This window comes from Triturus cristatus, chromosome 6 (assembly GCF_964204655.1).
Source record: "Triturus cristatus chromosome 6, aTriCri1.1, whole genome shotgun sequence".
Classification (NCBI taxonomy): domain Eukaryota; kingdom Metazoa; phylum Chordata; class Amphibia; order Caudata; family Salamandridae; genus Triturus; species Triturus cristatus.
Window position 1 is genome coordinate 1683068070 of NC_140589.1, and position 127346 is coordinate 1683195415.

Here is a 127346-nt window from a genome sequence, read left to right on the forward strand (position 1 = left end):
TGTCTTATCACTGCCATTTTTGATTATTTTCTTTGATAGTGCCAATGTGAAGAGACATTTTGGCCAAGCAAGTACATTTTAAAGTTAATGAGGGGGTCCTAGCCAGCTAGGCTGCAGAAAGGAATTTCTGGTTTAGTTCTCAACTGATGTGCCTGTGGCAGTCTTTCAAAGGAGTGGCAAATTTCTCCCCTTTGACAAATATAAAAAAATAATAATAATTGCATCATATAGTGGGGGAATTGATTGAACTGGATTATGCTAGCCTCTTCGTGATGACCTCATCAGCAATATAAGGATATAGATGAGAAATGCCAAAGCCCGTTGCTTCAAAAGGGCTTTGTGGGCTTGCAACCAACTCAACACGGAAAAGAAAGCAGAGCCAGATGAGACACACAGACTTTGCAGAAAGGTAGGAATGCACTCTTAGGCAAATCATGTTTTTACTGTTGCCAGGGTATGACAGTGCTTATTGCTGGAAGACAGAAGCATGCATGTTGATCCACGTGGCTGATTCTCTCACCATATCTGTAGAGCAGAACAAGCTATTGCCAGATTTATAAAGTTGTCTCTTGCTGGAACAGATTGGATTTGATGAAGCTGTGAAGTACAACATTTCAGAACTGAGGTACACAAAACCCTTGGGGAATACACAGTATACTGATTCTCCTGGTATCGACTGGATGCAGAGCCAGAAAGTCAAACATTAAGTAAGTGGACAATACCTGTGGTCTGGGAGCAGGTCCCAGATCCATTGTTCCCTCATGCTACCAGTCCTACCTCCGCCTCGCTCTTCCTGCACTCATTACTGTGCCTTTTCCGTCACTGAGTACGTCCCCTCCTTTTGTGCCTCTCTCCTATGAGATCTCCTGATTGTGCTGCTGTTGCTGTGACCACTTGTGCTTCCTTCCCGCTCTGACTTTTTTTGCGACTTCTCCTCCAGCTACCCATGTGTGCCTCTTCTTTCCTTTGCTTCCTGTGCCATTGATCTTTACTTGTCTGTTGTGCCTTTTCTTTTTCACCCTTTTTGGCCTTTTGTGACTGTTTTTCGCACTCTCCTCCTGATCACTTTGCCACCGCTCTGCCTGTTTCCCACCTTTTACCAAGCCCCTCCCACCTCCTAGGACCTACTTAATGGAGCCCACAGCGAGTGCTGCAGGCGTGCCAAAGACAAGCCTTTGTGTGAACGTTCATGCCCGGACCACATCAGGGACAGGAACCCTGGCTCTCATCACCCCACAGCTAATCCGCCACCGACCTCCATGCCCTGAACACCGGACGCCTCAACAACCACTATTGACGCACCACACTCTATGGAAAAACCATTTTCCTGAACCAGTTGTACCATCACGCTGCAGAGCTCCATCCAACCTCTCACCATGCCAGACCAGCAGTGTACCACCAGCTCTATTATTTACTCTTCAACATGTGCTCGATGTACAAGCACTCCACTCAGTTGAGACATCTCATTGTCACCCTCGCACCCGTCATAGTCTTCCTCACCTTAGACCTGGCTCAATCTGTTATCTGCCCCGATATCGCCACAGCTACACCCGACGGATGCAAAATCACCCACCACTATCACGTCAACAGCCCCGGAGGAGAAATAGCCATCATCTACTAAGTTACCATCTAGTGCACCACCACTGAGAATCCCACCACCCCCATGGAACACCTCAACTTCAAGATCCACAAGGACAGCAAGTCAACCATCAGAGGGGCACTTGCATACCAACCGCGCCCCAGCTTCTACAACACCATGGCTGACTTTGACGCACCCCTCGACCTGGATTACAACTACATCTTCCTCAACTACCTCAACTTTCACCTCGATGATCCCAACGAAAACACCGCCAATCTCCTCGACAGCATAAAGAACCTCAGACTCACTCAACTAGTCTGCAACCCCATTCAATCCACAGGACACACGTTGGACACCATCTTCCCCTCCAGCAACTGCATCGAGTACAGCCACCTCACAGAAGTCACATAGACCAACCACTCCATTGTCCACTTCATAATCTCCAGGCCCTACACCGCCACCCCCAAGATGGCAAGTGCCACCCACTGCAGCTGGAGCAAAATGTCAGAGATCCATTGAACAGACACCCTCCACACCTGTAACCCAGCTGCCACCACCAACGTGCACCAGGGAGTCAAAACCTTTAACACCTGGATCACCAACTGCGCCAACAGTATTGCCCCCATCAAGAGCAACAGACGCAGAAGATCCTCCAAACAGGCCAGCTGGTACACCCAAGAACTGAGAAGGGCAAAACACGATTGCAAACTGGAGAGGAGATAGATGGCGCACCGGCAAGGTAACCTCTGACAGGGCGGCCTTCAAGACCTCCCTCAACCTCTACCACTGCCTGCTGAGGGTAAAAAAGAAGAATTCCCTAGCCGCATGCATCGAAACCAGCTCCAACCACAGCAGAACTCTTCAACAGTGTCAAAGCCACTGAAAACAACATCACCCCCTCACAAGAGCTCTGCGACAACCTCACTGACTCCTTCCATGACAATATCACAACTTTATACAGAAACTTCAAACACCAACCCACAGGGACTTCCTAAACCAAAATACCCTCAGTGCAATCAAAACACAGACCCCGACTGACCACTTGGAACCAGCTCTCCACCCTGGATATCACCTCCATCTTGAACTCCATCCCCTCAGGAGCTCCAACAGCACAGGCCCGCATCACATCTTCAACCTCAAAAGCCACAGGATCAGCCAAGAACTCACCGCCCTGCTCAACAACTTAATCACCACTGCCACTTTTCCAGAAGTCAGGAAACACACCAAAGCCAAACCCCTACTTATAAAGCCCTCCGCCAACTCAGCGAACTCATAAACTACCAGCCCATCTCATTGCTCCCATTCCGGGCCAGAGTTCAGGAAAAAACTATCAACAGACAACTCATGAAACACCTTGTGCAGAACTAGCTACTTGACGCCTCCCAGACTGGATCTCGCAGCGATCACAGCACCGAGACCACCCTGATTGCAGCCACCGACAACATCTGAGCCCTCTTCAACCAGGGAGAAATGGCGGCTCTGATCTTCCTCGACCTCTAAGCAGCTTTAGACACTGTATCACACCATACACTGATTGAAAGACTTCACAACATCAGCATCCAAGGGGACACACTCAGATGGATTACCTCCTTTGTCACAGGAAGGACACAGAGGGTCTGCCTACCAACCTTCACCTCCGAGGCCAAGGATATCATCTGCAGCATTCCCCAGTGCTCAGCCCTACACTCGTCAACACCTACTTGACCCCACTGGCCAACATCGTCAGGGCACATGGGCTCAACATTATGTCTTACGCAGATGACACCCAACTCGTTCTCTTTGATGGCCCAACTGTATTGTCTTTTGAGTTAGAGATTAAAGGACCATTTAGTCCCATATGGACTATGTAGAACAGTGACGTGGGTGCTTGGGTGTGGGTGATAGAATTCATTCTGTAGAATCTTCAGTTAACAGTTGCACACTGAGGAATCAAGACGTGTAATACCAAGCTCCATGTGTGGTGTTATCCTTTACATGTACCCAGGCAGGAGAGAATGCTACAACTGACGACGATGAGAGGGTATTGCATAAATGCTGTGAACCAAAGAACAGAGCATGCCCTCCCAGAGAGTTTCTCGTTGTCCAGCAAACTGCTTTTGAGTGCCAAGTATGCCCCAGTCGAAAAGAAAATCGGCAGATGGCGTATGTGGAGTCAAATCGCCACTCCAGCCAGTGCAAGGCAAGTGAGAAAAGTGAAAGCCTTATCGAAAGTTTAACACAGCCTAACACACAGAGCAGTCATTCATGGGGTACAACAATGCTAAAGACATAGACAACGAGGTACAGCAAAGCGCTAAAGGCATTTATATCTGAGTGCAAAGAAGCGCTATAAGCGGAAATATTTCCAACACAAAGAAACGCTAAATGCAGTAGAAACAAGGCACAATACAAAAAGGCGAGAATGGTGAAGATACTGTGCAAGTAATCAAAACGCTACTCACCGCAAAAGAAAAAGACAGTACCTCACAAGCAGAGAGTGGGCGCGATGACCCAAATATTGGCACATGGCTAGTGCTTAAAGAAGATACAGGTACGATTGGGCAGCCAACACTTTAGGAGTGGGTTTCGCTCTGGGCAGCAGAAGTTTCACAGGTTATGATGCTGTTGCATTCTTGAACCCACTGCCTCCCTATGATACCGCCAAAAAGCAAAGTGTAGGCGAGAGATGGACTGCCTGGATCGAAGCATTTGATAATTTCATTGATGTACTGGAAGAAGTAAATGACAAAAAATATCATTAAATATCTGAAGAATACAGCGGGTGAATGAGTAAAAGAAATGATTAAGAAAAAAACACACAGTGGTGAAGTGAGGCACTGTGAAATCAAAGAGGCATTAAACACCGAGTCTAATCCAATGATGAATATAGACTACAAAAGGTATACATTCAGACAGGAAAGGCAGAAAACTGGCGAAATGATGGATGAGTTTGTTTATAGACTTGATTCCCTCATCAAGCTTTGCAAGTTCAACAATGAAGAGGTCATGCGTACTCATGGATGCTAGAGTGGAAGAAAGAGCTGACAGACAAGCAGCTAACATGGAGGCCAGAACTGCCCAAAATGAATCTGCCCTGAGTGTGAAAAGTAAGCTGAAACACAAGGTAGAAAGCCATAAAGCAATGTCTCCAAAGAAAAAGAAGTTGTGTTTTCGATGTAGATTTTCCTTTCCACATGAAGGTAAACGCTCTGCCAGTGGACAGATATGCATAGGGCTTCGGGAAAGAGAACAATTTTGTAACAGTTTGCAAAGCGTGGGGAAGATAAGCCGCATCACGTCAAGAAAATAAAATGGCGGAAACATCAAGTGCATCACAATGAGAAAACACAATGGATGCCAGAAAGTAAAAAAAATTAAAACAACGCCCACAAGGCCAAGTGGCAACATCAGTTTAGGCAAGTAGAAACTGAACGATGTCGACTGACGTCAAAGTCCTCGTCTAAATGTTGTCACAGTCATTATCAAATGACAGCGATGAAGAGGGGTGTGTGATGTCAATGTCAACCACTGAACAATGTGCAGATGTAGGATTAGCTGCTTATAAGGAAGAGTGCCAGTCGAAACAAGATCGACAAGTGAAAGTGTGAAATTAATTTGGACACTCTTCCAAAATCACACTGAACATTAATAGGTGCTCCATACCGTTTATCATAGACAGTGGCACGTCGATAAACATTATGCCTGCGGAAAAGTACCATGAACTGTCTCTAGAGCACCGTTTAACCCCAATGAAAACCAAATTGTATGCATGGGATGCTTCAACGCCCCTGCAAAGTCAAGGCTCATGTATGGCAACGGTGAATCATAAAAAGACAAAAGTACACGCAGCAATTCATGTCCTCTAAGGCACTTCATCGAGTGCATGTTTACTTAATTTAGCACTGCTGCTGACATGGAGCTGATTTCTGTAAACTACGTCAATGCCTATCACAAGGTAATACATTTATTTACATCTCTGTTTCATGGACTAGGAAGACTTAAGACAATGAAAGGACAACTTCACATAAATGAAGACATCCATCCTGTTGCTCAAAAACATTGTCGAATTACATTTGACTTGAAAGAGGCTGTTGAGAAACAAACTGAGACATTATTGAAACATGATATCAATGAGTGATCCACTGCTCCGACGCTATGGGTGTCCCCCATAGTGGAAGTGTCGAAGAAGAATGGTGGAGGAGCCGAGAGCGCATCTGTGTTGATATGCACGAAGAGAACAAGGCGATTGAAAGAGAACGACATCCAGATCCACATATTACTGTAATAATTATGCAGCTAAATGGAACCAAAGGCTTTTCCAGCCTTGATTTGAACAAAGGGTAACACCAACTCGAACTGGAAGAAAACTGCAGGTATATTACTACCTTTTCGACTCATGTTGGACTGTTTGAATAGAAACACCTACGTTTTAGAGTGTCCTCCGCTGCAGAACTCTTTCAGGATGTAATTCGTTGCATGATATAGCCAGTCACAAATATTTTTAATGACAGTGATGACATATTAGTTTTTGGGGCCACACAAAAAGAACATGCTAAAGCTCTTACATAAGTTTGTCAGATACTTGCTGATGCAGGTCTCACTTTAAACTGCAGAAAACAAAACTCAAGGTCTTCTGTCATATCTTTTCAGATGGGGGAATGACTCCAGATCCAAATAAAGTACAAGCCTTGTCATCCACTCCCCTCCCCCCCACAAGATGTAATTATGCTGTGATCCTTCCTTGGTATGGCCAGTTAGTATTGTTCAAGGTGTATATGTGACTATGCCACTGTGCCTACCTGTTAGAAATAGGATTTCTAGTTGGCTAAGGCTTGCGCCAAAGCCAGGCAGAAACCACCACTCTAGTCAGGGCAAGGGAGTTACACGTCAAAGATAACCCCTGCTCACCCCCTTGGTAGCTTGGCACGAGCAGTCAGGCTTATCCCGGTGGCGATGTGTAAAGCATTTGCGCAACACACACAGCAACAACATACTAGGCACACCACAAAAGGAACTCCACAAAAGGTTATATATAAAAATAGCCTTTGTATTATCATAAAACACATTAGATGGTAATCATACAATATACACTGTGCCAACTGGCACTGGGCAATATTTACAGGGGATTATTTACACATGACAGGGCCACGTGGGCCACTGTCAGAATCATCACTTGGTAAGAATTGTAAAAGTAAGAACATATCATACACGTAGACCACAACCAGTAATTACTGGCAAACACTATACTCAGCATCATCCTGTAACATAAATCATATCATGCACAGTATCACATCAGGTGAGAAATATATTCCGCGCCAACCTCATAAGCCTAAACATAGTAGACCATAACCTCCTAAACATAACTCGCATTAGGAAATAAACTTACTAACATTAACCGCAGTATGGAATTACTCATACCTGAACCACAGTGGAGAATAAAATAAAACATACCATAGTAGGTAAAATCTCATAATCATAAAATCACATCTAGAAGCATAAATCAGGGTGCATAAAACATACTATATAAATTACATTTCCTAGCACCTATACAAATCACATTAGTGCCTGGCGCCCTACAAACCTAATAGTCCCCCTGGCCAACAGGCCATCTCTAAGGGGCTCAAATGCCCTACGTCCAGACGTCAGGGCACACTGCCAAAGCAGCGAAAGTCAAGGGTGCGCAATCTGCGCAGACCTAAACGTTGCAGCTGCCCACTACTTGCTCGGCAGCTGGGAAAGTATGGGGCAAGGGAGTGCATCTCACTCCTAACTCAAAACATGCCCCCAAAGAGCTGTGCGCCTAAATAGTGCAGCTGCCCACTACTTGCTGGGCAGCTGTAAATACCAAATGCGGCCTGGGCACTCCTGGTGCCCTTGGAATCAATTTGCCAAACGTTGCAGCTGCCCACTGTCTGGCGGGGCAGCTGAGAATGAGGAACATGACGGGGCCCGGGCACATCTGTGCCCTCGGGGCCCCACTGGGTGTTTTCAATAAAATTGGTCCCCATGTTGGAGCACACAGGCTCTCCTAAACAGGTATGCCCTAAAAATAACTTGCCCCCAAGCGTTGGAGCGTGCTGGCTCCTAAAACAAAACATGCCCCACAAAGGAACTGAACTGCTCCTTCAATGGTGAAGCGGCACGCTGCCAGCTGGGGCCGCTCGCCAACTGTGCACTTTGGGTGGGGACTCTGCTCCTCTCCCAGTTGCTCTGCGGCAGCCCGCGGGACTCCCTCTTCACTCCGGTAGTCCCGCCTGGAGTATACCGGGGTAGCGGCATTCAGTACTCGGGGAGGCGGGGTAGGCTCCCGTCCTCCCCCAGCACGCAGCACAGCTACCGGCCGCACTTCTCCTTCTCGCGTTCTCCGGCGGGCGGGACTTCCGGTTTTCGATCGGGCCGGCGGCGGTGAAACGCGGGGTGGGCTCCCGCATTGAGGTAAAGTACATTTGCGGCATATACAGCGGGGTGGGCACCCACTAAGGAATAAACAACGGCCGCAATGCGGGGTGGGCGCCCGCTATTTGAGTATAAAAATAAGCGGGGTGGGCACCCGCAAAGTAACAAGAAATGCGGCATGAAAGCGGGGTGGGCACCCGCCGCATTGGCATAACAGGGGAATCCCTACGCAGTGGATGCCCCCCAGCAAGGGCTGCAGCGCAGCACTGCACAGCCCACATTCTCCCCTTTCCTGGGGAATCATTAAAATTTAGCGCTCACAAGGCACTAGCAGCACAGAGTCCTGAAGGATAAGGAAGAGGAAGCAAAGTCAAAGGGGTCCTAGCAAAAAAGTCCTCAAAGATGAAAAGGGCAATGCAGGGCCCAGGGAGGCAAGCCCTCGTGGTAGCCCCCCCTGGGCACAAGCAGCAGCACGCTCTGGCAGGAACAGCACTCCAGAAGACTGAACATTTACATGGGGTCACAGCCCCTATATTTATACTACTAAATCCCTTTGTCTAAGTGCAGGGCATGGGAGAACCAGATACAACTGGTTCAGGGGCACTTTGTGTACATGACTCCTTCCTTCTTTTCACAGTACAAGCCAGGGACATCAGACGCACCACAGGAGGTTGAGCCAGCATTGTGGTGGGGAGGCACAGCCCTATTCAGGTTCCAGGTGCAACTCCTCCCTCTCATCTACATGCAGATCTCTCTATTCACCACTTGGCAGACTCATCCTGGCTCCTGGAATTCCCCAGCCCTCTCAGCTCCTGTCAATCACAAGCCAGATATGCAATTCACATCATGCAGGCAGACACATAGGACACAGAAATGCCAACTTCTAAAAGTGGCATTTCTAACATAACCACAATAAGTCTGCGCACACTATTGCGCACTGCATTTTTTCACACGATTTCAGACATACCAGAGTTGACCACACAGCTGCTCTCATAACAGGAATTACCGCTGACACACACTGATCAGGGCATCCCTATGCATTCCTATGGGAGGGCAGGCCAACCTTCCAAATGTACCACAGAGAGCGCACGCACTTTACACTGGGCCACAGTGCTAAAGTGCGCAGAGGCCTAAAATCACTACCACCATGTCAGAGCTTAAGGCAAAAAGTTCAGGGGTGGACCTGCCAAAAAGGGCCAAGTCCAACACTGCCCATTTGAACGATTTAACGAAACAAAATGTTCCATTTCAATGGTCATGTGAATGTAAACAGAGCTTCGAGCATGCAATTGACAATGTCACGGAAATGGCATATTTGGATCTGAAACCGCAGACCGAGGTTGTAGTTGATGCAAGCCCAGTGGGGTTGGCTGCCATCCTTGCCCAGCACACTAGACCAGGGGTGTGGAATTCCTTTAGCCCAAAGCCCAGGAAAAATTGTTTGGTGTCAAGGACAACACGTTTTCAGTTTAGTTTGTTCTTGGGACAAGTAGGCCCAACCCCCTGCAGCACAAACCCTTTGGCTGCCAGATTAGTTACCACATCATGGATCAAGGAAGGGCATTGTCTGCAGTTAAGGTAATAGTTGTGTCATATGTTAATGCCATTCCAACTTGTATTTTTGGTTCATTAATAGAAAGCCTTTATTGTTAGGGTGAGTGCTCTAAGGACATGCTGTAAGTTCAGACTACACTGCTGACACTGATTCCAGTATGAAAATGTGTAAGTATGTTTGCAAAGTTTAATAATATGAGGCTGCGTATAATGCTTCCAGGATGCTCTCTGATTAGATGCAAATATATGCAAAAGCTTGAAAGCAAGATTGATGATTCTTTAATTTCAAAATAAAATGTTCATTAAAAAATGCAACTAGAAACAAAATGTTTTCCTAAACTACACAGAAATTGTAGGTACCATTTCTTTGGAGCATCATTTAGTAAATGTGTTGATGCATACTAGTATTTCCCCAAAAATATCTATATTCTTAAATCAATGTAACTAGTTTAAACAAAATTATAGGAAACATGACAACAAACAAGCACTGGCAAAGCCAATAGGTAGAACATTGATGATCAGCCTTTTGGTTTTGTCAATGCGTGTCCTGTTTTGGCATGGTTTATATACAACTTTATTGATGTGGGAGCGGATGGGCCCTCATCATTATAATAAACATTGGCAAAAGCAAAAATATTTTTAGTCTCAAAAACCACACATTGCCCCAGTAGTTCCTAGCACTGAACAAACCTACTTTGCGCGCCAATATGCTCCTTGTGAAAGAGAAGAATGCTGTCATTCACAGTGAAACTAGCCAGTAGATAGAGAGAGAGGGGAAGGGGGAGGCAGACAGGCAGACAGACAAATATTTTTTGTCAAATTCTTTTTATTAAACATAAGCAGTATGAAGGTGGCATTACAGTAAAGAGGAAATAACACTCCCCACAGTTGTTAAACAAGCTAATGAAGGTACAAATTCTTCACATGAGGAAGCCGTTATCGTTAGCTGGGTACTAGTTACAAGCCGTCCCTACTATACTTGTGCGTTGAGCATCTTATGTCGTAGATCTTTATAACCCCTACCCAGCTATCCCACCCTCAACACAAACAACGAAAAAACAATTGCGGTGGTAACTAAATGGTGTGAACACTGGCCACGCAGCATGATGTGTGATTCTGAAAGCGCATTGTGGGACTCCGGTGTCTGTTCAAACGTTTATGGAGGGGGACCCCCGAGCGCACCTGGGATTATCAGTGCTGGGTTCTGTTTAGCCTAAAACTGGAACAAGTGCATAGCCCGTAATGAGGGTGGGCATACCGCCAAGGGGCAGTCCTGCATGAGATATGCGACTAGAGGGCTCCATTTGTATTTCAAAAAAATTGTAATCGTCCCTGAAAATATCTGCCATTCTTTCCATGATGAGTAATTTCCAGAGGCATGAGTGCCATTGTGACAGCACCGGTGCCACCTTCTTCTTCCATGCCGCCGCAATTGCGATTTTGGCCGCTCCTAGGCATGCCCATATTATAGCCCAATCCGCTTTCGTTTAATGTTCCAGCTCTGGGTCTCTTATACCCAGGAGAGCTCTTTCTATGGAGGTTGGAATGGGGTAGCCAAGCATATCCTTCATGTGAACCAAGATTACCTCCCAGAAAGTTTTGATCGTGGGGCAACTGTAATTCCGTGTGAAGGTCTTGCACCTTGTCATGAGTGGCCATTGCTCGTTTGTCCAGTTTCTGCACCTGGGTCCCCATCTCCAACACAGGGCAGACATGCGCTCGGTTAGATCTGTTTTGAGTTGATCCATGTAAGACTTGATATCCAATTTGATTTTGGATCGGATTTCAGCCTTGAATTCTCTAATTTCCTAAGAGAGGTCATTAGGTCGTCTTTAGTGAGCATGATGGTGGCGGTATCTCCCCCTTGTTCCAGTGCCTGTCTTTTCTCAGTGGGGGTGATGAAGCTGGAGACTCAGCCTATCACTTTCTTCGGTGGCATAGATGCAGACCAGCCGCCCCCGTCTCCGTGAGTGAGCAACCTCCACCAGGTGACGGCGAGCCCCACAGCAGCTGTGTCTTCCTCCTCTGGCAGCTAGTGGTGACTCAGGAGCAAACCCCCCCCACGCGAAGGTTGCGCCTAAGAATCTGACACCCCCTCGGAGGGATACTGGGTTACCCCCTTGGACTCCACTGGACCATCTCTAAATCTGGCGCTGCACAACAGTCAACTTTAGGGCGATAGTCCCCTGGGCAGGGACTCAGCTTTTGGTGCTGTTCTATGGTCACCGGTGTATGTTTGCCCTATGGAGGCCCTCCGCTCAGTGCCGCTTTAAGCTCCTGGTGAAAGTCGTGACGGCTGCCATTTTGAGGCCAGGCAGCCCGAGGCCAGCACCCCGCGCCTGTCTAGATCCACTCACAAGTGCCCAAATGCTTGTGGGGGCTGCAAACCGAGACCCCCGGTTCTCAGTGGGGTCACCGGCGTCACCACCCACCTCCCCTCTCACTGTCATTCATCGGGGCAGAGATGGCGGGCGCGGGCCTCATCGCTGCAGCACTCGCTAGATGCACCGTCCGGTCGCGTAGCCCTCCTCTCATCGGCCCGCACACTGTAGCCTCACTACAGGCTGACACTGGCCCTTGTGGCGGCTCTCAGGACTCCTCCTCAGCGAAGTCGTGGAGTCGCTGCTTCCCCGACTGATGCCGCTATTTTGGGAGCTTCAGCCGCTCTTTCTTGCTTCTTCTTTGGCCGCTTTTCTCTCTGCTCCCAGCTTCCGATAGCACTCCTGCACGGCACCACCGGTATCACGATGCCTCAGACACCAGTTGAGTGAGTTTTTGGCTTACCCTTCACATCGGATAGCGCACTCGGACAGCTACATGGCTCTGGAGCTTGGGTGAATCACGTCCACCCCGACATCTTGCACCAGACAGACAACATTTTAATATAAAAAAAACATGTCTTGATTAATGCCAGACCTAAATAAGGGCCCAATTCTTAAAGAAAGTCACAAAAGTGCAGCTATGGTTTATTTCCTTGCATTAGTGCAGATTTAAGGCTTTCATGTATTCACAAGAATTTACATGAGTAGGTTAGGCAATCTGACGCCTAGAAAATATTTGTGAGCTGCATTTTAGCATGAGCAAATATGCATGTGTAGATTTGCTTATGCGGAAATCTGTTGAGCAGTAACAGGTTCACTTTCCCACCAACCACTTTTTTCCCAAACTCTGGATGGTTGACCTCTGCCCGTGTCAGGGGTACATTTCCAGCCTTACTCTGTAGAGTAAAATATTAGAGACGAGCTGATGAAAACCCATAAAACATGCTAGTAGGTTTGCACAGACTCAAAATGGCATTCCAGCTACAGTCTGTGGAAAGTTGGCAAATTAAGTGAATTGCTAGTATTCAAATCCTACTATGGTATGAGCTCTGGCACAGTCAGAGATCTTCTTATCAGAAGTCTAATATAAGGAGATGGCTGCCATAATTTGCCACTGCACTACATGGCACCAAAGTGACAAGTGGATTTTGTTACAGGACAAGTGGATTTATGAAGCAGCCTGTCCCATGGACAAGTAGATATTTTATTAAATTCCAAAACCCCTGCTGGACATCCCAATGCTATCAAACACATTGTGGCATTTTATTCAGAGATTGTCATTGACAGAATGTGCCTATTGACAACCTGAAAAAGAAAGTCTTGCTGTGGTGTGGGCTTGTGAGCATTTTCATGTGCTCCTGTATGGAAAGCCTTTCAAGGTTGTCAACGATCACCAGGCATTGGTCACCATTTTCAGCAATCTTAAAGCCAAGCTGCTCCTCGCTTTTCGAGGTGGGGGTTACAACTGCAGGAGTAGATTATACGATTGTGCACAATCCAGGAAAAGGTCAGAATCCTGCTGATTACTTCTCACATGTCCCAATACGATATCATGGCAATGCTTCTGAAGCTGCAGATGCTTATATTATTTTCATTGTGAAATCCAGTACGCCAGCTGCCATATTGTAGAGCAAATCAGTGCTGCCACTAACACTGACAGAGATTTGCAAATCCTCAAAGACATTATTATCCCTCAATCGTAGAGAAAGCATGCTTGCTCTCTTTATGATGACCTAGAATACCACAGATTCAAAAATGCACAGGAAGAACTTTCAGTTACTCCCGAAGGCATCATTTTATGAGGGTCGAGAATTGTAATTCCTGTGAATCTAAGAGAAGTCGATGAACTGGCACATGAAGGACGTTGTGAAGTTGTTGCTACTAAATGAGCTCTACGGGACCTAGTGTGGTTCCCTCGTCTGGATGAAAGCGTAGAAAAATAATTAAGGGCCTGTCATTTGTGCAACTGCTTGTCATCCAAGACACCCCACACCCATTAAACATGTCTGATCTTCCAAAGCATGCATGGGAAAAGATTGCAATTGATTTATTTGGTTCCCTAGACAATAGACATCATCTACAAGTAATTGTTGACGAACACTCCCATTTTCCTCTTGTGGAAGATCTGCCGTCAACTACTCATGACAGAGTCACTGAATGATTAGAAGGCATTTATGCAACATGGGGTATTCCTGTAATTTTGAAGTCTGTGAAGTCTGACAATGGGCTGACTCTTAATAGTAAAAAATTGTAAGACTTTCTGACTCATTTAAATGTCAAGCATCAGAAAAGAACACCTCTTTGGCCGTAGGTGAATGGGGTTGCCGAGAGAATTATGAGCACCTGCAAGAAGACCGTTCAGCGTGCTGCTCTGAAAAAGCGGGAACTCAAATCAGTTCTTCAGTGTACACTGCATGCATACGGGTTAATTCCCTATTCAACCATGTGTGAAAGCCCTGCCACCTTCATGTTTGCTTGAGCCATGGGAAAAAAATTGCCGCAATGGATCGCCCAAAGACCTATTGAATAGATAACTTCATAATACTGATTTGTCTCACAAAATACAAAATGAAGCCCTATGCAGCTAGAAGCTACTGTGCTTAGAGCATTTGTTCAAAACAGGAGACCAAGTCATTGTCAGGCAGACACAGAACGCAAGTCTGATGTTCCTTTGATGTTGAACCACTGAGCGTTGTGACGAGTAAAGGACACATGGTAACTGCTAACCGTCCTGGAAAGTCCATTACATGAGATTCTTCGCATTTCAAGCACTTGCCTTAACCTTTGCCAACTTCAGATGTCAGAAGTAAGACTTATCCACCTCAGAATCCAGAGAGCCCAACAACTGTACCTGTGTCTTTATCTACAGTGCAGGTAATGGACACATCTTCTGTATTTCCGCAGCCTCACATGACAAGATCTGTGCGTTTGATTCGAGCACCAAAACAAATTATAGAAGGGTTGTGATACACATATGTAGTTATGTGTACTTTTTATTTAACAAAGGGAGCGATGTAGTGTCTTGTGAGTTAGAGATGATGGGACCCTATTGGCCCCTGATGGTATTCCGTAGAACAGTGACATGAGTGCTTGGATGTGGGTGATAGAATTCCTGCTGCAGAATGTTTAGTTAATGGCTGCATGGTCCTTTACATGTACCAGGGCTGGGGAGGACACTACACTGACCACCACCAGAACCAACTTTCACAGATACATGACAAGCATCGCAACCTGGATGAAGAACAATTGCCTGAAGCTCAACACAGGACAAGATTGTGGTACAGATCTTCAGCAACAACACCAAACCCTGAAACAACTCCTGATGTCCCTCGGAACTAGGACCCTCACCCAGCTCTACTGACCATGCGATAAACCTCAGAATCATCCTCGATAGTAGGCTGACCATGAAATCGAAGATCAATGCCATCTCCTCCGCCTGCATCCACACACTACTATGCATGCCACGGAGAATCTTCAAATGGCTTCCCCTGCACATGAGGCACACTATGACACAGGCACTCATCACCAGCTGACTGGACTATGGCAAAACTCTCTACGCAGGGATCACAGCACACCTCCTACAAAGACTTCAAACTTTACAGAACGCAGCAGCCAGACTGCTCATTGACCTCCCTCATGACAAACCCACATCACACCTTACCTTAGGCAACTCCACTGCCTCCCAATACAGAAGAGATGGCAATTCAAGCTGCTGACAAACACACACAAAGCCTTACACAACCATGGACCCGTCTACATAAACCACCGCCTCAACCATCCAGAAGACTACACTCTGCTTCCCTATCAGTTCCCCGCACACCCCGCATCCACCTAAGCAAATGCGGAGGAAGCTCCTTCTCCTACATCACATCAAAGACCTGGACAGCCTTCCCCGCAGCTCTGGACCATCACCTTACTACCAGAACTCTGAAAAGCCCTCAAAACCTGGCTGCACTAATAAGTCCATCGGGACCTGCAAGCGCCTGTATGCCCTATTAAGTGATAAGCAGCATTATATAAATCCTTGACTGATAAATTGAACTGAGGAGTTTACCATAGTGGAGTCAATGCATGTGACATGCTTTTGGGGTTGCCAAAGAGACAAACATTAGAAGCACCCTTAAATTATGCAGCACAAAAAGAGAAAGTCAGAGCAACCAGTCTCTTGAAGAGCAGATATTGAATCAGGAGAGACTTGGGAGCTTAAAATGTAACACTAAATACCTTGCCCTGCTGCTAAAAATATAGATATTTCAGAAAAATGCCTCCTTAAGCAAATATGGCAATGGCAAGACACTGGGAACTGTGAATACCAGAACTGGACATGAATGGGGTCTGAGACTCCATTCAGGATTTATTGCACTGCTGTCTGCTCAGACAAAGTGGGCCTAGGAAACGTGGAACAAGCACTATAGACACTGACTGGTCAATGACTGAAACTAAGATATATACCTCATTTGTCAATTATAAAAGCCCCCACTCCTCATATTGTCTCCATAATAAGCAGGCGCTCGTCTTAGAGACCTAAGGAGGAGATTATTTCTGCCTTAATTAATGGAGGGATGGCTAAGTGTATACAGTTTATGAGTGAGTCGTTGGTACATGGAAGTTTTAAGAAACTAAATATCAGTTTGGACAGTCTGCGGCATTCCCATAATCCTTGAAATGTTCACTACAATGACTGAAACATAGTGGACAATAAAGCCACGGGGGCTTTAGTCAAAGACAATTTGTAAGCGAAGTGAAAGTACTGAAGTTCTTATGGGTCTTAATCTTGGAGTAACAGCATAATATTCAGGACAAGATATGTTGCGATTGTACTACTTAATATTGAGGATAGGAATATTGTGGCAAAAGAATATCATCGACAAAATATTGACAACCAAAATATCAAAAGGTAAGTGCATATAGAGTTAGAAAGACTTACTTTCCTAAATTCCTAACTCCACATCTATATACCTTGAAGATATATGTATTACCTACTGGTGGTCACCAGTAGGTAGTCATGGTTAGGACCGTGTTTCCATAGGAAAAGCGTTTTTTGACTTGCCTATACCTTTGGCGCCGGTTGACGAATCTTCACAAAATTTTCCCCAAAAAGTGTCCTGTGATTCTTATTGCGCATGGAAAGTTTCGGGGAGATCAGTCAAGCAGGAAAAGGCAGATAGGTAGCTATTGGTCCAGAAAGAACCATTTTTGTTATCTGATGTAAATCCGTTCAGTAGTTTTTGAGAATTTCTTTTTGTTTTTAATATATAGGGGCACGGATCTTCCAAGGATCCGACATCCCTGTGCTGAAATATGGTTTACTGCCAACACTTCAACCAGGAAGTGTTGACAGCCATCTTAGGACTCTGCTTCAGCCAAGTCCCACAAAAAAAGTTTAAAAAAAAGAGAAGGGGACAGGGTAGGAATACCCTCACCCCTATGCCTCTTGGAGTAGGGGAGGGGAGGGGTGGTCCCGCAAGGACACCGCCGGGGGCAAGAAAGCATGTTTTCTATATTTTTTGGCTGGATGTGTGCTGGATACGCGGCTCCCGCTGACTATTTTGAAATAAAGAAGCACTAGCTCCTGCACTTTCTACTATTTAGCCCCCGGGTAGGCCAGGTCCCGGGGGCACACAGGAATAATAAAAGGAGGGAGCGCATGGGGGCCCCATCCTGATGCTATTTTAAACCTCGGTGGACTACCATCTCCCCAGGGCTGTTTTAATATAATGGAAGGGGGCAGCACGGACCCTCTCCTTGGCTCTTTTGAGCCCCGAGGACAACCACTTATCAGGGGCTGTTTTCAGCTTGGAGGGGACCATACAGACCCTCCTCCTGGGGTGGGTTCAAGCCCTGGGTACCACCACCTCCCTGGGTCTAAATTAAAACCAATAAGGGAGCACGCGGACCCCCCAGACCCCGAGGCCCACTACCTTCCCAGGGCCGGCCTGTGCTCACAGGAGTGGGGTGCAGCCCCCCCCCACTTGGAGTGAATAGTGGCCCTGGAGACCGCCACCCCCCAAGGCCGGTTCCTGATATGTCCTGGGGTGCCACCCCTGGGATATATCTGTTTGCTTTGACAGCACCTGCCAAGACAGAGAAAATATTCCGCTTCCAGCAGGCGAGGGCTGACAAAATGCTCTTGCTTGCTGGAAGCAGAGGTTTCGTCTGTTTCTCTGCCCGAGGCGGCAGGAAACAGACAAAAGGATTGCTCCTGCATTCCCACAGCCACTCACTCACCCATACACCCACTTACACACCTATAGAGCCACTCAGACACCTACTCACACAGATACACAGTCACACAGCCACTCACATAGTATATGTTAAAAATAGTTTTGTTTGTGTTACTAGTACAAAAAGTATAGTAATTAAACTTTTATAGTATCTTAGTATATATGTTGAACACTCAGAAACTTTTATAAAACACTCACACTCACCGGATGATATCATCAGTAATGTCATTTGGGATATCATCATTTGAGATATCATCAGTGATATTACTGACCATGTCAGGAGTGATGTAATATGCGGGGTCATGTCCTTTATGGTGCTGTTTTTCACCATTCAATTTCTTTTCTTTTTTCATCCTTTTCGCACACTGTTCCCATACTCTCACAGTTTTTGGTGGTGGCTCCGCGGAAAAGTTTCTCCGACGAAAACTGATGTCAGTGCACCGGGAGGGGCTTATATGGCTCCGCTGACGTCACATCTGTCGACGACGTCAGGGTGGAGCCGTGTGACGCCGCCCCTGGCGCGCAGAGGTGCTGCTGCAGAAAGTTTTCCGGATCCAGTCTGACGCCTGGGGATATTCTAAGTTAAGGAATCTGAGGCTAGACTGTGCCTCTACCAGATACATCGTTACCGAAGGTAAGTAACTTAGCCGTTACAGGGAATTACAGGTTCAGACAGCGGACATGTTAAGCTACTTATGGAAGCTAGGGTCTAAGACAGCAATACTTGCTATAACTCAAAAGTCAGCTTTAAAAAAAAATAAAAAAATAAAATATATATATATATATATATATATATATATATATATATATATATATATATATATATATATATATATATATATATATATATATATATTACCTACTGGCGGTCACCAGTAGGTAGTTATAGTTAGGACCGTGTTTCCATAGGAAATCTCAAAATTCTATTTGGAATAACTTTGACGCCGGTTGACGAATCCTCGCAAAATTTTCAAAACTAATGGGGCGTTCCGCTCAGCTCCTACCCTGAAAGTCTCGGGGTGATTCGTCAAGTGGGGACTGAGAAAAAAGGGGGGTCCCAAAACGCGTTTTCCCCATGGATTTTTCCATAGGGACTTTAGTCGCAGCTACAGCCCGAACGGCTGAACAGAATTATGTGAAATTTGGCAGAGAGGTAGCCATAAGGTCCATGAAGTGCCTTTTGCAGGTTTGGTGTAAATCTGTTCAGTATTTCCTGAGAAAATAGCATTTAAATCAATATATATATCTATACGCGCGCAGCGTGCGCGCACTGAGCAAGCCCTGTGCGCGCACCCTGCCGTGCGCGAGCGCACTTCTGATTGGTTGTTAGATGTCAGTAAACATTCGAATCGGTGGAAATCAGGAAGCGGCGGCCGCCATTTTGTCTCTCGCAGTCTGAGGCAGTAAAAAACAAAGGGGGAGAACGTGTAAAGGGGACAGAGTGGGGAGATATTGACCCACTAGGCATTGGCAGGGGGTCACAGTAGGACCTTGTAGGGCAAAAAAAAAGAATTATATATTTTTTTTAAATATCGCCGAGTGCGCGCACCTAGCGCGCACCCGAAAAAAACGTTTAACAAAAAAAAGAAAAAAAAATCACAGTAAAGTGTTTAGATATTAGGTGGCTCTAAAAAGAGCCCTTGTTTTCATTGAGTGCTTTTTTTGGTAGTACCTACAAGTAAGTACCGATGCAGAGTCTTAAGTTCAAGAGGAAGACTCTGTTGCCTTCATCAGTGAAGTGTACACCATCTCCTCTATAAATGTCTTGCATGTTGTAACGCAAGTTGTTGTGGTATATAGAACCCATACCATAGTCTCTGAGGAAAGCAGAAATAGATTTGTTGACGTGCTTCCTTGCTTTGTCAATCTGCGGACAATGTTGGTTGGACCAGTTCCACTTTTGCCTTTGGCATATATTAGAATATACAAAGGCAGTTTGTGGAAAAAATGACATCAATTGCACAAAGGTGTCCTTAACAAGCATTTCCAGACCTACCCCAGTTAAAGTGCCTAGGTCATTTCCACCACAGTGCACAATAATAAGGTTAGGCTGTGGGAGATGTAGAAAGGTTTTCACCAAAGGCATTAATTGGTGCCACTTTAACCCTCTCTGACCAATCCATTTAATGTCTACATTTGGCAAAGCAAGGTCTCTCACCATACCTCTTTTTTCTGCAAGGTTTCACTCCAGAAGACATAGCTGTGACCTACAATCCACACTGTGAACATCTTCCAAGGAGATCTGGATGCACTCAGGATGTGTCTTTCAGCAGAATGGCAATATGAAAAGAAGGACAGTTGAAAAATGGAGGCATACATATTTTTTTTTAACAAAAATAACTGATTGGCTGATTCAAACTATTTTAAAGTTAAAACTAGGCTGTCTGTATACATTTTTAGAAGCATGTTTTGTATTGGTTATGAAAAATGTGTTGCAACTGAACATTACTTTGGATTTGCTGAGAGGTTTGACAGGTCAAGCACTCTTGCTCTTTGGATTTGAAACATTGTGTGCTGAACTATTGACCTCTCTGCACACACCAGTGTTCCATGACCTGTTGCTATGGCAGCAGGCAGAAGTCATGTTGGGGGGAGGGTTCAGTTGGAAAAGGGTTGAAAATGACAACCAATAAAAAAGTGTGATTCCATTTGAAAAAATGTGGGAAGGAATGTGATTTGGAGTTAACATGTATATGTGTGAAAAAAGAGAGGGAAACGGTGCCATTAACTGGTTCTGCTGAGAGGAGAGAGGTGTTCAGCACAGAGATTCTGGTCTGATAAACTGCTGTGTGACTGCCACATTTCTTTCACAACTAACTAATTTTAAAGGTGAGTTATGGGTTTGAGAGGGGGTGTTTGTGGTTAATTTAGATATAAAAAAAGAATTGTGATTATTTGTTTAAAGTTGTGATTTACATTTTGTGTTTTGGGAGATATTTAACTGTCTTGAATATGTAAAATATTATGGAGTATGTTTTCACCATAAGTTAAGGTGTACTGGTAACAATGAGGAATAATATTTTGTGCTTACTATCAAACCATGAGTTTGTGTGCAGAGAGGAATTGTTGACAGAGATTTAATTTGTGTTGCTGTTGAAAAGTAAGACTTGCACCTGAAAGAAAAGGAAAGCTTCTTTTTAACTGTGATGGTTAGGATTTAGCAGAAATCACTTTGAAAGAAATGAGAGGCAAATGCAAACACATTTGAAATTAGCATGGTAGATTTTCGTTCTACATTAAAAGTTGTGAATTACATTTTATGTTGTGGAAGATATGTATCTGTCTTGAACATGTTAGATATTTTGGAGTATGTCTTCCCCAGAATCAAAGGTGTGCTGAAACTCTGCACTGTTACATACATCCCAGCAGTCTTCATACATTTCTCTTGCACCAGACAAAAAACAGTCTCTGTGTGCTGTTTCAGATAGCACTGTGTAACGCAAACACATTCAACGTCACCAAGGCTCCTTTCCTTTGCTCTAGTGTAGTCACTCACCCAGATTGCACATGCTCATGGTATGAAGTAGCTGTTAGGACATGTGCTCTTTTCTGCCTCTGTGATCTACAAGGAAAATGTGTCAGGCTGTAACAGTAATTATCACTTGCTCTACCACAGTAGTAAATGTGCTTTGAAATTGGCAATCAAATTCTGTTTTCTGCTTAGAAGCACACCATGTGGCCAGAGATGTAATTTGTGTTGCAGTTGTTCTGTAAAACATGCACTTGCAGGAAAGGGACAGCTTGTTTTCTTCAAATGTGGTGGTTAGCAGTCAGCAGAAATCACTAAATCGCAAATGAGAGGCAAAAGCTAAAACATTTGAAACCAACAGGGTAGATTTCCCTTTCAAAATAGCAAAGGCACAGGTAGTTGCCATATGTTCAAAACTGAAAATAACCCTTAGCACACATGCACTGTTACATACATCCCAGCAGTCTTCATGCAGTTTTGGAAGTCTCTTTGCTCATCTGTCTTGCACCAGACAATACACAGTCTCCAGAAACACACTCTTGGCACACATGCAGCAGCTTCTCCAACACTCCCATGCGTAGTACTCAGCTCTGTGTGATGTTTCAGATAGCAGTGTGTAACGCAAACAAATAAAAACATCATCAAGGCCTCATTTTCTTTGCTCTAGTCTAATCACTCACCCTGTAACACATGGTCATGGTCTCAAGGAGCTGTTAGGACATGTGCTGTTTTCTGCCTCTCTAAATGATAAGGAAAATGTGTCAGGCTGTAACAGTAATTTGATACTATCCAGGAACACTGTTTTGTGCCTAAAAACACAGCATGAGCCTGTGTGCATACAGGAATTGTGGGCAGAGATTTAATTTGTGAAGTTGTTGTTCTGAAAGAATTGCAGTCCCAGGAAAGGGGCAGCCTGTGTTATGTGCCTAAAATGACAGCATGAGTCTGTGTGCGCACAGGAATTGTGGGCAGAGATTTAATTTATGAAGTTGTTGTTCAGTAAGAATTGCAGTCCCAGGAAAGGGGCAGCCTGTGTTATATGCCTAAAATGACGGCATGAGTCTGTGTGCGCACAGGAATTGTGGGCAGAGATTTAATTTGTGAAGTTGTTGTTCAGTAAGAATTGCAGTCCCAGGAAAGGGGCAGCCTGTTTTCTTTACTCAAATTATCCCTTAGCACACATGCACTGTTACATACATCCCTGCAGTCTTCATGCAGTTCTGGAAGTCTCCTTGCTCATCTCTCTTGCACCAGACAATACACAGTCTCCAGAAACACACTCTTGGCACACACGCAGCAGCTTCTCCAACACTCCCATGCGTAGTACTCAGCTCTGTGTGATGTTTCAGATAGCAGTGTGTAATGCAAACACATAAAAACATCATCAAGGCCTCATTTTCTTTGCTGTAGTCTAATCACTCACCCAGGTTGCACATGCTCATGGTATGAAGTAGCTGTTAAGAAATGTGCTCTTTTCTGCCTCTCTAAATGATAAGGAAAATGTGTCAGGCTGTAACAGTAATTTGGTACTATCCAGGAACACTGTTTTGTGCCTAAAATCACAGCATGAGTCTGTGTGTATACAGGAATTGTGGGCAGAGATTTAATTTGTGAAGTTGTTGTTCTGAAAGAATTGCAGTCCCAGGAAAGGGGCAGCCTCTGTTATGTGCCTAAAATGACGGCATGAGTCTGTGTGCGCACAGGAATTGTGGGCAGAGATTTAATTTGTGAAGTTGTTGTTCTGAAAGAATTGCAGTCCCAGGAAAGGGGCAGCCTGTTTTCTAAACTCAAATTATCCCTTAGCACACATGCACTGTCACATACATCCCTGCAGTCTTCATGCAGTTCTGGAAGTCTCCTTGCTCATCTCTCTTGCACCAGAGAATACACAGTCTCCAGAAACACACTCTTGGCACACATGCAGCAGCTTCTCCAACACTCCCATGCGTAGTACTCAGCTCTGTGTGATGTTTCAGACAGCAGTGTGTAACGCAAACACATAAAAACATCATCAAGGCCTCATTTTTTTTGCTGTAGTCTAATCACTCACCCAGGTTGCACATGCTCATGGTATGAAGTAGCTGTTAGGAAATGTGCTCTTTTCTGTCTCTGTAAACTATAAGGAAAATGTGTCAGGCTGTAACAGCAATTATCACTTGCTCTACCACAGTAGTAAATGTGCATTTAAATTACCAATCAAATATTCTTTTCTGCCTAGAATCACACCATGAGGCTGTGTGCGCACAGGAATTGTGGGCAGAGATTTAAAGTGTGTTGCAGTTGTTCTGAAAGACTTGCACTTGCAGGAAAGGGGCAGCTTGTTTTTTTCAACTGTGGTGGTTAGCACTCTGCACAAATCAGTAAATCACAAATGAGAGGCAAATGGTAAAACATATGAAATTAATGAAAAGCTTAAAAAATATTTTAATGAATTATAATTACAAAAAGGAATTTTTTTTAAGTTTCTTGCAGGTATTGCTGAGCAACAGTGAAAAAATAAAAAAATGACTTTAAGGACAAGAAAGAGGAAAGAAAAGCAACAAGTATATCTGGACAAAACTGGGAAAAAAATAATAGGAGGAAAAGCTTGTGATGGAAAAAAGAAAAACTCTACTGTTAAGAAAACTAAAGTTTTCTTTAAAAATATCTTCAAAAAAACAGAAAATGGCAAAAATAAATGTAAAACAAACAGTGTTTTATGTACAAAGCAACAACAGAGTCAACAGCAAAAAAACAAAAGCTAATGTACAATCAGACGTAAGTAAAACTGATTAACACGAAAATTAGATTTTAAAAACATTCGTCGAAAAATGTTTCAGAGAAGAGTGATGTTAAATTTGCTAAAGGATGTGAAAAAATATAAGAAAAAATCAAAATTTATTAAGAATTTTTTTTTATAGAAAATATTGTAAGTAAGGCTTTGGAAATAAAAAGAAAACTTTTTATTCTAATTTTGAATAGGATGCGTAGATTAGATAAATTAGTCAATGCAATGAAGTCACAAAGCAAAAGGAAAAGAGAAGTGAAAAAAAGTAACTTTTGTAAAGTGTTCTTGGGAGAATGGAAGCACAGTTCAAGTACTGAACCATTTTTTAATGAAGAGAGTTATCTTCAAAGTAATAGTTTGTTGCATGCAGTTGACACCAATGGTAGAGCATATGAAGTTAAGGATGGTTGTGTGATGGAAAAAGAGAAAATGGTCCCAAGAAATGAGGAAGAAGTAATGGCTGCTGAGGCTATGGGGAGACGTCCAAAAGCCCCAGTGTACACTTGGAACTGTAGTAGTATTTGTACTGTGCGTCAGGAATCTATTGATAAATTACGTGACTTTCTAAGAGAATATAGTAAAAAGAGTGTAAAACAGAAGATGAAGGTGCTTCAAACACTAGATCCATGCAGAGTGAGAGAGAATACTGGTTTGCAAGGACATTCTCTGGCTTGTCTATCTAGAAAAGTGTGTAAAAGTGTTTTTCATCATTTTAGGATGCTGGCTGTTCATCATACTGAAATGAGAAAGTTTGTGAGAACATTGTATTTTGCTAAAAGTCCAGCAGTAAAGGTAAATGAGTTAAATAATGCTCTGTTCCGTGGATCTGTATCAGATGTAGTGAAGGTTACCGATGAGATTCAGTTTTGTTACTTTGGTCCAGAACAAGAAAGTGCAGAAAAGGACACAGTTAATGAGGAAAATGAGGAACAGAATGTAGAACTCATTATTACTAAAAATTTTGAGGATGAAATAACAAAATTTACTATCATCTCTAATGAAAGACCAAATATTACTTGTATTTGTTGCCGCAGAAGCCATTATAAAATTCAAACAAGGAATGTTGATCTGTATAAAAAAAGTGAAAATGAAGATAATTATAAGTGGAAGGATTTTGCAACATATATATTTCTGGAAAATTGTTTTGAATTGGGTGAAGATCAGCGTATTTGTAAATACTGTTATAATAAGTTTGAAGAAAATAGAATGCCGACCAGAGCTGTACATAATAATTTAGAATTGGATGCTATTCCTGCCGAACTTTCTGATTTAAATACATATGAGTCTATACTCATTCAATGTGTTCATCCGTTCCAGACCATAGTACGTATGGAGCCCAAAACTGGTAAATTACCTCCTTCAGATTTACTGAGAAGTTTAAAAGGAAGAGTGGTGTATTTGCCATTGGATTTGAAAAAAAATATGGAAACTATTGATGCAGATACTTTGGAAACTGAACCATTAGTTATTCTGGTTAATGGTGTACCTACAAAGAATAAGAAGATTTGGCAGGAGCTCGTAGATGTACGGAAAGTACAAAGAGCAAATTTATATTTGAAAAGGAATAATAAATGGTATGAATCAATTTATATAGATGAAGAAGAAGAAGATTTACAAGAAGACACAGAAACACCAACTGGACAAATTGAAAAAGTGGACAAGTCAAAAGAAGAAGAAATTTATGAACATTTTAGCATACATCCTCTTCATTCAAAAGAAGTTATGGGAGACACTATTGATCTGTTTCAGATGAAGAAAGCAAAAGGAACTCCCGTGAGTGTATGGGAGAAGAGCTTGGAAGCTCGATGTTTTCCTCAGCTGTTTCCTACAGGAAAAGGTGGACGATACGATGAACGCCCAGAACAGATTCCAGCTTCTGAGTATCGGACTACAAGACTATATGCTGAAGATTCAAGATTTCGTCAAAGTATTCCTTATTTGTTTCATCTTTTATTTGAAAGCGACTTGTCTGCATTATCTTATGCAGTCACTCACATTTTAAAAAGTGGAGTACATCTACATAATGTGTCTGCTAAGGATTTTATGGAGAAAGTGCAGCACCGAGATTATCATTTGGAAACACAATTGATCAATCTGATGGCTTGTCAGCGTGGGACAAATGAATATTGGTACCGACGCCATGGAGAATTAAAATGCATGTTACGGAATTTAGGAACTCCTACATGGTTCGTAACCCTAAGCTGTGCCGAGTACGCTTGGGATGATTTATTGGATTTTCTACGAGAGGCAAATTCAAACATTAAAAACATTGAATACAAGACAGCAGGAGAACTGTGCTCATTGGATCCGGTTAATGTTTGCAGATATTTCAATCATAGATTTGAGGCTATGATGTCCTTCATCTGCAATAAAAAAAATCCACCTCTTGGAGAAGTAGTGGATTTCTTTTGGAGAAAAGAGTACCAAGCAAGAGGTGCTCCTCATATTCTCATATGCTGTTGTGGATCAAGGATGCCCCAAAATTTGGAACAGATGCTGATGAAGCAGTGTTATCTTTCATTGAAGAATATGCAACATGTGCTATACCTAAAAGCAGAGAAGAGAAAAAGTTAAAAGAGCAAGTTTTACGTTTCCAAAGTCATCGGTGTGGAAAATACTGTCGACGGAAGTACAAGACCAAAGATAAATTCTACACAAAGTGTCGATTTGGATTTCCTAGACCTGTTCTTTCAAAAGGAAGAGTCAACTGTTTTATGTCAGCTGTGCGACATACTATAACCAGAAAATCTCCCAAAAATACATACAACCTAAGAAGAAAAGAAGAGTCAAAATTTAAAAATGACTACAACCCAGTCATTTTAACCATGTGGAATGCTAACATGGATATTCAGTATGTGGCAGACAATTCTATTGCTGTTGCTCGGTATGTCACATCTTACATCACTAAATCTGAGAAAACAGAATTGAAGGAAATGTTGGAAGAGATTTCTCACGAGAAGACTGTCAGTAAGAAGCTGTACAGTTTCAGATTAAAGATGTTATCGCATCGAGAAATTGGATCCTACGAATGCTCAGATAGGTTATCATCTGCAAGTCTTTACTCGAAATCCAGAAGAATAATTTGGGTCAGTTTAGGCCTTGCAGGAATGCGAAATCGGGTACTGAAATCTGTTGGAGAAATTGAATAGTTGGCCGAGAATGACCCAGAAAGTACAGATATTTTGAAAACAAACATGTTGGACACATATTACCCAAAAATAAGTCATCATCTTGAGAACATGTGTCTCTATGAAGTGCTGCAGAACTACATTTTTTCACGGAAAGCCACAGAAGACATCAACAATGGAAAATATAAAGTCATTGGTGAGGAAGGATGTTTGGTGAAGCAAACAAAAGGAAGTTTGATAAATCACAGGAAGCTGAGTTGCGACACTACTGACAAAAAGGAATTTTACTACTTGGCTCTTTTACAGCTGTTTAAACCATGGCGTTCAGAGGACGAACTACTGGGAGAATTTCAAAGCTATGAAGATTCTTTTAATGCTAGCAAAGACAGCATAGAATGCAGTACTTTCACAACTTATGTCCAAATGTTAAATGAAGAAAATGAACAGGAAGCAAAAATTGCAGCTGAAGTAGCTAGAGACAGTTCTCAAGACAGCCAAAGTTCTGGAACACTTAGTCAAGATCCCCTAGGACAACCAATCGTAGAAAATGAAGCTGCAGTAGCCATGACTGAAGTAGAAACGGCTATGAATCAAGCACAGGAAGATTCAATAGACTTACTAAATCTGGAACAACAACTGAATGAAGAACAAAAACAAATTTATGAAGAAGTCACCAAAAAAATTGATCATGGATTACTACATGAAAAAAAACAGTGCTCATGCACATCATTTGAACCAATCAGGATGTATGTGAGTGGACAAGCTGGAACTGGTAAAAGTTTCTTAATAAAAGTCATCAGAAGCTACCTACAGCAAAAAACAGCTTCAAATTTGTCTTGTGTGGTAACTGCTCCAACTGGGTTAGCAGCCTATAACATAAAAGGAATTACCTTACATCGCTTGCTAATGTTACCAGTGGAGCATGAGAACAAAATAGAATACCACAAGCTAACTGGAGAAGCATGCTTCGAAGTTTCAAGAGTGTTGAAGAAGATGCAAGTTCTCATTATTGATGAGGTGAGCATGGTATCAAACTTAATGCTTGCCTTTGTGCATTTAAGAAGGCAACAAATTCCTAAGAGAGACTATGACGTGTTATTTGGAGGTAAACACGTCATAGTTTTTGGAGATCTTTTACAGCTCACTCCAGTTAAAGGACAACCTGTGTTTAATACTGTCACACATGAAGACACGAAGAAGTCATTAGGAAGCATTGGTAATGCGAATATTTGGTCGTTCTTTGAGTACAAAGAACTCACTACCAATATGAGACAAGCAAACGATGAAGATTATGCAAGTATTCTGAAAGATATCAGAATTGGACTACTCACAGAAGTTGGCAAACAAGCATTACAGAGTAGGATGCTACATAATTTATTTCCAAATGAAGAAATAGTTGCAGAGAAAATATACAAGAACATTGCTGAAAAAAATACTGTAATCTGCTTAATGCCAACACTACGTGAGTGCTCAATATTCAATGAGGAACTTTTGAAATTGGAAAAGGAAGAGATTAAGAAAATGGAAGCAGAGGAGAAAATTCAGCATGAAAGAATTACTATTACATTAACAGGCAAACTGAAAAATAAATTGGATTCTCTAGAGAAGAACATTTCCAAAACAGCTGGATTAGAAAAAAATCTATATGTTTGCATGAATTGTCGAGTGATTTTAAGGAGAAATTTGGATGTAGAAAAAGGTTTAGTGAATTGAGCTATGGGAAGAGTTGTGGGTTTTATTAATTACCAGAAAAAAGTTGGAATTGAATGTTTAAAAATAAAATTTGATCAGATAGAAGAAGTTAAAGACATTTGTCGTTGTTCAGTTCGTTTCATGCTTGTGAAAGACTTAGATGTGCGTAGAAAGCAGTTTCCATTTTCTCTAGCATATGCTGTAACTATTCACAAGTCTCAAGGATTGACTGTAGATAGTGCTTTTGTAAACATTGGTTCTACTGTGTTCAAAGAAGGTATGGCATATGTTGCTCTGTCACGAGTAAAAACATTATCTGGTTTATTTATGATAGACTTTGATGACTCAAAAGTTAGTGCTGATACAAACTGTGTAAAGGAGTATGATAGATTAAGAAGAACCTATGCTCCTCATTTAGGTCAGTATCCTGTGATTGAAAAACATGTTGTTTCTCGGAAAAGCAGAATTGAAAATATCTGTAATGTGGATGAACAGAACAAAAAAAAAAAGGACAGTGATGTGATAGCAAGGAAAAAGAAAAAGGACAGTGTTGAAGAGGTTGTTGGTTGCCATTTTGAAAATAGCTCTGGTGTCAACTGCTATGCAAATGTAGTGCTGAATGTTGTATTTTATCTTGAAAAGTTGCAAAAACAGATAATAGTAAATCATGGAAAAAGATTGTGTTCTCTGCTGAGTCTCCTTTATGAGAAGCTAAGTAATGATAAAACTAAAATAGAAAGTGCTTCTGATGTTAGAAATCTTTTAGATGTATGTTCTGGATCTACACAGTTTAAAGAAAATGTCCAGCAAGATGCACAGGAATTCTTAATATATATACTGAGCGTACTTGAAGATGAAGGAGTAGAAGTAGAAAACTTATTTGGTGTCTCTTATAAATGGGAACATTGCTGTGAAAACTGTATGAACACATGCAGTAGTAATGTTGATTCAGAAAGGTTCATATTTTTACCATTACCACAAAGTAAATCAGTGACTTTTAGTAAATTAGTTAAAGATGCCAATCACAACATGGAATGTTCTGAATGTAAATCTGACATGTTTTCCACGTTATTTTTAGAGAAATATGGTCAGTATGTAATTTTAATGATGCAACGTTGTAGAGCTGATGGTTCAAAATTGGATACTTTAATAAAGAAGTTTATAGGACAACAATAATCAATTTCTGGAAAAACTTTTGTTACAGTTGCAATAATTTTTCATGAAGGACCTACTGTAACTTCTGGACATTACACAGTTTATCTTAAATGTGAAAAAGGCTGGACACTGTGTAATGATTCCCAATTGATTTTCAAGCAACGTTTGCCTTATGATTTACCCAATTCTTACTTAATTTTTCTGAAACCTAAATTTTGAAAAGTAAAAACTGCATCTGAAGAAAGCATTTTTTGTAATTTTAAAGGATTATAATTGAAGATATCACTTAAAAAGGATTTTGAAATTACTATTTGGCCTAAAGGAAAAGTAATAAAAACAATTGTGGACTCCTTTGACAGAAATTATTTTGGCATGTGTGCTTTTGCAACAAGGTTTAAAGACGGTTTATCTAGAAAAATTTTATTCATCTAGAAAAGTATTTGTAATATATATGTAATATTTCTAACAAGGTATATTTTAGTGAGGATAGTTTTGGGGCTTTTTTTAAACAATCTTTCAGATTGTTTTTTTCTTGCCCGCTGTTAAATGATGAATACAATTGTTTTCACTATTTTAAGTGACAATTAAAAAATTCTGAAAACAGCAAAAAAAGGGCAAAACATTGCTTTGTTAAATATGTAAAAACATGTAATGCTTTTTAAAATGTATGATTGAATATTAATATTTTTTTCTTTTTTTGCAGAACTAGAAAGAAAAATTAAAAAATGAAATTCTGTTCCCTTGCAAATTACATTACAAAAATTTTTTTTTTTCAAAATAAGTTATTTTTTAAAAAAAAATAAGTGAAAAATAATTGTATTTCTCAATCCTCCCTTTTCATGCTTCCATTTCTTCACCTCTCTTTGCACATACATTTTTTTATTTTTTTTTAAATTTTTAAAAAACATCCTTGGGTGCGCGCAGGGTGCGCGCACCCCAAAAAAAAATAAAAAAAAAATACCCCAGTGTAGCGTTTGTGGACTGCGATTTGAGGGACTGAAACTTACTTTGCCAGCGAGACCCTCTACTGCTGCTGCTTTCTCGTCCCCCGCCGCCGCTACCACCATCTGCGGCCGCGGAGCGGGGACGCAACTACATTACCCACAACCCCCAGCGGCTGAGGACCCGCCGACGCTGGTTTGGCGCCAAGGAGGCGCTTAAAAGAGCGCCGGGATATCGACGGAGCGGGCTCAGTGTAGCGTTTGTGGACTGCGATTTGAGGGACTGAAACTTACTTTGCCAGCGAGACCCTCTACTGCTGCTGCTTTCTCGTCCCCCGCCGCCGCTACCACCATCTGCGGCCGCGGAGCGGGGACGCAACTACATTACCCACAACCCCCAGCGGCTGAGGACCCGCCGACGCTGGTTTGGCGCCAAGGAGGCGCTTAAAAGAGCGCCGGGATATCGACGGAGCGGGCTCAGTGTAGCGTTTGTGGACTGCGATTTGAGGGACTGAAACTTACTTTGCCAGCGAGACCCTCTACTGCTGCTGCTTTCTCGTCCCCCGCCGCCGCTACCACCATCTGCGGCCGCGGAGCGGGGACGCAACTACATTACCCACAACCCCCAGCGGCTGAGGACCCGCCGACGCTGGTTTGGCGCCAAGGAGGCGCTTAAAAGAGCGCCGGAATACCCGCGTCGCGGGACCGCGCGCGGGCAGCGCCGGGCTAAGCCCGGGACAAGGGCGGGACCGTCTGTGGCCGTCCGGGGCCGGAAGAGGCCGGGCTGGGCCACCACATTTGGCAGTCACAAGTAAGATATTTTATATATCTTCCCACACAGTTTGCGGTAAACACTATATTTCGAACTTTGCAGTCTTTGTGTTTACAGTACGCGTATATTTGTACCTCTCCACTGCTTGTGCCCATATTTTAAGTATGCCTATAACCCCGCCTATACAGCCATCCAAAGGCAAGACTACACTCTTGGGAGGCCCACGGAAAGGGACTCTTGACCACTTTCTGGCCAAAGCAGTTTCTAAGTTGGACAATGAAATAGCGGACACGGAACGTCGTCTGTCCCATGGCTTACTCTCTGATAAACGTTCCTCTCTGGGTTCTATACAGTTGATTCCGTCTCCCCTACCTGTAACAAACAAACTGGTAAATATTTCTGCCCCAATCAGCGACCCGGGCATACCGCTACTTCTGCAGGACCTGCCGCTGACATCAGACTCTCAGCGGGACTTAATCACCATTAACACAGGTGCGACGACTTCCCCACTCCTCGCCATGGAAGGGGATCGACCGAATACGCCTCTTGAAATAAAATCAAGGCCTATTAAGAAAAAGATTTCCCCTAAACAACCCAGACTTGTGGCAACTCTGAAAAGAAAGAGGGGCAGTGCAGGAACAACAGGTAGCTGTTCCAAAGCGCCGAGGTTATTCCCCGGCTCTTCAAAATGCAAAGACATTATTCCTCCTTCTGCCCGTGACCCCAATGATTGTCTATTCCAGAGACTTGAACAACTTGTAAAGTCACTTCTTTTACCTCTCTATGAGAGAACAAAACGGCTAGCCGAGCAATTAGACACTCTAACGACTGTAACTTCCTCAAATGGCTCCCTATTGAAGGATCTGGTTATTTATCAAACAACTGCTGACCAGAGGAAACAACCAGTTATGACCCCTGGAAGAGATGCAGCACTGTCTAATGACACAAACACTCAGCCTCCAGCCATTTCAGTTGTCTCTGAAACTGTGCCTACTTCCTTAGCAGAGAAGGAAAAAGTAGCCCCGCAAAAAACACTAGAAGGAAAAAACACCAGAATTTCCGGGGAGCCAAACCCACGACAGTTTTCTGATAGAATGGACGAACATATTGACTTACCACCCAAATCTGCTCCATATGTTATTATACTTACGGGTGTGCCAAAATTAAGTCCAGGAAAGAAGGAGGGGTTTGTGGAACTTAAAAACAAAGTAATATACTGGTTAAGTAAGAACAGACCTCTGCCCTCAGATCTTAATGGTGAGATTCTTTTTGTGCGAAGGCTGACCTGGCTTGGGTGTAGGCCTAAAGATATAGAAGGTGACATTGTGACTATAAATTTCAAAGATCAGAAAGTAGTCACTTACATAGCGGACTGGTTCCTAGAAAGAGGAGTAGAAGGAATATCAACACGGGTTTTGAGCTATTTTTATCCCCAATCCCTCCTTACTCTTCAAGGGAACAGTTCTATCCGTAGGCCGCCTAGATATACAAGATCAGCTGCAGCGCCCCATTACTCAAGACCTATTAATACTGTCCCTTTGTTCCAACATCCCAGAAACCCTAGTCGCTGGAAGGTATCTCCTTCTTTTTCACCCTTTCCAGACAGGCCTCTTCTTCATCAACATCAGCACACTCATAGCTTACCACAGTATTCAACCTGGCCTATATCAGTCACAAACCGCTTTGAGGCACTTACAGATCTGGAAGACCCTGATTGACAGATAGAACCTAGCCTGGAGTTCGACCTATGTGGAGCTCCTATCTTGATTTCTAATACCCATGCTGCAACCTCATATTCTGGAACGGATATTGCTAATAATAACTGTGTGGCACCTATTGATCAGCCACAAGCCAGAGGTGATAATTTATACCCTGCGACTACTTCCAACTGTGGCCGTTCAATACCTCTCAGCTCCCCTCTCCCCCAAACCTTAAAAATCAGACCTGAAAATCAAAATGCTCTTGTTATGAGGGAAATAGGGGATGCTGATAATATCATCTCATGGAACGTTGCAGGCCTTTCTAATAAAATATCACACCAACCGTGGCTAGACATAGTTACATGCTACAGCTTTATCTGCCTCCAGGAAACGTGGGCTATAGATGAACTCCACATTCCGGGTTACCAGACCTTCCATGCTCCTGCACAAATAACCTCTCAGGGGAGAAATAAAGGGGGTCTGAGCGTTTATGTTTTAATAACGCAGGGCATTAAGGTACTGAGACATACATTCACTGAGTATTACCAGATTTTAAATGTTAGTTGGGGGCGGGAAAGATCTCTAACCCTCATAAATTTTTATAATAATATCCCCAGTAGCAATCTAGAAAGCCAGATCGATAATCTCATGACGAGTGTCAATGCTATTAAGACCCAGAGAAAGGGTGAGTCGGTGCTGATCTGGTTGGGCGACTTTAATTGTACTATCTGCCCACATGTTTCCAAAGGCATCTGCGGCCTTGGTAAACATAAGGACGACAACCCTACACATTTTGCTCATTCAAAACTGGGCGACAATCTTAATTACATGCTTTTTCATTTTAACCTGTCTTTTATTAACGAACTTTGCACCCCAAATACCCCCTTTAAACCAACCTTTCACGGGCGGGGATGCAATTCGACTATTGATTTTACTCTCCTATCTCCACCCAATGAAGGATTCGTCATCTCCTGGGAAACACTTAATGTTTTCTTCAGTGATCACTATCCAATTGTTTTCAATCTTAAAATTAGAACGATTCAGGAGACCCCTGTAGTTATACCTAAATACCATCTCAATATAAACTTAGCCACAAAAAATGGCTATTCTATAAAATGGGGCAGGGTTGACCCTGTCGCTCTTTTACATACCTTAATGGGAACTAGCCTACCCGATATATTAGCCTGTCTAACAGAAACAGAGGAGTCATCAGTACTCTTGACTCCCTTTTTAAAAATTCAATCTTAACTGAAAAAATTATTAACAAAAGAGCGTCAACCTAACACCAAAATAGGCCATGGTTGGTTTGACAAAAATTGTACTAAAGCTCTTCAAAACCTAAAAAGGGCCCTGAACGAAATTATCAGATTACCTGCTGAGATTAGTAAAGCTAGAAAACTGTATTATCTGGCCATAAAAACCAGGAAACAGACCTTAAAGAAAGAGGCCTGGTCGGCCTTAATTGCAGCATCCAAATCTAGGGATAATACAGCTTTCTGGAAAGCGGTTAACGCTCCTTACCTACAGCAAAACCAGACCGATGTTATAGACATGGCTATAAACGGGGAAATTTGGGTAGATCACTTTAAAAACTTATATGACAACTTAGGAAACCTTAATTATGGTTACCCCCTGATTGACGGAGTTATTATCCAACCACTCACAATTCTACCGATTATATTCCCAATAGGGATCTCCTTCAATTGCATGGAGATTACTAAAGCAATTAAAGACAGTCCTTCAGGTAAAGCCCCCGGCCCCGACGGCGTCCCGATGGATGTCTACAAGGCAGAAATTGACCTTTGGGCTCCCATGTTAACGAATGTTTTAAATAATTTTAATCGACATGGGCTCCCACCATCCTGGTCTGAAGCTATAGTCATCCCTATTTTTAAAAAAGGAGACAGAAATGTCCCAACCTGCTACCGCCCAATTTCACTTTTAGATGCTTTAATGAAGGTAGCAGCGAGGGCAATTTTAAATAGAATTCAACTTTGGGCAGAGGAAAATAATGTATTATCCCATTTACAGTATGGTTTCAGCCCAGGAAAAGGGACCATAGAACAGAGTTTAAACTTGGCTTTAGTTTTATCTAAATATACGGAGGCAAAAAAGGGAAACCTTTTTGTTACATTCGTGGACCTAAGTTCCGCATTTGATTGCGTGAATCATGAGCTACTATGGTCCATATTATCTGAAATGGGCTTAGATTCTAATATCCTAGTATTTATAAGAACTCTGTATCGAGATGCAGGCGCTAGAGTCCGTTACGGAAACAAAGGCGAGTGCTCTGATAAATTCTCTATTAAGAGAGGGGTACGACAGGGGTGCATTTTAGCCCCCCTTCTTTTTACCCTATACATAAACTCTATTGGCCAATATTTAATAGAATCACAGCATGACTATCCAAAAATTTTAGGAGCTCCGACCCCAATACTGCTCTATGCTGATGATGCCGCCATTATGTCTCGGAATAAGATAGGCCTACAGAGGGCCGTCTTGAAATTTGCAACTTATATGAATGAACGAGGGTTAAAAATTAACATTGCAAAAACTTACACGATGGCTTGTGGTCCGGGAACAAAGAAATTGCCCTGCTCAATCTTTTTGACAATAGCAGAATCGAGACCACGGACAACTTCTCCTACCTAGGAATACATTTTGACCGGAGGGGAAATTGGCACACAGCGATAAACGCTAGAAATTTGGCCCTCATCCGAGCTATTGGCGCGCTAAAACAGTTCTCAGCTAAATTAGGTGGCAGACCAGTGAAAGAGCTGATTGTTCTTTACAAGGCCAAATGTATTTCTACTGCCACCTATGGAGCTGGTCTCTGGGGTATTGCAAACGCACAACTATTACAAAAAACTGAAAATCAATTCTTGTGCTACTTATTAGGAGTTTCAAAATCTACATCGACCTATTTTATACACATTGAATTGGGCCTGCTGTATATCCTAGATATTATTAAAATTGCGCCTATACTCTTGTGGCATAAGATTTGGACTACTCCGGAGACCAAATTTAACAGAGACTTGATTATTGATTGTCTCAATCTCGACGGAGTAACCAACATTAAATGGCTCACATATGTAAAAAATATGATGATTGACCTTGGCCACCCTGAGTTTTTTATGGAGCCTTCAGCCATGGAATCGGTCTCTAGGAAGACCTTAAGAGAGCTGGCTTTAAACCATCTTACAACTAAAAGATGGAATCTGGAAAAAATAAAAAAATCAGTTCTCAATTATCAAAAAATAACCATGAAAGAGGGTCTCCAAAACTATTTATCAACTCAGTCTTCTTGTTATGCCCGAATGCTTCTCACTCGCCTTAGATTCGGAAGTTTTTATCGTATGATTGCTTTCCCTTTTTGCAACTCCTGGTCGAATGAACTCCCACCCTGCCCCTGTGATGATACCTCTGCTCAATCTAACATGCATTGTGTCCTCTTTTGTAAATTCTATCAGTTGCCCAGGGGGGCATTTCTGAAACCACTTTTAAAGTCTTGGGGATTACGTACTTGCAGGTTGGCTATGATTAGGTTATTACAGCTGGACAATGAATGTACTACCATCGCATTAACAAGCTTTTTAAAGCTGGCTGTTAAGTTTCGGAGCTCAATGTACTAATCTTAACTGGATTCTTTTGTAACTCGATGAACTTTTCATTAACAGGGGACTATACTGATTGACTTTGTTTATGTATAATCAAATCTTTTTTAGAATTTTTATCTTTATATATATATATGTATGAATATTCTGATGTACGCTTTTATGATTTTAATCTCAAAATCGAATAAAGCTTTCTTGATTGATTGATTGATTGAAAATACCCCAAACATTTTTGGGGGTTTAGTTTTTAAGTGGCTCTTAAAAGAGCCCTTGAGTTAATGTAGGGAAACAGGAAGAGAAAAACGAAAAAAAAGAAAAAACATCTATGGCCTACTGCACTCATGCGCATCAAATTTTCTCTGAATGAGATCAAGACTGGTCTCACCCACAGAAATAAGTCGACCGCAATCAGTGCAGCGTGTGGACAACCTCGCCAAACAAGGTGGTCCAACAAGAGGTGTAGAAAAAGGTGAAGGCACCATCGCAGTAGAAGTGCTAGCCTGAGCTGCCGAAGATGTGCTCGGCTGAGCTGCTGCAGATGTCGTCGGCTGAGCAGGTGGAGGGTTTGCTCCAGAAGCTCGACGAAAAGTCACTGGATGCATTTTGTCAACATGCCTCAACATAGTGTGAATGCTAAAAGAATACTTCTTGTTAGGATTCCCACGTGACAAGACTTTTTGACAAAGTACACAAGTAACTTTAGGTGCATTTACCTTTTTTTGTCCCTCTGGAAAAGTGAAAAACTGCCATATAAAGCTGTCTTTCTGCTTCCTGTTCCTCTGTCTCTCAAGAGTGTCCTGGTCACTGTCTGAAGATGGTTGCTGTTCAGCCATTGTCTCTCAACAACAGAATAGCTCCTTCTCCAAGGGAATCAGAACTAATAATGAGGGGAGTAGGTGTGGTTTGGGAAGAATCTGGAACTGAAAGTACTTCAAACCAATCAAAAGTGATGATTCTTGATCACATGACTTGCCATGAGGGGATTGGGTGTGGTGTTGAAACAATCAGAAACTGAAAGTAATGATAACCAATTAGAAGTGTTGTTTTATTAAGCATATAACCCGAGGTGCGCGCACAGAGCAAGCACCGAGCGCGCACCTTGTGATTACGCATGCGCGAAGGCGTAGGAGCGCATGTGCATACGTCATATGCGCGTACGTAACGCGCATACGTTGCACACGCGTATACGCGAACATAAACGCGCGTAATTTAAGCGTATGCGGAAGTGAACCGCGTGGAGCGCGTACGACGCACGCACGCATGCGTACGTACGCATACGTACGTACGCATGCGTACTGGGTGCGCGCTCCCAGCGCGCACTAAAACGTATGTATGCGTACGTAAATAACGTACGACGGTATTCATAAAAAACTTACGAAAACGTACTAGGTGCGCGCTCTGAGCGCGCACCCCAAGAATTTATATAAAAAAAAAAAGTGGAGAAAAATTAATTGCAAAAATTAAATAAGTTTAAAAAAAAGAGCCAAAACAAATAAAAGGATACAGATAATATATAAATGAATACATAGGATTTTTTTTTTTTTTTTAAATATATAATTTAATAATTCAAAAATTAGCATTTAAAAAACCATACAAATTCACTGAAAAAACCATAGGTTTCACACACGTTATAGTTAGGAATTAGCATTTAAAAAACCTTGCAAATTCACTGAAAAAAATAGAGGTTTCAAACACGTTATAGTTAGCTGGACATTTCTCTCGTAAAAAACCAATGAAATTCCCCCGTTATAGTTAGTACAGCTAACTATAACTTGCGCACCCGCAATCCACTGCTGATGACGTCACATATTACATCACTCATGACATGGTCACTGACATCACTCATGACATCACTGATGACATCTCAAATGACATCACTGATGACATCACTGATGACATCATCCTTGTGATAGAGTGGCAGTCCTCCTCTCACCCTAATATATCAATTGATACACACATTCAAAAATAGAGACTAAAAATTAACAAAATATTGGAAATACCAATACCATTTACAACAATCTCTTCTGTAATTCTAAGATCCACATACACATCCACTCATTCACCAACAGTCCAATACAGTCACTCATACATGTACTCACTCATCATATGTACTTATACACCTATACATCCTGTTACACAATGCCACTCATCCATAGAGTTACTCACACACATAGTCACTCATGCTAATAAAGAATCAAACATACATTTACTTGCATATACACTTATACACACACCACCACACTTACTTCTACGGAAACTTACACATACTTAGTCTTTTAAACAATCACTTATAGAAACACATACTTATTCATACAGGAACTCTTTCAATCTCTCACTCTCAGATATACTCACTTATATACACCAATAGTCACATATACTAGTTTAAAACATAAGTAGTTACTCATAAAGACACTATTGAGAAAGTCATTCACTCACTAACACACCTTTACACATACTCATCCACCCATACAGTCCTGCACACATGCTGTCTTCAACACATACAGTGAGTCACTCATTCATGCACCTATGCTCTACGTAATACCCCCCACCGAACCATGCAGACACTCAGACTGATACTCAAAAAACCAACTAATAACCTATATAGACACCCATGTACCTACTCACCAACCCATGCAGCCACTTATACACAAAGTGAGAGACTGATACAGATATTTACATATTTAAACATTACTCACTAAGCCATGTATTCACTATGATACACTTTATCAGTCAGTTACACAATAAATTTTTCCCAAAAAAATCATCCATTTAGACACTTATATACCCATTTATTCTTCCATCGACCTTGAGATATACATATATAAAACCTATTTAATTTTCAGAAAAACACACATTCACTGGATGATGTCATCAGTGATGTCATCAGTGATGTCATTTGAGATGTCATCAGTGATGTCATGAGTGATGTCAGTGACCATGTCATGAGTGATGTAATATGTGACGTCATCAGCAGTGGATTGCATGTGCGCAAGTTATAGTTAGCTGTACTAACTATAACGGGGGAATTTCATTGTTTTTTTACGAGAGAAATGTCCAGCTAACTATAACGTGTTTGAAACCTCTGGTTTTTTCAGTGAATTTGCAAGGTTTTTTAAATGCCAATTCCTAACTATAACGTGTGTGAAACCTATGGTTTTTTCAGTGAAAATATATATATATATATATATATATATATATATATAAATATATATAAAGTCCAGAAAGGCTGTCTCCCACTTCCAGTCGGCGAGGAAGAAGCACATGGACACCAGCTCGTGCTTCAAAGGTCTTTAATGAAAGTCAGCACCCACACAGCACGCCATTACGCGTTTCGGCCACCAGATGGCCTTGATCACATGCAGTAACTGCCGCTTTTACTGGCCTTTATATTTAGGAGCACTCTATGACCTTGTGATGCTTGTGATAGTAAACATAAAAGAAAAAGAAATATGCTGATTTACAGGGCAAATGCAAAGAAAGCTATAAGTGCAAATACACTGGTAATTAGAGCAGCTAAGGTCGAGACCATGTACATACAATATAAGTACCATAGGATTTAAATTCACAAAGTTGGCTGTGCAAATACGCAAATTATTAATCTTTAAAGTGCAAAATATGCCTTTAAAGTGCAAACAATGCAAGGTGCAAAATACGCATAGGTGCAAAAAATGCAAACATGTACTTAATAAATATGCACATAGCAGCTATATCATAACCTAATTCATACAAATACATAATACAAGGTCTGAATTCATTGCAACTTTTCAACAGATGTTAAAAAATATGTCTAATGATGGAATCAATACATGGGACCCAAAACTCCTTTATAAAACATGTGCCTTTGTAAACATTCTGAGAACTGGTCAAAAAGTGAAGAAAGTGAGAAAAATAATAAAATAGCTAGGCAAATGGGAGAGAAGCAAACGGAGAAAGAAAAACGGGAATTTAAGACACTTATCGTGTTTATATTCATATTCAAATATTGATGTCAGCAAACTTTCTAGCCTCTCGAATAATATCTAAAGTCATAATGTGTGGGTATGTCCAATAGGGCTGCTAGTAACTAAATTGTAATCCACCAAAAGGATAAAAATAGCCTGACTGGAAGATCCATCGGATCAGAAGAACTGGAACACCTCAACACTCAAGGAAGGAAATTGTGTTTTTCTTTTTTTCTTTTTTCTTTTTTTCTTTTTCTCTTACTTACAAAGACATACCCCTTTAGATTCGAAAGACACAGACAAAAACAAAGAAGACATAGGAGGAACAAATTAGTTCAGACGGCCAGTCAAGAAGTCTACTCTTGAATAAAAACAGTGTAAATCACATTAATGAGACTACAGGTTAAACAATTGGACTAACAAACAGGTGTCTTCGGTTAGAATGGTTTTTAATGCACTCATTGCGGATCTTTATCAAAAATTAAAAGAATATTTTGAGCCGAGTGACCTGCTGCTACTCAAATGAAATTGTGTAAGTCCTCAGTGTTATTCAACCCCATAGGTGCTTTGCTGTCGAACTCTAATATATATTTGGTTTCGAGCTGTCTGAGAATTTTCTCTCTGTTGCCCCCTCGTCGCTGTATGGGGACACTGTCGACAACAAAGTATTTCAGGCAACTGAGATCATTATTGTGTTGTTTCCTGAAATGACGTGCCATCGGGTAGCTGGAGTCATTGTTGACAATTGCCCTTAAACGTTGTAAGATTCTGACATGGGCTTGTAATTTGGTGCTACCGATATAATACAAGCCACATGTACAGAAAAGGGCATAAACCACGAATTCTGATCTACAGGTAAAGTGGCCCTTGATTTGTCTGGGGTTGGCACTGAACGGGACTGAATATTGGGTGGTATTTGTCCGAATTTGCATGCTCTACAACTGGTGCATTTAAAAAAAACATTTTTAGGTTTTAACCAAGCACAACTAGCATTGTTTGAAGTGTTTCATAGTTCTGTCCCTTCTAAACGTCAGTACTGGTTTAGGGGTTAGCATTGGGGCCAATACACCATCAGTTAGTACAATAGGCCAGTTTTTGTTGACAATGGCCCTGATCCTATGGTGCTGTTTGTTAAATGTAGTGATCAGTCGAGGTACATTGGAAATTGCGTTATCAGGTGTATCAGCTGGATTGCATTCAGTCGTTCTTGCCGATTTATCTTTGAGCAGGGTGTCCCTGGAAATGGATTCTACTTTCTCATAGGCTTCCCTGAGGATCCCCTCAGAGTAACCTCGTTGCCTCATCCTACACATTGCCTCTTCTGAACATGAAGCTCTCTCCTCCGGAATACTACAAATCCGTTTAATGCGGAGGAGTTCCCCGTAGGGGATGCTTTTTATGAGGTGGGGTGGATGGGCGCTACTGGCGTGTAAAATGGAGTTGCCAGCGGTGGGTTTTCTGTACAGACAAGTTTCTATATGGTTCTCAACAATCGTGACTTTTGTGTCTAAAAATTCAACTGATGTATCATCAATGTTAAAAGTGAATTTTAGATTAAAAGTGTTAATGTTTAAAACGCCAATAAAATTTGTCACACTTTCACGATCACCTTTCCAAACCATAAAAACATCGTCGATGTATCTGAACCATTCTACAATTTTAGATCTGAACATATCAGCATGGGTTCCCATGAGGACCTGCTCCTCCCACCAGCCCACATGCAAGCAGGCGTAGCTGGGGGAGAAGCAAGCCCCCATGGCGACTCCCCTCTTTTGGGAATACAATTCATTTGCAAACATAAAATAGTTGTTGTTCAATGCCCAGTGAATAAGTTCTAAAAGCATGGCAGATAATGTTTAATAGCAGCAATTCCTGTGTCATGTTCTATGCTTGTATACAAAGACTCTATATCAAGAGTCACCAACAAGAAATCCTCACTCCATTGAACACTCGCTAGTTTCCTGATGAAATCACCAGTGTCCTTAACGTAAGTTGGTAAATCACGGACTAATGGCTGTAAAAAGTAGTCCACATACTTACTTGCATTCTCACTGATGCTCCCAATAGATGAAATGATGGGTCTGCCTGGTACCGGCTTCACTCCTTTGTGGATTTTAGGTATCAGACGGAACGTGGGAATAATCGGAAATTCGTTGAAAAGAAAATTGAATTCCTGGCTTGAAATTAATCCCTGCCTTTTGTAGGCATGTAGCATTCTCTTCAGGGATTCCTTAGAGGTGTTATAGATTTTCATACTGATCTTTTCATAACAGTTGGTATCCGAGAGCTGCCTGTTAACTTCAGTTTCATAATCCTCCTTCGGCCAAATGACGACGTTGCCGCCCTTGTCCGACATACAAATTTCTAGACCAGGGTTATTGTTCAATTTTTGAATCAAGTTCTTATATTGTAAATCCTGTTGCTTCAATTTTCTCCTGTTGGAACTGGTGGCCCGATAGAGACTTTTCAAATCGTTGGTCACCATCTCTTGAAAAATGTCAATGGCGTCCTTCGGCATCATAGGAATAACATTTGATTTGCCTTTAAATGGACTCAGCCCAGCGCATGGTTCTGTGCCAATGATAGATGCAAGTCTCTCCTGTGTGGGTGGGATATTCTCTGGTTGGCTAAGGAGATCAGCTTCCATATTGTTTAAGTCCGCCATTGTGAGAAGTAAACGTGTATCTGCTGCTAGCAGATTGTATTCTTTTGAAGTCGTTATGTCTCCATAGGAGGCCACATTCATTTTGTCGCCAGTTTTGATAGTGAAAAATTTCTTTAATTTCAACTTTCTTGCGAAATTGAACATGTCCGCTCTGGTTTTACAGTAGTTGAAATTATTGCCAGCGCAATATGAGAGACCTAAGGAAAGAATATTTTCCTCTGCTGATGTAAGCACGAGTTTGGAAAGATTTACTATGGTGTTGTTGTTGTTATCGCCCCCATTTGGCGTCGTCGCCATTGTGGTTTTCTGCCTCTTTGCGCGGCGGGCCTTTCTTCTGGCGTTGCGTTTTTTGTTATGCTTTGCCCTGCGTGTACTTGTGGATTCCGCGGCCTCAGGGTCTGACGACGGTCCTCGGCTAAAAAATTAAGCTCTTCGCCAGGTTTTAAGATGCTAAATTTTGAGAGACCCCGGACTGTTTCATCTGCTTCGCTGCCACTCCCACTGGTCAGGGAGACAGAGTCTCCTGTATCCGATTCCATTGGCGTGCTCTGTTCATTACTGTTGGATACTCCACTGGTGGTGGTGGCCAATTTGTCCGAACGTCTCTTCCTAGCGCTATCATAACGGCGAGCAAAAGTGAAAATCTGCCCGAGTTCGTAATCTTCTCTGTCCCTGGTAAATTTGCGTAGTTTTCTCAGCTTGATTTTCTCTTGTTGTTTGCTGATCCTGTCCTCAATTTCTTTTCTTTGTTTAGGAATTTCTTCCCTTTCTGGTCGTCCGTCAAGTTGCTCGTTAATCTCCTCTATCTTTTTGATGAGCGCATCACGATCGATTCGTGCATATTTAATAAGAATTTTGACTGCGTTCATGGACGCCTTCAGGTTGTTATCTGCCCACTCCACCAACATTTCTGGGTGGATATTGTCAAAGTTTGGTGCCAACATAATCCTCAAACCACGTGGAATCCGACCGGCTTCTGCATATTTCGTTAGTGAGATCTCCTCCCACCATTTTGTCATTTCACTCCGTTGGCATTTCTCGAGTGATTTTAATAATGTTTTCAGATCGGGGTTGGAGTCCGTGGTTCTGTTGGTGCCTTCATCTGTGCATCTCGTAGAGGCTGACATCAAATTTCTAAAAAGTTCCTCTGCCTCCGCCTCGCGGTCCCGCTGGGCGTTGCTGGACATGTCTGTGTGGTGGTGATAATATCTTTCATAGAAACCCAGGAGTTACCTGGACTTGTTTAATGTAGAAACACTGCCTCGATACCTGTGCGCGTCTAGAATCCTTGCAGCCCGTGATCGGAGCACTCGCCTGGAATCGTCCAACACTACGTCGGGAAATCGCGTCCGACGACACTTCTCCAAGGGCACTCTGGGATGTGTAGTCCGCACAGGGGGCCGCCACGTTGTTTTCCTTACCAGGAATACAGGACATGGGATGGCTGAGAGCGGCAGCCAGCAACCTTCGAGGGGATCCGTGAACGGTAGCAGACCCACTACCGTGAAAGTGATATAAAGTCCAGAAAGGCTGTCTCCCACTTCCAGTCGGCGAGGAAGAAGCACACGGACACCAGCTCGTGCTTCAAAGGTCTTTAATGAAAGTCAGCACCCACACAGCACGCCATTACGCGTTTCGGCCACCAGATGGCCTTGATCACATGCAGTAACTGCCGCTTTTACTGGCCTTTATATTTAGGAGCACTCTATGACCTCGTGATGCTTGTGATAGTAAACATAAAAGAAAAAGAAATATGCTGGTTTACAGGGCAAATGCAAAGAAAGCTATAAGTGCAAATACACTGGTAATTAGAGCAGCTAAGGTCGAGACCATGTACATACAATATAAGTACCATAGGATTTAAATTCACAAAGTTGGCTGTGCAAATACGCAAATTATTAATCTTTAAAGTGCAAAATATGCCTTTAAAGTGCAAACAATGCAAGGTGCAAAATACGCATAGGTGCAAAAAATGCAAACATGTACTTAATAAATATGCACATAGCAGCTATATCATAACCTAATAAATACATATATATAGAAATTAAATCCGCAAACAGCAGCTTCCAATTCAATAAAACACACACATTTTGTTATCAAATATCAGCTTTTCAGTCAGCACAAACAAACTTGATTCCTTAATGCAAATGTTGAAAAGTTTAATAAGAATGCTAACTTTTCTTTTTTTGCAAACACGTTTGGTGCCCAAACATCAGTTTGCCACACACAAATAGATTCAGCTCTTTATGCACATGCATCATCTCATGTGAAGAATGCCTGCAAAATACCAAGAATTAGCACACTGAGGGGGCAACTATCCATTGTGCTCCTGGGTGGTGTGGTGCAAGGATACCAAGGCCAGAAACCCGATTCTCTTATGAAGCCCTATCACTGGAATAACTCTCTTTCAGCAGACTCCCCTTTGTGTACCAAAGCAACCAACAGTGTCAGAAGGCCAGTGAAATGATGAACAGTGCACTTCACAAAAATGTGTAAGATAACAAATGTTATTAGTCAGTAAATCAAAAGCAAACTTTTAACATACTACTCACACAAAAATGTAGCTAACCCAGTGTCGCCTGACTGTCAAAAAAAGTAAAGGACTCAAGGTGTGATGGCAGCCAAAAGATTTTTGCCCTGATCCTTGATTAGTTCAGCGAGATTGAGGATTCAAAGAGCGGGGAAAAGAGATGGGGCTCTCACCAACTATATCCTGGACATAAGTCACAAGGTTGGACCAGTATGGTGATTACCTTAGTTATGTCAATGACTCTGCAAGGTACACTTACATACTTTGAACCTCCCCTTTGTTCTGAAGGAGATGAAAACCAGGCCCACCCTGACTCAATGCTCCCAAATATGTTTTTAAACTCAATTTTAAAGAGCCTCCCTGGCCCCATCCTTGGTGATAGCCCCATCAGGATTGACAACCCCCTTCGAAGGCACAACTTAGAGAGATAACTCTGGGCTGAACCCCGCCAGATCTACGAAAGACACAGCAAACTACTAGTGGAGGCTGCTGTAACTGCTGCCTTGGCGATAAGACACCAGTGTGCAATCCAGAATAGGTGCTATACTGTGCCTGGGCTGATAGGCCCTCCTCAAAACAGAAGAAATACGCCTGGGAAGATCGCCAGGGCTGTGCGATATTTGGTGAACCCCAGGTTTAAAAAGCCATGATAAAAGAAAGGCCTGCCTATAAATGTCAACGCTCATGAAGTAAGAGCCATTGGTGCAGAGGCTGGAAGGAACAATCCAGACGGAATATTTCGGTCAGCCGTAGTCCAGATCAATACCCCAATACACAACCGATCACACTCTTCCCTAATGGCAAGAGACAAGGAACCGAAGCCACAAATACAAGGGAACATGGACAAATATGCAAAAGTGCTGGCCGTTCCCCCAGAGACAGTGGGGGGGACGGTGGATGTGCCTGGTAATGCAATCCTTTTGCAGGCGATACAATCCTCCAGAGGAGTATTGGAAGCAAAAGAAATGGACGAAATCCGCTCTGACGGCACCCTACTGAGACAAGACCTAGGCAACATTTCAGAAAAAGTCACATTAGCAAAACAACGCATATCGGAGGTCGAAGATACAACTCACACCCTGCGCAAGGAGGTTACTTGTCTTTCAGTCTCCATGAAGGAAATCCCCTGGAAAGTAGATGATGCAGAGAATCGTACGCATAGAAACAACCTACGATTCATAGGTTTTCTGGAGGCCATTGAGGGATCTGCTGAGCAAACCTTTCTACATAAATAGCTCAAAGACTCTCTTCCGAAGGCACAGTTCTCGTCCTGTTTTGTGATTGAACTGACTCATGGGATGCCGGGCCTGAGACCACCGGCGGGTCTCCCCCACAACCACTAATTTCCCGTTTCCTGAACTACAAAGACCGGGACCTTGTACTCCACGAGATGCAGCAGAGCAGCAGATAGGGGAGATCCGACTTGCCAACATCAAAAATAATAGTGTTTCCGGACTACTCTTGAGAGGTCCAGAAACAAAGGAGAACTTTCGATGCGGTCAAAGAAAAACTATAAAACCTTCATATTCAATACATGCTACTTTTTCCGGTGAATTTAAATGTCATTTTCAAAAGCAAAACATTCTTTTTTCAGACACCAGAGGAGACATGGAGCTGGATAGAAGAACCTCCCTCCATGCGGCAACGAAGCGATCCGGCAGAATATCCGGCAGTGCTTCACATGCCAGACATCAAAACCCGGTCACAAAGGCTGAAACTGAAGCGTGGCCCAGGACAAACAGGCAAACTACATAGAGGCACCCCTCTCACATCGGGGTGGATCACAGAAGAAGAAATCCATGCCTTGGATACAGATGAAGGTCAGCCACAAGTTAAAACTGGGAAGAACCTCTCTAAGACCCGACCGAGAACACAGTCAACCCCTGACCCTACGGGACTGGAACTCTCGACCGGTTCTGAAAGTGAGCACCCTGTTTTGCAAAAGATCACCCGCATGGAGGAACAGGAACCAGGCACAGCAGCACAAGAAAACCCCCTGCAACTACGGCATGCAGAGAGCGAGGAAGGATGAAACACCCTGGGCCAGTCCGAGGCCGAAGAACAGTAAGACGGCACTGGGTGCCCCTTTTGGGACTCTCCTAATACATCAAAGAAGGGTCTAAAGGTCAAGTTTTTAGACACATCCCTAGTTAAGTTGGTGTTGTTCTTTTATTAGGGGGCTGGGGGGGTTACAGACTTCTCAGGCTTAACCTACGACAAAGTTGTCATGTTGACAGTTCGGGGAAAGTGCATGGGCAGTGGGAGAGAGTGGGGTGGGAGGGAAGGCCAACACCGCTTCCAAGAAACAGGGGAAAGGGCAGCTTAAGATGTATTATAGAGCTGCTAGACGTCAAGACCGCACACATGAAGACATATCCACACTTCAGGCAGCGCACAGACAGGAACCATGACAGACCCATCAGTTCAGACTCGTGATGAGGAGGGGTACTCCGATATGACATGGATTGTCAATGGCCTAGCACACAAGATTAATAGAGGGCTGGTGACTATGTCAAGAGACTGAAACCAGATATAGTCCTCCTCCAGGAGACACACCTCAGAGAAACCCACTGCGCCTTTCTCGGAAGGGGGGCATACACAACACTGGCACATGTAGGATTCTCTACAGGCTCCAGGGGGGTGGCGATCCTCATTAAAAAGACACCACCCTTTCAGATACATAGAAAATGGGTGTATCCAAATGGTATATACACTGCAGTACTAGGAGATTGGGGAGACAAGAACTCACTCCGATTAGTGTCTGAGCACCCCCAAGACTACAATAACAGACCCTGGAAAAGGTAACAGGGATCCTAACGGGCTCTGAATCCTCTACATTTATAGTGGGAGGAGATTTCAATGACGTGGCGGATCCGTCTATGAATCGAACACACAGAAACCATGAGCAACGAGGAGACACACCCTCGGCCCGATTCATGCAAACGTTGGACCTAACCAACCTCTGATGCCTACACCACCCCACAGAGCATGTGTACTCATATTTCTAGGGTGCCTATAAAGCCCTCTCCAGACTGGACTACCTTCTAGCCCCAGCTGGAGATATAGGGCCGGTGATCACGGTAGAATATTTGGCGTGGGGCTTGTCCGAGCACACCCCGTTATGGCTCAAAATAGAAGGGCGCCTCCAAAAAACATATAATCAATGGAGACTCAACCCATGGAATCTCCGAGACGCAGATATCGCCCAAGATAGTAAGAAAAACTCGAACTATATTTCTGCGAAAATAAGGGCTCAGTATCCTCCGCGGTGGTCCTCTGTGAGGCCTTCAACCCCGAACTACAAGACAGGGCACAAAATACAATAGCACAAAAAAAGAAGAAGAAACAGCAGGAGGTTGAAGCCTTGGAAATTCAGCTCCTGGAGTTGGAAAGGGATATAGGCCTAGACACTGACCAACTCCTTCTACATCAGATATCAGTAACACACAAGAAATATCTTGCCCTGGCCCGCCGAGAGGTAAAATCACTCTGCCTGGCCGCACAATACCACCTTTATGAGACTGGGGACAGGACGGGGAAGCTTTTAGCATGGTTGGGAAGGAAAGAGAGAGAAACTAGATGGGTGTCCGCCATACACAGGAGAGGTAGTATACTAACAGCAGCACAAGACATAGCAGACGCCTTTGCAGGGTACTACACAGATTTATATAAAGCCAGGACCTTGGCAGAAGGTACGCAAATTTAAAAGTACCTCCAGTCGGTTGACCTCCCCTCCCTGTCCTCAAAAGACCGAGAGGCTCTTGAGAAAGAACTTACCCTAGAAGACGTAGTGATGGCAATAGGCAAACCAAAAACTGGGAAGACCCTAGGACCAAATGGAATACCGCCAAATTTTTCTAGGCAATTTCTAGCCTACTAAGTCCATACCTATTGCAAATGTACCTGGAAACACAAACAGAGGATATACTTCCCCCTAACCTCCGAATGGCCACAATAGTAGTTATTCTTAAAGCCAGGAAACCCCGGACAGAGTGTAGATCCTACCGGCCAATATCACTCCTAAATATAGAAACCAAAATACTTGCCACCATCTTAGCGATGTCAGTTATTACTTCTCTAATGCATGCAGATCAGTCAGGATCATGCTAGGAACATCGACAAGATTTAATCTGCATAGTCTATTGAACTGGTTATATAGGGTTAAAAATAGAACAGACCCCCACATTTTCCTAGCCTTAGATGCAGAAAAGGCTTTTGATGCAATACACTGGCCATTCATGCGACACACACTAAGGAAGTATGGCTTCCGTCTGGTATTTCTGGCTTGGATCAAATTATTATATACCTCACCGCAGACAAAGGTACGGGTCAATGGTGCTATCTCAAAACCGTTCTCACTGGAACGGGGCACTAGACAGGGCTGCTCCCTATTACTCTTGATATTTGCTTTAATACTAGAACCACTAGCATGACTAGTCAGGGCCCACCCAGAAATAAGCGGATTTACCTAGGACACCGATTCAAGTCATGACGAAAGGATCTCTCTATATACCAATGACATGCTCCTATATGTCACCAACCCCACTGTGACACTGCCACTCATACTACACATATTCGCGGAATATGGAAGGCATGTGGGATACAGAATTAACTGGAATAAAACCAATCTTTATCCAACTATGGACCTATCCACACCCGTGAATTCCCTTGGCAACTGCAAGTAAAAAATGAGGGATTTCAATACTTAGGTATCTACATAACTACCAATAATACGTTGAGCCTCACCCGAAATATCCATAGGATCTTAACAGACTTCCATGAGGAGGTAGAACGATGGCTACCTCTGACTTTACTAGGTAGAGCAGCCATTTTAAAATGATCACGCTTCCGAAAATACTGTAGGTTCTCCAAAATACCTATAACAAGATACCTGAAGATGTTTTTAGAACAATAAACGACGAGCTGCAAACGTTACTATGGGATGGGGGCCAGCCAAGGGTTGCACTCCTAACACTCCAACGCAACCAATACAATGGTGGGATTGACCTCCCAGACATAAGATCATACTGCTGCGCTGCACATTTGATAGCCATCAATGAGTGGGGTCACTAACCAGGGGATCACCCAACATACGCACTTGAGAGGAGCCAATTTGAATCCCGCACTTACCTTTACTACATACATGGGGCAAGGGACTACAGCAACTCCTACCTGCGCCCCAGAGGTCAATAGAGGCCTGGAAAGGAGCTGAGAGACAAATAAAAATTGGATAAGAAAATTACAAAGGAGACCCCAATTTGGGAGTGCACACGCCTACCAGAACTAGGGAAACTGAAGGGGTTTTGGCCCTGGGATGCAATCGGAACATCCATGCTGGGAGACCTCCTTGAGGGTCACTGACCTCCTTCAGCTCCCTACAATGGAAATCCAGTTAATTGATAACCAGGGATATCAACACCTGCAATGATAGCATCCCTGGAGGGCTAAGAGGGTTGACATGTCCAACATACCCGACTATGCACCACTTGAGGAATGACTCATTATTGGAGAAATACCTGAAAAAGCTGTCTCATGGATATATATAAAACCCTAATTAATAATATCCCAGATAATCTAAAGGGTCTTAGGGCGCAAAGGGAAGACACCCTGGGAGAACTAGAAGACTTAGACTGGAAGGCGGCTTTTATGTACCCAATGGAGATAGTTATTAAATTGCAACTACGGTTGATACAATTTAAAAGCTTACACAGGACATACTTTGACAGACACCGCCTCTATAGAATTGGGTGGGCGGCATCCCCGGAATGTCTGCGGTGCAGCAGGAAAGTAGGGAGTTACATACACACCCTGTGGGAATGCCCCCAGATACAAAAATACTGGGCCAAGATATTTGAGGAACTACAGCTGCCCAGAGATGCCACATACGCTTTATTAGGTATACCCTCAGACATAGATGTACCCAGACATACCCTAATTTTCTGTGACTTAGGACTAGTAGTAGCCAAAAGGGATATAGCGAAATACTGAGGCCCCCAAACATTCCAACGATGGCAGAATGGAGGTCGGGGATGAACCTCTATATGGGGGAGGAAAAAGTGACATAAAGCAAGATGGTGCCCAAATAAATTTTCCAAGATCTGGGGCTCCTGGCTACGAAACTATGGACTGAAAATGTGTGACGAGTCAGGCAACTTCCATCCGTCATTAGTAAACTGCATAAGGAAACAGGAAAGCCCGTACATACAGGGGGTTGCAATGTTGATATATACACAACAAAGCATCATTAGAAGTGAGTCATGTGAATATTAACCTGGCATTGTATGGTTTATAAATTGCCACTGTGTGTTGGCAAATATATGATGTTTTACAGTAGCTCTGTACACTATGTAGTTTCAAAAGTGTTAAACAAAAATATATTTTTTAAAACCATTATGTAGCGGAAGTGCAGATTGTAAAACTTCACCATAGCGAATTTAACTAGGCCTTAATTTGAAATGCATTTATTTGCCTTGCATGTACTCTCCTCTGCATATGTGGATTCAAGGCTTCAGTAGCTAGAAAAAGGATGAATGTGTATTAGAGATAGTGAGGCGTGAGAAGAAAATCTTGGCAGAGACGTGACAAGCTAATAATCTGAAGAAGCTTCCTATTTATCGAGTATCAGTAACGGTGTACTACCCAAGGTATTGTAAATGTCCAGAAAATCTGAAGATTTTGCCACAGAGCAATGTGAAGTGCAACTCCATTGGTCCCCAGAGGGGAGGTGTGAAGATCGAATGACGAGAATGTATCTGTATGCTTTAATTAATGTATACACTGTTAAGAGTTTACGGCAGACCCCTTTGAACTCTGAGAGGTACAAATCTCTCTGCTTGAATATGCCTCCTCACAACGCATTCCTTTTCCCGGCAGGCTATTACAAAGTGGTCGTTACTAACGCATACCATTACACCGCAAGTCATAACAACGACTTGCACTAGAGGGGGTGCTGGATGTTGGAATAGTATAATTTACTATTCCAACTCCAGTCTGTGCAACAGTAGAGAAGGTGTTGGATTTTAGATCCAACAACTTCTGACCCCTGCGCAAGTCCTTGTTATGATTCGCGGGGTAATGGTATGCGTTGTTACAACGCAGTCGATGTAACGACTGCGTTGTAATAGCCTGCGGGGAAAAGGATTCGTGGTAAACGATGTTTACTGTCTCTGCTTACCCTATTCTCATGAGTGTGAAGCTATATGCTAAGCACTCGCTCCCTTTGAGAAGATCTTTACTGAAATCTTCCCCATACTAACACCTTACTACTTTGTTAATGTTACCTTCTTGCTTCTTAAATTTCTCTGAGATTTTCAATTCTGAACTATCCTCAATCTAAACTTGGAGTCCTGGTTAGAAGGCTTTAAGCTTTATGCATGCTGAGAAGGAGAGTTTGGGTTTCTTTAAGGAACATAAACTTCTGGTTTTTGCCATTTGTACTCGTGTGGCTATGTTGTCCCGTCTGATGCTACCAAACTGAATTTACATCTTTGACTAATGCTTCCAATTCAAATTCTGTTTCTAATCTGATGCTTAATTTGCATTGATTATTAATGTATAAAAAACTCACCGAATCCTGGTCCTTATTGTGTTGTCAAATAAGCTACACAAACTTTTAATTGTTTTATTGACTGCTAACTCCTTTGCCTCTCAGTCAACCACAAAGGTCTATTGAATAGAAATGGTAACGGTGTTCTAACACACCAGCAAACTCCTTCATCCATCTCCTGCATGTTCCATGACCTCCCACAAGTCTCCTTTTTCTTCTCAAAATCTTTAAAATGAGTTAGTGCTGTAGTGACCAGTAAGAGCTTCTTCTCTCTTTGGTCTTTTGATAATCCAGTGAGCACATCCCACTCTAACAATATATTTATGTCTTTACAACATTCCAAAATGGTCTCAGTTCCTCCTTGCAGCAACCATCTTAAGAACTAGCCCCAACTTCAGAGGACATGTTAATCATCACAATGTGTTCTTCCACTATAAAAAAAACAGGTGCCAAAGCACAGCGACCACGACATCCAGGAAAACATTGTAAGACATGAACTGCTCCAGGGTAATTTCCAGTTGCATGGATCATGCTGCTAAGTATGATGACGGATGGATTCTATGGTGAATGTAAGAAAGTGCTCTTTAAAAACTAGGGACCATTAGACAGTTGGTTCTGTCTCCCACTTATTTGTATTCTTTCCTGTAGAAATGGGGTGTGAGGCGTGTCACTTCCTGTGGGATGGAGTGATTTGTGTCACCCCTTAAAGCAACATCAAATATGGCCTCCTTTGCCAAAACATATGTTTATGGTTACAGCAAAGAATCAATAGGAAAGGACAGAATGGGCGCCAGGAACACCAGCGATGCCAGCTCTTTTATGCTCATACATCCATTCTTAATGCGTTATAAAAGAAAGCGCAGAACAAAAAACAAACATCTGATACTTATTTTTTACTTTTTATCATGCGTTTTATGCAGATATATCAGAACTATAACTTAGAAATTACGAACAAATCTACCGATCCAATAATTTTACACTAAACGCCTAATTAAATTGTTAGGCACATTATTCACATTATCGCCCTGTCCTTCACATGCACCACCGGTTCAATCATTCAGCTTTAGTAGGGGTTTTCTGGCCCTTTCAAGACTTGAGACCTGTACAGCGGCCTTTTAAAGTGTCTCCATATGACAAGTATGAGCCGAACAAGAAATGCAGCGCAAGCCACGGCCAACAGCACAGCTGAGAAGGGAGAAAAAATAGATAAATGTCAATTGATGAAATAATACAGTCCATGAATCAATCAATCAACATTCTAGAAAAAACACAAATGCTTTTCTTCACGTTCTTGGTCAGCAACTGAGAGAACAAACCAGTCTCGCCAAAGAACTGAGGATGGAGTTGCGGCAGTGACTCACCATATATATGCCATACTGTACATCTTGAGACAAAATATTGACAGAATTGAAACTATGACTTTTAATATCAGGATTGAATGATTGCTGCTGTGGGTATTTTAGGCTGTTTCTAGCTCAAACGGGAAATGAAATGTTTTAAAACAACGAAAGTGCATGCAAAAAAGGAAACAAGAATCTTGGCAGCACTTTCTAACTGCCAGGTCATTGTATAAATATAATAACAATTTCAAAAAAGGTACACGGGGAGAGAGGCAGGAAGCAGGCTGAGATAAATCTAGGAGAGTGAAATGACAGCACACCTGGGGGGAGAGGAAGAGGGAGACTTTAAGTAGGTAAAGAGCAAATGAACACATTAACTCCAATGGAACATTCAATACTAAAAAAAAAGTCGCCTCCATCATGCATTGGACGGACACACCTCTTTCACTCAGAACATCAAGAACAAAATGCTAATCAGCAAGACAGACATAAGCATAGGGAGTACAACTATCAAATCTTGGGGAGTCTACTAAGATAGTCAACTGAGTCGCCCAATCATGAGCAAGGGACTGCACGAAGCCCATTCTAAGTATAGATTATGGTGCTGATTCCGATCCTGTAAAAATATTCCCCGTACGAATCGTATCCGGATTTTTTTTACGTACGAATCGTACAAGTCCCGTACAAACTGGCAAGTACGATTCGTATGTTAAAAAATCCATACGAATCGCATTGGGAAATTCCCCGACACGTCCTCGGGTCGGAAAAAGTGTCCGACACGTCCCCGGACAGTTTTACGTACGAATCGGTAAACTGAAGTCCGAGCGCGCAAGTACGATCCGTCCCGTCCGTCCGAATGCACAACCGTATGGAAAAAATCACCGTATGGAGCGAACTCCCATAGCAACCATGGAGACGTCAAACATGTGCCCGCATACGCGCCGAACACCCCCCCCAGCCTCCCCCCCAAGTACGCGCCGTATCCCCAGCCCCCATCTACGTGCCGTACCCCCACCCCACCCCCATAGGTACGGAGCGTACCCCCACCCCCCTATGGACGGTGCGTACCCCCACCCTGTAGGTACGGAGCGTACCCCCACCCCATAGGTATGGAGCGTACCCCCACCCCCTATGGACGGTGCGTACCCCCACCCCGTAGGTACGGAGCGTACCCCCACCCCCTATGGACGGTGCGTACCCCCACCCCGTAGGTATGGAGCGTACCCCCACCCCCCTATGGACGGTGTGTACCCCCACCCCGTAGGTACGGAGCGTACCCCCACCCCCGTAGGTACGGAGCGTACCCCCACCCCGTAGGTACGGAGCGTACCCCCACCCCCCCTATGGACGGTGCGTACCCCCACCCCCCTATGGACAGTGCGTACCCCCACCCCGTAGGTACGGAGCATACCCCCACCCCCCCTATGGACAGTGCGTACCCCCACCCCGTAGGTACGGAGCGTACCCCCACCCCCGTAGGTACGGTGCGGACCCCCAGCGCATAGCGCTGGGGGTCCGCACCGTACATACAGGGTGGGGGTACGCTCCGTACCTACGGGGGTGGGGGTATGCTCCGTCCCTATGCGCTGGGGGTCCGCACCGTACCTACGGGGGTGGGGGTACGCTCCGTACCTACAGGGGTGGGGGTACGCTCCGTACCTATGCGCTGGGGGTCCGCACCATACCTACGGGGGTGGGGGTACGCCCCGTACCTACGGGGGTGGGGGTACGCTCCATACCTATGCGCTGGGGGTCCGCACCGTACCTACGGGGGTGGGGGTACGCTCCGTACCTACGGGGGTGGGGGTATGCTCCATACCTATGTGCTGGGGGTCCGCACCGTACCTACGGGGGTGGGGGTACGCACCGTCCATAGGGGGGGTGGGGTACGGCGCGTCCATACGGGGGGCTGGGGGTACGGCGCGTACATACGGGGGGCTGGTGGTACGGCGCATACATGCGGGGGGCTGGGGGTACGGCGCGTCCATACCGGGGGCTGGGGGTACGGCGTGTACATACGGGGGGCTGGGGGTACGGCGCGTACATACGGGGGCTGGGGGTACGGCGCGTACATACGGGGGGCTGGGGGTACGGCGTGTACATACGGGGGGCTGGGGGTACGGCGCGTACATACGGGGGGCTGGGGGTACGGCGCTTACAGGTGCTCCTTCTGCACGTAGTCCTGATTTCCCGGCAGTTTTTTGCTGCCGTAAAATATAATCCGTGCGGAGTGACGTGGGCACGGATCGTACTTGCTGGTTCGTGAAACGCTGCCTGACTCCGTCCGGACGTCACGTCCGCGGTGTCCCGGATCGGAATTGTGGGTATGTGTTTTGTCGGTCGGTGGTTTTTGCGATTCGTACAGAAATGGTGTTTCCGTACGAACCGTACTTGCATGTTTGTAAGGTATTTTTCCCGGGTACGAGTCGAACGGAGAAAACGCTCCGTCCGACGATTCGTACCCGGTTTTTCCAGGATCGGAATCGGCCCCTATGTGTTGGAAACAACAGGTCGGCCTACATACGGTTAAATCTATCTGCAGCCAAGACCTAAAAACAAAGCATGTGCATTTACATTTTGTTTCCATAACAAATGAACATTTATTGCCAGCAGTTTCTCCTGGGGCTGAATCCTATCAGTCACTAAAACAATATGTGCAATAACAGTATAACTGGAAGGAACCTGTTCTAAAACTATTCTTTTAGAAATGCTGTAATCAATTCTGAAATAGGAAGTTTTAGAAAATGCATGCAGGGCAAACAAAGAAAAACTTAAAAAACATATTCATCAACACAATAAGGAAATTACATCGCCTTCCCTAGTGGACGCATAGCTTCTATTGATCAAGCTCTGACTAAAACTGAGATCTTTCAAGGTATCCGAAGAGGCCAAGTTATCTACAAGTAGTTGGTCCTAATCACATAATGATCAGCCTAGAAGAAACACTAACCTTAACCTAACTACATTTAATGATTCTCCTTTTCAGACAGGAACACTAACAAAGTCCAAAGAAAACACAAGAAAAAGCTCACTTTCAGCCACAGAGACAATAGTACGTATAAGCTGGCAGGCAGCGATATTGGCAATGGTAACATTAAGGCTCCAATCATGAACTTTCCTAGTACGATACAAAACACTGTCCCCAAGGGGCTCATTCATGAGCTTTTGCAACACTGTTACGCCGCCGTCACTTTTTGTGCCCTACTGGTGGCGTAAAAAATGCGCCTAGTTGTGCCCTATTTACAAAGTGACGCATCTAGGCAGATGCGTCACTTTGTAAACCCCTGTGCACATTATACCTGCGCCAGGTATAATATATGCAGGGTAGGCATTCCCCCGTATAAAAGCCTCGTAGAAGTGGTGCATTGAAATCTATAAGATTTCAGTGCGCCATTTCTAGGATGCCATAGCGTCAAATCCTTCGCCTTCCTCATGGCAGGCGTAGGGAGATGCAGTGCATTAAGGATAAGCCTCGCCGACTCATTGGTGGAGTTGCTTCATGATTGCAACACAACTCCAGCAATGCATGACTTTTGTGCCGACAAATACGCCAGGATTCCTGACATATCTGTCTTCCCTTGCGAAATGGAGCGACGTACATTCAATAAGGCACATCCATCGCGTCACAAGGAGGGCGCAGTGAAAACTGTTGCATCGCTGTTTTATCACAGCGATGCAACGGTTTTCATAAATGAAGCCTCAAATGTGATTTGTCCGAACAAAAATATTTTATTTGTTCCTGGTTGGCGGAGCTAGTCACATAGGGCCATATGTATGAAAATGCCCATTTGCGATTCTCAAATGATGATTTTTTGCGAATCACTATTTGAGAATTGCAAAACCCTATGTATGTAGGATTTGCAATAAATGTTGCGAATCCTACATAATTGCGAATTGCAAATTGCGATTTGCAATTAAGGTATACCTCCCCATTCATTCCTATGGGCCTAGAGGCCCATAGGGATGAATGGGAAGACATTCTCAATTTGCGATTCCCAATTAGAGAATTGCAAATTGCGAATGCAATTTCAGGGGTGCCAGGGTGTCAAAGGACACCCTGTTGCACCCCTGAAATGAGCATGGGTGCAGATGTGGCACACATACATGCCCTAAGGGCATGTGTGTGAGTCACATGGCACTTTGAAAAATACATAAAAGTGAATTTTTCAAAGAAATCGCAAATTTCCACCAACTTGAAGTTGGTGGTAATTTGCGATTCATTAAATCCAAATTGCACTTTTTCTGTGCTTTTTACATTGCATTTAAGGAATCAAAATTTGCGATTCCTTAAATGCAATGGCAAAATAGGGTATCGCAAAATTTGCGATTCCTTATTTTGCGAGGGGTGGTTTGTGTCATACATATGACACTGCTGTTTTGTGATCGCAAACGCTGAAATTCTCCGATTTTGGCATTTGCGATCGCAAAATTGCCTTCATACATATGGTCCTATATTTGTAAAATGTGCTTAAAGTGATTTTTGGTAAATTTGGATACGATAGCCAATAAAATTGAAAATATCTTCACTTTCCAAGTAACTTATATCCTCCTTTGGAATAGCGGGTCTGGATACTGGAGTGTTTGAGAAAGTGGCCTTACAAGACATTAGGAAACTGAGAAATAAACACTAACAGTACATCGCCGTATTACAAAAGACAAACAGCATCTGTAAAAACTGGGTACGCACCCACACCAACTAAGTCCCAATTTGTATCTATCAAAGAGTATGTGTGGCGGGTTCTAAACCCTCAGTATCCTGCTGCTGTAGTGACTGCTTGGGCATTTTGGTGTTTCTTCGAAAGAATGGGAGACTCCTTGAATTCAATGCAGATTTATTGATATAACCACAATTTGTTAACCTTTATTTTCAAACAAAAATTCATAATTATGATTCCTGGTCATAAATTGTAAAGTATCATAATATTTTATTTTAAAAAATAGCCAACTGCAAATATTTCACAATAACATATTACATTTCTCCAAGGGCAATCAACAACTGTTTCGTCCAGAATTGACTTTATCAAGGCAGGGCCTTTAGTGTGAACAATCATTGGTTACCTGTGAAGTAAACGTTGGGTAGTGCAAGAAGACAAAAAGAGGGAACTTGCATGTTTTATTTGAAAAGAAATCTTGAGTAATTTTGTTGTGAGATATCAATAAATCTGTAACTAACAGTATGTTGAGTGACATCTTTCTTTCTGAAACTAAACAGCTCATGAGCCTTAGTCATCTGTGTGATTCTCTGGTGATCTTTCGCTCTTGTGCTTCTACCCCGTGGCCTCTGTGTGGCGCTTTTCCCCTCCCACCCACTACTTCTTTACCCCCAGCCACTCTAACACTTGCCGTCCTTTTTTTTTTCTAATTGGGGCTTTCACGCAAAAAATATCATACTTTTTTTTTTACCGATCCAAGTGGCATTTGTCATCTTGGATTGGTAAATACAAAACTAAAGGAAATGGTGCACGCTGCATGGTGCTATTAAACATTATTGACGATGCTGCACAGTGTCCCAACGCTGGGCAGCACTGCCACAAGTGATTGACAAAGGCAAGACCTACTGGCTTTGTTAATACTTGTTTTGAATAGCCCTGTATACAGGACAGTGCCAAACAAAACTGTTCTGTAAAGGCCATAACAATCTATCAATTCTTTTGCAGTAATGGATTAATTTGGGATCAATTCTTTTACAGAATCTTTGTCTAAAATACTGTGACAGTTTTTGAAATCCATGGGAAAAGAAAATATGTAAAACACACTACATCCACAACTGCAAAGCTGGAAGGTCACCCCTTTCATCTTGCGAACCAGCTTGCATTTATCCTAGATATTCAAGCCCCTATATATTACCACTTCACAGACTGGATTACCTGAGGGACTTAGTATTTACATTGACCAGTAGAGATGCAAGGTCATAAACAAAGACAACTCCTTGTGTATCCTGCATGTTTCTGGCTCCATCTGCCAACTGACCGCGTTTGGAAGCTTGCAACGTACCCTCAAACCACAAGAGTCAGTAGCAGAGTAGAAGGGCTCAGAGTAGGCTCTCTTGCTGCTCAAGTGACCAGTCAGCCACCTGTATAGGGGAATGCTCGATGCAGAGCTGTAGTCCAAGATGGTACCCACTGACTTATAGATTGTAAACTAAATATTTCCCTCATCCTGTGTCTTGATGCCACCCTGTTCTGCCATTACTCGCTGGACCAAAACACTGCTGTGCCAAAGCACTAGCCAGTTTTGCAAACCAATGATACAGCCTTAAGGGTGATTGGGCACTTATTCTAACTAGACACTTTATGTTGGCAGTCCACAAAGCTCATTTACCCCTTCCGGCAAGATATAAGAATTTAGAGATGGCCAACTCTGTTCACAAGGCTCCTTCCCTCTTCTTTACGGCTACCTTATTTTCTCCATCTTCTTCATCTCTTCTACACTGCCCACCTCAGCATTTTGATGCAACCATAGAGTGTCATAGCATATTATTTAAGCAATAAATAATTTTACTCTCCAATGGGTTTATCCAATCCATCCTTGGTTGCTGCGTGTTGCATCAGCCAAACTTTTAACCCGAAGGGAGCAGCACCCCTTGATACCTGCCAAGCAATCGGACACCAAGGTGATAATGGCAAAATTGCAGGTAGACTAAGCAAACAAGCAAATTAAGTAATACCATACATTTTAAGAAAGTGGAAGGTTTTAGGTGACTCTGGGGAAAACAAACATATAGCCCTCATATTTATGGGGCTTAAAGGAACATTTGCTCCTCCCAGTAAACATTTTGTTTTGCTCTCTCTTTATTTGTGTACATTGAATGGGAGGTTCCTATTGGTGTCAGACTCAGCCTACTCCTCCTCCAGACCCCGCACAACTTACTTCCACATGCTGGGTGGTGATCTCAATACGCCTTCACGATTTGTTTGGAACTTATCACTGAAGAGGAACTTTACAGTAAGTGCAATTTCCGTTTCTACAAGACTCTCGGGAATAAATAAAGAGCACACATACATCTTAACAATGATCATAGATCAAGGGTAAGTTGCACCTAATTTGTTGGCCAATGAGGCTCAATAATGGTATCCATAAAGAACTGAAGAAATCGACACACTGAAGTAGTGTAATAAAATGAAACAACATATATTGTAGACTAATAATCAAAGCCCATTTCCTCTCAATTTCAGAAATAAGCTACATCAAGCATAGTTTCTCTAATGAACCGACCACTGCAGAAGTTTTCCTGATCCAACATCATCACAAGAATGACATTTACATTTATTTGGAACTTTTACTGCTTTCACCCAAAAACTAAAATGACCAACGTGACCATTAATTTTACTAAAAAATTATTTGTACCTAAAAAGATGTTGTTGCGTCCTGGATCTGATGATACAAAGTACTTGTTAAGGCTTCCAGATAATGAGACAATTACCACTGGATATATAGTGAGGGTGTAACGAACATACTCGTCGAAGACAAAGTTTTCAAGAAGAAACCTTCGATGGGAAAACATTTAACAGGAAACAACAAATTAAAATACGGCAAGCAGTGACAAGATGCATAAAAACTTACATTGGCTCAAATAGGAAGTATAATCACTGGTGTATGTTTTCTTTTCAAACAAAGACAGACACATCAAGATGGAGCATGGCTATTGTTAAATGAAATGCATAACCCAAAATTGATCTATCACTTGTTTTCAACATGATGCCATCTTTTTACCAAAAATGCTAAATCATAGACAGCTGTTGGAGAAGCAACAACGAAAGCAAAAACAAGCAGCAGCTTTTTCCTAGACGTTTCAACGAAACTGACGAGCACTATCAACATGTTTTTCGATTACCTGAATTCTTTTAACCAATATTGTTCAATTGGTTCTTCATTTTCTTCCACCATAGTGTCTTTCCACATTTCGCATCACATTCTGTACTAAGGGTTACAATCCTTAAACAACAGGGAAGTACTGTAGTTGTTTCTGCCATTTATACATATCACAAGCTTCCGTCACCAACATCCATTGTTCACTGTGCATGAAGCGCTATAGTTCAGGTGCTACAAAATGGTACTTCACCCACACATAAATGGCGAACAACCTTAGGAGTAGAATCACAGGCGTGTTCTCTTACCTTCATAAACAAGACAGATCCATGAGAACGGGGGAAGGGTAAGAGCTGCTCCCTCTTTGAAAAGTAGAATGCAAGAAATGAGGAGTTTAAATGCATACGTGTTAACTCAGAGCAGGGACACCTTGGCTAGAATCTGTGCTACTTATAGCTTAGACATGCACTGGAAGTAGTTTGGTTTATGAACTAAATTAAAGTAAAAAGGTCCGCCACAAAGCATGAGTAATCACTTAAAAGTTGCCCAACGATCAGTCTTCCTGTTAATTTTGCAAGCAATTGATTTGATATATCTGGAGAGCTGCAAGTAAATGTATCGATTAGAGAGAGGAGGCTGAAGTAATGACCAGGAGACTTAATAAAGATGTAGATTTCTTCTTTATTTTGCAACCCCGAGCGAGGCCCAGGCAAGCAGCAATGTCACCAGCTCCAATGCATCTCCCTAACATTCTAACACACATTAATAAGTACTGAGAACACTCCAAGTGTTCTGATTCTTAATTCTACAGAACCAGGACAATTCTTCCAAAGAGAAATACAAAAAAAACAATACTACATATCCCCCTTCTTACAGAAAAAAAGAAGAAAATTGGAGAAAAAAAACTGTAAAAAAACTGGTGAGACTCCACAAGATAAAATGGAAATTGTGAATCATAGTCTTCAAGTCACTTCAGTTTCACAATGGTTCTACCGAAGGTGCTAATTTTCTTTCCGCTAAACTCACCTTGCCCAGAGCCAAGGCAGAGCTCAGAGGAAGCTTCATTCCTCAGATCATCTCCACTCTGAACACAAATATTGGAATCAACTGGATTGGAAGAAGACAAACTCTCAGTGTGGACATTAATCCACAAATAGTTCTGCTCGTTGTTGAGCATAATTCAACATGTGACAAGGAACATTCTTAACTAAAGATAAACGACTCATATGGCATACACTGCCATCAGTTAATCTCACTGTGTTGTTCATGACCTTGACAATTTGTACAGGGGCACTAAATTTGCTTTTACCTTTAGCTACCTTTCTATTGGATTTTACACAAAACCATTGACCAACAGTCAACTTTCATCACAGACACCATGTTTCATTTCAAAGTTTTTTTTGTCCTTAAGTTGAGAAGTTAAAATACAACTCCTGATCTTTTTTGTATCTCATTCCACTTGTTTGCTTCTATTCATCCAACATGGGTTGATCTTAGAGTGAGGAATACGGCCTCTCATAACACCAAAGGGACTCTCACCTTTGGCATCGTGACTAGTAACCCTGTAGGTCCATACCATTTTCTTAAGTTCACAATCAATATTTTTCCTGCTTTGATTAGTCATTTGCAACACATCCTTAATAATGCGGTTGATCCTTTCCACGCCACCATTTCCCCTAGGATGATAGAGAGCAGTGCATCTATGTGAAATCCCTACCACCTCAAGTAATTCCTTCATTTCAACACACATAAATTGGACACCATTATCTGTAAGAATGGTTTGAGGGAAACCTTCACACAGAAATACACTGTCCAGGAATTTAATGACACAACTAGTGTCAACTTTATTGACAACTTTAAGTTCACTCCACCTTGGAAACAAATCCACTAACACGAGAATATACCTCTGAGACTCATCAGACCACACAATGGGACCCATAATGTCCAATGCTTCATCATACCAGGGAAGAGAAGTGCAACCTAAAGAGCTTAAAGGAGGGTTGAGGGTTTTCTGAGATTTATCAGAATCCTCACATTCCATGCACGATCACACAAACCTCTCTGTTTCAATATCAATTTTAGGAGACCAATAGAATGATTTGATGTTCTTCTTAGAACATGTTATACCAATGTGACCTTCATGATAAAAAATAACAAATTTTACTCCTTAAGTTGCGTGGAGGAATAATCTTGTCCCCTATCTTAACAAACAAACCATCAACTCCTAGTTCATTTTTAACTTCCCATAACGCTTTTAACTCACCAAGCAGTTTGGATTTAATACAACCCCAACCACATTGAATTTTGGTCCTGACAAGGTTAAGAGTTTCATCCTCCTTTTGAGCTTTTTCCCACTCTTCTTTTTGTAAGCCTTTTTCATTGTCTTTCGAAAAAAACCTCGCAACACACACATCATTCCAAGGACTGGCATCCACTTCCCTCAGAGGGAGAGACATTCTAATAAACAAATCAGCAGTGACGTTCTTTTTCCCCGGAACATATTCAACATCATAAATAAAATCTTGTAGGCGCATGGAAAGTCTGGCAATTCTTGCAGATGTCCTAGATGATCAGTAGTAAGCAATTTAGCTAAAGGCTTATGATCAGTTTGAACAGTAAACCTCCTTCCGCAAAAGAACTTCCGAAAATGTTCTGAGCCCATACGCAGGCCAGTGTCTCTCTTTCAATAATGGAGTATTATTGTTCCGTGGGGGAAAGTGACATGGAGGCGAACGCTATGACAATTTCTGCGCCACATCATCAATTTGAGTGAGGACACAGCCCAAACCCTTACCACTCACATCAGTAGCGATAAAGATTGTGGCAGATGGATTAAAAGCTTGTAATTTAGAAGCTTCGCTGATGGCCCCCTAATATCAAGAAAAACATTTTGACTTAAGTTAGTCCATTCAAATTTGGACTTGTTCTTTAATTAAGAACGCATTTCATAGGTTCGTTCTGAAAAATTTTCAACAAATTTAGAGTTAATTTCTGCCAAGCCCAGAAATGAGCATAGCTCATCTTTGTTCTTGGGAGAAGGAGCTTTGTTGATTGCTTCTACAAGTTTCTCCTTGGGTTTGATACCTTTCTCGCTAATTTCATATGCCAGGTAAGTGGCTTTTTTTTCAGCAAACTTACATTTACTCATTTTAGCAGCTAAACCTTTCATACAAAGAATGTTGAGTACTTTCCTTAAAATTTCATCGTGATGCTGTTTAGTTTTACCCATAATCAAGATGTCATCTTAAAAATGTCACCTCTTTTAAGTCACTGAAAAGTTCAAACATAAGCCTTTGGAAGAAGGCTGCTGCAGATGCTAAACCAAATGGCATACATTTGGATTGGAAGCATCCAAAGGGTGTGCAACAGGCTGTAAGATGTTTACTCTTTTATTCAATACAACCTGGTGATAAGCAGCAGACATGTCTAAAGTGGAGAACCATTTGTCATTTCTAGTTAAAGTTAACATTTCGTCAAAGCGTGGGAGAGGAAACTGATCCACGATGATGTTATCATTGAGACCTCTCAAATTCACACACGGATGCACCTTGCCATTGACACGTCTGCCTACAATTAATGGAGATACCCATTCCGAGGCTTCTATGGGATCTATGATACTAGAATCCTGCAATTTATTTAATTCTGACTTAACTTCATCTCTGACAATGAAGGAAATGCTGCGAGCTTTGCGAATTTTAGGTGGGGCTTCCTGTTTTAACCTAATAACATGAGCGAAACCCTTCAATTTTTCGATTTTGCCATTGCGGACAGCTGGAAATTCATGTAAGACCCAGTTCTTAGTGTTTTCTCTGGACTGCTGGGATCTAGGATAATCTCAAGTTTTTTCTGATCCTTCCAGACCAAAACTGAGGGTCCCTCTTTAGCCACGTACAACTTACATAATGCATGTCTACCCTTGAATCTGAAAACAAGTTGCCTAAAACCAATGACATCAATCTTCTCCCCAGTGTAGTTCACAAGGTTGTTGACCCTTACTACACAGAGATCTGAGTACCGGTACCTTAGCCCCTCCTCTAATCCCAACCCTACCTCTTAGTGGACCTCGCCTTTACTGACCGTCCTCTTTTCTGCCACCCCTTGTCCCACTGCTGAGAGGGCATAGTGAGTGTTTGTTGCCCCTCCCCCTACATGGAAATGCCCCTCCTGCTCTTTCCCCAGAAAGTAGGGTACAAGTCTGTGATGCCAATGGTGGTCCAGTCAGCGTTCTCCTTGAGTCTGAGGATGTGAAGGAGTTGGCCTAACGGCTAGGGTGGTCGACCTTGAATCTGGGGAACCGGGTTCGAGTCTCGGCAAGGACGCTGAACATCCTGTGATTCTGGGCAAATCACTTCATCTCCCCGTGCCTAACAAAAATTAATGTGTCCTCATGTAACGCAACTGGTGCTATGTAAAGCGCTCTGATACCCGATACCGAGTCAAGTTCGAGCTATGTAACAATCCGTATAAAAATTTTTTTGAAGAGGTAAAGAAATTAAGGGAATTGAAAACCTAGGACAGCGCCAATACCCGCTCGTACTCTCTCTTTTCCCAACCATGGGAACTGGCACAAGTGGAGGAGTGTGTGTGGGAGGCAACTCTCATATCCTCCAAAACACACTGCTGCCCAACCACAAGAGCTGACATATCCCTCATAGGGGAACAATTGCATAGCAACAGCGTCACAGTGTGCTCCCAGGCAGTGTGGTTCAGGAATTCCAAAGCCAGAAACCCAAACCTCTTATGAAGCCTTGGTACTGGAACAGCTTTCATCCAACAGACCCCCTTTGTGTACCGAGGCAACCAACATTGTCAGGATGCCAGTGAAATGGTGAACAGTACACTTCACAAAATGTGTAAGATAACAAATGTATTAGTCAGTGAATCAAAAGTAAACTATGAACATATTACTCACACAAAAATGTAGTTAACCCTGTGTCGCCTTACTATCAAAAAATGTGAAGGTCTCAAGGTGTGATATCAGCCAAAAGATTTTTGCCCTGACCCTTGATTTGTTCAACGAGATTGAGGATCCAAAAAGCAAGGATAAGAGATGGGGCTCTCACCAACCATTCCCTAGACATAATTCACAAGGCTGGACACGTATGGTGATTACTTTAGATCTGTCAATAACTCTGCAAGGGGCACTTACATACGTTGAACTTCCCCTTTGTTCTGGATGAGACTTCAAAAACAACTATGAGCCTATATTTTACAAATATCAATCAATAAGCTTTATTTGATCATAAAAAAAATCATAAAAGCACATCAACAGTATACAAAACTCATAGAAATACAAACCCAGATTAAAAGATGATAAACATAATAAAAACAGCCTAAATATATATCCAACAGTTTAAAACAGTAGAGACTGCCTACAACGCAGGGTAAATTTGAGAAATGTTGCAATGCATGCACAAACCTCAGGGAAACAGAGCATCTGTAAATATAATAACACAAGAATACATCTGGTTAATGCGGCACTTCGGAGTGGCGAGATTAAAAACCTTTTGGTGTAAATACGATAAAATTTACAAAAAAATACAAAGTTTGCTAGGGTTTCCGGAGAGTGCTCAACACAAAGAGAGGTAAGGACAGCAGATGAATTAAATTGATCCAAGCAAAAGCAAAGCTGGCATCTAATGGTTCCACACCTAAATCTAGGCAGGATTAATTTATCCCACGTGTTGGTCACCATGTCGATGTACGGCTCCAAACGTTGTGTTGTTTGAATCAACATATAATCTTTATTTGTGGGTTTCTGAAGTTCAACCTTCCCTATTTCCCCTTGCCTGGCGTCCATGAAATGTATTTTAAGCCAGTGTTTATCCATTGTAGATAACAATTCCGGGTTTAAGAAGAAAGAGGGCCAACTAGCTTAGTGAAAACATCCTTGGTATAGCATAACCAATGGATCCAGAGGCCCCTACACAGGATAAGCAGTCCGTTATACTCTTGCCTATAGCCACTGAATCCTGTTCAGGGAGCCAAATTAGCATTGTTTGCCCACAGAGCCACCTCGAGTTTATAGAGGCCCATGGGCACCCTATCTGGACCTGGAGTTTTATTTGCAAATCTAGAAAAGATAGCCACAGGAACCTCCTCCAGAGAAAATTCTGTTTCAAGGAATAACATGGGACAGTATTTATTTGATACTAACCTTGTCTTTAAAAAATAAAAAGGTATAATTGTAAAAAATAAATAAAACATTAGCAGAGGCGAGTAGTGGAAACGTGAACAGGTTGTAAATACCTAAAATTTCTGTGTGAGGCTGTGTCTAGCCCTGTTATGTATTCATTCATTGTTTCAGTCATCCACTGATTTGTGATATGTATGTCCAGATGCACCTATTTATTATAGTAAATGTACCTTCCTGATAACGTTATGAAATAATTGTTATTAATGAGAACAGCTGTTTCATAGGAGCAGTTTCTTGGTGTGTCTGGTTTCAATTTTACAGTGCATGGAAATGAATGCTTTTGGTCCTCTAAGATGTCATTTCAGTGCTTGGAGGTAGATGCTCAAAGCTTTGAGGACGTTTTGGTAAGCTCCAACATTGTTTTAATTAACTCAGAGCGAGGATGTTCATATTGACAGTAGTTTGCTCAGCCTTAGAAGGTGGGATGTCTTTCCCTGTACAAAAACTTTGCTTATGCTGGAGAACTAGAGGTGCACATTAAGACACAGAACCCACCACTGTAGTAACAGAGAGTACCATAGAGCTTTTAGACTGCTGAGGGTACACTGAGTTGGAAATCAGTTAGGTCAGAGTAGTGTCTTGGAAGGCAGGTAGGTGTGGGGTATAGCGTATTGCAACCTAGAGTGTGTTCACGGTGAGTTCCCAACGTCAGGAACATTTGTCTGTGGGAAGCACTGGAAACAGCAGTAGTACAAATGTTCGGTTAGACATATGTTAAGTCAGGGTAGCTTGACAGCCTGTGGATCTGGGACAGACTTGGTAGGGATGGGACACATAATTACATGGTAAGTCGACGCGGAAGACTCAGGATGCCCTCAATCACAAACACGGATGGGTAGGCTGAGGCCTTTAAGATGTTGGCAGGCCTAGATTTAGCAAGTCATCTGACCTGTCATTGATCATTGAAGGTTGATGGAGGTGAGGCAGGTTCTTTCATATTTAAGGCTAAAGTGTGAGCATCGTCCTGATTCTTTTCATGGCTGTTATCTTTTTAAGCTTTGTCAGTGCATATGGATATTTATTGCAGGTATTTAGCCTTGCCTCAGTTCTTGGGAGGTTTTTACTCCTATATGATATTTCCTCCTGCATTTTTTGACTCTTTGGAAAACACTCCCTAGCGGGCGAAGGTTGTCACAGGAAGGAAGATGGCGGAGGTTGTTACGGGAAGGAAGATGGCGGACTAGTGCCGCCTTGTCTCACAGCACAGCGAAGCTCCTGGCTGGCTACCCCAGTACCTGTCATTACCGCTAGCCGCTGAATGAAGGCTATGAGGCGCCTACTTACCTAGATGAGTGATACGCTAGAAGGCTTATTTTTCTGTCTTCCCCAGCGTTGTAGCTGACTCCGTAGCGTGGATGCTTGGACCGAGGTGTAATTTTCAGCAGCTTTGACGGACGGCGAGGCGAGTCTGCTGGCTGTCCGGCCCCTGCAGATCGGGGCTCGGTTGGTCGTGCCTTTCTTTTTTCGAGTTGGAGTTAAAGACCGACATGGCGCCGCTGAAAAACACAGCGAAAGCAGCCCGTGTTACAAGGACTACGGGCTTACAACCCCCACCGCTCGGTGAAGAAGGCTGGACGGCGCTGAACAACAAGAATGAATCTAAAGTCACCCCAGCTCGAGTGGGCAGACCCGCACTTCGGCTCCTTGAAGCAGGTAAAACCGCTGATTTAATTGCGGAGGGAGAGCTTCTCATACAAACGGCTGATGCAATAGCTATAGCATCTATATTGTGTGGCGCTGCGCAGAAAGATACACAGCAGCCAGCCGCTAACAACAGACTGTCTTTTGAGGATCCAGTGGGGAACTTAGAAGTGGAAACCGAATGTGACGATGCTGGTGAACCACCCAGAGTGTTGGACCATTGGGGGGCCACTGAATCGGAGGTGATTCTAGTCACTCAGGAGGATGCCATCGCAGAAGTGCCTAACGTAGCACTGGGGGCCACTGAGGATATTGCGTTAGATGCTAACAGCGATAGCCCTAGTAGTACTCTCCAGAGCTGTAGCCTGTCTAGTCCCGAGGTGGATCAGAATGGTTCAAAAAGGTTATTATGTAGCCAAGACTGTACTCCCAAGCGCTCTGATCTGGGCACTAAACCAAAAAATAAGAGTTTAACTGTATATAATGCTATGCCTGAGGTCATGATTGTAGGGAAGAACTGACGGGATCCACAAAAGACCCTTAACACTACTGGGAATAAAAATAAAAATAACAGCAAAAAGGATCTCAAGGTAGCCAAACCTCGCAAAAGATCGATGGACCTGCAAGGGGCTAGCTGGCATAATAGCTCTGTAGGTCGGCGGAATGGAGAGCAGCCCACTAAGAAAGTGGGTCCAAGCAAAGGGAGAGGTCAAGGCTCTGAGTTCTCGTCTGTCGGGTTCTGGTCCTGGCTGGTCAAGTGGCCAATGTGCGGAGGACTCTGTGAATTGTGAAAATATTGAAACCATTGGGGAACAAGAGATACCCTTAACTAACTCAGCGGACTATTCTAATGGGAACAGCTCTGAAAGCTCGCCCGGTCAAAATGAAGAGCTAGGTAATATGACCAAGCCAACCTCACTAGATTTGGTGCAAGAGACAGATGAGCTGCCTTCTTCTAAAGAGCCGTCTCTTGCGGTAATACTGCAGGCCTCACAAGAACAACAACGAGAGGCTCAGGATCATCATGCTCAGATTAGAGCGGACTACCTTAGTATTAAGTTATCATTGGATGAGGTGACGGGTACTGTGGCCGGAATTACAAGAGATATGGTTGAGTTACAAAACTGGGTAGCAGAGACAGAGGAGTCAATTACTGCTATAGCGAATACTGTGCAGTCTCACAACCTACAGCTCTTGGCTTGTCAAGCTAAGATTGAAGATTTAGAAAACCGGCAAAGGCAAAATAATTTAAGATTGTTTGGTGTTGCGGAGGGTAAGGAGGGCGCTGACCCCCGAGCATTTGTGGTCCAACTTTTTCCAAAAAGCCTTTCCGGATCTGTCTGATTGGGATTGGGTTTGGGACTGCCAAAGAGCACATAGACTCCCTATTACTGCGCAGAGGCTCAATGCTCGGTATCCTTGGCCTATTTTAATTTTTTGGGGGAATTATTTGTTAAGACAGGCACTGTCTTTTAAAGCCCTGCCAAATTCGCCAGTAGGGGTTGACTCTTTATCGATTTTTTTAAGATCTGATTTGAGCCGCACTACAATGGAAAAAAGATGGAAAATGAGACAACTCATCGATCCATTTAAAGCGACCGGGGCTCAGGTCTTTTTGCAGGAACCTGCCAGATTGAAAGTTATCAAGGATGGGCAGTCACAATTTTTTGTTTCCGACCTCGAGGCTAAGCAAGTATTAAGCAAATGGCAAATGACATGAACCTACGGCAGGACTGACCGATCCAATAGGAATTGATAAAGTAGACAATGTTCTGGTTTTTTTTTCTGCAAAGGGGATCGGGAGGCGTAGACTAGAAAAGTATAGAGGCTGGGCTTGGGGCCTTTTGTTGCAGCCTCTGTGGCAGCTAGGGGTTTAGCTTGTTATATTCCATTTCTTTTCTTGCAGCTGTGGGGGGCTAGCCGGGGCTGGCTCTGTGGTGCGCTGAGACGTTAGCTGTCATTTTCAGCATTTTGGGGAGGGTGAATCCTTCTTTAGGAAACTGGGAGGGGGGAAGGTCGTTTTTGAGGGGGCTGCAGATGGGCACTCCTGGGAGGGTTAAGGGTATAAAGAGAGAAAAAGTCAAAAAGAAGGTTTACAGTTTTTTGTTTTGGTGGTGTGAACTTTGGGATTCTTACCTTTTTGCTTTGATGATTGGTAATTATATTAATGGGTATGGCAAGGATTAGGTGTCTATCTTGGAATGTGTCTGGGTTGAATAGAGAATAGAGGATCTAAAAGACAATTAGTACGGGAAGAGCTTAGGGCTTATAAACCCCATATAGTACTTTTAATGGAAACGCATTTAGCGTATAAAGATCGTGGCTTTCTCAATCAATTGGGCTTCCAGAATATAATACGTACTTCACAAAATGTGTCAATCAGGGGGACTGCCATTTTGGTGTCTAAAACACTTAATTGTGAAATCCATAAGGTATTAGCGGACCAAAGAGGGAGGTGGGCCCTAGCTCAAATTGAGATTAACCCTTTGAAATACGTGTTCTGTGTTCTATATGGCCCTAATGTTGACGATCCGACATTATTTGATGATATTTGTCTAGAATAATGGGATGGTAGGGTATGCTTGTTGTAATGGGAGATTTTAATTGTGTTATTGCACGGATTCTACTAGCCGGCCACTTACTCCTAGAATGGCCAAGGTGAGGGCTTCCATTTTAGAATTAGGGCGTTTGCACTCGCTGCAAGATGCGTGGCATTCTCTATTTCCAACTGCACCGGGGTACACGTACTATTCTATGCCACATTGGCAGTACTCTAGGATTGATATGGCCTGGGTTTCAGATACCATACTGGCGGGGTCAGACATGGAGATCTGTCCTAGGATCACATCTGATCACTACTCTATAATATTTTCCTTTTTGGCCAATTCTATTTCTAAAACGAACCGTTCCTTTTCTTTTCCACAGTATTTGGTTACGGATTCTGAATATTTGGCTTTTATCTCTCAAAAAATCTCAGAATATCTTACAGATAATATAGGGTCTGCTTCACCATTTTTGGTATGGGATGCTATGAAAGCATTTATTCGTGGAGTCACTCAACAGTTTGTTTGGCAACAAAATAGAAAGCGGGAGAAACTAACTAAGGAAGCTTATCAAAGGCTTGTTATTTGCGAGCTTCAACATGCTGAGGTTGTCCGAATGTGAAAGGTAGATCAAGAATCTCTGTATATATCTCTTCGCGAGCACAGGGCCGCGATTAATAGGGTACTTAAAGAGAAGGTAGCGGCTTGTTTTACCAAGCAAAAGACACTGCAATATGAGTATGGGGACAGGATAGGGAAAGTCTTAGCACATCAGCTCATGGACAGCCGTCTTAAAACTAAGATTAAAGCTATTAAAGGCAAGGGTGGAATTGTATACAGGCGCCCCCAGGAGATCGCAGATCAGTTTTCCATTTTCTATCAGCAACTATATTCTCCCGGTTCAACACAAGATTTGATTGGTATGCAGAGTTATTTGCAAGCGAGCAATTTACCGACATTGACAGAAAAGGATTCTCTTTTATTAGAGCAGGAGATTACCGTGGAGGAAATTGCGAAATCAATTGGGGGGCTCCCTCTAGGGAAGGCGGCTTGTAACAATGCTATTCCGGCAGAGTTTTATAAGTGCTGTAAGAGCCTCCTGGCCCGGTGCTTCGAGATCTAATTGCCCAAGTGTGGGTTACTGGTCGGGTACTAAATTCATGGAATATGGCCAACATAATTTGTTTTCTAAAAAAAGATAAAGTCCCAGAGGAACGGGCTTCGTATCGCCCAATCTCTTTAATAAATGCAGATGCTAAGGTGTTTGCTAAGATATTGGCCACCCGGTTAGCTCCAATGATGGCCAGCCTGGTTTCTCTGCAGTAGCATGGGTTTATTCATGGGAGAGACACCAATGCCCATGTCAACACGGCAGTGGCGGCTTTTGATGCTGCGGGGAAGTTAAAAATCAACCTGGGCATGGTCTTATTGGATGCAGAAAAAGCATTTGACCGGGTGGCCTGGGAATGTCTCTGGGCAACACTCACAGCATTTGGGGTTAGGGAAAAATTCCGGAAGCTGGTTGGTGCTATGTATTACAACCCTATGGCTAGACTACGATATTTTAATATTCAAACTACTCCTTTTTCTATTCATTGCAGCACAATGCAGGGCTGTCCCCTTTCTCCCCTTCTTTTCGCTCTTTATATAGAGACATTTATTAGGGCATTGTTGGCCAACAATAATAGGATTTGTCCATTGTATACTGGACAGGGCCTCTTGAAACTCATGGCGTATGCAGACGATATCACTATTTTCACGGAGGAGCCTAAGGAGGCTATAGAGAGCATTAATAGGGAGGCAATGAGTTTTGGCCTTTTTTCAGGTTATAAACTGAATAGTGATAAAACCCAAGTTCTTCTTAATTTTCAGCCGGAATTTCCAGTGGAAGGGACTTCTTTGACCGCTACCTACTTGGGGGTACGAATCTCGCTTAAGATTGAACTCATTCACTCTTTAAATTATGATTTTCTAATAGCTGCTGTTATTAAGGAACTGAAGTTGCGGCACGAGCTCCCATTAAGTATCTTAGGGAGATGCAACGTCATAAAGATGAAGATACTCCCCAAGTTCTTGTATTTATTTAGGTCGATCCTGCTTAGGATTTCGAATTCGTTTTTGATAAGCTGGATGGGGCCTTGAGCAGTTTCATCTGGGGTTATAAAAAATCAAGACGTGCCATTGGGTCTATGAAGCTCCCATATAATCAGGGCGGTTTAGACCTCGCTGACTTTAAACTTTATTTTTGGGCTGCTTTCATTGACTGTTTGCGCAGCCTTCTGAACCCAGAGCAAACGGATTTTTGGTATTGGTTGGTTCTTGGTTCTGAGAGCCAGATGTTTCTGTACTGAATCAATTACCCTAATTATTTCAAACGTGTACGGTTTAAGACCATTCAAGACTGTGTATATATTTGGCAGGGCATTAAAACCAGATCCTCCTTATCTCTTATACATGACAAACTTCCCCTCTGGGGGAACCCAATGTTGCCCAGAGTATTTCAGGATGCAGCGGCCAGTCAATGGGCTAGGTACAGTGTGCATTGTCTTGGGCAATTACTCGATTGTAATGGCATTAAGTTATTTGTGAATCTTCAGCTAATTTTTGATATTCCTCAACGGTTGTTTTTTAAATATATACAGGTTAGGAATTATTTTGTTAAAAACTTAGCTGCTCGGAGTGTCTCTGGTTCTGATATGTGTGAGTGTTTGTATTCCCAGAACCGGCAGGCTACCATTAGTAAGGCGTATCAAATCCTCCATCAGCATAGAGTAGAGGGCTGCGAGAAAATAGCTTCTAGCTGGAGCGAGATCTTGGGGGAAAATATTGCTACAGAAAAGGTGAAGATAGCCCTTAATACTATTGCCCTTTCTGTACATTCAGTGAACTTACGATTGCAGCATTTCCGGACACTTTGCTTACTTTATTACACTCTGGAGAGGATCGTCAGATGGTCTCAAGGGGCGGCTGGATTGGGAAGGATTTATGGTGGATTGCGTCGTAATTGCCCCAAATGTGGGCTATATGCGGCTGGTATTACTCATATGTTTGTTTTGTGTCCTGCTTTAAGTCTTTTTTGGGATCAAATATCAGTGGCAATTAAAATTAGACTTGGGCGTGAATTCATATTCACGACAGCCAAAAAGATGCTAGGACACAAGGAAGATTGTGGTCGGTATAGTTCCATAATGGCAGTCATGTTGGTTGCTGCCCGGCTGGCGATAGGTAGAGTTTGGATCTCTCCCAAACCCCCACAGTGTTGGAATGGTGGTTAATTGTTAAAGAAACGGGGGGAAGGGAGAAGGCGCTAGCTAAAGCAAGGGGTATTCAGGCCCTGCTAAAATATAGGTTTATACGGGGTTGTTTGGAAGAATCATATGGCTAATAAGAGGGGGAATTCTAGTTGTTGGTTCTCTGTGATTCCTTTGATATTTGTTTGCTTATAATCTTCTTGAAATGTTTGTTTTCTCTTTACAGACTTTCTTATGTATATTTGGATGTGTAACTTTTTAGGGGAATTCCCACCCCTATTCTATCCTGCCTTTTCTCTTTGCTTGTACTTCTTTTTGACAATAAAAAAATTTAAAAAAACAAAAAAGGACAACACTCCCTAGCTTTGTGTAATGCATTGGCTGGCTGGCAAAGTGACTACCAAGAGCACTTCAGGCTCAGGGAACGTGCGACCAAGGCGAGAACCCCCTGCATCCAATCCTTAAGAAAATGGGTTGAAGATAACATTAGCTTCAATTACTGGATACATTTTAGCAGCATCATTCACAAGTGTGAAAGGTCTCTTATGATCTATTGGATGCAACAAATAAAGCTTTATAAAATATACATGTGTTTGTCAAACTTCAAAAATTAAACATTTTGGACAGAACTGATGTAAGAATGATAATCACTTTTGTGAGCGAGTAAAGTTAGATGCATATTTATCTATATTAGGAAGTGACAAGTCAGCTCATAGTCTGATAAAGACCATAAAATGTGGTTGCTGAGAGCAGTGATATGTGCTAAAAGAGCTATTCTGGGAAATGGAAGCTCATTAGGAAACCTAGGGTAGAAGTGGGACTGGGGGGTTTGGTACATTTCACAAGTGTGTACAGAGCATCCTTCAGAGTAGAAATCAATATGTAATATTTTGAGGATATTTGGTTCAGCTTGCTAGAAGTATACATTTCTAACTAGAATGTTAGGGCTTGAGAAATTGTACTGCATGGTAAACATCCCAAACGCATGCTTTCCTTCTTTATCTATTTTCCTGACTTGATAGCTAGGTCTATTCCTGCTCCTTTCCTCTATAAATCATTCAGCTTATATGAGAATCACGAATGAACCAATATTGAATGTTGTTGGAAAATACATTTGCCATATATAGATATATTATAGCAAGAACACTCAGGTACTTTGAGAGTAATAGGGATAAGTATAACTTTTGGAAAACCTCAAGCCATATTCTACTTTGAAATGTTTCAGCCATCCTGCTACTCCTCATTTGGAAAGATTTTCAGTATTAAAAGAGTGCCCCGCGACTGGTTTCCCCACTGGTGAGGCATTGGCAGATGTAAAAAATGCCTTGCATTTTGTAGTAGTGTGAACTTCAGACTAGTATTGATGCTCTCTAAACACCCATTGTTACACTGCCCAAAAAAAAAAAACCTAACATCATCCAGTCTCTCACTGAACTGAAAACTGCAATGGCCCTATCGCAGGTATCAGTCCATGGCAGAGACTGCAAACTTGAAATAACCAAACCAAGCCTGACCCCGGGAATTAGGGAAATCTTTGGGAGACTACACCACCCTCCAATCTGAATGCTGTTCAAGTGGCTGTTCAGGGTATTTTTTGCAACTATTATCTTATGTGTTCATCTTGCTCCATTCTGAGAAAATATCTGTGACAGAGCAAACGTCCACAGGTCCTGAAGAGAACATGGAGTCTCAAGCTCCTCAAAATTCAATGAAAGTGGCTGGCTTCTCTCAAGTGCAACTTCCCGTTCCTGGCAGTCTAATGAGTAACAGCTTACATCTGGTATGTGAAATAACATCAACAATCTCATTGCACAGTAGCATCAAGGTCTACTAAGTAACCATATGCCAAAGCAATGAGCCCCTAAAGATGTACACACACAAAGCTTTATACCTTGGCAACCATAATTACTTGGCAAACCAATTACTCACCCCAAGGGCCCGTTACTCTCTGTAAAGCTCAGAATCCATGCTTCTGGAGCCAGCCTGACTCAAGAAATAAAGAAATAGTCCTAAATCACTTTCAGGAAGAGCCCTGGAATTTGGAACTCAGTTTCCTATGTCATGCACAAAACCCCTCTTTTGAACCTTTGAAAAAACAGAATTTGCCATAACCTAGTACTGGCAGGAAGGCTTGCTCGGCAGTCTGCCCGGCTTCGGTTTCACAGCACAGGAGACTCACTGAATGAAACTTCCGTTTAAGCATTTAAGCTATCTGGAATTAACCGCACCGGGACAGATGTCTTTTCACAAATAGTAGAGGAACGGTTTTTCATAAGTTAAAAAAAGTATAGGCACTTTGTACCCCTCCGATCTCGCCCACTTCAACCTCTGGGTTTTAGACTGTGGACATGGGAGAACGTTGTTAAATGCATCACATATCGCAAACACCGAGGACACCAGCAAACTTTCATCCAACCATACGTCACATTTCCCGTCAGAAAAGGGTACATTATGGCCTCAATCCGCAAAAAAGGGACATAGGCGAGAAATAAAATGAATTTATGATAGTAAGTTACACTTTCTGATTCACAGAATCAAAAATTGGATATGTTTGGGGCCATAAATTGCAATGGGGTGGAGTGTCCTCCAACATGGCAGATTTTCCAGTCACAGATGTAGGTTTTGGGTGGAAAGGGTGCTAGAGGCACAAGGCAACAAATGTGTACAAACGTGTGTGTTTGTGCATTTTCACAAACATATCACAGGAATTTTTGCACCCTGAAAACACACATCAATTTACTCTTTGGAATGAAGTAGTAAGTGACCATCTCTGATGGAAAAGAGGTGAATCAATGCTGGAATGAAAAATATGTAGCCTGAGAACCCACAAATTTTCGGATGTAGAAAATGGGAGGGTTGAATAGCAAGTGAAGCCAGGCAGGGTAGAGTCAAGAGAGAGCAGAGTCAGAAGGAAGAGAGCCACAGACCTGCCAGTGTGCAACAACCCACCGTGTGCGATGAGGACACCAGGTCGGGGCGAGACCTTAAATCCACTACCTTAGAAGATCTGAAAGTGCTTCTGAGGGGGTGTGGCTTTCAAGGCAGGGAACGGGGCTTTGGGCACTGCCCGTGAGTTAGAGTGACCATCCTAAGATAACAATCTGAAGTTTCAAAGGCTGACACTGACGTCTTGGGAAGGTTGTAAAATCTCGATGGACATCAGCTCAGCCTTGAACACAATGTGAGTTGGAAACACTCCCTATAAGAGCATTCCAACTCGCATTGTCCTCACTAGGTGACCGAGTGAAAGGAGCCGAAATCATGTAAAAGTGACACACGGTGGCACTGTGTGAGTTGACAGGTCTGAAGTCAACATCAGCACACCAATGGCCAGCAATTATGTGCATTATTTTTTACTAAGTCTGCCTCCGAGAAAACTTGTGTGCAGAAAATTGATCTGGCTCTGTTGGCCTAAAAGAGACTTTGTGTAATATATGTTAAGAGATTTGCAACATGAAATTGTGTGGATGAATTATGTGCCTGCTGATAGCTATTAGGTGTAACCCAATCATAATCCTGGTAAAATAGCTCGGAGGGTTATGTGTTCGCTACAAACAGCAGCCTGTAAGCCTCAAGGCTAAACATTAACCTAGGTTTTTCACCAATGTTTCATTCTTCTAAGGTTGATAACATGAGTGCAACTAAGTTAGGAAGAAGCAATTAACAATTAAGTTCCAAAAATACTTGTTTGTATTGTCTGTTAAATAAACGATCATTTTAAATGTAATAAACCATATAACGCTATATGTTTAACATACAGAGTGAGTTTGAGAGAGTAAACTATTGTCTGTCTATTTCTTTGCAGATGTTTGAAGCCACCCTGTTGGCTGATTCTTTGTTTCTACTGACACGATAACTACTGACACGATAAAACTCATAAAAAGTACTTTCTAATTTCCTTTTAAAGGAGTTGTCGTGGGGAAAAGACCCAGAAATTCCTTCTTCTGCTTGGAGACAGCAGCATCGCTCCACATACACTTTGGGGCCTTTTTACAAACCACTTGTGCCGCCAGTACATCACTTTTTCCCCATATTAAAAGTGACTTGTAAATAAGCCCCAGTATGTGCGCATACACCACTGCATGTTCCCTAGGTAACAGGGAAGCAGATTCATCAGGGACCCTTATGCCTTTTAGTAGCTGCCAGAATTGAAGTCCACTCCAACAAGTAACACACACATATTTCACAGAGAACTTACAGAGAAGAAAATACTCTCCCTGCTATAGATTTCTTTAAAGCTACATTACCGAATAATTTGCTCTCTAAAATTTTCAGACTTGTGGGAAATAAGCATGAATTAATTCGGAAAAATTAGATTAATGCTTGGAAATCAACTGACATACATTTATACTAACAAGCCTAGGATTCTTCTTCATCCCCTGAAAGCCAGAAATCTACTCCAACTGTAGGGCTAACCATACAGTGGTAGATTATCAACTTTTTACATGGCCTAATATATTTAAATAAAACAACAGTTGATGGAGAAAGCAGCTTGTCACAGAGCCTCAGGCTTACTAAAAAATCCCTCAAAGCATTAGGAAACACAAGTGCAATTTCTGCCACAGGAAATGTTTCCTTAATTTGAAGAGTGTAATGATCAAATGAAAGCTGTATATTTTTATTAAATATATTGACTTCACATACCATAAAACAACCTCGAAGGATAAAATTGCTAATGCCACCGTAGCCGAAGTCGCGCTGGCCACATCTCCACTGTACGTTAACACAACGGAAAAGTTCAAAAGTGTGGCTATAGTTGTCCATGCAGCATAAACTGCGATTCCATTATGGACCTACAAAATAATTAAGATCTTAAATGTATGAATAACATTACGAAAAAATGGGTCATTTTTTCCTATGTATTCATTCTCGTTTGCATGAATCTCTGGTGATCCAACGCCTAGTTGAAATTACCTACTGCACCAGTACCTAGGGAGCCCCTAATAAACGATGCACTGAGTCCTCTCCTTTTTAGGTCTCGCCTGACCCAGCGCATGCGCTGGTCTGGCGAGACTTATTGAGAGGGCTCCAAAAAGTGCTACCAGGCCAGCCTAGAGCTACAGTGTATGTGCGCGATTACTTTCACTTTCACGGCCGCACGGCCGCTTTGAAGTTTGATCCTGATCGCGATCACTTTCGCGGCTGCTTGGCATAGCCAATAGGTCTCGCTTTTGGGACCTTATAAGTATTTAGTTATGCAACTGTTGCATGGCTAAACACTTATAAGGTCCAAAATTCGAGACCTATTGGCTATGCCAATGCTTGTTTTTATTGAAACACAAAATGTCTTAGAACATTGGAATGTTGGGAGCTCCATTGAAAACAATGGAGTGCTCCAGGCTTATAATGGCTGGTATAAGCCCGGAGCACCAACATTCCAATGTGTCTTTGTTCACAGCTCTGGCTGTGAACAAAGAATTCAGGGAGCCTGATGGGATTTCAGTCCCCTCTCGCTCCCTGAAGGCTTTGTTTTGTTAGAACATTCTGCCCTCTAGTGGCAGAATGTTCTAATAGCCTTATAGCCCTTCGTAGCAGGGCTATACCGGCTTTTAAAGTCCCTCTGCTTTGTTAAAGTCCCTCGCCTTCGGCTCGGGCCTTTAACGCTGTAGCGGGCCTTTAACAGCCGGTATAGCCCGCTACGGCAGGCTATAAGGCTATATTACAGTCATCTCATAATAAGCAACAAGGCGACACATTTAAGCACTTAGTGGAAGGAGCTCATGTGTAATTCATCTTTTGAAGAAATGAGATTGCGCCATGAAAATTCTTTAAGGTACAGAATTTATCCTTCAGTCCAGTATTCTTTTGGAACATCCAACTCTGAAAAGTGGTAGTGGAGTTTCCTAAACAGAGAGGGATGACAATCCCTGAAACCAAACATAAGACACTTGATGAAGACTTATTGCTACTAAAGAGCTTTTACAAGCCATTTCTCATGGAACGGTGTCAAACTGGAAAATGTGGAGAGGTCACTGAAGAAGAATATCGAATGATCTACATCGATTTTGTGATTTAAAACAAAGTAACGTACAGTAACAAATTCCTTACGTTCTTGTTCTATGTGGCCCTTTTCTACCATATGAGTGAGATTAGCTTGAGAGCACAGCACAGTGAGTAATCACATTCAAGTTTTGCATTTTATTAAGGCGTCCAACAGCTACACAGTATGATTCTTTGCTGAATGTATTGCTCCATGTGGGCTGATGAATACGTTTGGCAAGCTGCATTTGGGATTTGAATTCTGAGTTCAATTTTCCATCCGGTTCTCTCTTTTCCTAAACAGGATAAACTTTACTGCCTAAATTGGGATAAGGTAGACTCGAATGTTTACTGCATTTGCCCCACTGTGAGATGTCTCTTTTTAAAAAAGTACATAAAACCCTAACCAACATTCTTCATCATCGAGCTCCTCATGGCCAAGATCGTAACACTATTATGAGGTGGGCAGCCTTGGGAGCACTCTGCGAGGTGTTTTACTGTGTGTTGAGTGAAAAAAGCTATTGAAGAAGACTACTCTCAATTGCTGGGATAAGAGTGAGTATTCAGCTCTCAAGAGGAAGGGGTCTAAAAGTAAAAATGCATAGGGGATGGTAATTGGCTTGAATATTCTGTTCTGAACCTCCATGCTGCTGAATTATAAAGTTAACAAGGAAATATGGTGGAATTTTGTGATGCATCCCCGGCAGTCAATTTTGGATATTTAGACCACATTTACAATGACAACACAACATGGACAAATTCCACTGGTCTACAACCACTGTCTGTTACTATCTCCTATCCACCCGACCCCTCTGTTGTCTTGTTTCCCTATTAGCATGTCTGTGTCTCCCAAATAGTGTTTCTTGTTGTCGTGTATTTTACTTTGGCACATGATGAATAGTGAGCTATCCACCTGACCTCAGGTAGCATGCCTTATCACACTCTACAGGAGGCATCTTGTGGGTGAGCAAACCTTACAGTGTATTGGCACTCTCCTTATGCATGGTAAGCCAGTGTTTCTACATGTCAGGGTGCTGAAAGTGTACAACTGCGTACATGTGTATCACTGATACACAATACCAATATTTTCCCCTGAAAGTTTGTGAGGATTTTGCACCTAACCTAAATGCATTGAAGATCAGTTGTGGCAGACTTGCTCGATCAAGAGGAGATTCTGCATTGAGAAGAAGGGCAAATAGAGGAGTAGTTGTATACTTAAAACAACATAAAAGCTATCTGAGAAAATGTCAGAATTTAAATCAAAATGCTTACCATTTACTTTGCACACAGTAAAATCTCAGATTCACTCTGGAATTTGGCCCTGGGGATGCTGAACCTCAGAGTATCAATCTCATCTAAGAAAAAATCTACACCAGTTTCACCTTCTGCCTTAGAAGCAGGCCCTGAGTGGGAATGAGGGAGCTGTAAGTACAGGGGAGGAAGAAACTGAATATGCAGGGACTGATGTAGATTCCCTCAACCTACCAGTCAACTCTGGATTTTTCGTTCAGGGAAACTGGTTGTCAACAGTGGTGGCTCCTCTGCTAAGGTAGAGGAACGTCACCCCACTGCTTCAGCTGCCAGCTGAATACAAAACATAAAAATGATAATAACGCTCGTTATTATCATATCGTTTTTTGTATTCAGCTTGAAGCTGAAGTCAGGACGGAGGTGGCAGCACCTAAAGTGCGCACGATGCTTTGGCCGGCAGTTTTGGGCCGTCCAAAGCCACATGCGCATTCTGCAAGTTATCCACGCTGGCTGAGAACATGCACAGCCTGCCAGCCCCGGTGTAAGCGCTGAACCATGGCGCTCTGACCAAATACAACGCTGCTAAGGCAGCATTTTGATTGGTCAGGGGATTCTGGGAGGCTGTGCACTTCTATTCGACAATGGGGACTATACAGCTTTTTTATGGGGAAAGCTTGTATGCCCTCTCCTTTCCAACTGTACAAGTGAAAAGGCCTGTGCCTGTGCAACTATAACCAGCTTACACCAGCCAACAGTAGTATTCACCCTCTACAGATAAGGTGCTGAGTGATAGTAACTTTTTGCCTACTCTTGTAGCTGCTTTGTGTTCTGCAAATTCTATAAGCGTTGAGTTCCTCAATGTTGTGCATTTGGTTTTAATTCTTCACACTCGAGTGCCCGTGGCGTGCATGTTTTCTGAGCATGCACAAAATAGACCGATCTCCACATGTTTTAGAGACTTTACTCCATCACCACCCAAAAATGTACTTTACCTAGTTTTACCTATTTGCCCCGATGCACAATAGGGGCCCTAAAGGGTAACATTCAAGCCAAACCTATAGTACTCAAACTGATAACTTACAGAAAGCATCATTGTTTCCTCTGTGAGGTGCCCAGGGAGTATCTTTAAATATTTCTAAACATTTTCTTCGTCACAATCCAGCATCCATGCCAGAAAATAAGCATGATACGATAGTTAGTTTTTGATGTTACCATAAAAATGTACACCAAATATTCGAAGTAGTTCAAGTGAGTCTACACCTCCAGGCACAACCATGCTACATTAGCTTCAAGAGGCGCCCGAACACTGAATACAACTAAGAAATGATAGACAGGAAATAACTCCCTAAATCAGACCACTTTCTGACTTCCTGCCATCGTCCTTATTCAACTGTCGTTTAATTTGTGCCAGTCGTTGCGGACCAATAAGGATTTTTTATCATCTTTGACCCATAGCAAGAGAGAGAAAGGCAGAAACAGGAGAAAGGAGGAGGAAGAGAAACACAAGAAAACAGCGATTCACAGGGAAAGCAGAAAAAAATAAAAAAAACAATTATGGCAAAGTCAATAGGTCTAGCCTTCAGCAAACCAATTGGCAAAGCAGCATATGGCAAAAAGAGGAAAGAATAAAAACAAAACAAAAGTCAACATAGGCATAAGTCATCACACTTGTGGGCATATGCATCATGATGCCAAGTCGACTAGGCATGGTGTGTTAAATGCCTGCATGCTTCACCACGCATTCACATATGGCATGGTTCAGCATCCATTTTGTTTTTACTCACCGTTCCAAGACAACGGACGCCAATCGTGGAGCAGTAAATATAAAGAAAGTCAAATGTACACAAACATAAAAAAAGGAGTAGTCTGGCAACAAATTGAAGCAGCTGAGCCCTCCAAAATATTTTGTAAAAGCATTTCTTAAATGAGCACAATGAGTGAAACACAGAGGCGTGGGCAACAAGAGATGGAGGGGGGGGGTGTTGTACGATCAAGGTAGGAGCCTGAGGTGAGAGGGAGAAATAAATGTAAAAAAAGAAAAAAAAAGAAAAGATATAGCAACTATACAGGAAGGCTGAGGAGGGAGCATTTAGGTGGAAGCAGCTAATGAGGAAGAGAGGGCAAAATAAAATGCCTGCAATCCCATACAGTGATGAAAGACAGCAAAAAGTAGTTCCCTATATGTAAGCAGTGGAAGGATAAAAGCCATCCAATTAAAAGATTGGTAAAGAAACTGTGCTCCAGAGGAGGGAAAACACAAGGAGGAGGAAAGCCATTGAATAGGAAGCAAGCAAATGAGACTGCCAAGAAAGAAAGTCTGTGCCAAGAAACAGGCTGGCACAAAAATGTACTAGTGCAGGACACAATGTGCCTTTTTGACAACATACCCCTAAAAGCTGCCTGTAGGCAAGGCCCAAAAAGTGAGATAAAGAAACAAGAAGTGTAGAGTGGTGGAGGAAAGAAGCATGGGGTGGATTCAAGACTAAGCTTCCTTAGTAATGGCAACCCTGGCATTCAGCAATGGGCCATAAGAAAAAAGTGGGCACCTGCACATTTTATTTTGTTTGTTTGTTGGTTTTTATTTTATTCAACAGATATCTGTGAAGTAGCTAATGGTGTGGTACTGCACACAATCCTTATATTAACAACCGGATGAGCCAAAGGTCTATTTTTCTAGACTTCTGCAGCCATAAGCCATTAATGTACAGTGCGCGGTAAGAGATGATGAGGACACAGTAGTTTGTGAAGGCAATGAATGCCAGGAACACCAGGGCTGGAATCATATACCTGTAAAAGAAGAAGTGGAACAATAGGTGCATGGAGATAGTGTGGCATTTTCACTATATAGACAAATTAACAGAATTAGTCAGGGGTTCAGTGTTTAAGAGCTGGGAAGTGCTGCTACTGTTCCATCAAAAGCACTACACTATGGGCAAGAAGTTCAGCTACTTGGTCATAAGAGCACCTCTGCTGAGAAGAGCTGGTACTGTCCCAATGAAAATTCAGCAGATCTGCTGATAAGTGCTAGCATTGTCAAATAAAGAGTGGCAGCCATGCAGATCGATACAGATGCCTCCTTCTCCCTAAAAGCCGCAGTATTGTGTCTTGGCGGTGAGGTGTATAAAATGTCTACATGCCACCAGATACAGATGTCTTTGGGTGTTAGAGGATGACAGGGAGTTACAAGGTGAGCAGCCATTTTTGATAGCTTTCTTGAATCAATACCAGAAGGGGGGTGGCGATGGAGTGTCCCAACACTGAGATAGCCAGTCGGAAGAAAAGGATGCAATGTGATCTGTAATTTTCCTCTCACTACTATTAAGCAAACGCTGGTAGGATTCTGCTTGCTTTTTCCACGACTTGAAAAAAGGGACGAGTTATAAACACATTTTTCATTGAGAATTTGGATAAACCTTTAAAAATCTAAAACCAAACCCCCAACTTGACTAGTGAAAACCCATGCAGCCCTAATGAATGCCTTCTGGGTATTTACTAGGATGATCCCATCCCTACCTCTAATTGCTGTTTGCTACATCAAAAAATAGAGATGGCCATATTCATATGAACAGTGATCTATCTACTAGGGATACATCCATGCTGCATGGGGGAAACCAATTGATGTATTATCCCAGCCAAACTATTACTCAAGGCTTTCAAAAACACCAGTGTTAATCAAAGGATATTAGGTAGTAAGAAGGACATTTTCTGGGGTGTTTATTTTCCTCCAGGAATATCACTATGTTTATTTACATTTTTGATAAAGGGACCTTTAATTGCTCAAAAAACCCATTGATTTTATCAAGGAAAAATGGGCTAACATACCATTAAAAATTCAAATGGAATTAATTTTGAACCAGTGGACTTACTTCCAAGCTGACCTTTTATTCCCATGATTTTCTCCCCCAATGTAAAAGGGTTGTTTAAATTTAGTAGGGAGTTCTTCATAAAGACGCATTTTAGCCACAGCCAGAATGTCCTAGGATACTCAACAGAACAGTCTGTCTTCATTATAAAGTTCAGAATAAAATTCCCAAAAGACATCTAAAATTCCCACAAATTTGTTTTATCATCATACCAACGATATTATATACCCTAAAACTATATTTGTGATGTCCTTTTCGCTAATATTAAAGGCCAATGTCTCACCCACTGACTATGCTCGAACACTGAGTGCTTATGATACACCCTTTCAATAATGTCTCTGAGCTGCTTTTATGCAAGCAACATCTGACCACTTAATGTTTGTAAATCTCCTTTTCCTCATCCAGGCACAGGCAAGCGGATCAAAAACCCATACTCAAGCTCTAGATTTGAAAGTTGTATACACGTGTTTTCCTTTTGCCAGCGAGCTTCTTGACCACTATGACTAGTAACACTAAGCATGGCCCCCTGTATCACTACCTTAGCAGTATTCTAAAGGTGTTCAGCTGAGGAGCCTCCTATAAGCTTATCTGATCATTCTTTGTTTTATCAATAACATCAATAGATCAGCACATGCAAGCTCCCGCTGTACCGATGCAGAGAGGAACCGGTGGGCAGCCATCTTCCTTGAGTGTTTGAGCAAGCCTTAAAGATTTCTCAGAGCCCTCATCACTTTTGGTAAGAAAGTCTGTATGTTCCCTGAAACAAATCCTTTATACTGCCTTTCACAGCGTCTAGGGGGGCAAGATCTACTCCCCTCTATTACTTGCCAAAGTGAATCTCCACTCTTGTCACCTCCTCTCATGGCAGTCCAGGGCATTTTGTCTTATTTTCTGTTTTGTCTCTGTATCCCGGCCTCCTAGCATATGCCACGGGTTCTGCTCTCACCATGAGCCAGCATCCAGCAGCTCACTGAGCTGCGTGCAAGGAGGAGCTTCATCCCCTGCTTCTTATGAGAAGCTGTGTGTATGGCTAAGCACTCAGTACTGCACAAAATCCAATTCTACACCCACAAGCAGGTAAACAATCAAGCCTCCATTGATGTTTTTCCGGGAAACAGCCTTTACCACGAAGGCTTTTCTATGCGTTACGTTTACAACGGTACACTTACCTCGTAAACGTATTGCTTCCACGACCGTCTTTACCACGCAAGCAAAGTCTTCACGGAACGTCTTCTTCCTCATCCGATTCAGTCCTTTTTTAGTGTCGGCGAAGACATGAGAAAAAGGCAAAAAAAAGAAAAAAGGGGGCTTGGGGGGGGGTCTCCCCCCCCAAAAAAAAAGCGTGGCAAAGGAATAATCGAGGTAAAGGATATGCGTAGAAAAATCATTCCGTAGTAACGCATGCGTGGTAAAGGCATGCGTTGCAACGGAATGCGTAGTAACGACATATATTCGTTTTTCCTTTTCACTCCCTCGGGGAACCACATGCATCGCTCAGCAGCTGCACAAATAATGTGCTATCAAAATCATGTAAGGCAATTTATGATGACAGATCGGCAGATGCCACCCCAGGCAGCATCATTTCCACCCATCCCTATCTTTCTTAATGCAAACCTCATTAAGTAAACTGTGTTTTCAAGAGGAGTCACCCATCCCTTTATACGAGCATTGCTGGGAACTCGAGTCCACGTACCGAGTCTCAGAGACTTGGGTTAAGAGTTGAAGTCAGAGTTAATTTTGTGACCGTCACTCTTATCTACTGCAAATACACCATAACCTGTTTAATTTCTGCTCTACGTTCAGCTTTGCTGTGTTATGGGGAAAACATATACACAATTTCACATGTATTTTGAGAAACTGCATACTTATATTTTGTGGTGTAGGTTTGTATTTGAGGGTAGGTGAATGGCGATACAGGGCCTCTCCTCCACCACCCCAGAGCGAATACATTCACCTGCATGGCTTTGGTCACTCTGCTTACAGTCTCAAAGTGATGTTCATCAAAAAGATCCGAGGAGTTACCACCTAAAAGTATCCCTTATAGGTGCCATCTAGAAACTTTCCATTCAATCTTTCCCTTCTGTGTCAGTTGATTCCCCCAGTCTCCCTCCCCTCTCCACCTATCCAGCTAACCACAAGCCTCCACAATGTGTCAGTTGTCAATTCTTTTCAGTCCGAGTCCTTTCCAAATGTTTGTGTGCCTCAAGGCACCATTTCACCAAGCAAAAGAAAACCCCCTAAAAACTCCCTACACAATTCTCTGTTCTTCCCCTCAAGTCCTCCTTCTTATCCAGGACCATGGATGTCCCACAACACCCTGCTGTTTTTACCTGCTCCTCCACAGGATGATACTCATCAGACTTAGATAAGTCTAGTCAACCTATCTAGCTTTTTTCTTGCTTTCTTTTTCCTGGTCTGGCAAGGTAGGCGTGGAGAGAGGGACTCTGCTGAGGGTCGGGCTTGCCGTTTCCTCCTCAATGTTGGCAGCGGGGTACTTGTTTCTGGCTGTCGCTGGTGTAGTGATATGATTCCTGGAGGCCCAAGTGTATGTCAAGCGGTGCTTAGTGGAAACTACACACACCTAAGGTGGTAGGTAATAGAGCACAGGGGTTCAGCAGAGTAACAAAGATGACGGTAAGTATTTGGCACATTGTATAGGATGGCAGTAATCGATAGGAGCAGTTCATCCTCACCAGAGCTCCACTGACCACCCTCAACGTCTGCATCCTCTTCTGCAAGACGTATCTCAGTTTCTCTGGTTGAGAACATTTTATAGCTTTTTTTGTTATGACTTTAAATGGTGAATACTCCTTTAGATATATCACAGTTTAGACTTATTCTCGATCCCACAGGAAAAGCCAGCCAATGTTGAGAGCGTTGTTGAGCATCCGCACAAGATAAAACCAGATTGGGAATAGATCTGGCTTTATATACATCCATCCATTTTCGTTTCTAAGGTCAAAACAAAAAGCAATGAATTAGCAACAATACATGTGTTAGAAAACTAGAACAAAGTGTTTAATCTCATATATAACCCTAGGTTATAGGCATCTCCATAAAGACAGCTCTCACATATGCCAATGTTCAGGTTAAATGTAGAAAGCTCCCAAATAGAGGTGCTGCAACAAAAATTGCCTATGGAAAAAGAACAGCTTTATAGAATTTCAATATCTTCAAATGGCTCAATCATTACTTTATGCCACTGGTCTCCGGGCCAGACAAGATGGTGGTTTTGGGAAGAGCTGCTTGAAAGCCAGCCAGCCTAGTTCAAACTGCAAACGAGAGGCAAGTGAAGGTATTGAGATATTGGTTACTTTCAGGATAGTAATGTCTTTTTGAGATGATAAAAAAGCAAATTTTAACTGTCCACCTGAGAAAAAATGAATGGGTGGCAAAGTGATCTAAAAACAATGATGGATTCAACCCAGATCTGTGACTGGGAGTGTGTGAAAAGTTTTGGCGCTCCGCCCATCATCTCCTTGTGTTTGCTTTGTTCACTTTAAGTTGGCAGGGAATGCCCTGACGTGGGTCCCTTGCTCACTTTGCCACTGGATTCAAGCTAGCCTAGCTGATGAGGGGTGTTACCCTTAAACCGGTCCCAGAATGCTTGTCTCCGCTCCAGGGAAGACCTGGCTTGGCAGTTTGGGCTGGACTGTTCCCATGAGGCACAGGGTCAAGACTGATTTGCATATAGCTGGGTCTGAACTGGGGTGGCTTAGTGAGCTAAAGAACGGTGATGGATTCAACCCAGATCTGTGACTGGGGGTGAGTGTCAGAAAGGTTTCAGTGCGCCGTCCATCATCTCCTTGTGTTTGCTTTGTTCACACCTTCAATTAAGCCATTGATCAATAGCTACTGATTACTCTACTCCACGGGCTAACCCAATATTCCTCACCAAGAAAAGAGGAGTATGTTCTGGAGATGCAAGAGTGCCACCTTAGAGTAGAGTACCAACTTGCCATGGATAAGTGATAGAAATCGGAGTCTCTAGTTGGCAGTGGTATACACCTGTCCAAGTAGGGACCCTACCTTCTAGTCATGGTAAGGGGATTACACAGCTAAGATAACCCCAGCTCACCCCCTTGGTAGCTTGGCACGAGCAGTCAGGCTTATGTAAGAGGCAATGTGTAAAGTATTTATACATAACACACACAGTAACGCAGTGAAAACACTACAAAATGGACACCACACCTGTTTAGAAAAATAGCAAATATTTATTTAATCTAAACAAAACCAAAATGACAAAAATCCAACATACACAAGGAAATATATGATTTTGTAAAGAATAAAGCAAAAATACAGTTCCTTGAAGTTGATAGCGCCAAACAGGGCTATCACGGAATTGTGACCAACAAATCTAACAGTTCAGTCCGACCTGGATGGAGTCGAGCACTGGTTACAGTGTCTGGGAAGACCCGCAAACAGTATCTTGGATTTGAAGAGGCTTCGAGGACCTTGTGGTGAAGTGTGGAAGTGAGGCGTCGCTTGAGTTGAGCGGCATCGGTGCTGCATGTCAGTACGGAAGTCGGTGAGCACCTGATGTCACACGCTTTGCAGATCAAACTCCATGAAGTTGAAGACAGGAGCGCTGATGACTGCTGTGTCATCGCAGGCGGTGTGTCGTGCACTTCACGATACGTGTCCGTGGCTTCGGTGCAGGCAGCGGCGTGGCGTCTGTTCAGCACGGTCGTCGGTTGACCCAGGGATGCGATGTTGTCACGGTCGGTATCTCGTGCTCCTCATGAGGCGGTGAGATCGGCTTCAGTGCAGGCAGCGGCGACAGGTGACGATGTAAGAGTCGGTGGTGCTGTCGTCGGCAGACCAGGGGCTATGGTGCCGTCGAGGGCGGTGACCACGGCTACAGTGTAGGCAGTGGAGTCGGTGACGGTGCGAAGCGGTGTCGTCCGTAAAAGTAGGGTTGTGTGGTTGTAGAAGTCAGTGTCCACAGCCACGGTGCAAGCAGCCTTGTTGCTGACAATGTGAAGCGTCGTCGTCGCTGAGACTAGGGCTGCGGTATCATTGAGATCGGTGCTGAGCTCACCCAGTGAGCGGTCACTGTGATGGCTTCGGGAATCCTTTTCTAGAAGTTACAGCCCAGCAAACACCTCCAGTGGCCCAGAACTGGAATTGACGCCACTTGGCAAATTCAGAACTACCAGCAATGGAGTCAAGGTGCTGTAGGTGAAGTCTTTGATGACCCTGAGACTTCCAACAGGACGCAAGCAGGCACAAGCCCTTTGAGAAACATCACAAGCAGGATACACAGCAAAGTCCAGTCCTTTTCCTCTCCACAGCAGAAGCAGCAACTCCAAGCCACCACTGCAAAGCAACACACAGCAAAGGGGTAGTACTCCTCCTTACAGCTCTTCTCCTTGACAGTGTCTCCTCTCGTTCCGGAAGGGTTCTAAAAGTCTGCGGTTTTAGGTCCAATACTTATACCCCTTTTGGCCTTTGAAGTAGTCATTCTTCAAATGATTGTCTTTGCAGTGCACACATTCTTGTCCTGCCTGGTATTATCTCCAGCCACACTCCAGGGGGCTGAAGACAGCATTGTGAGAGGCCAGGCATAGCCCTATTCAGATGTATGTGACAACTCCTCCTACCACTCTAGCTTAGGAAGGCCCATCAGCCTGGTGATGGGTCATCAGGATATGCAGGGCACAGCTCAACTCCCTTTGTGTGACTGCCTAGAGTGAATGCACAAACAACCCATCTGTCAGTCTGAACCAGATGTTTATTCCACAACAGGAAGAGGCACAGGATGATAAAGCAAGAAAATGCCACTTTCTAAAAGAGGCATTTTCAAACACACAATTTAAAAACCACTTTCACTAAAAGATGTATTTTTAAATCCTGAGTTTTGGGCCCAAACTCCAAATCTCTCTCTCTTCCCAATTGATAGGTACACTTGCAAAATGTTGCAAGGCAGCTCCAATGATAACCTATGGGACAGATAGTCCTTGCAATAATGAAAAACAGAATTATCAGTAATTCACTATCAGCACATGTAAAACATACCAGTACATGTCCTACCTTTCACATACACTGCACCCTGACCCATGGGGGGCACCCTGGGCCTAACTTAGGGGTGCCTTACATGTAGTAAAAGGGAAGGTTTGTGTCTGGCAAGTGGGTGAACTTGCCAGTTCTACATAGCAGTTTAAAAACTGCACGTGCAGACACTGCAATGCCAGGCCTGAGACATATGTACAGGGTTACTCATGTGGGTGGCACAACCAGTGCTGCAGGCCCACTAGTAGCTTTTGATTTACAGGCCCTGGGCAACCATAGTGCACTTTACTAGGGACTTACCAGTAATTCAAATATGCTAGTTATAGAGAACCAATCCGAAGTACATATGCACTTTAGCACTGATCCGCAGTGGTAATGTGCCCAGAGTCCTAAAGCCAACCAAAACAAGTCAGAAAAAATAGGAGGCAAAACGTGGGGGGGGAGGGGGGGTAAACCTGTAAGAAGAGCCAGGTCCAACAATAAGCCTACAGATAAGCCTGCCGATTTCCCAAAGGCATCCTAGATAGGTTCATCAGAGGAACATAAGAGGTGGACAGTACTGAAGAGCAAGTGAAGCCAATCACCAAATTTGCTGTATTACAGCCCTGAAGCTGGAGGAGTCAGTTAGAACCCACACAAAAGGGTAGATTGGTGCTTACCATCATCTCAGAAACATCTGATCAGCAAATGGAGAAGAAGACACTAAGGGCCAGGAAGATGATAACAGTTATCATCACCACTTGGAAAGAAACATAGGCTATTTGTGGTGACCCAGTGCACTAATGGATCTACTACAAAGGTATGTATTTGCTCCCAAGGTCATAGCTTCAAATCTAAGTCAATCCATTGAGAATCTCATTCTTCTGAGAACCATACAATGAGAACCATTGAGTCAGATAACAATAAATAATTGTTGTCAGCCCAAAACAATAAGCCCTCCCACTCCCCGCCACGGGTGAATTGTCTGCTTTACAAATACCCCAGTTATGTTATGTATGAGACATATCTGTTATTCAGGGCCCTGCATTGTGATGCCTCACACATTGCCTCTTCCTACCATTAAGCTAGCATATGTCAGACACCAGGTTCTAGCGGTGATCAAGTCCTCAATCTACAAGAGGGTGCTGCTCTCTGATCTGATGCTTTGGTGGAAAGCGAGGTGACAATGTGCTTCTAGGTGTTAGGCAACAGAACTGGGAGAAAAATCATCACATAAGTTTTCAAAAAGCTACTGGAAAAAATGAGTGCTGATTTTTGTGTCACCAACAATGAGAGATAGCTGCCAATAGTTGTCAACAAATACTCTCTGTATCTAGAAATGAAATATTGAATACTCCCACAGAAGAGGCAACACACACTTTCCTGGCTGCTGTTGTCATGACCAGTCTTACTGCCGTCAACATCTCTGCTCATTCATCCTGGCAGCCAGCTACCCTTCTCCCTTGACAGAGGGAACGGCGATCAAATACCAGTAGAGTAATAACAAGGTGAAGCCGTGGAGATGCACCAGAATCTCAGACATCCGGGTAGGAAATCTCATGCAATACCCAGGAGCAAAGCTTAGGATGCCCTTCACATCATAATCATTCAGGGAAACTACCCAGAGAAATGCAATGGTTTTGTCAAAAGGATTATCCACATTAAAGAGTATGTGTCTGCATATAGGAGCTATCAAGGTCTTTACTCTGAAGTTTATGAGGACTCTGAAGACTCTCCCAAACTATATGACAGTGACAGAGCACGTGACAGGTCATCATCACTAAATCAAGGTACAAGCCAAGGGGCACTGAGCATGCCATTTTGGAATATTAGCCATCCAGCAGAAACATACAGGCGCTCTCTACAACTAAGTTCTTCCAGAGTGTCAGCCAAAGACAAAAAGACTTGATATACCTTGAGACCTGACTCGAGGCATGTTCATTAAGCCTGACCCCTCACTTGGACATGATCAAGCTTGTGACCCCCAGTTTTATTAAAAACAATTTCCCCAGAAATTTTACTCATCCAGTCAACTGGATCTCCACCCAATTGGACCTCCATAACCGCCAAAGCCACTTCACGTGTTTAGGTGTTTTCCTTCAGTCAATTATGTGAAAGAATGTTATGGTTCCCAAAATGGTTGTTACTCAAGTTCTTTATGTGAAAGGATAACACTCATAGTGAACTGTGGGAACACGCCCTCAACATCAGGCGTGTTCTGTGCTTGGATGTGAAAGATTGAATAAGAAATTGAGCTTGACGATGATGATTGTAACTGTGCCACTGCAACCCAGCCAGCAAAGCTTGACATAAGCACTGTGGGTTTTATATTTACTGCCAAGCTGAGGACAATGCAATTACAGTATCTAACAGGTACTAAAAAAAGGTATAACTCCCACTAGACAGTAACAAAGGGAGGTGTGTGTAATACTTGAAAAGCTATGGTGTACTAACCCACTCTGAATTAAAAGGGTTTTGTATTTCATGTTCAAAATGTACTTTTTTGAAATTCTATGAACTTAGACTTACTTACCCTTCCTCACTTAGAAGAGAGCAAGGAAAAACAAACATAGATACATTTTGAATATGTTTTTTTATATCTAAGTGTGTGTGTGCACATCTAAATATATAAATGCACACACACACACACACACACACACACACACACACACAGACACACGCACACACACACACACGCATGTTATTTCCCGTAGGAAATTTTGGAACAGGCTAGAGCCCGAACTGCTGAACGGAATTACACCAAATTTTGCAAAAAGGTAGCCCTTGGCTCAGAAAGAGACCTTTTTTTAAATGGTGTAAATCTGTTCAGTAGTTCCTGAGAGATTAAAAAAATAGAGGTCAAAAAATCAATTTCCCATAGGAAACTTTAGACACAGTTATAGCAAAAACTGCTCAACGGAATTACACCAAATTTAGCACAAAGGTACTGTTTGGCTCAGAAAACGACCTTTTAAAAAATGGTGTAAATCCGTTCAGTAGTTTTTGAGAAATTAAGAAATAAAGATAGTGATATCTATGGCTGCGGTGGATCCGCGCACCCTCCTGATCGTCCAAAATTTTTAAAAAACGAAGCGCGGGCTCCTACGCTTTGTTTAATTAAGCCCCCGGGTGGGCCAGGTCCTGGGGGCAGAAAAAAAAATATGTGGGGGGGCCCCCAACCGCTCCACACTGCCCCGGGGACCGCCAACCCCCGGGGCTTTGCACAAAGATTTATGGGGGGCACATGGCCCCCCCCCGCAGCCCCGGGGACTGCCACCCCCGGGGCTTTGATTTTTTTACATGGGGGGCATCCAAGCCCCCCCAAGCCCCGGGGACTGCCACCCCCCGGGGCTCCTAGTTTTTAAATTATTCCTGTGTGGGGGTCTCGTGCCGCAAATGGTGGGAGGGGGCCGCGCGGCCCCCCTCCTGGAGCCCTTGATGGCCCTGGGGACCGACTCCCCCAGGGCCGGCTCCTGCGGTGCCCCGGGGTGCCCACCCCGGGACACTACTGTTTGCAATGACAGGGCGGGAGCCTCGCGGCTCCCGCCCTGTCATTGCAAACTCTGCTTTGCTTCATTGAAGAGTCTCGCTTCATGAAGCAAAGCAGAATTGCTTTTCCATAAGGGGAGCTGCATGTCAGCAGCTTCCCTTTGTGGAAAAGCAGTGCCGGCTCCCACAGGACGCGGGGAACTGGGGGGACCGTTGGGGGATTGGGGACCCCCCCACGGTCCCCAACGGTTAGGGCCGGCCCCAGGGGATGGGGTCCCCAGGGCCAGAAATGACCCGGGAGGGGGGCCACGCAGCCCCCCTCCCCTATAAATTAAAAAAAAAAAGGCAGGCCGGCCCCGGGGTATGGGGTACCCGGGGCCATTATAGGCCTAAGGAGGGGGGCCACGCGATGAGCTGTCATCAGTGATGTCACTGACCATGTCATGAGTGATGTAATATGTGACGTCATCAGCAGTGCATTGTGGGGGAGCGAGTTATAGTTAGCTGAACTAACTATAACGGGGGAATTTCTATGGTTTTGTATGAGTGAAATGTCCAGCTAACTATAACTTACCCTAAAACCTATGGTTTTTTCAGTAAATATATATATATAAATATGTGTGTGTGTGTATATATGTACATGTGTATATATATATATATATATATATATATATATATATATATATATATATATATATATATATATATATCTATCTATCACTTTCTTCTCCACAGCCGGCAAAATCCACATCGAACAGATGGACAAGGACCCGATGTAAGTGCTAAGATTACTTTACTTTACTCCATTTGTCGCCTATATATTTTGATACCAAGGATACGCTGCACTCCATAAATCCGATTAACTTGAAGTTTAATTCACTGAGTGAATTGACTCAGTGAATTAAACTTGAGATTAATCGATTTACGGAGTCCAGCGTATCCTTGGTACAAAATTAATTTCAGGGCTTGAATCCAGCCCATCACGCTTGCACCCGTTACAGAGCGTGCCGCAAAAAGGATTCTTTTGGAGTGAATATATACATATTATCTACTGGCAGTCGCCAGTAGATAGTTATAGTTAGGATCGTGTTTCCATAGGAAATCCGCAACATTCTATTTGGAATAACTTTGGCGCCGATTGACGAATCCTCGCAAAATTTTCAAAATAGGTGGGGCGCTCCGCTCCGCTCCTTCCCTGAGAGTCTCGGGGGGATTCGTCAAGCGGGGGTTGAGAAAAAGGGGGGGTCCCAAAACGCGTTTTTCCCATGCATTTTTCCATAGGACCTTTAGTCCAAGCTACAGCCCGAACGGCTGAACAGAATTACTTGAAATTTGACAGAGAGGTAGTCCTCAGGTCAGGGATGTGCCTTTTGCAGGTCTGGTGTAAATCTGTTCTGTACCGTGCGCGTACGGTAAAACTTACCGTACGCGCACGCTGCCGTGCACGAGCGCGATTCTGATTGGTTGTTAGATCTTAGTAAACATTCGAATCGGTCGAAACCAGGAAGTGTCGGCTGCCATTTTGTCTCTCGCAGTCTGAGGGGGTGAAAAACAAAGGTGGAGAACGTGAAAAGGGAAAGGAAAACAAGCAAAGGAGTAGAGAGGTACCACTCAGCGAGTGGTGGAGGTGGATACTTCCTCCCAGTCAATTATACATAAACAAAGGGATCCACCCACGGGTATAAGAGATCTCCCGATTACTCAATATGCATCCCACGGTCGTGGAGAATACACATTAGTTGTTTAAATACCCCTCACACACCAAAAGGGCCCTTGGTGTCATGCTTCATCATGGGGGTCTTCCTGCCCCTCTACGGGACAGGGCGTGCTACGACCTACGTTTACGTGGGAGCACTGTTGTTAGTGAGACAGCTATGTGTGATGCGGGGGTGTGAGAGGAAGGGTCAGGAGTGAATAAGGAGTGAATTAAAAAATACCTGGCTCTCTGGTCTCGAAAAATTTATTCTGCCGTTCGAGCTGGTATTAGTAAAAGGTGGGGTGAGGAGGGTGTATGCCTCAATGAGCTATGCCTCCTAGTGGTGTCGACATGTTTCGAAGCTTCCCCATGCTTCTTCGTCAGGACCTTAAGGATCCCTTCCTGCCACTAACTGTGTTGTGTTTAAAACAAAAATTGTAAGAAAATGAAATGAAAAAAGGAAGTAAATAGCCTCCAAGAAGTCGTAATGCCTTAATAGGTCTTACATAATCCTATCAACCTAAAGGGAATAAACATAAGATAAAGGCATATTAATTACGTAGGAAGTAATTCAATCCATCGTGTGAGTACGGTGATCTGTAAAAAAGGTGAAGAGTACTGGTCTCTTAACGCTATCCGTAACGTTATCACGTGATCTGTGATGAAGGCACTGTGTGACAAATGAACATACAACATTAGACATAACAAACATACAACAAAAAGCACACACTCTATTCAGAATGGGACTGAAATCCCGCACTAGTTCAGTGTATATCCATGCCAGTAAAAAGATCCCCAAAGTATGGACATACTTGCTAAAAGGAGATAAGTAACCTCATGAGCTCATGGACCGAGTGGTGGGCGTGCCAGGTAGGCTACCTATATGAAGGGAGGAACGGGAGAGGAAAAAGTGGTCCAACGATCAAAATGTTAGCGTTGTCAAGATATTACCTCGTTCACACAGAAGCGCCGTACTTACGACTCCAAGGATCAATGTCCCGCCAAATGAACCACCCCGGTCGGCTCCGTCGATGGAACTGAGTCGAAGGGAGCCCGTTTAAATGACTGCATCAATTAGTGTAATCGCGCCAAAAGGGTTAACGCCCAATGCGCGCTGACTCTGCAAACGGAGACCCGGAACCGGAAGGGGACCGTCCGGGTCACTCAGATCGATTGCCTGAGCCGAGACTGAAAGGAGAAGGACCCCAGGGGGAAGACAGAGGTGTCTTAACCCACTGCCTGCATAGATTCAAAAACTGATGGAATACAAAGGGAGCAAGTGCTGTAGTCACCTGGGATTGAGACCGGAACGGTCACCAAGAACGACTATCTGAGCCGAGACTTAAAGGAGAAGGACCTCAGGGGGAAGACATATGTGTCTCAACCAGATGCCTGCATAGATACCAAACTGATGGAATAAAAAAGATCGGATAAAAGGAGAGCAAGTGCTGTGGTCACCTGGGATTGGGAGTGTGTAATAATAGTGGGCAAGGAGTATATTAACTCACACTAACCTGATGTAAATAGAGGGATTGGCATAACTCCGCAAAGGAAAGGGAGAAGCCACAGTAGTGATGGGCTGAATAGCCGAACATCATCAGGGAGAATCCGCCAGAGTGCCAAGAATGTACAGTAATGTAGCAATGATTACAAGAATAAAAAATGAAAAATACAATCCTAAAAAAAGGGGGAGGGAGTGACAGAAACCTCACAGTGGTGAGGGAGAGGTATCGGATAGGCACAACCATGGAATGATCGCCCCCCCAAAAAAAATGGAAGCTCCAGTAAGGTTGTAGAGCTCATAGTAGAAAGCCATTCAGTCTGTAATCAGATCTCTTAAAGATGGAACTGGTTCCATGGTATATCATCATTTAATCCCCTTGTCTGCAGGTTTGATGATGTTCGGCTATTCAGCCCATCACTACTGTGGCTTCTCCCTTTCCTTTGTGGAGTTATGCCAATCCCTCTATTTACATCAGGTTAGTGTGAGTTAATATACTCCTTGCCCACTATTATTACACACTCCCAATCCCAGGTGACCACAGCACTTGCTCTCCTTTTATCCGATCTTTTTTATTCCATCAGTTTGGTATCTATGCAGGCATCTGGTTGAGACACATATGTCTTCCCCCTGAGGTCCTTCTCCTTTAAATCTCGGCTCAGATAGTCGTTCTTGGTGACCGTTCCGGTCTCAATCCCAGGTGACTACAGCACTTGCTCCCTTTGTATTCCATCAGTTTTTGAATCTATGCAGGCAGTGGGTTAAGACACCTCTGTCTTCCCCCTGGGGTCCTTCTCCTTTCAGTCTCGGCTCAGGCAATCGATCTGAGTGACCCGGACGGTCCCCTTCCGGTTCCGGGTCTCCGTTTGCAGAGTCAGCGCGCATTGGGCGTTAACCCTTTTGGCACGATTACACTAATTGATGCAGTCATTTAAACGGGCTCCCTTCGACTCAGTTCCATCGACGGAGCCGACTGGGGTGGTTCATTTGGCGGGACATTGATCCTTGGAGTCGTAAGTACGGCGCTTCTGTGTGAACGAGGTAATATCTTGACAACGCTAACATTTTGATCGTTGGACCACTTTTTCCTCTCCCGTTCATCCCTTCATATAGGTAGCCTACCTGGCACGCCCACCACTCGGTCCATGAGCTCATGAGGTTACTTATCTCCTTTTAGCAAGTATGTCCATACTTTGGGGATCTTTTTACTGGCATGGATATACACTGAACTAGTGCGGGATTTCAGTCCCATTCTGAATAGAGTGTGTGCTTTTTGTTGTATGTTTGTTATGTCTAATGTTGTATGTTCATTTGTCACACAGTGCCTTCATCACAGATCACGTGATAACGTTACAGATAGCGTTAAGAGACCAGTACTCTTCACCTTTTTTACAGATCACCGTACTCACACGATGGATTGAATTACTTCCTACGTAATTAATATGCCTTTATCTTATGTTTATTCCCTTTAGGTTGATAGGATTATGTAAGACCTATTAAGGCATTACGACTTCTTGGAGGCTATTTACTTCCTTTTTTCATTTCATTTTCTTACAATTTTTGTTTTAAACACAACACAGTTAGTGGCAGGAAGGGATCCTTAAGGTCCTGACGAAGAAGCATGGGGAAGCTTCGAAACATGTCGACACCACTAGGAGGCATAGCTCATTGAGGCATACACCCTCCTCACCCCACCTTTTACTAATACCAGCTCGAACGGCAGAATAAATTTTTCGAGACCAGAGAGCCAGGTATTTTTTAATTCACTCCTTATTCACTCCTGACCCTTCCTCTCACACCCCCGCATCACACATAGCTGTCTCACTAACAACAGTGCTCCCACGTAAACGTAGGTCGTAGCACGCCCTGTCCCGTAGAGGGGCAGGAAGACCCCCTTGATGAAGCATGACACCAAGGGCCCTTTTGGTGTGTGAGGGGTATTTAAACAACTAATGTGTATTCTCCACAACCATGGGATGCATATTGAGTAATCGGGAGATCTCTTATACCCGTGGGTGGATCCCTTTGTTTATGAACGTGAAAAGGGGGCAGGGTGGACAGTTCCTGACCCCCTAGCCTTTCTCAGGGGGTCCCAGAAGGACCTCCAAGGGCCAAAATTTCCTTTAATTTTTTTGCGAAAAACCGCGGAGTACGCGTAGCGTGCGCGTACGGTAGAAACGGAAAAATTCCCACAGCGCGCGTACGGTACGCGAAGCGCACCGTGCGCGTACGGTACGCGCACGGTGAAAAACCTTAAAAAAAAAAAAATACATAACTTAGCATTTAAAAAACCGTACAAATTCACTGAAAAAACCATAGGTTTCACACACGTTATAGTTAGGAATTAGCATTTAAAAAACCTTGCAAATTCACTTAAAAAACCATAGGTTTCACACATGTTATAGTTAGCTGGACATTTCACTTGTGAAAAACCATTGAAAGTCCCCCGTTATTGTTAGTGCAGGCAACTATAACTCACGCGACCGCAATCCTCTGCTGATGACGTCAGATATTACATCACTGATGACATATGTGTCTTTCTGAAAAAAAAATATTTGTAATATATGTTTAGCTAAAAATTAATGGAAGAAGACAGTGATGTAATATCTGACGTCATCAGCAGAGGATTGCGGTCGCGTGAGTTATAGTTGCCTGCACTAACTATAACGGGGAATTTCATTGGTTTGTCACGAGTGAAATGTCCAGCTAACTATAACATGTGTGAAACCTATGGTTTTTTAAGTGAATATATATATATGTACACACATACATACATATGCATGTACATATAGCCCGCACGTTTAGTGGAGACATGGACTAATCCACATAAGTAAAGCCTCTGTGAGCATCAGTAAGTAGCAGATAGTAGTTGTAATAGACTGTGACAGGGCAATGGAGGTGGGCCCCTCTCATGATCTAAAAAAAATCCTCGTGTCTTGCTTCATAAACCATCTGTTTTCTTCTCACTGGGTGACGCTGTTTTTTCTCATCTTACCTCCCTTATCTGCCGGTTTCTGTTTTTCCAGGCGTTTGTTCCCTCGGCCTCTGCGCTAGCTTGCCCGGATGCTTCTTCCTGATTGGCGGAGTGGACACCGGCACATTCACTTTGCAAGGCCATGAAAACAGGCGGCAGGTGTTCTTTCTCAAGATGTGCTGTTCAGAAGGCCCAGCCATGGGTAAAGAGGGCCCTTCAAAGTGAAAATGTAAATATCATCTCAACGGATTGTTTGAACACCTACAGGTTTATTGATCCAGTATTTTAACTTCTGAGAGATATCACAGTGTTCATAGATTACTGTACAACATAGAGCTGTGTCTAACAGGCACATGCATCAAAGCTATTTGCGATCGCAAACGGCGCGAATCGCAAAAATCGGCCGTTTGCGATCGCAAAAATAGCTTTTGCGATGCATGAAACAACTTGCCACTCGCAATTTAAGAAATCGCAAATTATTGTGATTTCTTAAATAGCAATTGCATTTAAGGAATCCCTAATTGCGATTCCTTAAATGCAATGCATTACAGTTTACAAAATAGCGATTTCGCTATTAGCGTGAGCAAATTACCATGAGGCTGGACCTCATGGTAATTTGCGAAAACTTAGAAAAATGCACTTCTTTGCATTTTACTAAGTTTCATGTTGCCCACACACATGCCCTTAGAGCATGTGTGTATGCAACATTTGTGCAGAGTGAACATACATGGGTGCAATAGGGTGTCATTTTGACACCCTTGCACCATCGAAATTGCGGGAGCAATTTGCGAGTACCTACTGGTACTCGCAAATTGCTCCCGCAATCTCTAATTCATTCCTATGGGCCTGGAGGCCCATAGGAATGAATGGGAAGACATTCCTTAATTGCGACTCGCAATTTGCTAGTCGCAATTAAGGAATTTGTGGGAATCGCTATTTCTTTAGCGATTCCTACATGCATAGGGTTTTGCTATTCCTTAATTGCGATTCCTTAATAATTGCTATTAAGGAATTGCAAAACCCTATGATGATGCATGTGCCTGTAAGAGTGGGGCGTCCCTGCTAGTGAGTGCATGGAATGCCAGAGAACCATGCAACGAATGACAAATTCATTGTCCAAACTCTCACTGAGAGCAACATGTTTGATGTTCTCTAAGAATAAGCCAGTTAGTTTATTGTGAATAGAATTTATGATTCTTAAACCCGAATCAAAATAAAGATTCCAGTTAGCCAAGCCAATAGATAATGGTTCGACTATTTGGTTGTTGGGGAATGGCGTCTAATGGCGCCAAGAGGTATTCTTTGACATTTGTATTTCACGCTGGAACCTTGTTTTTTCCACTGGCACATTTTCAAGTTGGGAGTCTACAGAGTGAAGACGTATGGCTGAAGTGTGTGTATATTTCCGACTTTCATGAGATTCACAAAAGCACACGTAGAAATGCTCATACATTCTCAACGTCTACTCCTGCTGCTCAACTGCTGGCTGTTTGGAGGGTGAGAATTCCCATGAATAAGAGGTTCTTAAAAGAGCATTAGTATATCAAGCAGTTTTTTTGTTCTCCAGCAAGAAAACATTTTCCTGCTGGAGGAAATCCTTACCTTCCACCCCATAAATTTCTCTTCTCATTACATACGTAAGTACTTTTCTTGGGACTAAATTTGCATGTGCAAACAGGGTGGACACAGTATGTGGGAGGGTGTGTGAAGGTCCACAGGTCATATCTTTGCTTGTTTCACCACCTTCCTGATGGCCCCTCACCAGCCCCCTCCGTGGAATCCCAGATGCTTCCACCTCCAGCTGCGAAATGTCAGCCATACCCATGGAATTTTCCCTAGGAATACTTTCCATCCACAGAGGTAAACGCCTGTCTATCCTCATTTCAGAAATCACGCTCTGCCATTTGTGATCGCAGATAGGATCATTTTGCACACATCCTTAGCAGGGGGTCCTGATTCACAAAGCCACGTGCACACCTCAGCTATACTTAAATAGAAGGATTCATAAGTGCAATTTCTAATTTGTAATTCACAAAATTCTGTTCTGGTTTGGCATGGAAACTGAGTGAACACCCATACTCTTGTGAGATTGTGAGTAGTCACAAGTTTATCACACCCAATGGCCTGATATTTACTTATTTCTAGGGTGGGGGCAAACCCCTATCCAGGGTGGAAATCTGAGGGAACACTGCCAAAACTGGAAAGTGTGTGGGTGTAGGCTTTTTCCGTGGAAAACAATATTTTCCATGTAGAGAACAAGGAATAAATGTTACTATGTGCTGATGAACATTTTCTAGGTGGCCATTTTGAAATGCGTTTGTTCTCGTTCTTTGTCACTCTTTAGAGTTCCAAAATAGTGAACGTCTCGGCTATTTTGGGATGGTGAAGAATGTGAAAACAATTAGTAAAACATGACTGCTAACGAAGTGCCCGCAGGACCTGCGGCGCACTGCAAGCTGCAGCAAGTTGCCCAGGACCAATGAATGGGGGAACTTCTCAGCCCTTGCAAAGAAAAAGAATAAGAAAAGAGATAAATAATGTTTTTTTAAGGGATACCTTGGTCAACCACAGCTTTCACTGTTGTGGACTATTTTTATAGCAGCTGCGGAGATTGCGCACAAGCAAAATGCCATTACTCATAGATAGTGGAGGCAATGGCTGAAGCGGGTTGACCCACTTCAGCGATGAAGTGGTGGGTGTGAGCAAAATGTGAATGACAGTTTCAGTGACAAATGGACGAAAGCTGCTGCCCCAAAGCCCCTCAAAGTATGTTTATCAGAATCAGGAGTTCCTAAGGAAGACCGCCATCTTGCTCCCCCATCAGGCCTGATGAAAGGCATTTTTGTGGTGGAATTCATACCTTTGAATGTGTAACAAATTGGGTTGTTGGTTGCCCGGGGTGTAATCCCTGGTCAAGCAGCAACCACTATACTTGTCAGGGTAAGGCACAAGCAAACCTCAAATTAACCTGTGCTCACGCCCTTGGTAACTTGGCACTGAGCAGTCAGGCTTAAATTAGACGCGATGTATACAGTATTTCTGCAACAAATCAAACAGTAAAACAGTGAAAACACACCACAAAAGGAGCCCACCACAGATTGATAAAAATAGAGGAGTTTTTAATAAATGAAACGGGACCTAAACAACAAAAAATTAAATTAGTAGACCTGGAGATATTTAATTTTAAAGATCAGGAGACGTTTTAAGGCGTGGGCAAAGTGGGTCCTGGCCCAGAGCCCCAGCCTTTCAGGCCCAGCTGTGGAGCTTCTTGACATGATGACCATGAGCAGTTCTTAAACAGATTGTTTTAAATACTGTTTTACTTTAATTCATTTTTAATGTGATTGATATGACCATGCAATATCCACAATCAAAGCTTGTTTTAAATCAAGACAGGACCTTGCATGTGAAAAATAGGAGGGGGTCACAAAGATTATTTGCGATAATATTAGTGAGCTGCTACTGCATTAAAATCTTGAAAAAAATATGTCATTATCCCTGAATATTAGATGCAAACAGATTCAGAATTTGGACCACTGGGCCTGTTTACTGGCCAAAGAGGGCATGAAAGAGCTGAAACTGGATCATAATTCCAAAGTTATTCTGAATAGGGGACCCCAAAATATCTTTGGCCCAGGGCCCCTGAAATCCTTAAGATGTCTCTGGCCATAGTGAAAATAGCACCAAAATGTACAAAGCGCTAATGGAGATATCTGGTTGCGCCGGATTGGGACACTACATGCACTCGCTGCCGCCCTGTCCAGCTCAAGCTCCCCTGCCGACATACTTTGCCCACAGCTCTCAAATTAGCCACCCTGAACTGTCGTTCTCTCCCCAGACACGCGCTGCTAATCAACCATCTTATAGAAGATCATGAGCTTGACATCCTGTTCCTCTCAGAAACATGGATTACAAACCACTCGGACTCAGACGTCATCCTGGCTACTCCCCCAGGTTTCCTGGTACAATCCCAGCCCCGCCCTTTGGGTAGAGGAGGAGGCTTGGCGATTATTTACCGTGACCACCTCACCTGTAGAATCAATGACGCCCAGATCACGGACTCTGAAAGCCTCCAATTTACCATCCACGTAGGTCCGACCCACACACTAGTGGGACTCCTAATCTACCGCCCCCCCGGCAATACGAGCTCTTTCACTAGAGCTCTCCTTGAGACTATCGCATCTCAAGCCCACTCCACCCCCAACTTCTCCATAATAGGGGATCTTAACATCCATTTCGATGACCCCCTAGATACAGGAGCGGTTGACTTGATTGGAGAACTGGCTACATTTGGCCTCCACCTAGCTAACTCTGGTGCCACGCACTCTAAAGGCCATCTGCTTGATCCAGTGTTCACGAATGACACCACTCTTCAAGTCACTAAGTCCCTTCCTCTCCCATGGACGGACCACTTCATGGTTCCTTTCCGCCTCCCAGGAGTATCCAAGAAACTCCACAAACCCACCACCTATATTAAAGATAGAGCATGGGCCAGACTATCCCCAGATGATTGGACCAAAACACTGAATTCATCGATCCCGACCCCCTCGGAAGACCCGACTACCGCGGACAGTAAATTCAGAGCATGGATTACCACTTCCCTTGACTCCATCCTCCCAATAAAAACTCGCGAGAATAAGAACGATAAACCAGGATCCGCTCCATGGTACACTCCGGAACTCCGGATCCTCCGTAAACACTGTAAAAAAGCAGAACGGATATGGAGGAAAGACTGGCAGCACGCAAGCAAAGTTGCGTATCAGCAAACCGTGAGAACATACAAAGGTTCCCTAAAACTCGCTAAAGCCTCTCATTATGATACCAGGATTAAAAACGCTACTAACTCGGCAAGGGAATCATACCTCATCGTTAAAGAGTTACTGAAAAAACCTGTCCCACCCTCATCTAACACACCTCCTGTGGACAGAAGTAATGAGCTGGCCAACTACTTCAATGCTAAAATCGATCGCATTTTAACATCTCTGCCCCGTCTTAGCCTACCCAACAACAGGAACGCTGAGGGTTCCACTAACTACGCAGGAAATAGCGTGCTTCCCCAGCTCACCTCCTTTAAAGCAGTAACAAGAGACGAGGTAGAATCCACTTTAACCAAAATGAAAAGCGGATCCCCGTTAGACCCTGCCCCGATCAGATTCCTCAAAACTGTAGCCGCAGTCGTAGTGCCCACAATTACGGAGCTCATAAACACATCACTCTCCCAAGGCTCGGTTCCCCCCAGCTGGAAAAGTGCAATTGTTAAGGCACTCCTAAAGAAACCCCAGCTTGACCCAGCCGACATGGCGAACTACAGACCTATTTCTCTCCTCCCTGGTATCAGCAAGATGGCCGAGAAATTGGTCAATGGCCAATTGTCACGATACTTAGAAGCCAACAACATCTTACGGCAGTCCCAGACGGGTTTCCGTCCAGGTCATGGCACGGACTCCGCCCTCCTCGCCGTCATCGAGGAGGCGAGATGCATCCTGGATTCAGGAGGATCAGTGGCAGTGATCCTCCTGGACTTAAGCGCAGCCTTCGACACAGTCAACCATCGTGTCCTTCTTCATCGGCTAGCTGCTGCAGGGATTGCAAGTTCAGCGCTCAAGTGGATAGAGTCTTTCCTCTCAGGGCGCTCGTTCCAGGTGTGGGATGGCAAATTCCACTCTGCCACCCTCCCCCTCACGAGCGGGGTCCCCCAGGGGTCCTCATTAAGCCCAACTTTATTTAATGCCTACATGGCCCCCCTTGAAGATGTGGTCACCCCCTTCGGGATTAAAATAGTAAGCTACGCCGACGACACCCAACTAGTCGTCTCACTTTCCCAATTGGACAAACACCCGGACAATCTCCAAAACTGCCTTAAAAATATCCACACTTGGATGTGTGAGTCAGCACTCAAATTAAACGGGTCAAAGACCGAGGTCATGTTTCTGGGCAAGCAGTGGTCCACCATCCCTCCTTCGGTCTGGCCAGCCGTTTTCGGGGAAATCCCCACCCCGAAACAGGAAATTAAAACCCTAGGAGTATGGCTAGAGCCCGAGCTGTCAATGAAGACTCAAGCTACCAAGACAGCAGGGACCTGCTTTGGCCTAATGCGCTCCATCAGGAAGATCCTCCCACTTCTCCCGCCCCTATCCAGGAAGCTCCTAGTACAGGGCCTGGTGCTCGCAAGGCTGGACTATTGTAACATGATATACCTCGGAGCACCAGAATCTACCCTGTCCAAACTCCAGCGAACGCAGAACGCAGCCGCCCGGCTACTCTGGAATCTCCCCTCCAGAGCATCAGCCAGGCCAGCAATCCAGGATCTTCACTGGCTTCCAATCCGCCAAAGGGTCGATTTCAAGACCCTCTGCACTGCACATAAGCTGCTTAACGGTTCCGGCCCAAACATCTTAAGAGACCTGGTTACTCCTTACAAAGTCTCCAGGTCCCTCTGCTCGGAGAATGAGAATCTGGCCAATGTCCCTAGACATAAGAAGACACGTTCGGGTGGCCTCCGCTTCTCGATTAATGCATCCACGAGATGGAACGCTCTCCCCCGTACCCTCCGACTGGAATCCAATCACCTGCTGTTCAGGAAGAAATTGAAAACGATATTGTTTCCTAAATAAAAACCCCCCCTTTTTGCCCTCAGGTTTGCCTTCAAGATTATAGCGCGGGGATGCCCTCGGGTCACCAGGCGCTTTACAAATCGCTAAAATAAAATAAAAATAAATAAATAAAGTCACAAGTTCAGGCTGACCTCGATGGGAGCCAGTCAGGCACGCTGAACAGAGTACCTTAAATCCTAGTGGGGGAGCATTGCGTGGATCCAGGTCAAAGATGCGCAGAGCAGCCGAACCGATGCATCGGTCCCGGGATGCGGCAAGGCTGTTGTGTGAGGCAGTGGCAGCTGGTAGGGAACGGGGTGGGAGGTGGGGTGGTTGAAAATATATTAAAAAAACACTTACCTTTTCTGACGGCTGCATCTCTCCTCCCCTTTTCTGCTCTTCCTGAATCCAGTCTGGAAAAAGCTGCAGGAAGTACCGGCCACACAGGCTCCCCTGAGCCAAATCACAATGCTGTAATGCAGCGTTGTGATTGGTCTGATCGTAGATCGGCGCTCAGATCGGGACAGGGAGCCAGTGCATATTCCCTACTAGGCAGTTCATTACAGCCTGGTGGGGAAAATGCAAAGTGCGTATGACTGCTTGGCCGGCTGAAATGGCTGGCCAAGCAGTCATGTGCACATAGTGTGCAGAGTCCACTCCTCCTCCCACCCTAAGCCACCAGCCCTGCCCCGCCCTAACCCAGCCCACAGGAGAGCCAGACCAATTTTAGAAAATTATACTTTGTTTGCATTTAATTGTAAGACCAAGATCTTCGTAATAAGATACGTGTGTTTTTAATTAGGAATACTTTTCACTTTGAAAAATCGACACTTAGAAACTTTTCAACACATTCCAATGTTATCATATGGGGAAACCAATATTGAAGTTAAACAGGAAACTACTGCACTTACAAATCCAGTCTTCAGAGCCAAAAGTCAGCAAGGCGGCGCAGAGAGGGCCGGGTGCAGAGATCAAAATCGGAGTCCTGCTCAATGCTTTACAATAGAGGCAGGGGTGCCTGAAGCCATTCTGCTTGCTGGTGAGTAGATCGGTTACAGGGGTCAAGCTTTGGGGTTAGGTTAAGCACAGGGGGGCCACAAAGCAGGACCAAACATACACCACCAGCAGCACAGGGGCGGCCGGGTGCAGGGTGCAATTTCGACGTTGGACGCTCAATGCTTTTCAATGAGGATTCTTCTTACGACACAGAGCCGCAGGCGTGGCACCGGAGGTTGCAAGAGGAAGACCACTGACAGCAGAGGTAATTTGGGATGTATGAGATCGTAGGGTCACCGTCAGTTCAGCTCACCAAGGCCCAAGGGCTTCAGGTGCAGGGGTGCCTTTTGATGTTGAAGTCTCCTTATCGGAGCCGGTTGCAGTCGGGGAGATTCAGACTGCAGGCACCATCTTGGGGATCAGGAGAGGTCAGCCAACAATGGACATGTCAGGATTGCTGGGGAATCTTTACTGCACTGGTGAGCCACTCAGACTCGGCCTGTGGGCGTTGGGTGTGGAGTGGGCAGGAGACACAGATCCGCCTGGATCCGAGGTCCGTGGAGTAGGTTTCATCACGATGGGGCCGCTGTCCAAAGGAGAATGGAGTCTTTTTCGAAGGCAGCAGTCCTCCCAGGGGTTTCAGAGGTCGCTGGCTGCAAGACAGGTCTCAGGTTTGCAGAAGCTGGAGACAGACCTATAGGGCTGGGGCCAAGGCAGTCGTCTTCATTCTTCTCTGCAGGGTCATCGTCTTTCTTCAATGGTCGTCGCAGATCTGGATTCTAGGTCTGAGGGAGGCACCTAAATATTACATTTAGGAGGCATTTTGGGGAGTACGGCCAATGGCCACCTCACCTGGGATGACTACACCCTCTATTTTGCCACCCTCCTGTGGGAGGGGGGCATAGACCTAGCCCTGATTGGAGGGGTCTCCCCATCTTCAAGATGGTGGGGACTGAAAGTTGTGTTTCACCTCGCCTCCCCCACCTTAGGGGTGGGGTTAGCAGAGGTGGGCACACCTCCTATTATTTTACATTTTTCCCGCCGGTTTGCCAGCCCAAAGTTGGGTTCTAAACTAGGGTCTGCCATTTCCTGCTAGCAGCAGAGGCTGGGGGTCGCATTACAAAGGCAGCAGGCCTTTGAAGCACCCGTCTATGAGCACTGGCCCATCCTAAGGGAGGAGAGCAGCGTCTCTCTACTCAGGGGTCCAGAAACATGTCTGGTGGTGGCTGGCTGCCTATAGCTGGCCATAGCCGGTCATAGCCCACATCAGGGTTTGACAGGTTTTCACGGGGCACCTCACTGACATCAGCGTGGATTTATTGAGAGGAGTAGTTTGGGACCAAACACTCCTGTTTATCAGTGAAGCCTTCAAGTTGTCGAGTTTCCAGCCCATGTACTCTCTATGGCTTCACTGGCATTTACAATATTAGGAAATGGACTCCAATATTGTAGGGGATATCTGCTCATGCAGATATGCTCTCGCCTGTGGTATAGTGTACCCTGCCTTAGGACTGTAAGGTCTGTTAAAGGGGTGACTTACCTATGACTTCAGGCCGTGCTAGTTGGCATTGGACTAAGACTCGACTTTGTTGTTTTCTCCCTCACAAGGGCATGCAAACTGCAAAGGCAGTAGCATGGTCACAGTAAGGTGGGGTCCCAGGGGACCCTCTTCAGCTTCCAGGCCTAGGTACTCAGAGTACCAGTCACTAGGGACTTACAGAGGGCAGAAGTGCCAATTAGGGATTTGTTTTTAGGGAAGGAGCACTGGCACAGGGGACCTGGTTGAAAGAACCCTGTGCCCTACATTTAAAAAAACATCAAAACCAGGCAAAAAGTGGGAGGCTAACCATGCAAAAGAAGCACTTTCTCACACATTACAATCACTTCATTTACAATATCGGTGATTGGTACACTATCGCAGAAGTGTGACCTACCATTAAAACATTCAGGAATTTGAGTTTGCAGCTTTTTGCAGAGCACCCCGACATCTAAGGAGGATGTACTGCTACCCTGATAGCACAAGACCTTTCCAGAAGACTGCAATAACTATATTCCACAGAACCAGACTCACCAAAGATAGTACGTTTCAGGGGCCTCACAAACTAATTCTGGAAGATTTTGTACTATTTGAAATCGAATTGTACTCTATATAAGATGAAGCTCACAGACCGTGTAACTCTGAATCATATGTCTTTCAGTCTTAAAATGTGATGGCTAAGGCCCTGTGGCCAGCAGCAGCTTTCAGGATAAGCCTCAGTCAGTGTCGAAGCTAGACTTTTTGGTGCCGGTGGCGCCCCCTAGGTTTGACGCCCGACGGCGGCCCCTTGTAGGAGCGGGGGGGGTGCTGTTGATTCATGCGTTTGCCTCCCCCAAAACTTGTGTGGCCCGGGGCGAACCGCTCCCCCCCCACCCGCCCCTTGCTACGCTACTGGCCCCAGTGACATTCATCTGACAAGGTCATTCCACCATGTTAGCAGACCCGGTCTCGCGGGATAGTGCCACAAGGCCAAGAGCTCCTAGAGTGATGCTGTTGAATATTTGTCATAGCAACTGCAAACTTGTCCATCACATATATTGACTGGGCATTGGATGTCTCTTCCATTTAAAAGAAGGAAAATCATCAATAACCAGATGCAGGCAGAATAAGTGTATATGTTGATAGCATTTCTGCAGTGCACTCTGCTGATGGATTCACAACAGGAGGCAGAAAAATGCTTTACAAGGCAGTGGCACAAGGCTAAAAAAAATTGGCAGGCACAGAATGCTTAAAATGAACATTTGTCATCTTATGTGTAAAGGAGAGTGTTATCCTAGCTTAAAGGCTGCAGCTACTAAGGACAGATGTTCATTTCTGTCATTGCAAGGGTGCAAACACGTGCCCGAGGAAGGGGCACTGGCGGCAGGGGCAGATTATACAATATTAGGAAAGGCTGCATGAGAAGGCGATATGTCCTTCCACCTCCTTGCCAGATCAATTTTTTTGTTTTCATGAGTTTGGCTCCCAGACGCCCATATCCTGCATCTGCTAGATCACAGCACTTCCCATAGTATGGTGCATCTCAGTGGTGCTAGTGGTGAGTGGGCAGCAAAGTGTACTGATTATCACATTAGTACAGGGTTCGATTGTAATGTCCTAGAATGCACCTACACACGATGAAAGGCTGGATTCGGATGCAGGTGGGCGGCCTTCTCTTCTCTAACAGAATCAGTGATGAGCAAGAGGGGCCCCACCTGTTAGTCTCCAGTCTAAAGTGGACAATCATTTGATCCTTGGCTCTGATGACAAATTATTGAATTTATAATATTGATTTACAGTCACTGACATTCAACAGTATTGTTAAAGCAGTCTGTTTTCACTCTCCCTCTCCTGGAATCCTTATCTCCAGTAACATATATTAGATTTGAAAAGCTATAGAACACCTATGCATGCTGGGAGAGGTTTTTATGGGTTTCTATTTTGTGTATCATTAACAATGTGCATAATACATTTTCGCATGCGATTCCACATGTACCTAGTGATATAGTACTGTTCTTTTGTAAACGAATTTCCTATGATGTGCAGAAATGCACCTTTCTGATATATGTTAACTAGACCACAAATCGACTGTACACGCCTTCTTGTTCAAGATGGAAGTCATAACTGCCACTCATCCTGCTTCCCCTCACCCACCTTCTCTCCTCTAAACTCCACAGCACACAGTAAGCTGAGATGTACTTGTTTATTTCCACTGTTATTGTTATTCTGCTCTCAATTAACTTTTTCAGCCCAAATTCAGAGCATTTCCCAAGGTCCTTCTGTTTGTTCATTGTGTCCAAGTTATCCACATAACCCATTACTGTTAATGTATCATTGGTGCTGAAGAATTATTAATCTAGTGGGATAGTGCTTGGGTGTAAAGGTAATATTACATTTTATTTTCATGTGCTCTGATTTGCTAATAAAATGCTACATTTGCTTATACCACAGTGAGTCTGCAGATCCTGTAATTTAATTTGTGAAAATAATGCATAAATACCCCTTGATTATGGAGGTGCACTAGAAATTTTGAGGCAACTTTCCCGTTCTTCTAGGGGTGATGTCTGCTACTTTCCTGGTTTGCTGCCTTAGAATGATTTGATTTTTGCATTCTCTGTATAACTCTGCATTGAAATCCTTCATGGCATTGAGTCTGTCTTGCTTTAATTTTTGAATTCTGTAATACATTTTTTTAACTTTTCCATTGATCTAGAATTCGACTATTGAGTCCGCCCATTTCCTTAAGGAATTGTATTTTTGTTTCTTGATGCTTTCGGAGGTGCCTTAACGTGGGGGCACATTGCCTCATGAGATTGAGGTTTAACACTGTCTCTGTCTCCAATCTAGTGAAATGTGGGAACTCTGATTAAAGGACATTTTTGAGTGTCTACATTTTAGAATACCATTTTGCTACCACAATACTGCACTTATCCTTCTTAATTCAAGACTTTTGGTGTGTTCAGTCCCACTGTTGCCACGATTCAGAAAAAGGAATGTGTTAACATGTATGTGGAAATGGTCATGTGAACTTCAGAAAATGACAACTTAGGAGCTACATATTCCAAGGTGGACAAAGGCATAGTTGAGAGTATACATACGACGAGAGACTAAAGGGGACATCCAGGGAAAAGATAAAGCAGTTATCTTTGCCCAGTCCTGTATCGCTAGCAATCACCAATCAAAATAGGTGCTCTGGAATGTTGCTTTCTTTGATGAGTCTGCTTGGGTTTGAGATCTATTGTGAGTGTATCTTTAGTTATTTCTGCTTGAATATATTGGGAAATGTTTTAGCCACATCGTCATGTAAAAGCGTTAGGGGACGTGACAATGTATAATAGATGTATTTAGCCAAATGTATAACGATAAGTTTCGGTTTAGTGTAATGTATTAGACTAAATGTGTAACTCAATTGAATTAATTCATGTATGTCATTTATCCACGTATGTGAAAGTAAAGGCACTAATGTTAGAATGTAATTTAATAGTGTGTTTAACCTAGTAGAGGCCTGGAGTCACATATATCGTTAAGGAGAAAGGCCTGGTATTTCTTATGTTAGCTGAATGCGGTAGGCCGCACGTGATTTATTCTAGTAGAGGTTTTGGGCTGCAGTAAATTACAAAGTTAAAAGATGCGAAGTATTTCTCCATCCCATGATCTCACCGCAGGTGCTAGGACAGTTGGTTCGTTAGTAAAAAGGTCTTTGTCTAACAGTTGAATTATGAAGAAAGCCAGACATGGGAGTGCATTGGAATGTGCCAATCGCAACTCCTCGTGCCGACGGTGTCTGGGACTCAAGGCCAAGCTGATGGACGATGGAAGATGGACGTAGCCGAATGGAAAATCACTGGAAGAAGACCTGGTCGAGGAGGTGTGCCAGAGGGCGTGTTCTATGTTTTGGGGTTTCGTAGTAGGGACAGCGCCCCGAGGGTTGAGCAGTTGAGAGTAGGACAGCCCGAGCAGAAGAGAGTAGCCCAGAGCAGAGAGAAGAGGTAGGCGAGGAGCTAGAAGGAGCATTTTTAGATCAAGCTCTCCAAGTGAAGACTTCTTAGGAAGTTCACTTCTGACACCTTTTCATGATTTTTGGGTCTTCAGGGAATGTTAAGCAGGGACGTCATCCAGCATAGAGTAGGGACAGAAATGCTTTGGTTTAATGATTCCTAATATCGACATTAGCTTTGTAGTTATCTACCTCATGCTTTTAAGAAGCTGTACTTTTGTTCATATTTAGTCGTATGCGGATTCTTCGTAGAGTGGCATTTGTATTAGTACCCATTTACCTGTTGAGCCTTGTGCTAAGGTGCTTGTATCTGCAGATGTTCTTTCTGATAATAAAATCCCGATAGAAATAGCAATTGGCTTCCGAGTCTTCCATTATGTCAAATTGCGGGAAGTATTCTTTGATAATTGTATTTGCTCCCTCCACGCTATTAGGCAAGTAAAAAGGTTCAGTCGACCAGAGTGGGTTCTTGAGATAAATGGATACAAGAAAATTGGGCCCCAGCAGTTGGTAGCAGAGTCGGATGGTTACTTCCGATAGCGAGGGTTGATTAGATAAGATAAGTGATCCTTGAGACCCGTAGACGATAAGTAATGGTGAATCGTCAGATGGTGACCAGCAGACGACGGCGGATGATGAACATAGACGGCGAATAGCAGTGCGGCAGGAAGCAGCAGTTCGTGGAGTGAGCATGAACAGGATGAGATGCTGTAGATTGCGGTGTTGATTTTGTGTGATGTCTTGCGGAGTTAGAGTGAATGTTGAGTGATTGTGAGATCAGGCTGTGAGCGCGCGCAGCCCGGGAACTGTGGTGTAGAAGACACCCGTGGTAGATTTTGTTGACCACCCAAAGGAGATCGTGAGGTACCATCGATCACCTGGACCGAGATAGGGGGAGCGAATGTGTGAGTGCATGACAACTCGACGCTGGTCGTGGGTTGCTGTATGTGGATTTGAGTATTTGTAACCTATCAGAGGCAAACTGTCTGGTCGGACGGGGACAGACAGTTGCCGACCGAGGTCAACAATTTCGAGAGACTGTGGACGAACAGTCAGAGGCTGTGGACGGACAGCCAGAAAAATAACTTGTTTGGGACAAACGGTTATTTCAGTGTATGAATGGGACGAATGCAGGCGTGAAACGTAAACAGTAAGGAGAGGGAACTGCTGCGAACAAGGAAAGGTGACGTCAGAGAGTGTCGCGCTGTGATAGGCCGGTTGGTGTTAGTCGCGCTGTTATTGGAGGGTTTCACATCAAGAGATAAACAGTGTGTGAGACCGAATTTTATCAATCAAGAAGTGTTTTAAAGTTTTTCGAGAAATGTGTAGAGGCGATAAGCATGTGGTTACTCGAGAGGGAGAAGAAGCCCCTCCCGAGGATATTCCAGCACATTACATGGCAAAGAATGTGGGGTTGCATACAATCATTTGGCTTGAGAATTGGCATAAAATGACCCAAAGTGAAGGGGAATTAGCATTCCCGAGGTATGGTTCGTTCAGGCTAGCAGTGTTGTACCAGTTGAAATCCGTAATGGCGGGGTTACGACCTTTGCCAAGGCCAACACAGTTCGAAGCACTACATGCGTGGATTAGATCAGCGCATGATAGGGATAGAGGGAGGAATCAGGAAAGAGTGAAAAAGTCGATCAGGGCTTACCAAGATGCTAGATGGGACACGGTGGAGAAAAGATGGCGGGTACAGACACTAGAGGGAGAGAGACTTTATCCCTTATTGATCACATCAGAGGGAGTAAGGAATGTAAAGTCAGAAGACGAGGATGAGAGTGAGATAGACGATGATTTATTGGAAAGATTATTGTCAGAGAGACCACCTCCATATAACCCAGAGGTACCAGAAGAGACGTTGGTCCAGATAGACGATGACAGGAGAGTAACCTTCCAACCAGAGACGAGAGTAGAAGGAAGGATCTCGATAGGAACAGAGAGTACGAGGAGCCCGTCTGAGGGCTGAGAGAGAGGGGAGGTTACCGGATGCCTTTAAGGTACCGGTTACCATAGGACCCATCGTTTTGATTTATCACCCAGATAGAGAGGAGGGTGAAAACCCAGGGCAGACAGCTGAGGGGGGTTAGGAGAGAGGTCACTGAGAATGGCCTGGAGGGCGCAATGACCCGAAATCCGAACACTATACAATGGAGTACACCCTTGCCAGCCATGTCAGATTCCTCAGGGGAACAAAGAGAACAGAGACCCGAGAGGTCGAGGTCCCTGATGGAGTCGAGATCAGATTTACGATCATGGGTACCGCCACAGAGAGGCCAGGACCCAAGGGTAAGAATGGCAGAGAGAGAGCAGGTCGGCTTCAGAGATCAGTCCGCTTCAAGGGAAATGTTCCGAGAAGGGAGGCCGCAGGATCAGGAATGTGAGGAAGACGATAGAGGAAGGGTTGTCTGCCGAGAGGTGCTGAGAGGAGCCCTGGGAGCCGGGATGATAGATGTAGTGAGGTTAAAACTTAAAAGCAGAAGTGGATGAAATAATAAGCGGAAGTTTATCCCTTGAAAGAGTGGTAACATATGTACCGGATGAAATACTTTTTGTGGCGAAGGATGTGACTCGGAAGGCACGAGTTGCTCATGAGAAATTGTCAGAATTGGCTAGACGATACGAGGTAGATTTGTCTAAAACTAAAGCACTGCAAGGAAACCATAGGTTGCAGTACAGTGACCAGGAATTGGAGGAGAAAAGGGTCGTCGGATTAAGGGCCCATAGCAGAGATTTGATCCTGGCCATGCGAATATGGATGACCCTTGATAAATGGGAAGAAAAGTGGTCTAGGAAGAAAAGCTCCAGAGGAATGATAGGAGGGACCCCACCTCCGGGTGGAGGGCAGGTAAAGGTAGGGAATTTCCCTTTAAGGGAAGTGCAGAATGGAGGATACGTGTACGTACCCTGGAGCAGGGGCGATTTGGCGGCATTTATCAATGACTTCCCCCGGCTTAGGGAGAAGCCAGTAGAGTGGTATAAGCAAGTTGATCGTTTTGTTAAGATCTCAAAGGTACTGTGGACCGATCTGAATACTTTGTTCGACATTGTGGTCCCGGGAGATTTGTGGGCGGCATGTAAGACTGCCCTTGACTGGCCAACTCAAGAGCCTGAGAGAAATGTATACACAAATGGTCCATCACCGGCAGTAATGAGGTTGTATGATCGAGTGATTGCCTGGTTAAAGGAGAAGGTTTCACCCCAAGACATCAATTGGGTAAAGATAGACAGGACAGTGCAGGAACCTAAGGAGACGGTGCATGAATTTTACGAGAGACTCTTGCAGGCTTTCAAACAGTACAGTGGCCTAGACCCGTTGGACACGAAGGATATGGGACAGTTTGTCTCAAAGTTTGTGTTGGGATTGAGGCCAGAGGTTAGCCTCATGATACAGCAACATTTGATTTGCTGGCAGAATAAACCGGTTGATGAGATTTTACGGTATGCCCGATATTGCACTGATGAGATTGAATCCAAACATAGGAAATTGAAAGATAACTTGCTGCTTGTTCAGATGCAAACCGCTCAGGGACAGTCTAATGGAGGAGCATTGGTAAGGGGACAGGGGAATTATCAGGCAGGAAACCAGAATGTTCAGGGGCAGGGAAGGCCGAGGCCAGTGGACCCTAGAACAGGGATGGATGTGGCGATATTGAAAAAGACTACAGCATGTCAACAGTGTCACCAGATTGGACATTGGAGACGCGAGTGTCCCCTGAACCCATGGAATCAGGTGCAGCCAGAACAAGAGGTAGCTCAGGTCCCTGAGACGGAAGCGGTACAGACAGTAATCAGACCTAGGGTGATGAAAGGGGGGACTGGCGTCCCGCAGGTGCAGGTTCCCCAGCCACCCAAAATACAGACTGTACAGCAGGGAGCTCGCACTTATTTGCAGATGCCAATGTTTGAAGTGAGTGAGGGAAATGATATAAGCTTGTTGGCCCGATTAGGGTCTAACAGGGATGTGGACTGTATGTTTAGGGCCATAGAAGTAGATCAAGCAGGACCCTTTGTGGAAGCAGATTTTGACAGTCATCCTACGACCTTTCTGGTGGATACAAGGGCTACTAGATCGACTATAAGGTCAGCAGTGGTTCCACGGTTGGCCCTTTCTGGACAAAGTATCCAGGTTGTTGGAGTGGCAAATAAGAAGCTGGTTAGTCCATTAACGGAGCCAATTCCAATCAGGATAGGAAATTTCAGTGACCGACACCAGTTCGTGGTGTGCGACTCTAGTCCGGTTTGCCTGTTAGGAAGAGATTTATTGTGCAAACTAAACTGCACGATTTACTGTACCCCGAAGGGAGTGGAGGTACAGATGAGAGACGATGACGCGACCTTCAAGGTTGCGAATCAGCATGTGTGCGTGGAAATGTACCCAGCGTTAACGGTGGAGGAACTTCCAGTTGATCTGAGGAACTCAGTGTCCATCGATGTATGGGACCATAGTGGCGAGGAGATTGGTTTAGTCAAAGGAGTAGATCCAGTGAAAATCCAGATTAAACCAAATGTAGAATTTCCGAGGACACCCCAGTATAAGTTATCCCTTGAAACCATCGCAGGGATTAAACCTCTGATTGAGTCTATGATTAGGCAGGGAATATTGGTGGAGATTATGGGTAGCCCATGCAATTCACCTATCATGGGACTACAGAAACCAAGCGGAAAGTTTAGGATTGTGCAAGATTTGCGAAAAATAAACTAAATAGTTGTTCCATGTTGTCCAGTGGTACCGAATCCATCTGTGACCCTATTTCAGATCCCATGCGAAGCTGAATGGTTCACTGTGATTGACTTGTGTCAAGCATTTTTCTCGATTCCTTTACATGAGGACAGCCGATTTCTTTTTGCATTTAGGCTGGAAAATCGTGTGTTAACGTGGTGTCGTATCCCACAGGGGTACACGGAGAGCCCATCTATTTTTAATCAGATCTTGAAGAAGAATCTTGAAGGGCTTGTGTTGCCGCAAAACTCAGTTTTAGTGCAATACATTGATGATCTGCTCGTTGCGTCAGAGACGGATGACGCCTGCAGAATCGACACAGTTGCCCTGTTGAATTACTTGGGAGAGAATGGTCATAAGGTGTCTCCAAACAAGCTGCAATACTGTTTGAGTGAAGTACAGTATTTGGGGCACCGAATTGAGAAGGGAAAAAAAAGGTGTCTCCGGATCGCATTGATGCGATTCTGAGAATGCCAGTTCCCTCGACTCAGAGGGAGGTCAGAATGTTTTTGGGAATGGTGGGCTATTGCCGCCAGTGGATCCCAAACTTCTCCTTTGAAGCGAAGCCTTTACAGCGGCTGACACGAAAGGATGTGAGTGATCCGGTACCATGGGATGACGAATGTTTAAGGTCATTCTTGAGGCTGAGAGAAGCTTTATGCAGCGCTCCAGCTTTAGGGATGCTAGACTATAACAAGGCGTTTGCCTTATTTTGTTGTGAAAAGGAAGGTTGCGCATTAGCAGTGTTGACTCAGAGTCACGGAGGAGTCCGGAGACCAGTTGCCTATTTTTCAGCTACTTTAGATCCAGTAGCTTCTGCGTTGCCCGGATGTCTCAGATCCGTTGCTGCAACAGGTGTCAGTATCGAAAGATGTGAGAGCATTGTGATGGGTCATCCGCTTACTGTTCATGTGCCACATTCTGTTGAGTTGTTGATGACTAGGACTAAAACACAGCACCTCACAAACAACAGGTTGACTCGTTATGAGCAAGTCATCCTTGCTGCAGATAATGTGACGCTGAAAAGATGTTCTGTTTTAAATCCTGCTACATTGTTGCCTATTCCAAACGTAGATGATGATGGAGATTGTGAGGACCATGATTGTCTCGATGTGACTGAACTATGCACCAAACCGAGACCTGACATTGTCGATGAACCGCTCCCAGTTTCAGATGAGATTTTCTTTGTGGACGGTTCATGCTTAAGAGACAGTGTCGGTCGAATGAGAGCAGCGTTTGCTGTGTGTACCATCTCGGGGGTAGTTGAAGCCGCTTGTCTAGAAGGAGTACACTCCGCACAGGTGGCTGAGCTTATTGCGCTGACCCGTGCTTGTTTGGCCGCTGATCAGATTCGTGTAACGATTTACACAGATAGCCAATATGGGTTTGGTGTGGTTCACGATTTCGGACAGCTATGGTCCCAGAGAGGGTTCATGACATCTTCTGGTTCACCCATTCGAAATGGGGATTATGTACGACAATTGTTGGAAGCCTTACAAAGCCCAGAGGAAATTGCTGTTGTTAAATGTTCTGCACACACTAAGGAACTGATTTTGTGTCATTGGGTAATAATTATGCAGATGAAGTAGCTCGATTTTGTGCAGAGCAGGGATGTAATTATACTGAAAATCATATTGTGGAAGGCGAAGGAAAAACAGATTACACTGTGATGTTAGCCATGGCAGACTCATGGGAGGAACTGAAGCAGTTGCAAGATGGGGTCACCGACCAAGAGCGGGACAGTTGGATACGAGCGGGATGTGGAAAAGGAGAGGTGGATATATGGGTTTCGAGTGATGGACGTGCTGTGTTACCGGAATGTTTGTTGAGTCTCATGGCGAGACTAATACATGGTGCTGTGCATCTTGGCAGAGATGCGATGATGAGAATGTTTCGCCAAACGTGGTACAATCCGAAGTTTCGGACAGTAGCTGAGGCTGTGTGTCAAAGGTGTGTTACATGTCAACAGATGAATGTATGAAAAAGAACCGCTGTGACGTTGAGTCACATAGGTAGATCAGGTGGGCCTTTTAATAGGATGCAGCTGGATTTGATTGAAATGCCAAAATGTAATGGGTTGAGGTACATATTAGTTATAGTATGTGTCTTTTCCAGGTGGGTGGAGGCTTACCCAACACGTAGGTGTGACACACTCACCGTAGCTAAGTTGCTATTGAGGGAACTAATCCCGAGGTATGGTTTCCCGACCTCTTTTGAATCAGATAGAGGAACTCATTTCCACAGTGAAATTATGAAGCTGCTTTGTGCTGCTTTAAATGTAGACCAAAGATTGCACTGCAGCTACAGACCAGAGGCTTCTGGGATTGTGGAGCAAGTTAATGGAACTTTGAAAGCCCGAATGGCAAAAGTATGCTCTTCGACATCTTTGAAATGGCCAGATGCATTACCTTTAGTTCTCATGAGTCTCCGGAGTGTCCCTGATAGAAGGACTGGATTGTCACCCCACGAGATAATAATGGGGAGGGCGATGCGCTTGCCAGCAATACCTGCTACTGCCTTGATTAACATCACTGATGACATGATTTTGGACTATTGTGAAGGCCTGGCTGACGTGGTCCATTCTGTGTCTCAGCAGGTGCAGACAGCAACGGTTCCCGCTGCAAGCGACCTGTGCCACGACCTGTGCCCAGGCGACTGGGTGTTGGTGCGCAAACACGTGAGGAAGAGTTGCCTGTATGCTCGCTGGCGCGGGCCCTACCAGATAATCCTCATCACGAATACAGCAGTGAAGTGTGGGGACTGCCGAACTGGGTACACGCTTCCCATACCCATAGAGTTCCAGCACCCTTGGAAGAAACAGCCCCTCTTGAGAACGAAAATCCAGTTGAGGTGGCGGAGCCATCTGAGAGGGCAAGTCAAGCTGTAGGGGTTGCTGATGCTGCTGGTTGTGCACTGAACCAGGAACATGAAGAGAACGCTGAAGGGGACTCGGAAGAAGGAGAAGGAGCTGCGGGGGGCAGTACCGAGTCTGATTCTGCTGAAGAAGAAAGCAGTGCACAGGGTACCAGTAGGGAGCGTGGAGGTGCCACAGAAGCAGAAAGAGTTTGGCCCGTGAGTCAGAGGTGGGGAAACTTGAAATCGGCACCCAGAACAGATCTTGCACCAGTTTCTGAAGAATCTGAAGCAGAGCAAGAAGACGTAGATCGACCCCAAGGTGCTTTGAGAAGGTCGAAGAGAACCAGAGTGCCGTGCCAAAAGTACGCCTCACCGGAGTGGGCATACACTGTGACTGATGCCAAGTTTGTTGAACACTGGAAGATTGAGATCGATCACACTGGTCAACAGTCTCCCATTTCCGAGAGTGGAAGTGTTGCTGAAGATCCCAGGTTTGGAGATCGAAGGAGTATTGACCATCAATATTCCGATTCCGCCATTCTTGAGTATCATCCGTGGTCTGATTTTGGAAACGCTAGACTTCTCAACCTTTGCAGTCATACCCGCACCCCAAGAACTGACAACTCTTAAGCTCGAAATCCTGCAGGCGATCCTAGAGCTGTTGGGACCGGCAGTGATTCTGGATTGATTGTAAAGTAGCTGTACATAAAAGTTTGATAAGAAGATAACCTAGGCCCGAGAGGAAGAAGAATAAATTTAGGGATTTTCAGTGAAGAAACGAAGAAGAGTTAGGGAAGTCTTCCCGATCAGAAGAAACGAGAATTTGGACTTTGCTAAAGGTTCCCCCGGTTCAAGAGAGTGACTGGATTGTACTCATGGGCTGAGAAGGAGACTTGTATCCGTAGAGACTGTACTAAGCATCGAGAACATTTCAGAGATGGCGGAACCTGGGAATGCGCATCGTAGAGCCAAATTAGTGATAGGCACACTATTAGGAGTAGTGATAGCGGTTATATTAGTAGTAGTAGTAACTTCATACATGGTGGCCCATCGGCAGGAGGGGGAGGTACAGGGAGCACCCACACCTACCACCCCAGGACAGGGAGGGGTCACTATTAGGGATCAGAGAGCTCAGACGCTCGAGGAGAATCGGATGTTTCACATATCTTTGTCCAGAGATGATTTTAAACTTAATGCTTATGCGAAGTTGTTGTACGAATACGTGGATGCGATGGATGCGAAAGATTGTTATGTGTGCATGCAGTTGCCTGCTTCGGTAGACGAGGGTATTAGGTACCATCATCTTCCACTGACATATGGGATCTCTTGCAACTTAGTTGCTTAGTTTGTTTTATGAAAGGAAACAGTTTGAGTACTTTTTCTCAAATTATGACACGGTACTTCCCAAAGTTCCGGCATATAAGCATTTGAATAAGTATGACTATTACATGCCAGAGGATAGGCTCCAGAAGTATTTTAGACCGACTGTGAAGCTGGATACAGCATATGCTCATAGACATAATTTGACATGCTGGTTGTCCAAAACGGAAAAGAAGTTCATAGGTCAGATAGAGGATAGGTATAGAAAATTGACCCAGACACGCAATACAGGAGATAGTCCAGTGGATTGGACAGATGAGGAGAGATGGCATAAATCTAAGGGAAGTTATGGACCGATTGCATTGGATGAGGTACAGAAGGGGAAATTGTGTGTTGCCTGGCCTCAAACTCCCAAGGAAAAGGTTCTAGTGGGGCATAGTACGTGTGAACATACTTTTACTATGGAGGACTCTGCTAAGAATTTCTTGCAGAATACGATACAGGTGATTCCGACTGTGTACTATGTGTGTGGGAGAAACGCATATGTGATATTGCCTGCGAATTGGTATGGTACGTGTTACTTGGCGATTATCTTCCCAAAGATTTATCACACGGAAGATTTGAAGCTATTAGAGACAGGGTGCCATTCTAAGGTGCATAGAGCTGTGAATGCAGGGATGGTGATTGGGGATATATATGGAGTGACCATACCTAGCTTGGGAGTGGTTCTGAATGATGTAAAGATAAGAAGGTTGGCGACCGTGGTGGATGAATTGTCAATGAATTCAGCGAGGTCATTGCTGTTGGTGAATGGAGAAATGTTATCGATACGAAATATGGTTTTGCAGAATAGACTTGCGTTAGATGTATTATTAGCAAAAGAGGGCGGAGTCTGTAAATTGCTGAAGGTCCAAGAATGCTGCACGTATATTCCAGACAACAGTAAGTACTTGGCGAAGTACATTGTCAACATTACCACGATTCATAAGGAAATAGAAGATTTGACAGAAGAGAATGTGTGGGAAAAGATTAGCCAAGGATTTGGTCGAGTGGGGACTTGGTTTGCGAAGTTGGGAATGGGATTCCTGGGTTCTGTGTTGAAGCCCATCATAATTGCAGTGGTATGTGTGATCTGTTTGTGGGGACTTCTAAGAACCTGGAAGTGGTATAGAGGGAATAGGGCCGAAAGAGCCCTCAGAGCAAATGAACAGAGAATGGAGAGATTACAGGATCGTCAGTATCAGAATATCAAAAGGATCCGACATGGTGGGATGGTAGCGACTGCGGTTTAGATGAGTTTTAGGAGAAATGAGAATGCTGGTGTGATGACAGTTGTCATCAAAGGGGGGAACTGATGTAGCGCTTAAAAGTTTGAAATTTGTAGGGGTGCATCATATTCACCGTTAGCTGGCACCCGCATATAATGAGTTTATCTTTAGTTATTTCTGCTTGAATGTATTGGGAAATGTTTTAGCCACATCGTCATGTAAAAGCGTTAGGGGACGTGACAATGTATAATAGATGTATTTAGCCAAATGTATAACGATAAGTTTCTGTTTAGTGTAATGTATTAGACTAAATGTGTAACTCGATTGAATTAATTCATGTATGTCATTTATCCACGTATGTGAAAGTAAAGGCACTAATGTTAGAATGTAATTTAATAGTGTGTTTAACCTAGTAGAGGCCTGGAGTCACATATATCGTTAAGGAGAAAGGCCTGGTATTTCTTATGTTAACTGAATGCGGTAGGCCACACGTGATTTATTCTAGTAGAGGTTTTGGGCTGCAGTAAATTGCAAAGTTAAAAGATGTGAAGTATTTCTCCATCCCATGATCTCACTG

At 43.7% G+C, this 127346-nt stretch overlaps 1 pseudogene; it reads right to left on the minus strand.

Annotated features, from left to right (window-relative positions):
- Positions 1-55036: 55036 nt before the first annotated feature.
- LOC146821820 (uncharacterized) lies at positions 55037-114920 on the minus strand (annotated as a pseudogene).
- Positions 114921-127346: the final 12426 nt, after the last annotated feature.